Source organism: Girardinichthys multiradiatus, chromosome 17 (genome assembly GCF_021462225.1).
Source record: "Girardinichthys multiradiatus isolate DD_20200921_A chromosome 17, DD_fGirMul_XY1, whole genome shotgun sequence".
Lineage (NCBI taxonomy): Eukaryota > Metazoa > Chordata > Actinopteri > Cyprinodontiformes > Goodeidae > Girardinichthys > Girardinichthys multiradiatus.
The window spans coordinates 5,053,857-5,169,090 of record NC_061809.1 but is presented as its reverse complement, the minus strand read 5'-3'; the positions used below and the strand labels follow the sequence as shown (position 1 = coordinate 5,169,090).

Here is a 115,234-nt window from a genome sequence, read left to right as displayed (position 1 = left end):
TTTATGAGACATTTGTTAAGCCAAATAATTTTAAAGGTAATATTAGTGTCAAAGAAATCTAGAACTTCAAGACCTCCATCCACTATGCTGTTTGAAAGTACTGCTTTTTTAAGCTTGTGTGATTTATTTTTCCAAATGAAATTTAAAAAGATTTTTTAAACAAAAAGGGATAAAGATGGGTACACAAAGCGAGATAAGCCTTCTGCTTTAGAGAGAAGAACTCTACCAAGGCCAGACAAATCCCTTTGAAGCCAGGTATTAAGGATGGATTCGACTTTAGTTTTTCTGTTGGAAACGTTTAAATGTTCCCTGGTTATAAGATGTTTTGTTATGAGTATACCTAGATATCTAACTGTTTCTTTAACTGGAATTTTACAGATTGCAACCTCATTGCAGTTATGTAAAGATGGAATTTCACATTTAGACAAGTTTAAATTTAGACCTGAGGCGTTTGAGAATTGGTCAATCAAGTTAATAGAATTGGGGACTTGGTGTTTGTCCTTTAAAAAAAAAGTTGGGTCCATTTTTGTGGAGTCAAGTTGGAGAGCCAAAATGCCTCTTACGTGTGCAGCATGGAATTGTTCAAACCGTTTAGGTGTCCAAAGCAATTCATTGACAGCTGCGCTGTTTTTGTAAGAGTTCTCATAAAAAGTGTGTGTGTTACTAAATAAGGTGAGGCATTGACATAATCTCTGTTAGAATGTGTTATTTGAAATAAAGTCCCTTTATTTGTATTAGTTCACATCGCAGCCTTGCCTCCAGCAATATGGCGGACACACGGTTTCGTCTCAGCAGCGGGCCGACCCATAGACATTAATAGGTAGACATAGACCCCTCTTTATTGAAAGCCGTTTAATTCAAAATTAAATAAATAATAGAAGGCATTGGGACTGCTGCAGGCCCAATGCCTTCTATTCCAGGCTGTGGGGGAAAATCAATGCAATTAGGGCTGCTTCTGGAGGCCTCAGAAGACAAGTTTTTGTGCTTGTCTTTTTACTCCCTTTTTATGAATGAATGCTGGTTACTTGAACAGCAAATCATTACTTAACTCTGTTCTTTACAATCTTCGTGATCGTAGTTACTTTTGGATCTAAGTTGAAGAGTTATGTCTGTTTGCCAGCAAGGAGACATTCGCGTGTTGTGTCCCTCCATCCGGTTTTCCTGCAGTAAAACCTTGTAATAGAGGCCGCCATGTTGGAACACATGTCCCAACATGTAGATTTTGGTAATTTTTGTTCAAGCGTCAAGGGGAGTCAGGTATGACTCCTCCTCTTCCTGGGCTGGGTTAAGTGCTACTTAGTGTGACACTTAAAGGTGTAGAAAAATTAATACTGGCCTCTGTTTATGTACAGTTCAGTGTGCATGTTCATCTATGTTGTAATCCATGGCTGGGGTCCCAACACAATGCCATCTTGCCAGTTCCTCAACCAAATAAAATCAGCTGATACCTGCTGAGCAGAGGTTTGGGATGTTTTTCCAGGTCAGTGATGGTAAATTAAACAGCTTGGTCTGCAGCTTTATCTCTGTCTTAAGCTTCCTTTTTAAATCAACTGCTATGGACTGCTGTATAGAGAAATAGATGGGAAAGAAAATAAAGTGATCTATATTTGAAACATGTTTGAAATATTTAGAGTTCACACTGAAAACAATATATTTTGAATGTCTGAAAAAAAAAAGATGTATAATTCACCAATCAAACTTTATTAGGGTTTTGTCTGACACATAATCAGTTGACTACAATATCAATTGTGATCTTAAAATATAGATACTACAAGTAATATTATTTTAGATTTCTTTAAATTTTAGTAAGTGGTATAATTTAGGGCTTTTTGGTTTAGTGCTTTTTGCTTTTTTGTTCTCACAGTTGAGTTTTGGAATCTCTTTCTGTGTATTGTTTTAGAGGTGGTGCTGTAGTTGTTTAGGTTTGTTTTCTTGTGTATGTTTTCCGTTAATAGTGCATATAGGTTTATGTTCTGTGACTGTTATGTTTCTTAGGGTTGATTATCTTCTTGAATTTCTGTTTTGTTCCAGTCATGTTTTGTCTTCACTCCCTGCATCTGTCAGTCATAGCAATCAGCTTCATTCGACCCACCTGCACCATGTAATAATCTTCTCGTTTCACCTGTACCACGCTCCAGATATACACAATAATTCTGTTTATTCCTCGCAGAAACATTATGGATCAAGTCACCCTGTTTTCAGTCAGTTCATGCCGTTCATGCCAAGCCTGTCTTGCCTGCCTGTCCATGCATGTTTTTGCCACCACCTGCTGAAGTGAGCTTTATTTATTAAATAATTTACTCACCACCTATGCTTCCTGCTCGTTGCATTCCGGGGGTCCTCCGCTACACCGAATCTGACAGTAAGAATGTGGTTTTGACTAAAAAAATACTGTTATTGATACATTAAAAACCCTGGAACAATGATAGAAAGTGATTTTAAACTGGAGTGATAAATGGAGTTAAATATGGCAAGGTTATTTTAGGACATAAAAGAGTACAATTTCTGTAAAAAGGGTGTGTTTCATTCCAAGCTAAGATATGGCCAAGACATGTGTTGATAACCAGTATGTAGATGTAGCAAGAATTTTAAAAGTGGCATTTAAAAAAAAACAATGGTTTAAACATCTTTTTAGGGGATGCTAGAGAGAATGAAGAAGTGACCACAGTTTTCGGTAGCTGTATGGAGTGCAGAGTAACGCAGCACTCACCTTTCCCCACCTGTTACTGTGCTGTTTGGAGCTTCAGTTTGCCTCAAAGTCAGATATTCATGGTGAGGAAAGTGAAGGAGTTCCATCCATCACTCTTATTAAAGTAACAGTTTTAAAACTACTGTTGGCAAGCTATGCACAGCATATGCAGGCATTTTTCTGTTGAACTAGGCAGGCTCTACCCCAGTAAAAGCTTGTAATGCTCCCAGTGTCGATCTATAAAGAGCAGAAAAGAGTATGTGGACAAAAAAGCACTCCTCACTTGCCTTTCAGGACAGAACAACAAAAACAACAACTTATAAATACTTTAATCTAGATTTTGTTTTTCTTACTTGCCTTTCAGGGCTTCTGTACTATCCTCACCATCTTGTGTGCTTTTTTGGTGGAATGTTTTTAAAAATATTATTTGGTCGACACTGTGGTCTAATTGATCAATATTTTGCGGAAAACCTGGTCTGATTCGAAGAGATAGCATCCATACCACTATGGACAGAGTAGCTTTTCTTTCTAGGAATCAGTCCGAATTTAATAGTCCTCCTAAACAGTGACAACCCAGGGTCCAGATCAGGAAGCAGATTCATATTTTAACACACCTCTCTGCAGTTTCTGTACTATTACCCACCTTTTACCCCAAAGACACAGGGTCTTGCCAACTAACCCAAAATGAGCAAATCATAAAAAAAATTTATATTGTCCAGCATGCTCTTACTTTCAAGTTGGAGATCAGTTCTTTGGTTTCTTATCGGGCTTAGTGTTAAATACTGATAAACTCATTATAGTGGGTGATTTTAACATTCATGTTAACATTGAAAATTAGCCCCTTTGAAAAAGAAGGCAATGGCTGGCTCCCTGGTTTAATTAGGAGGTTTAAAACAAGCCACTATAAAATAGGAGAGAAAATGTTTTCTTTTTAGTACAGTTCCCAAACTTACACAGGGTCATAGATCCGTTCCCTTAGCTCTCAGCAAAGATAACTTCATGGAATTTTTATATAAATAAAATTGATTCTTTTGAGAATAAAATCACTGAGGCAGCATTAGAGGTAACTTTGGAACTTGATCTGTTTGGACTTTTTGAGTCAGTTGAGCTTCCTGAATTATCACAAATATTACCTTCATGTAAACTTTCAATTTGTTTGTTAGACACAGTCCCAACCAAATTATTTAAGACAAGTTAATAGACCTAGACAGTCACTACAGATGCAAAAACATAAGGACATTTGTAACATTCCAGAGGGGGCCGAGAGTGAATGGGTTTATGGTGGTTACATTCGTGGAGAGCCTTCTCCACGATGGACTTTGGCTTGCTGCGGACCTTGCTGACTTCCATATTAAACGAGCGCTCCTTTTCAAACTCAAATCATAGGATATTTTGTTCCTGTGCATCTTTTTTCTTTTTCAGGCCAAGAGAAGATTCCATTTATCCCAGAATATCAATGGACTGAGAAAACAAGTGAACATTCCACCCTAAAGTGATAACTTATTGTAGTTCAGATTTAGCTTGTTGAACACCAGTGAACTGATTAAAAATACTTCTTAGGGTCCGGACCAAAGACACCAGAATTATTGGGCCCAAGGGGCCACATGTGCTCAAAGCTTTCGCAATTGTTCCACTCCATTTCTCACAGCTAGTGGGTCCTTAAAGTATTCTTGTGTTCGTTATTTCCATGAAGACAGAAGATAAAATTATGATGTTTGAAATGAATAGTGTTGAAAGTAAAATTCATGTTTTTTGGAAATTGTGTGACTAAATGCCTAAATCAATGTCAAGGTAACACTTCTTCAGATGTACTGCTGCAGTTTCAAATCTGTAGAATATTTTCGAGATCTTTCGTCCTCATTGTGATTAACTATAGTTCGGTTCTCACTGGCCATCTATAAACATGATCGTGAACTCCTACCATGGTCTCACGTCACTTTTGAAACCATTACTTTGCTTGTGCTCAGACTGGAATTTGCCATTCACAGATATGATGGCACTTTTTTATCTAAAGACTGTACATAAAGAAGAGTGATTATACTTTTCATACCAGCTCTTTTTTGACCGCATAAACAGTCCATGGTGTAGTCTGGAAACACTGTACATATTACTTCTCTGTTGAAATGACAATGATATATTTTTTCTAGTAATGTTTGCTATACAATACAAACATTCTTCAATACATTGTGCATTTTACATGACAGTTGTAAACATGTTTTACATTATGTCCATTCTTCTGCTGAAGATTTCAAGGTAAAATCATACATGAAGTACATAGTAAGCAGAGTCTCTGCTTGTCAGCAGGTCTTCATTCATGACAGAACTGAACAAATTATAAGTGTAGCTAATTTATGCCTGATCTGTCTGCAGTTAAAAAGCACAGTAAATCAGGATATGTGTTGTTTTTAAATTGAGTATTTTCATTTCACAGCTGGGAGTCCAACACACCAGGAGCTGTTGTTTTCCTTTCAGCATCCATGTTCAGGAACTATACGACACTTCAGGATCTTCAGGTAGTGCTGGATCTTGTTTGAATCACGGCGAAAGCAGTAGAGGAGATCATAGTCGTTCATGAGTCGCCATTCAGCACTATCAGATGCCAACAGAGCCTCAGGGGTACCCAGGTTGCCAATAGAGGGGCTTATTATTCCCAGCATCTGCATCTTAGGGACAAGGACACACATGATTATTTCAAATTTTAAATATACCAAAATCCTTATGTTAATAATGGGCCACATATAATATGTAGTCATACAAGCTTGTAGAACATACATCTACTTGGTTCTTGAACTTATTTCTTGAAAAAGTATTAAATTTAACTCATAGGTCATAAGGAAAAGCAGCTAAGGCAGTCTATGTTAACTTGGAGCAAGGTTGTTTCTCTAATCTCAGTTATTTCCATCATTAACTATAGAGCTAAAAGTGTGACCTCATGCATTCTGCTCAGTTGATCAGGTGAACAAGGCGAATTTTCCTTAAGGACTATCAATGTGTTCATTGCTCTTACAGTTAAATGCTTTTTTTATGCTGAATTTTGCTTTGAATAAAATAACTTTAGGAACTAGAAAATGCATCGCTTCCTTTACGAGTGCTCTCAGAAGAACAAGCATGAACACACAGATCTATTCTTCTACCCAGAAGAACTACTTTCACCAAGTCCCTTTAAAATATTCTTGGTGGATCCTGTAGGCTTTGCCACAACAATCTTTTACCCCACGCAGATAGCTTCCTAAATCTTAAAATATCAGTGTTTCTCTCATGTCTGTATGAAAGTGTTATGCTCAGAAGTGTTGTCTCAATGCCTCTCAATACATATGTCAAAGTTTCACTTTTGTGAATCATCTTATTTTGCATATCAAAAATTGACAAAATGTTTTAAATTGCTACCTAATAGGTGATGACTTTAGTGATTCATGTCATTTCATGCTGCAAACTTTAAATAAACAGCTTCAGCTTGAATAGCTTGGATAGTTTGTTTACATTCTTGTTATCTTCCAGAGTCTAAAGAAACTGGTTGAAAGATTAGAATCAGTTTTCTTGCTGTCTGTTTAGCACTACATGCCCCCCCTTTCCCAAATTTAGCTGCTGCTTAGTTCAGGACCTTATGGTAAATCCTTCGCCTAAAGCTGCCACCTCCTGATAGCTGAGTTCTGAAAGTCACACAGACAGAAACAGAACCACAGAATTTTCAAGACATTTTGCTTGATCGAGTAAATGACAAGCCTGATTAACTTGTCGGATTTGGTGACAATTAATGTTTTTGTTTGCATGGCATAATGCGACATAAAAATTAATCGAAAGTTTTTTTTGTTTTTTGTTTTTCCATTGTTACAGAGTACTAAATCCGAAGTAGACCAGGACATCCAACAAACTAAACCAAAGCCTTTAAATCTAATGACTGTATGGTCGGAACCACAGCATTGTGAAGAGGTTTCCCTGTCAGATGAGCTGAGACTAGACTGTCACCTGGAGTGCTGCAGTCGGTGCCATTAGTGACAACAGTCTAGTCTGGGACGCCGACAAAGCAATGGTGATTAGGAAACTTTAAATATAAGCACTTCTCTTTCCCTCTTTAAATTAACGTTAGGTATTATAACACAGAATTCTCCATCATTAAAAACATCCACAAACTCCTGAGAGAGCAGTAAGAGACCACTTCTTAGTTAAAAAAAGTTCCCCTTTTTCCCAGTATCAGTAGAATTAGTGATAGGTTTTTCTATTTTTTGGGGTTTCTCTTTCTTTTTATTTATTTCATTTATTATAAAATAAACTGTAGTACAACTAATTAACAAAATAAAATACAATGTTAATAAAAAGGTTCCTGGTGCTTTTCTGTTATTGTTGATTAATCATTTTAGAGATATTAAATGAATTGGAATCTGAGACATATACAGAATGTTCTTGCTTCTTTCAATTTTAAATAGACTGCTCAAAATTATTCATAATTTTTCATGATGTAGATTATGAGAAAATGTTTTTTTTTTACAGTATTATAGTTTAACCCAACTTATCAGTGCTAAACAGTGCTGCTGATGTATTCATAAACTGAAGCATAGAATAAATGTTCTTGAAATTTTATTGACATTTGCAACGCAGCAATTACTTATATTCAAAATATAGCTTTCGATCTAAACTAAAAAGGTTTGACACTGTATAAGTGTGTTTATGTGAGTGCATGTACCTTTTCAACCACTTTTTGCACACCTTTCCGTAGTTCATGCACCATGTCGCTCATTTCCAGAGACTTATTTGAGCTGAAGTTATTGAATTCATGGTGTTGAGCTATATCCTGGTGAAAATGCCACAGAGGATCTCGCCATGCAACCAGGAGTTTCAGAATCACCTCCGTCAGTTCCTCTCTCTGGAGTGACGCAGAACATGTGGAAACATGGTTAGTCACGAGGCCATGTTCACCATAATGTGTATGCAGTAACTGCTCAAACTGCTGCATTGAAAATAAAGGGTGAACTAATACTATTGTGTGTTGTACAAGGTAATAACTAAAGGAAAACCAAAAGGTTAAATTTTTCTCTATGATGTAGACAGTTGATGTCAGTGAGAGGAAATACCTTTTAGAAAGGTTAACTCACCGCTATTCTCTGAGCATTCTCTTTGCCATTTGGAGTTAGAATGGTTGACGTATGGCAGTTGTGACTGACCCGGCCAATCTGGTTCTTACTGGGAAGGAAGTACAGTTCCTGATGGAACAAACATGAATGAACAAGTCAAAGGTCAGGCTTCATCTAAATGTCAGCTGTGGACAGAGTACGCAAGTGATTAATATTAGTAATGCTTTCTGTGTGCATGGGTGTGCATCACAAGAAAAGCAATGGAAGATAGCTTAAAGAGATCATTTTGGATACTGCAGTCTGTGGTACTGAACCAGCATAGCATATTACATGGAAATGTACTTTGGGACTTTTTATAATGTTTTTTAAAATCTGTTGAAGTGACAACATCTCTATATTGAACAGTGATCCTTGATCCTAATGCACCTCATGATTTTCTGCCAATGTTCCCGCATGAGCCCTGGCATATACAGTATGCATTATTTGACATTCACTCAAGATTTAATATCACATCAGCCAAGAAACTAGTTATCAATATTACTAGTTTTCTCATGACATCACATCCAGTTAACTGTGTTCTAAAAAGTCGGAAAAGCCATATGAGATGCTAGTAGTTGTGATAAGTATCTGTCTATATACTATTAAAAATACAACCTCTCAGTACTTCAGCCTCACTGAAATGCTGTGATGGGACCTGTGCAAAAATTAAGGACCTAAGCTTCTTCAAGAAGTACAGTCTGCTCTGTCCGTTCTTGTAGACAGCTTCACAGTTGCACCTCCACTCCAGTCTGTTGTCCAGGTAAACACAGAGATATTTATACTACTCCACCACCTCCACTTCTTCTCCCATGATGGAAATAATGTTTGACCTTTTCCTGTTTCTCTTACAATCTACAATAATCTTCTCAGTTATTGACTTCATTTCTAAATATAAAATCTAACAGATACTGGGTGGAATTGGTTGTGTGTTTTTTTTGTTTTTACATTTAAGTTTAGATTTATTTGTTTATTTCTGTCAGGGCAATTTTGTGCATTATTGCCATTGTAAGGGAGATGGGAATAGGTGCTAAGACACAACCATATAGACCCTTCTGGAACCCAGCTCAATGACTGCTCAACTCAGCCCTGTGCTCTGTCTGCACCACTCTGGCCAAGAGTGTAAGGATCAGTCAGGGACCCCAGCACCACCATAGGGCAGCCCCAGCAGGGAAGCCAGACATACCCCAAGGCGTCAGCGGTTAGGGAGAGCCAAGACCAGCCACATATGATAATCACCCCAAAAATGGCCTAAGACCCATGCCAACTCAGGAACAAACAGTCCAGTTGTTCTGGGGGACCTTTGGATGTCTGTGGCTCAGATTTCCTCCGTGTCTGTCTCAGGTCCTATAGGGCAGGTCTGTGGCTCCTCACACCCGCTATTGCATATATTATCTTGTATTCTCTTCATCCTTCTTTCTTTCCACTATTGTTTTCTCCTTCTCTCCATTTTTCCTTTTTGCCCCACCTCTCTCTCTTTCTTGTTTCCTTTATTTTTCCCTTTCGTTTCTGTCTCTGTGCCCATTGCAGTTAAACTAATCCCAAAGCAGTTTCTGATAAAGTTTTTTTTATACATATTAAGCAGAGCATTAAAGCATTAGCCATAATACTCCACTTGTGAAAGTAAGTCTGTAAATCTGGATGCCATCAGGCTGAAAAGGAGTTATATCAAGTCTGGCTGGCTTGTGGGACTCCTGAGGCAGCTGTCGGGTACTGTGAGACCAGGCGCGCTCGGCCTGGGAGGAGTTTGGTGAGAAACAGCACTTTGCCTACACTGTTCACAGTACGGGTGGGGAACATGCTGACTTTAACAGGACATTATCGGACAGTGGAAGGAGTGCTGCCGGGGGTGCAGCGTGTGGCCTAGTGGTAAAACGCGACCCATATACGGAGGCCTCAGTCATGACTCGCAGCCGCCCCAGGTTAAAGTCCCAACTCCAGAGAACTATGCTGCATGCTTTCCACTTCTGTGCACCCAACTTCCTGTCTGCCTACTTTGGAAAACTAACAAATATAAAGGCCAAATGGAATTGGCTTAATTGTGAAAATCTGATAAGAACAATATAAAAAGACAAAAGAGAGACCTGGAAAGAACAGGAACGTCACATCTTTAATCTACTGACAGCGCAAAATCTAAAAGTCTCCTCTTTTCTTGAGCCTGTTTCATGCCCACAACTGCTTCTGCCTACCTGTAAGTTTTTGTCTATTTATTAAACCCTTTTTTACCATCTTCTGCTGCTTCCCACCTGTCTGCATTTAGGTCCTACTCCCAGAAACAACCCCTCTGACACCCCACATTTAAGCATGGGTGTTGTTCGTCTGAAAAGATTCCCAAATTTAAAAGCATCTATAGCAAAGCATTTTATCCCACTTATCTGCTATGTTAGTAACAGTGTTATGCCTGTTCACCCTTAAAAAAAGCTTGTTCTAATTTCAGTTCAGCCAGGTTAAAATGAATTAATTCATTTTAAAGGTTCACAACTAAAATACATTCAAATACATTCACAGCACATTTCGTCGGCTAAAGTTTAAAAAAATATATAACACATAAATACATAATTTTGTTATATATACATAAATATATATATATAACAGAATTAACAACAGAGATGTATTTCATTACATTCTTGAAGATTATCTGCAGGGTATAATTGGGTTATTTTTCCAAATCTTTTAAACTACTACATCTTGTCAGACATGTACTATTTTGGTAATTTATTCATTCTTTGTGTCCAGCTGTAATCAGGCTTGGGAGTGGAAAGTGAATTGAAGTAAGCTTTCCAAAATATGTTTACCTATAAGAAAGAAGGAATTACTATTTCCCATGAGGGCAGGTTGCTTTGGATAGCTAGTTTACTTTGATGAATAAAATAATTACATATAAATGGCTTTTATTATTACTCATTTTTCTTATAACTAAGAAACAAAAACAGAAAGAAATAATGGGGTAGAACTTGCTGATCCCATTACTGTAACACATTATCCTAGGGAGGGAGGGGGTGTTTAGGCATGATAACAACATATTTAGTTACCCACTTAAAGATAGAGCTGTGTATGTCTACAATGACTCCACTTAATCCTTTTTTAAATTATTGCAACAGTATAGTTCAGCAGCAGACCAAACTAATCCCAAGAAATCACTGACATTATCAACATTGCAGGACTGCAGGACTATTGAATTTTACAGGTAGATTATAAATAAATGCGATTGGCATACAACAAATATAACATTCAGAATGACTGAACATAAGTATGTCAAAGTGAATGTTATGAGTCATTAAAAATGATCACAAAAATAACTCTAATAATAAGGAGACTTACAAATTCAGAGTGAAGGTCATTCGATATGCCATGCATCCTCGCTGAGTGCTGAATGACCCGGTCAAAAAGGTTGGCCAGGGAGATAAAGTGGCATCCGGTCTGGCCATTGGTACAGATGGATGCTGCTTTCATGCTGCTTAGCCTGCTACAGAATGCCAGACAGACGAGCACCACAAATACAGGAGATACTAAAACAGACCAAAGGAAGAGAAGAGGAACAAAGACTATGAATAAAACCCATAAATAAACCTAAACTCTCCCCTATGACCCTGCAAGGATATAGACAATAAGGAGAGGGATTAATATAGATCCATTTTTAAAGTGCTTTTCACTTTAAAAATCCAGATGTGGTTTGATTTTCTGTTTTCCTCATTTTTAAAATGGATTACACAGACAGCACCAAAACGGACAAAAAACCTCATGGAGGGATAGATTAAGAAAATAGACAAAGGAATGGGAAGAGAAGAGGAAGACAGAGAAATAACACTAAGGTAAAACTTTTTGCATGCTGATACCTGCCTGGTCTGATGTGTGCAGACATCCTGTAGCGTGCAGAAGAATGTGTGTCTCTGTTGGAGAAATGCTTTGGTTTAAAGACAGGATGAGCTTTATATAATTCCCCACTGATAGTTTGGGTTTTAGGCTTAAATAAGGAGGAGTGAAGATGGTGGGAGGGGTGTGGGGTGGATTGGGGTAAATGATCAGTCAGGTCATTCCTGTAAGCCCAACCCTTAAAACCAATGAGTCATGTTTAAACACAGATATTTTTATATTATTTTGTGATTTTTCTCAGGTTTAAAAGACTTGTGATCTATGTACAGTATATCAAATATTATGTTAAAAAATTGAGAGTTACAGTACCATGTATGTTTAGATAGATAGATAGATAGATAGATAGATAGATAGATAGATAGATAGATAGATAGATAGATAGATAGATAGATAGATAGATAGATAGATAGATAGATAGATAGATAGATAGATAGATAGATAGATAGATAGATAGATAGATAGATAGATAGATAGATAGATAGATAGATAGATAGATAGATAGATAGATAGATAGATTATAATTATTTCACTCTATATTTTCTAAATATATATTACATTCAGTATGTACAATATATATTCTAAATAATATACACAAATGTATATTTGTATATATATGCCAGAGGTATTATTATTTTGGGCGTCACAAGCCAAAACGTTTGGGAACATAAAATATCACATTTTGATCTGACTTTTATTTCAGCTTTAATACAATTTCTATAGCCAGTCAGTGACTGCCAGCTCATTTTCATCATACGTAATTTATTCTGCTCTGTTGTTCAGCAGAAACAAACGGCATTAGCTCATAAATTGGTATGCCATCTGGAATTTCATTGCAGGCCTTGAAATACCAAAACTATATGAGATCTAGCGTGAATAATATAATTTCTCCAATTGGGTGGGCATTGTAATTATATTGTTTAATAATGTATTTATTTATAAAGTAGGGACCACCAATGACCAGTTATCAATGTTGAGCTTTATGTTTAGTGGTGTCTATCAGGAGGGACTGATAGCTGTTTTGTCTGAGACATAAGCTACAGTAAGGGGTTGTGTTAACTGATCTCGTTGCTGTGCTATTCTCAATATAGGTTATACGGCAACAGTGGCTAAATGGTTTAAAGACACATAACTGAACTTGGAGCAGAAAGGGTGCACGGTACTGGGTTCAGCCTGAGCTGAAAAGCTTTACTTTGGGAAGTTTTTGTTTTTGGACCAGAGGAGAGCTCAGATACTGACTCAAAAGGTTTAATTCGAGTAACCTGCCACCATCAAAATCCCTGGAGTTATATGGTGCTGTTTGCCTGGTAGTTACAGAGAGCAGCCTGTGGTACAAGGTCCTTGAGGAAACAGCTGTGATCCTGATGGAAGAGTAAGGGGCTGAATTTAGGCATTTGTTGGTACAGGGCAAAGAATAGAATAGAATAGAATAGAATAGAATAGAATAGAATATAATAGAATAGAATATCCTTTATTTCCCCACAGTGGGTAAATTCAGGTGAGTCCGCAGCAAAGTAAAAGGACAGTGGAAGCATGCAGGTACTCATGAACATAAAAAGATCAACAAGTAAAAGTAAACTGTACAGTAAAGGAAAAAAATTGCAACATAAGAAAAAATATGTGAAGTTATTAAACCTCTGAATAAATTAAATGTCCAATGAGTAGGGTGATTTGGAAATTTACAAAAAGTGCATTTGTAATTGTGCTTGAGAAAACAACAACACATTATTTACAAAAAGTGGAAAACTGGTGCAAATAACAGCAGGGATATCAACACTTATTGAGTTTGTTGGGAGCAGTGATTATTATAAAGTCTAATAGCTGCTGGGAGGAAGGATCTGTGATAACTTAGTGCACCTATGATGCAGCCATCTGTCACTGAAAGAGCTTTCCAGTTCTGCAACAGATTCATGCATGGGGTGAGAGACATTGTCCAAGAGTGATGTTATTTATGCTAGAGCCCTTCTGTCTCCCACCACCTGCACCATGTCCAGCGGGCATCATAGGAAAGAGCTAGGCTCCCTGATGAGCTTATCTAACCTCTTCTTCTCAGCTGCTGCTCCAAACACACAATACCATACAAGATGGCTGATGCCAACAGAGTCAAAAAAAGGCCTCCAGGAGTGCCCCTGTTTAAAGTGATTGGACATTTTTTTAATAGACATAAAAACAACAATTGTTTCATATCCTAAACATTGGTTGGCAGACTGCAGCAGTCACACGTGACTCTAATCATCATCAGACTGCTGAGGATATAAGAGCTGCTTGACGACCATTAAATGCCTAAAGATCAATCATAGCGGTAGTATCAAGACAAGGTCCTGGCTATTTTTGATTGCATTCATGTAGTATAATGTCTGTAGGTCCGCGCTCCTCAAATCGCTTACGCAAGTGCAGCTTTCTGAACAAACTCCTTGCACCTTTTGCAACAAATGCAACAAACTACAGTCTTTAGCACTCTTAGCATAATCCAAACAAAATAGATTCAAGTGTATACCTTAGCTTTCCCTGACCAAACTAAAGGAGTCACATACACTCAAACAATATGGCTCTTCACATTTTATGCAACTTAAACAGTCAATAAAACATTATAACTCAACAGAGTTGGAGCAAGTGTGAACAATTATTATTATTCCATTATTCCAACTTAATTATTAATAATCTATTATTATTTTTTTTTTCTTTACAAATTTAAACAAATAACTCTTTACAACAACTGTTCATACTTGTTCTATCAGCGCCTCTGGAGGTTTCTTAGGCCTGGTAGACCTCAGTGTCTCAGTCATTAGGGAAGGTGAATGAGGCTCTCTGTGGTGCCCATCTGGTGGAACACCCTGTTGTTCAGATCCAGTCTCCTCTGCCTGATGTTTAACATACTTGTGCATTCTCTGTCTTAACAGCAAACGACCTGGGTCCTACTTCACTGGGAACTGTTGCTTTTTTGTCAGGGCCTACAATTCTCACAACATCTCACAAATATCATGATTTGTGCCTGGCTGCTCTCTGCCTTTGCCTCGCCCATGTGCTCTGCTCTGCTGCAATCAGCCTTTTTTTTGCCAGATTTTCGAAACGTTCTTGCAAGTAGATATCCAGTGTTCTTTCCATGCCCTTGCCTGATCTCCACGTTCTGACCTTGCTTTTGTGTCATGGATTCTTCTGCCTTGCCTTGCTCCTGCTGGATTCTTTCTGAATTTCTGATCTCTGGACAACGACACCGTTTATGATCCCTGAATTTCGGATTCTGCCTAACCCCTGGATTTGTAAGCCTGCCTCTGCCTCCTTGTGTGTGACCTCTGCCTGTTTTTCATACCTTTGGAGTGTAATGGACATTCTTTTATTAAGTGCTCCAAAGTGTATGACCTTTAGGTTACCTCACTCCTCAGAACATCTGTGTTAGAGGAGGAAGCTGTAAAGCCATTATCAGAAGTTTAATGGTTAAAACCCATCATTTAGGGTGATGTCTCAGGAAGAGCCGATGGTTTGTTCCTAGATAACTTTGTCACCTCTGAACCCGAGGAGGGTCTAGGCCATAAAACACAGACTGTTTGAAGTTGAGATAACACTGTCATGTTTGGTATAAATACTGTGTGTAAATGTTGATCGGGGCTCTGCTTCACTGACTAACCTCAGTGACAGGGTCTTCAAACGCTTAATGCCTTTGAATAAAACTTATAAAGACAAAGTCTGGATTTTCTCTTGTTGTGAGTCAACTTCTTTCCACTTTGATAAGAAAATTCCACTACAGGAGATTAAAGGACCAAGCTATAAAGACCAAGCTCTTCAGTCAGTCTTTAAAGAGTGTTTGGTTAAAATTTCAGGTCCTCATTCTGGTGCATTACAACAACATCTCACATAATCTCTGTCCTGAAAAGGTTCCAGACCCCTCAACGATTTGTAGTGGTTCCTTTTCTGCCGTGCTTGAGTTTCATCCTTTTGTCAGTAAGCTTGGTTTGTTATCACTGTCCTTTGAAATGTGTGGAAGTGTAGTACATAGCTTGCGATGCCTGAGTAGCTCAGCAGACGATGACCCACAGTCCAGAGATGAAGCCCTATAGCTCAGCAGAGCCAGGTAGGGGTCAGTTTTACTGTCTCTTGCTTTTTTAAACAGTCTCTTCACTATTTGGACTCCTGTTTCTGCTTGTCCTTTTGCTTGCGGATACAAGGGACTAGAGGTGATATGTTTAATATCCATATTGCTTTGCAAAGTCACTAAATTCTCCACAGTCATTTTGTGGACTATTGTCACTGACAACGCTTTGTGGAATTCCATGTCTGGCGAAAAATCCCTTCATGTGTGTGATGACAGACTGTGCTGATATACTGGAAAGTTCTACACTTTCTGGATAATTAGAATAGTGATCAATCACCAGAAGATAGTCCTTGCCATCCAAATCTAATTAATCTGGGCCTACCTTTTGACATGGGGCAGTGGTAGGTCTACTACCAGCATTGGTTCTTTTGTTTGTTTGTAGTGATGTTTCAGACATGTTTCACATTTCTGTATCATCTCTTCAATATCCCTGTTGATGCCCAGCCAGTAAACTTCTTCTCTCATTCTTCTTTTACATTTCTCCACGCCAAGATGTCCCTCATGGATAAGCTGAAGCATGTCCTTCCGCATTGATTTAACAATGACAATCCTATTTTGTCTCAGCACCAGCCCAGTAGCCATCCACAAATCTGCACGCACAAAGAGCAAGAGCCAATAGGTAACACACCTTGGAGAATTGGTCGATGATAGTAGGAATGACTGCTTTATTTTTTGAAACTTTCAGTCATGTAATAAAATGGACCACAAGTTGCGGGAGGGATGGTGAGAGTTCTTTTTTGTAGCACAGATAGAGCATGATGAGATGTATTTGATGATATCAGAATTTAGAGACAGCCACCATAAATAATGGCGGAGAAACCAATGTTTCCGCAGACCCCTAGGTGGCAGGAGAAACGGGAGGTGTGTGCCCAATGAATAACCTAAGACCTGGCAGATGAGGCAACAAACTGCTGTCGGGGTGGTCCTCCCCCAGGATCCGGTTCATTCAGGAACCCGTTGCACTGAGGGCTCTAGGTCCCAGAGAAGTGACCCGATGATGCAGGACGAGGGAAGGATAAGCTCAGGGTCACTGTCCCTCTCCCCACATGAAAACTGTCATGAGAGAGCATCTGGTTTAATGTTGCGGAATCCAGGGCGGTAAGTTATGGTGAAGTTGAATTGGGAAAAGAAGAGGGACCAACGTAACTGATGGAATTGAGACATCTGGCTGATTGCAGGTAGGACAGATTTTTATGGTCTGTCCATACAATGACTGGCTCTTCTATGCCCTCAAGCCAATGTCTTCACTCCTCGAAGGCCTGCTTGATGGCCAGCAGCTCTCAATCTCCAACATGGTTGTTCTTCTCAGTGGGGAAGAAACGTTTTGAGAAGAATGCGCAGGGGTGCCTCTTGTTGTCAGAGGGAACTATTTGAGAAAGAACGGCCCCCACCACAGAGTCGGACGTATCCACCTCCACTATGAATGGGATGGCCAGATCAGAGTTGATTAGGTTAGGGGCCGATGAAAAGAGCTTGTTAAGCTTCAGAAAAGCTTTGTCTGCTGCTGGGGACCAAGAGAAAGTTGTTTTGTTGGAGGTGAGTGTTGTGAGGGGTGTTGCAACCAGTCTAAAATTCCTGATGAATCGGTGGTAGAAGTTTAAGTACCCCAGGAAGAGTTGCATCTGTTTATGGGTAGTGGGTGTTGGCCAGTCTTGTACTAATCTGGTTTTCTCCGGGCGGTTTTCACCTGTCCACCCTCGAAGATGTAACCCAGAAAGGTTCTGGATGTTTGATGGAAGGCACACTTTTCGGCATTAGCAAATAATCTGTTCTCCAGTTGGAGAACCTTGTGGACGTGGACCTGATGCTCCTCCAAGTTTCTGGAAAAGATTAAAATGTCCTCCAGGTAAACAAATACAGTGGGGAGAACAAGTATTTGATACACTGCCAATTTTGCAGGTTTTCCCACTTGCAAAGCATGTAGAAGTCTTAATCACATTGTGTGATTTTTAAGTAATTAATTTGCATTTTATTGCATGACAAGTATTTGAAACATCATATATCAATATTAATATTTGGTCCAATACCTTTGATTGCAATTACAGATATCAGACGTTTCCTCTAGTTCTTGACAAGGTTTGCACACACTGCAGCAGGGATCTTGGACCACTCCTACATACAGATCTTCTCCAGATCCTTCAGGTTTCAGGTCTGTTGCTGGGCAACACGGACTTACAGCTTCCTCCAAAGATTTTCGATTGGTTTCAGATCTGGAGACTGGTTAGGTCACTCCAGGATCCTGAGATGCTTCTTACGGAGACACTCCTTAGTTGCTCTGGCAGTGCTTCTGGTCGTTGTCTTGCTGGTAGATCCAGCCACGACCCATCTTCAATGCCCTTACTGAGGCAAGGAGCTTGGTGGCTAAGATCTTCTGATACATGGCCCCATTCCATCCTTCACTCAATACAGTGCCGTCGTCCTGTCCCCTTTGCAGAAAAGCATCCCAAAGAATGATGTTTCCACCTCCATGCTTCATGGTAGGGATGGTGTTCTTGGGTTGTAGTCATCCTTCTTCTTCCTCCAAACACGGCGAGTGGAGTTTAGACCAAAAAGCTCTATTTTTGCCTCATCAGACCACATGACCTTCTCCCATTCCTCTTCTGGATCATCCATACGGTCACTGGCAGAATTCAGACGGGCCTGGACATGCGCTGGCTTGAGCAGGGGGACCCTGCCTGCTCTGCAGGATTTTAATCCATGGCGGCGTAGTGTGTTACTAATGGTCTTCTTTGAGACTGTGGTCCCAGCTCTCTTCAGGTCATTCACTAGGTCCTGCCATGTAGTTCTGGGCTGATCCCTCACCTTCCTCATGATTATTGATGCCACCCCGAGGTGAGATCTTGCATAGAGCCCCAGACTGAGCGAGTTGACAGTTATCTTAAACTTCTTCCATTTTCTTATAATTGCTCCAACAGTTGTTGCCTTCTCACCAAACTGCTTGGCTATTTTCCTGTAGTCCATCCCAGCCTTGTGCAGGTGTACTATTTTATCCTGATGTCCTTACACAGCTCTTTGGTCTTGGCCATTGTGGAGAGGTTGGAGTTTGTTTGAATGAGTGTGTGGACAGGTGTCTTTTATGCAGATAACGAGTTCAAACAGGTGCAGTTAATACAGGTAATGAGTGGAGTACAGAAGGGCTTCTTAAAGAAGAATTAACAGGCCCGTGAGAGCCGGGATTTTCACTGGTTGTTAGATGATCAAATACTTATGTCATGCAATAAAATGCAAATTAATTACTTGAAAATCACACAATTGGATTTTCTGGATTTTTGTTATAGATTCCCTCACTCACAGTTGAAAAGTGCATATGATAAAAATTAAAGACTTCTACATGCTTTGCAAGTGGGAAAAACTGCAAAATCAGCAGTTTATGAAATACTTGTTCTCCCCACTCTACAAAAATGTTGAGAAAATCACAGATTAAGTCGTTTAATAGGGCCTGAAAGACCATGCTGGTGCGTTGGTGAGTCCGAATAGCATCACCAAATATTCAAAGTGTCCGATGTGTGTCTTGAAGGCTGTTTTCCACTCATCTCCTTTGTGGATGTAGGCAGGGTGGTAAGCGTTGCGTATGTCGAGTCTGGAGAAAATAGTGGCTTGCTGGATGAACCTGAAGGCTTCTTTTCCACAAAGATGAAACCTACCCCTAGTGGAGAGGATGAGGGATGGATTATGCCTGCTTTAAGTGATTCATGAACGTATTTCTGCACCGCCTCTCACTCAGGACGTGAGAGGTTGTAAAGCCGTCTAGACGGGAGAGATACCCCAGGGAGGAGATTTATTGCGTAGTCATATGAGCGGTGAGATGGAAGAGAAATGGCAAAATATTTGCTGAATACTTGCTGGAGATTGTTAGGAATAACCTTTATTAATATTACTCATAGCTGTTTTTCCCATTTGTACCATAGTGATATAAAGCATAAGTTCTAATGTTTCCCTTTTGTTAGAATAGGATACACATTACAAGGATAAATAGCCCAAGGTTTGTCATGAACGACCTGAGGCTGGGGCACTGGGTTTGATAGTGGAGCAGCCGGTATCTGGTTTGATTAGAATGGCACGGCACACTTAGATTAAGGATGGACACCCGCTACTACACAACCTAACAGATAGACACCACAATGTTGACACATAGTCTACTGACAATCACTGAGGGAGGGCACATATCGGGGTCTGGGTTCAGTGTGTGTGTTTGTATTTTTGTTTGTGACTTTACTTTCAGTTTCCAGATGGTGCTGGAGCTTCTCAAGTGTGCTGGGTGACAGGTGCGACTGATCTGCTGATTGCTTGGGGATGTATTTAAGCAGGAGGCTGCCAGCACTTCGATGCCAGAGTGTTTGCCTTCAGTGGAAACAAGCTCATCCACTATTAAGCTATGCTTCGTTCTTTGTCCTAAGCTGACCTTGTGTACGTTCCTTCGCAAGCTAAAACCTGACTCTTTTGATCACTTTTGCTGAACACTGACTTGGGTTCCATAAGTTTCTGGACGACCAAGATTACCTACGTTTCGTGGATTTTGTTCCCAAGGACCAAGCTGGCAGCTTCCTCTTTTCCTTCATCTCCTGAACCAAGGTATAAGCGTACCCTGTCCACCTTCCAACGCAAGTACCTGAACACTGAACTAACTGCTGATCTCACCCAAGCTCACTCAACAGCACAAGAGAAACCATCTGGATTACTCCACCTCGTAAACCTGGACCCCGAATCCCTCTACCCCTGGCGACCTGACTGCACTTACTTAGTAAGCCGTTTCCCTGATTATTATAGTTCCTTTTTGTTAATTCAGCAACATAATAGTTCTTGTTTTCACCAGTTCTCTTCCCCCTCTTTCCATACAGTTGGTGATTCACCCGTTCACGTTCTCGACTCACTTGCTGTAAATAAAACACCTTTCACTGATTCAGTTGTCCTTCAGAGTGTTCTTCTGTATGTGGGTCAGATCTATTACGAAAATAATGACAGTACATCCATTGCATTGGAGTGCCAGATATAAAACTACATGTGACCTTCTTTCGGGGCTCTTCGTCATCCTTACACAGACGGCAACGGTCCGAGACAGGAGCCTCAGCGCTGATCTCTGTAATCATTCCTCTGTCTAATTTAGATTAAAGTAGCTAAAAGTTAGAAACTGTTTGAGAGTCGTTCCTTTAAGAGTCAGAGTTAGATAAAGTGTGTGATCGCTTCTGGGGACCAAGGACCGGAGGAACTCCGAGACGTCTGACAGCCAACAGGGTGCGGAAGCTCGGACAAGATCATAATATTCAGGTAGAAAGTTCAGGAGGAGAAATGGGTTCTTGTTGGAGGTTTGAATTTACTGAGGGCATGGCAGAGCGTAAACAGGTAGACATATAGTATGTATTCCAGGATTTAGTGTGGAAACTGGACCAATTCATGTGAGGGTTATATCTCTGAGAACAATGGGACAATCTCAAATGGGGAAGATGGAAAAAGATAATAGTTCATGATGGTTACCAGAGGAAATAAGTTGAATGGGTTCAGTTTGATGAGTGATGGTTTCTAGAGAACAACCGTCCAGAGAGTTGACATGAACAGGCACATCAAGAGTCTAAATGGGGATGTTACACTATTTTACTAGGTCGGGGCTGATGACGTTTTATTTAGATCCGGAATCAGTGAGGGCACTGATAGAAAGCTGGTCTTGGTTTATGCAGAGAGTGGATCAAATCTGGAATTGGGGTCTAATTTCTTCTTTTCGCCCGGCAAAACCCCAGTTTTCATTGGCGGGCTGGGGAGTTTGTGCGCACGGGACATACAGCAATATTTTGCACAAAGTTGCTACAATATAAAAACTGCCCAGAAGTCATCCTTTTAACCTCTCTTCAGGAGAGAGGCAGGCTCTTCCAATTTGCATGGGCTCAGGAGTTACTGAGCTAGACGTGGGAGCATCAATTCTGCCTTCTGATGTCACACTAGTTTAAAGGTATAGGGGTTTGACACACGAACAAGGCTTAATATTTCTCTTGAATGCTCTCTCAGGCAACTGTCAATCCGAATAACTAAATTTATAAGTTCCTCTCAAGTCTTAGGTTAATCTCTGCATGACAATTTATCTTTTAGTTTTTCCTTTAGTGGGTTCAGAATTGCTTCTTTAAGAGCAGGGTGGTTCCAGGCTGACTCTGTGGCCAATATCCACTGACCTATCTGCTACTGATATAGTTCTTTGTCTTAATGTCCATAGTCGTTTTGCTGATTTTTCTTTGGTTATGCATAACAAAAAAGTTTGTTTAATTGTCAGATGAATTCTGTGTAGGTGAACTGGTAAATTGTTTGTTCATTGAGAAGAGATTCAGCCCACCTTAACGCTTTGTCCTTCAGTAGACCAATCACAAAGGATATTTTGCTTGCAACGTAAGAGAAAGAACGGGGGGAAGTGGCTGAAGGCAAGGGTGCACTGTAAAAGGAAACCCTGACAATTTCCGAATTCCCTCGAGAAGTGTTCAGGTGTCGGGGAGACTGCTTACCGGAAGACAGAGGTGGAGCCGGGTTGAAGCGAGAAGGTGAAAAATCAACAAGCTTCCCTGCGAGGGGACACAAAAGCACATGATAAGTCTGTGGACAGAGTCAGAGAGTTCCAGAGCTGCAAGCCTTCTAAAAAAAACATCAGCATGCTAATAAGTCACACAATGCCCAGAACAGCAAGGGAAATCTTCATAGTCGCAGTGTCACAAATGTGGCAGTTCATTGTGACATCTTAAATGTGATTGTCCTGCAAATGAAGCTAATTGTCTCAAATGTGGCGGAAAGGGACATTGTAGTCGTGCGTGCAGGACGCCTAAATCTGCACATGAAGTTTAAGAAGAGGATGTTGTGGGCATTGCCATGATGCTGCTGAGGAGAGGTGGGAAAGCGGAGATGAAGGATGTGTATGTTTTCCTTTTCTGCACACTGCACTGCTGGGAAAACCTGTGAGCTGTAGGCTGGGGCTAGTTGCAGGCCTGGACTGTAAATAATATTTTGATGTAGAAACTTTGTAAGTATAGATTTCATGGTCTTGTTTACAAATGGTTAAATAGTTATATTTGTAATAAGCAGCAATTTGTTAGCTTTAAGGGTTGCAATTCTAACAGAGCCAAGATACTTTGTGTAGCTCCTCAAGGCTTCCATCCTTGAACCATTGTTATTTCTGATTTACATAAATGATTTATCAGTGGTTTCCAATGTTCTTTCACCAATTATGTTTGCCGATGATACAACCTTGCTTCTTTCTCATACACATTTTGATTCACTTTTGAATAAACACTAATCTTGGTTTGAGTGCCTGTGTTTCATGGTTTAGATTAAATAAGTTATCTTTAAATCTAAAAAAAATAAATTTCGTGATTTTCAGTGGTAACAGGTCATATTCTGGAAAATGTTCTAAAATTTTTGTTGATGGCATTGCGATACGACAAGTATTATTAACAACATTTCTTGGAGTTATTGTTGATGAGAGCTTAAGGTGGAAAGATCATACGAACTGGATTTCTCAAAAAATGCATACATCTATTGGTGTAACAAGTAAAGTTAGTCACTACAATAATGCAGAATGTTTGCTTACACTTCATTATAGTCAGATATACCCACATCTATCTTATTATAAGATAGTCTGGGAAAGTACTTTTCCCATAACTCTGTAAAATTCTGGCTCTTCAAAAATGCTTTGTTAGAATTGCAGCTCAATTAGATTACAATTGTCCTTCTTCCTTTGTTTAAGAATCTACAAATTCTTACTATCTATAACATAAACATTTTTCACATTTGTATTTTTGTTTAGAAGATTTATGAAAGTCAAGAGGATGTACCAATGCATTTCACTCATTACTTTAAATCAAATATGCAGTTCATTCTTATTTAACTCGACAGAGATCCGAGCGTCATCTTCCTAAATATCAGACTAGTAGAGGTCAGTTTTCTCTGTGGTACAGGGGAGCTAAACTTTGTAATTACTTTTTGCACTTGGTAAAAGGCAGGCCTTCTGTAAAAGAGTTCAAGTGTTATTTAAAATTGCACTTAATCAAAGAATTGTGATTGTCTTTTTTTCTCATTGATATTCTATTTACATCCCCAATAATACTTTGTATATGTGTTTTTATATTTTTATTTCTCATATGATTCTATTTCACAAATCGATGATCAGCTGATGAAGGATGCTTTGTTGAATTGTATTATATTTTTCATACTATTTGGACGCATTGTTTGCATTGTTATCATTATTTTTTCTTAATATCTTTGTTCTGTATTTTAGTTGTGCAAACTAAACTAAACTAAACTAAACTAAACTAAACTAAACTAAACTAAACTAAACTAAACTAAACTAAACTAAACTAAACTTAAGAGACATTAAAGCAAACCTATCCAAAACTATGTAGCGGACTTGTAGAAGTGCGCCAGCCATACACATAAAGCTGAAACCAGAGGCTCAACCGTTCTCACTAAAGATTCCAAGATGGATCCCATTGCCACTGTTTGACAAAGAAGTAGGAACTGTCCCACATGGAAAGCCTTGGGGTTTATTCTGCCAGCAGTGGAGAAAACACTGGGCATACTAGCTGGAACCACTATTTTTAGTAACCTGGATGTAATTATGGGATTTTGCCAGATTCCCCTGACTGAAAATTCCGCGAGACATTTATCACACTCTTTGGGCATTTTGTTCTTTAAGATGATACTGTGCAGCATCTTTCATGGTAAGCTATTGGTGATCTTTTAAGACTGGGCATTGTCTTTTAAATGGATGATGCCAGAGGTCAAAGAGAGGTTTGAGGGAGTGGTGTACCACACAGACGATGTGCTGGTATGGGGTCGTACGGAGGAGGAGCATGATGCTGGCCTATATGCTGAAGAAGATTCATAAAGCAGGTATTACACTAAATATTGAAAAATATGACCTTTAAGTCTGTGGTGAAATTCCTACGTCATTTGATCTCTGTCAACGGCACCAGCTCAGATACGGTCAAGATGAAAGTAGTGAGGAGGATGAAAGAGCCAACAACAGTGAATGAATTAAGATCCTTTCTTGGAATGGTGAACCAGCTGGACAAGTTTATCCCCCAGCTGGCTGAGAGAGACAAACCCTTGGGTGATCTCCTTTTGTAGATGAACTGCTGGACATGGGGCAATGAGCAGGCTAAAGCATTTCAGGAAGGATGCACTGTCATCCACTGGTGTTGGCCATGAGGCGGAGGTATTTAGTCTCTGAATGTCTTGTCTGATAATGTTCACATCGCCACATGCTTTTATCCCTGTTGTTTAAATTCACTGCTTATGCTTTTCGTGTTATTGCTTTACCCTTGTGTCTGTACTTGTCCTATTAGATATCAGTTCTGTATTTTATACAGTTGATCACAATCTTCTCTTAGAAAGGCTGGAATATGCTGTAGGTATCAGGGGAACAGCACTAGACTGGTTTAAATCTTATTTGTCTGACATATTCCAGTTTGTTCATGTAAATGATAAATCATCTTCAAACTCCAGCGTTAATTGTGGAGTACCGCAGGGTTCAGTACTTGGGCAATGTTACGCTGATGATACTCAGCTTTACTTATCCATAAATCCTGGTGAGCCCAACCATTTAGATAGACTACAAGCATGTCTTGAAGACATAAAATCTTGGATGACTTTAAATTTTCTGCTTCTAAATTCAGACAAGACAGACGTTGTCGTCTTTGGACCGCAGTCTTTAAAAAAAAAACTGCTTAGTCAATCACTTAACCTGGATGGCATTAAATTGACCTCAGGTAATAAAGTAAAAAACCTTGGTGTTATTTTTGACCAGGACATGTCAATTAATCCCATATAAAACAGGTTTCTAGGATTTCCGTCTTTCACCTCTGGAACATTGCCAAAATTAGAAATATCCTATCCAGGAATGACGCTGAAAAACTAGTCCATGCATTTGTTACTTCAAGGGTGGACTATTGTAATTCTTTACTATCAGGTTGTCCACAAAATGCAGTTAAAACCTTCAGCTGATTCAAAATGCTGCAGCAAGAGTTCTGATGAAAATTAAAAAGAGAGATCATATTTCTCCTACGTTAGCTTCCCTTCATCGGCTCCCTGTTTAATCCAGAATTGAATTTAAAATTCTCCTCCTCACATATAAAGCCCTTAATGATGTAGCTGTATCATACATCAGAGATCTAATTGCTCCATTTATTCCTAACAGAGCACTTCATTCTCAGACTGCAGGTTTACTGGTGGTTCCTAGAGTCTCTAGAGGTAGAATGAGAGGCAGATCCTTTAGTTATCAGGCTCCTCTCCTGTGGAACCAGCTCCCAGTTTTAGTCCGTGAGGCAGACACCCTGTCTACTTTTAAGGCTAGGCTTAAAACTTTCCTTTTTGATAAAGCTTATAGTTAGAGTGGCTTAGGTTATCAGGGAGGGAGCCTTCCTCCCTCCCTGTTGGTTGGAGTAAGGGGGAGTCAGATTTAGTCTAAACCGGCTCAGTTATGGTTGAGGTGCAAACACACCCTCCATTTCTGCTACCTGTATGACCCCTTCTCTTTTCCAATGGTTATAATCAGTCTGACAGAGGGAGGTATCCCAATCCTTGTGGTTTTTAGTATAACAATGACCATCAGTGGGGACCATCTTTGTGGGGTGCCTTGAGATGACATTTTTGTAAATAAGCGCCGTTTAACTAAATAATCTGAACTGAAACTATCTGTGTAGTTATGCTGAAATAGGCTTAGGCTGCTGGAGGACATAATGACCACTTTTACCCTCTTCGCTACATTCTCACACTACTCTCCAATTTTGCATTATTTGATGTTATTTCAGCTTTTCACTTTATGTTATCTCTCTTTTCTCTTCCTAGAAGCTACACCTGGCCTGTCTCTGTGTCTACCTGTGACACCTTTCTGGAGAGGGGCATCGTCCAAGCTTCTGCTGGCAACAACTTAATGCTCACCCTCTACCGATGGCCCACATGGCCCTGTCTTTCAGTGTTTAACCCTTTCTCTCTCCTAGACATAGCTACTGACTGAGCTTTTACTGTAACTAATTATATATGCTATCTTTCAAACTCTTTTCTTGAAAAATGGCTCAGAGTTTAACTATTCTTTCTTTCTAGATGAAACGACTAAAGGAGCTACATCCATTAACATTTACCTTTCCTTCCCATAGAAAGTACTCCTGGATCAGTGCTTCTGTGTTCTTTTTGTGTCTCTGCTCTGTTCACTCAAACCCCCAGTCGGTCGTGGCAGATGGGTGCTCACACTGAGCCTGGTTCTGCTGGAGGTTTCTTCCTGTTAAAAGGGAGTTTTTCCTCTCTACTGTCGCTACATGCATGCTCAGTATGATGGATTGCTGCAAAGTTAACGCCAGTGACTGTCCACTGTCTCTACATGCTCATCCAGGAGGACTGACTGCTACAAGTCTCTGTCTCGATGCAATCTGCTGGGTTTCCTTAGATAGAAAAACTTTTTATCCAATTTGAATAAATAACTGAATCTGACTGCAATGTTCAATGGTTAGGATCGATTGGAATGTACAGGTCCTTCTCAAAAAATTAGCATATTGTGATAAAGTTCATTATTTTCTATAATATAATGATGAAAATTTAACATTCATATATTTTAGATTCATTGCACACTAACTGAAATATTTCAGGTCTTTTATTGTCTTAATACGGATGATTTTGCCATACAGCTCATGAAAACCCAAAATTCCTATCTCACAAAATTAGCATATTTCATCCGACCAATAAAAGAAAAGTGTTTTTAATACAAAAAACTTCAACCTTCAAATAATCATGTACAGTTATGCACTCAATACTTGGTCGGGAATCCTTTTGTAGAAATGACTGCTTCAATGCGGCGTGGCATGGAGGCAATCAGCCTGTGGCACTGCTGAGGTCTTATGGAGGCCCAGGATGCTTCGATAGCGGCCTTTAGCTCATCCAGAGTGTTGGGTCTTGAGTCTCTCAACATTCTCTTCACAATATCCCACAGATTCTCTATGGGGTTCAGGTCAGGAGAGTTGGCAGGCCAATTGAGCACAGTGATACCATGGTCAGTAAACCATTTACCAGTGGTTTTGGCACTGTGAGCAGGTGCCAGGTCGTGCTGAAAAATGAAATCTTCATCTCCATAAAGCTTTTCAGCAGATGGAAGCATGAAGTGCTCCAAAATCTCCTGATAGCTAGCTGCATTGACCCTGCCCTTGATAAAAACACAGTGGACCAACACCAGCAGCTGACACGGCACCCCAGACCATCACTGACTATGGGTACTTGACACTGGACTTCTGGCATTTTGGCATTTCCTTCTCTTCAGTCTTCCTCCAGACTCTGGCACCTTGATTTCCGAATGACATGCAGAATTTGCTTTCATCCGAAAAAAGTACTTTGGACCACTGAGCAACAGTCCAGTGCTGCTTCTCTGTAGCCCAGGTCTGGGGAATGCGGCACCTGTAGCCCATTTCCTGCACACGCCTGTGCACGGTGGCTGTGGATGTTTCTACTCCAGACTCAGTCCACTGCTTCCGCAGGTCCCCCAAGGTCTGGAATCGGCCCTTCTCCACAATCTTCCTCAAGGTCCGGTCACCTCTTCTCGTTGTGCAGCGTTTTCTGCCACACTTTTTCCTTCCCACAGACTTCCCACTGAGGTGCCTTGATACAGCACTCTGGGAACAGCCTATTCGTTCAGAAATGTCTTTCTGTGTCTTACCCTCTTGCTTGAGGGTGTCAATAGTGGCCTTCTGGACAGCAGTCAGGTCGGCAGTCTTACCCATGATTGGGGTTTTGAGTGATGAACCAGGCTGGGAGTTTTAAAGGCCTCAGGAATCTTTTGCAGGTGTTTAGAGTTAACTCGTTTATTCAGATGATTAGGTTCATAGCTCGTTTAGAGACCCTTTTAATAATATGCTAATTTTGTGAGATAGGAATTTTGGGTTTTCATGAGCTGTATGCCAAAATCATCCGTATTAAGACAATAAAAGACCTGAAATATTTCAGTTAGCGTGCAATGAATCTAAAATATATGAATGTAAAATTTTCATCATGACATTATGGAAAATAATGAACTTTATCACAATATGCTAATATTTTGAGAAGGACCTGTATGTACCTGACTTTTGTGAAGAGCCTTGAGACGACATTTGTTGTGAATTTGCGCTATATAAATAAACTGAATTGAACTGAAATTCGTCATCATCTCCATATTTGTGTGTGTGCTTTTTTTTTTATTTTTATTGAAACTCCTAAAAAGGCTAAAACAAACAAATAAAAAAATTCAAAACGGGTCTTTACCCTCTCGTTATCCCACCCCGAAACTGTAGGGGCGTTAAACTACATTGTTCCGTATGCCACTCACCGGAAAGAAAACGTCATCCCGGTACAATAAAAAACAGATGGCTGCAGTTACAGGCGAGCCACTGGACTCTCTGATGAGTAAAGTAAGCGATCTTTCAAAAGGCAAAGTGCGTAAGAATATTAAAGGTGACCCTGATGAGCTGGGAAAGCAGGATGACAGCGAACTGGAGTTTCTGGAGAAGGAGCATAGCGGCATCCTGAAATCTTCTAGAAATGTTTGTGAGCTGCTGGAAAAGGTCCGAGAAGAGACCGATGCTTTGGAGGAACAGGTTGGTTGGCTCAGCTCTAAACGAACACTGAGATAAACGCAGACAGTGGTGGAAGGATAAATCATCCACAACTTGAAAAGCTGTCAAACTATAATGTCACCAAGGACAGAAAAATAACATAAAACCTGGCAGATCATTATAGAGACATTTTTGCTGTTTGTGCCTCACAGTAAGATGTCCCCCTTTAACACCCTCATCGGACGTTATAACATGTCAAACATACAACCTGGTTACATAAATGTGAACAACCTCAACTTAATATTTTGTTCAAGTATGTCTGGACTGAGTGTGCGCATTCAACCTACCCAGATGCTAATATTCATCTTCATAGTTTGCAGAGATATTACAAAGGATCAAAAATATTTTATGGTACAAAAGATATTAATGACAAGACAGGGATCAAGCATAACCAATGACATCTTGGAAGGCACATCAATAATAGGAGATAGTATGGGACAATAGGGCATTTCTCCAGAACAGATTAAACTGAAATGGGTCAGAAGGGTTTCAGGAGACCGACCGCAGCATTTCTGGAAAGTTCTGCTTGTGTTCTACATGTGACACAACCTGATACATTTAAAGAACTTTTGCATGGTGGTGTGGGCAAACATTTCCAAGTCACAATATGGGATGCTGAAGAAGACTGCTGTTTTTACATCAAAAGGTGCTTCAACAAAGTATTTGGTATTAACAATTATGCAACCAGGTTATTGCACCTTTTTATTTCTGATCTTATTTTTTATTTCTGCTTTTTTATTTTGGACAGGATAAATGCTTCACATTTGAAGTTTTTAAATTATTTTTCAGTGTCATTGTATTGCATCACATAATCCTGGTATGTTAACACTAGTGTGTACCCTTTTGAGATGTTGTAATTATGAATATGAATATATTATTTGATTTTTAATATTAATATTTTATTAAATAATATTTCGGTCTGTTAAAGGTTGTCCTGTGAATACCAGCCCAGTAAGGCGATGGTATTAGGACAAAATCGAAAAGGGTGAGACGAGCTCTGACATTATTGAACAGCATAAACTCTGCACACACATGGAATGAATTCACACAATTTCTTAAAATACAAGAATTTATTAACAAAAATAAGTCAACTCAAGGTCAAATATATTTCAATCAACAAACTCTTTACTATGCTAAAACAATCCAACTAAACTACCAAGCAGAATTAAAGAATAATGAAGACTAATGGGCTATGTACAATATAAACAAGTGGATTAAAGACGGTGGAAACCATGACCAAAAGAGTGATGCAACATTACCATGCAATGTTTATGTTTGAGAACCAAGGATTATCTTGAAGAATCTGGAATTGAAGTTAAGTTAGTCTTGGAACCAATTTAGGCAATAATCAGCAAATGTTTAGACAACCATTCACAATGCAAGATCAGATAAAATATTATTTTAATAAAATAATGTTTTTTATAATGATCTGCTAAATAAAACCAACCTTCTGGATGACTAATTCTCAACGGGTTCTCATTAGCTGCCTTCATTTATTAAAATAATATTTAAATAAATATTATTTTGAATAAGAACCAAATCTTTCTGGAGAAATGGGCTTAATTGTATTACTTAGTTATCCAGTTTGGTAAAATAATATTTAGGGAGATATTATTTTACTGGATTGAAAACCAACAACCTTTTTGGGTAAATGATCTTAAGCAGGCAAGCACATGTTCTTAGCTTTTAGCAGTTAAAGCTAACAAAACAAGCTTATCATCAGAATCACACATATACTTTTAAAATACAACCAATAATGTACCTTAATTACCACCGTTCATGAATGAATACCGGATATACAAACAGCAATTCATTCCTACTTAACTTAGTGCATATGATCGCGTGATCGTATGACACTCTTGGATCCAGTTTGAAGAGTTATGTCTGTTTGCCAGCAAAGAGACATTAGCGCGCTGTCTCTCTGTCCAGACCCCTGGGGACCCGCGTAGCAGAGACAGAATGTAGCAAGAGCGGTGCTTTTATTTGGACAGTGGCGTCATGGGAAGCCCGCTGTTACCAATTTTCCTGGCTGTCCCGGAAGTGGGTTAATGCGGTTTATTTTGAAAGTCCCAGAAAGGTTTGTACCGGACTTTCATGTTGTAACCATGGCTGTGGTTCCAACAGAGAGCCACTGTAGATTATATTATATAAGAATATTCGCAAACCTTGGGTCTGTGTTTTAATATGGATCTACTTGATCTAGTTTACAAACTCTACAGAAAGTGCACTGAGATTGCTGCACATACAAACACAAGAAGAAGTACAGGCATCAGAGTTTGATGTAGAATCAGATGAAGATTAAAAAGTGCAGCTTATTGCATAATGAAGTCCAATATTCTTGAACCGCCACCTTAACGTGGTGGAGGGGTTTGAGTGCTCGAATGATCCTAGAGGCTATGTATGTTTGGGGCTTAAATGCCCCTGGTAGGGTCTCCCATGGCAAACAGGCTCTAGGTGATGGGTCAGACAAAGAGCGGTTCAAGAACCCCTCATCACAACTACGAAATCGAGGCACGTGACGTTGCCCGGTACAGCGGAGCCGGGGTCCCACCCTGGACCCTGGGGTCGGGACTCGTCGGAGAGCGCCTGGTGGCTGGGTTGCTCCTCGCAGGACCCGGCCGGGCCAAACCCGAACGAGAGACGCGAGACCATCCCCCAGTGGGCCCACCACCTGCAGGGGGAACCGTGAGGGACCGGTGCAAAGAGGATTGGGCGGCGGACGAAGGTGGAGACCTCGGCGGTCCGATCCCCGGATGCTTAGGCTGGCTCTAGGGACGTGGAATGTCATCTCGCTGGGGGGGAAGCCTGAGCTTGTGCGGGAGGTTGAGAGATATCGACTAGAAATAGTCAGACTCGCCTCCACGCACAACGTGGGCTCTGGAACCCATCTCCTCAAGAGGGGCTGGACTCTCTTCTACTCTGGAGTGGCCCACGGGAAGAAGCGGCGGGCTGGGGTGGGTTTACTTGTCGCCCCCCAGCTCAGCCGTCTCGTGTTGGGGTTTACCCCAGTGGATGAGAGGGTTGCATCCCTGCGCCTTCGAGTTGGGGAGAGGTCTCTGACTATCATTTCAGCCTACGGGCCGAATGGTAGTGCGGAGTACCCGGCCTGTCGGGGGTGCTGGATAGTGCCCCTCCCGGGGACTCCATTATTCTGCTGAGGGACTTCAACGCCCACGTGGGAAACGACAGTGACACCTGGAGAGGCATGATCGGGAGGAATGGCCTCCCCAATCTGAATCCGAGTGGCGTTTCATTATTGGACTTCTGTGCTAGTCACGGATTGTCCATAATGAACACCATGTTCAAGCATAAGGGTGTCCATCAGTGGACTTGGCACCAGGACACCCTAGGCAGGAGGTCAATGATCGACTTTGTTGTCGTATCATCAGACCTTCGGCCGCATGTTTTGGACACTCTGGTGAAGAGAGGGGCTGAGCTGTCCACTGATCACCATCTGGTGGTGAATTGGATCCGCTGGGGGAGGAGAAAGCCGGACAGACTTGGCAGGTCCAAGCGCATAGTGAGGGTCTGCTGGGAACGTCTGGCTGACCACTTGGCCAGGGATGTATTCAACTCTCACCACCGGGAGAGCTTTGACCAGATTCCGTGGGATGTTGGAGACATAGAGTCTGAGTGGACCATGTTCTCCGCATCTATTGTCGATGCTGCCGCCCGTAGCTGCAGCCGTAAGGTCTGCGGTTCCTGTCGCGGCAGCAATCCCCGAACCCGGTAAGAAGGGTGACCGGAGGGTGTGTTCCAACTACAGGGGGATCACACTCCTCAGCCTCCCTGGTAAGGCCTACGCCAGGGTTTTGGAGAGGAGAGTCCAACCGATAGTCCAACCCCGGCTTCAGGAGGAGCAGTGTGGTTTTTGTCCCGGCCGTGAAACACTGGATCAGCTCTATACCCTCTACAGGGTACTAGAGGAGTTTGCCCAACCGGTCCACATGTGTTTTGTGGACCTGGAGAAAGCATTCGACTGTGTCCCTCGTGATGCCTTGTAGGGGCTGCTCCAGGAGTATGGAATTGGTGGCCCTTTACTAGAGGCCATCCGGTCTCTGTACAAGCGGAGCAGGAGTTTGGTTCGCATTGCCGGCACAAAGTCGGACCTGTTCCCGGTGCATGTTGGACTCCGGCAGGGCTGCCCTCTGTCACCGGTCCTGTTCATAACTTTTATGAACAGGATTTCTAGGCGCAGCCAAGGGCCGGAGGGCGTCTGGTTTGGGGACCAGAGGATTTCATCTCTTCTTTTTGCAGATAACATGGTCCTGCTGGCCCCCTCTAGCCAAGACCTACAGCACGCACTGGGGCGGTCCGCAGCCGAGTGTGAAGCGGCAGGGATGAAAATCAGCTCCTCCAAATCCGAGGCCATGGTTCTCGACCGGAAAAGGGGTGCTTGTCCTCTTCAGGTTGGAGGGGAGTTCCTGCCTCAAGTGGAGGAGTTTAAGTATCTCGGGGTCTTGTTCACGATTGAGGGAAGAATGGAGCGGGAGATCGACAGACGGATCGATGCGGCTGCCACAGTAATGGGGGCGCTGTGCCGGTCCATTGTGGTGAAGAGAGAGCTGAGCCAAAAAGCGAAGCTCTCGATTTACCGGTCGGTCTACGTTCCTACCCTCACCTATGGCCATGAACTTTGGGTCATGACCGAAAGAACGAGATCCTGGATACAAGCGGCTGAAATGAGCTTCCTCCGTAGGGTGGCCGGGCACTCCCTTAGAGACAGTGTGAGGAGCTCGGCCATCCAGGCGGGGCTCGGAGTAGAGCTGCTGCTCCTCCACATCGAGAGGAGCCAGTTGAGGTGGCTCGGGCATCTATACCGGATGCCTGGATGCCTCCTGGACGCCTTCCTCGGGAGGTGTTCCAGGCACGTCCCACCGGGAGGAGGCCCAGGGGACGGCCCAGGACATGCTGGAGGGACTATGTCTCTCGGCTGGCCCGGGAATGCCTTGGGCTTTCCCCGGAGGAGCTGGAGGAGGTGTCTGGGGAGAGGGACGTCTGGGCGTCTCTGCTGAGTCTGCTGCCCCCGCGACCCGGTCCCGGATAAAGCGGAAGACGACGAGTACGAGTACGAAGTCCAATATTAATCTTTTCTCCTTTTTTTCATTCAGGTTCTGACTGTCTGCAGCTCTGTGCCTCCTAAGGTTTCAGCAGCTCTTTCTGCTGCAGTGGAGGTCAGATGTTCTCTGGATGGCCTCCTGCAGAGAGAACAACTTATCTCCAACAAGCTGGAGCAGGTACCAGCGCTGCTTTGTGAAGGGCTCATTTTGATTTGTTGGTAGAAAGCAAAGATAATGATGGAAGATTTAGAGAGAATAGTGACATGTTCAAAGATCTGCTCCTATAGATTTAAGATGAGTTCAATAATGCAACATTAGGAAACGGGTAAGAGCATTTCTACTTCTACTACCCAGATGCTACAAAATTTAGATTTTGTTTCTGAAACTGTAGTCTGTCCAGTTGGTTCTATGCAAGTTCAGTCTTTCTGTACGTGGATGTATAACGGTGTTTGTATAAATAATGATGTTGATCCTTACTCTTTTCCAGCACCTACAGGGGACCAGTCAGTGGATGGATGAACTTGGCCGGAAATGTAACCATGTGGACTTTATAGAAAGATCCATGAAGTACCTGAAGTGCCTTTACCACATAGAAGAACTTAGGTACAGTAAACTGGGAGAGATGGTTCAGAACCTACAATAGTTAAATAAACACAAAACCTAATAGAGATGTTTGGAGGTTTTTTTGAAATGCTTTTAGTTTTACACCAGATGTAAAAAAATTTCTTGTCAGTCCACAGACTAGTTTCCCAAAAGTCTTTGTGATCAGTAAAAGGTTTTTGGTAAATGAGAGAGGCCAGGTTGCCCTGGACAGTTTTTCCCCTATTAAGTTAAATAATCTCAAAACTACTTTCTGAATTTATTCAGGTCATCTTTGGCTGATATAAATCTTTATTCATAATCTCAAAGTTTGACATAAAATCAATAATATCAGAATGGGCAAATACTTTTTAACAGTATTGTAACTAAATCTTTATTATTAATAATGTCTAAGTGGCTAAATACACTAAAATGAATAAAGGAAGGTAGATATTAGAGGTTCAGTAGTCTAACAGCTTTTATTAGGAAGAAGAGCGTTTGAGTCCTACCTGAAGCTTTGCAACAGGTGCATGCCCATATATGGACAATGTACAGAGTTAACAGGTTTCAGTGCAGGGATGTGACAGCCTACATAATAGTTATGTTGTTTATTCAGTACATATGCCAATATGTGATCACAGAATAAAGTATTTAACTACATAGAAAAACTGTAGTTCCCTGTAGGGATGGACAAGTTTTATCTCAATATTTAGTTGTATTTATTGTGATAATGGTAAAAGTGATGGCTAAAAGTATTTTCAACTTCTTTGGATTGTTTTTTTAGTCAACCGTGTGGCTGTTACTGCAGTCAAAGTCCAGCAAACACAAATAATACCGTAAGAACATACACGTATAAAACGGGCTTCTCCAGGACACTGTTTACAAAAAGAACTGTTTTTTTATCATTAAACTGCAGAAAGTAACTATATTTAATCATATTTTGAATTTATTGATATATATTGACACCTGTTTTGCAATAACGATAAATGATATGATAAATACCCACACCCAGTCCAAATCCAGTGCTGTATACATGAAAACAGGAAGGAAGAAGGTGAAGTAATAATACAGGTCCTTCTCAAAATATTAGCATATTGTGATAAAGTTAATTATTTTCCATAATGTCATGATGAAAATTTAACATTCATATATTTTAGATTCATTGCACACTAACTGAAATATTTCAGGTCTTTTATTGTCTTAATACGGATGATTTTGGCATACAGCTCATGAAAACCCAAAATTCCTATCTCACAAAATTAGCATATTTCAAACGTCAACCTTCAAATAATCATGTACAGTTATGCACTCAATACTTGGTCGGGAATCCTTTGGCAGAAATGACTGCTTCAATGCGGCGTGGCATGGAGGCAATCAGCCTGTGGCACTGCTGAGGTCTTATGGAGGCCCAGGATGCTTCGATAGCGGCCTTTAGCTCATCCAGAGTGTTGGGTCTTGAGTCTCTCAACGTTCTCTTCACAATATCCCACAGATTCTCTATGGGGTTCAGGTCAGGAGAGTTGGCAGGCCAATTGAGCACAGTGATACCATGGTCAGTAAACCATTTACCAGTGGTTTTGGCACTGTGAGCAGGTGCCAGGTCGTGCTGAAAAATGAAATCTTCATCTCCATAAAGCTTTTCAGCAGATGGAAGCATGAAGTGCTCCAAAATCTCCTGATAGCTAGCTGCATTGACCCTGCCCTTGATAAAACACAGTGGACCAACACCAGCAGCTGACATGGCACCCCGGACCATCACTGACTGTGGGTACTTGATACTGGACTTCTGGCATTTTGGCATTTCCTTCTCCCCAGTCTTCCTCCAGACTCTGGCACCTTGATTTCTGAATGACATGCAGAATTTGCTTTCATCCGAAAAAAGTACTTTGGACCACTGAGCAACAGTCCAGTGCTGCTTCTCTGTAGCCCAGGTCTGGGGAATGCAGCACCTGTAGCCCATTTCCTGCACACACCTGTGCACGGTGGCTCTGGATGTTTCTACTCCACACTCAGTCCACTGCTTCCGCAGGTCCTCCAAGGTCTGGAATTGGCCCTTCTCCACAATCTTCCTCAGGGTCCGGTCACCTCTTCTCGTTGTGCAGCGTTTTCTGCCACACTTTTTTCTTCCCACAGACTTCCCACTGAGGTGCCTTGATACAGCACTCTGGGAACAGCCTATTCGTTCAGAAATTTCTTTCTGTGTCTTACCTTCTTGCTTGAGGGTGTCAATAGTGGCCTTCTGGACAGCAGTCAGGTCGGCAGTCTTACCCATGATTGGGGTTTTGAGTGATGAACCAGGCTGGGAGTTTTAAAGGCCTCAGGAATCTTTTGCAGGTGTTTAGAGTTATCTCGTTGATTCAGATGATTAGGTTCATAGCTCGTTTAGAGACCCTTTTAATGATATGCTAATTTTGTGAGATAGGAATTTTGGGTTTTCATGAGCTGTATGCCAAAATAATCCGTATTAAGACAATAAAAGACCTGAAATATTTCAGTTAGTGTGCAATGAATCTAAAATATATGAATGTTAAATTTTCATCATGACATTATGGAAAATAATGAACTTTATCACAATATGCTAATATTTTGAGAAGGACCAGTAAATCGGCACTTCACAGGGATAATTGGTAATGTTTTAGTTTTTAAAATCTTTTTGTGCTTTGTTGTTTCATGATAAAAAGATCAGATTTGAACATGTCAAAATTCTAATGTTGATTATCACATCTCTGCTGTTTGTGGAGTGTCTATATATGGAAATGTTCTTTTTTTCTTGTCAATCTTTTGAAGGGACGAAGCTCCAGGTAGGACCAAAACACTCAGTAAATGGAGACTTTTAAGACCCTGTTCACATAAATTCCCTTAGTTGCCATAAAAGCAGACTTCACTCTACAGACTGAGAAGGAATGATATGATGGTGTGCATGTGTGAAAATAAAATAGAGGTGGAAATCGACCTTTTTAAACAGCGATTGTACTTGTCTCCTCTGATTCGGTTTAGACATTATTTTTTTGTGGATCACACCTTTAAGGATCTGGTAGGGCTATTTGTTTTGTTGCTGTGTAATCCCAGTGGACATGCTGCTGTGTCCACAGTGCTGCAGTCCAGCAGTCTCTGATGATCGACAGTGTATGGGACGCCATAAAGGGAGTAGAGAGCATGGCAGCCCTGGACTGTGGGCTGAACCAATCAGAATGCTCCCATCTTTGTGACTTTCTCAGAAAAACTCTTTGTTTCTGGCACAACATCATCAAGGATCAACTGACCAGGTGGATCTCCCTCAAAGCCACCTTCTTTTAAGTTTTAGTTTAGAGATGCAAAAGACAAAATGACAAATTCTCCTTTTTATTTCTTTTCTAGTAAATTTGAGAAAGTATTGACTCAGCTTCATTGGCCAATCATCACACCTAACCAGGCAGTGACCTCCCCTGCTAACTATCAGGATCTCAGCAGCCAGTTGGAGGGGCTCTTGCTACAGCTGCTTGCACTGCAGACCTCGTATCCTTTCATCCTGACTCCCTCAGATTTGTAAAGGGATCCATCAGATATATTTGACATGCCATTCAATCCTTTTCATCTTGTGTTTATTTACAAACTGCAGTGGCCTCTAGATTTTTGCTAAAGAGGTGCAATATTTCTGTGAAACAGTTCAATAATGTCTATTGTTTAAAATCTAACTTTACCTTGACTAAACTGATCATTGTATTCCTGGGAGTGAGATTATTATGGACCATATTTGCTCAACTGTAGTCAGATCCTTCGTGTGAAGTTTGCCTAAATGTTATTTTTTGTCAAGGACTGCAGGCGCTGTCTGTTCTTATCTTCCATACTAGCAGTTTAAAGTAGAGATGTTACCCACTGGTAACACACTGTTCTCTCTGACAGGATGCAACAATAACAATTCAATTGAATTAATCTATTATTAATTAATTAATAATTAAAAATATTTAAATTTTTATGTGAAGCAGAGTGTGAATTAAGCAGGAATTGTTCATTTAAACATAGCACATGGGTCAGCTAAATACTTCAGTTATTTAGTAATCAAGTTGGGGAAGTTAATCATTACTGGGTGTAACTCCAACCCACTAGATGGCAGCAAAGGGCTTCCATTATGATCTTTGTTGTTATGTATAAAATATGCATATGCATAGAGACATTAGTAGATACATATGCCAACTTGGCTGCATTAAGACTGCTATTACATCAGAGCCTGTGAACATCAAATAATGAGACTCCAGAGGGCGCTGTTTACCACCTGGACTGTGATACAGATAGAAACATTTTCAGATATCTGTTATCAGATATTATGATTCTAATGTCATTTAAAGTAAAAAATGTTGATAAGCCAATCAAAACATTCCAGCTGACTTTTCTAGCACTTCACAGATTTACCATTTATATAAGGAACTGGACTCAAATACAAATACTCACATATATTGAGAACTGTCATTAATGTAGTCATTTGTGTAACTGCTGTTAGAATATGTGACTCCCTGTATTTAGTCCCGTCTCTTATGTCAGTGGTTAAGAAAGTTCAGGAAAACGTTATGTTCAGGTATATGTGGTGTTTCATTAGGTTAAGGTATCTGCAGTTTTGTCCAGTTGCTTAACAGCGACCTCTGATGTCATAGCATCTGATGGCCATAGAATTTGGTGTAAAGATCAAAGCACTTAGAGGGAAATTCTAGACAATATTCTACAAGTGGTAAAACTTCAGTGAGATAATCTGTATTTTTACTTTGTTTACAACAAACTAATACATCAGCACATTTGTAGAAGGTTCTTTAATTTCAGGAAGTTACATTTCTGGTGCAGAGAACACTTGAGTTATGTTATGGGGCTTACACGTGTGGACAAAATTGTTGGTACCCCTCGGTTAATGAAAGAAAAACCCACAATGGTCACAGAAATAACTTGAATCTGACGATGGTAATAATGAATAAAAATTCTATGAAAATCAACAAATGAAAGTCAGACATTGCTTTTCAAACATCCTTCAACAGAATTATTTAAAAAAATAAACTCATGAAACAGGCCTGGACAATATTTTGTTACACAACCTTTTGAGGCAATCGCTGCAATCAAACGATTCCTATAACTGTCAGTGAGACTTCTGCACCTCTCAGCAGGTATCTTGGCCCACTCCTCATGAGCAAACTGCTCCAGTTGTCTCAGGTTTGAAGGGTGCCTTTTCCAGACTGCATGTTTCAGCTCCTTCCAAAGATGCTCAATAGGATTTAGGTCAGAGCTCATAGAAGGCCACTTTAGAATAATCCAATGTTTTCCTCTTAGCCATTCTTGGGTGTTTTTAGCGGTGTGTTTTGGGTCATTATCCTGTTGCAAGACCCATGACCTGCGACTGAGAGCAAGCTTTCTGACACTGGGCAGCACATTTCTCTCTAGAATCCCTTGATAGTCTTCAGATTTCATTATACTTTCACAGATTCAAGACACCCTGTGCCAGATGCAGTAAAGCAGCCCCAGAACATAACAGAGCCTCCTCCATGTTTCACAGTAGGGACAGTGTTCTTTTCTTCATATGCTTCATTTTTCCATCTGTGAACATAGAGCTCATGTGCCTCGCCAAAAAGTTCAGTTTTTGTCTCATCTGTCCATAGGACATTCTCCCAGAAGCTTTGTGGCTTGTCAATGTGTAGTTTGGCAAATTCCAGTCTGGCTTTTTTATGATTTGTTTCCAACAATGGTGTTCTCCTTGGTCGTCTCCCATGAATTCCACTTTGCCTCAAACATCGTTGGATGGTGCGATCTGACAATGATGTTCCTTGATCTTGAAGTTCACCTTTAATCTCTTTAGAAGTTTTTCTGGGCTCTTTTGTTACCTTTCGTATTATCCGTCTCTTTGTTTTTTCATAAATTTTCCTCCTGCGGCCACGTCCAGAGAGGTTGGCTACAGTGAGAAGCTTAAGAACAGCCTTTCTACTGGTGACATTTCAGCTGTATGGACCGGTCTGAGAAACCTGACTGCCTATAGGAGCCCCCCCACCCATCCTGAACAGAGTCGTCTCCTAGCTAACCGTCTGAATGGCTTCTACTGCAGACATGACAAGAAGCCATTCACACCTCAAATCATCCCCTCTACATCCCATTCAGGAACAAATTCTTCCCACAAAGCTACCAACCCCCCACCATCAGATCCTCTGCCTGCACTAAAGATCTCCGAGGAAGATGTAAATAGGCTCTTTCAGCGCATGAAAACAAAGAAAGCTGGAAGACCTGATAACGTCTCCCCATCATGTCTGAAAGCCTGTGCAAATCAACTCGCTCCGATATTCACAAGGATCTTCAACAAGTCACTGGGGAAATATGAGGTCCCCTCCTGCCTCAAACGATCCACCATCATCCCCGGAGCCCAAGAAACCCACCATCCTAGGATTAAATGACTACAGGCCTGTAGCCCTGACGTCTGTGGTCATGAAATCCTTTGAGCGACTGGTGTTGAAGCACCTGAAAGACATCACAGGCCCCCTGCTGGACCCCCTGCAATTTGCTTACCGAGCAAACAGGTCGGCAGATGATGCTGTTAACTTAGGTCTACACTTCATCCTGCAACACCTCGACCGTCCAGGGACGTACGCCAGGATCCTGTTTGTAGACTTCAGCTCGGCCTTCAACACCATCATACCAGACATCCTCCACCAGAAGCTCACACAGCTCAACGTCCCAGCCTCCACCTGTCAGTGGATCAACAGCTTCCTGACGGACCGACAACAGCAGGTGAGACTGGGGAGCATCTTCTCCCAAACCAGATCAATAAGTACCGGTGCCCCCCAGGGGTGTGTTCTATCCCCACTCCTCTTCTCCCTGTACACAAATGACTGCACCTCACCGGACTCGTCCGTGAAACTCCTGAAGTTTGCAGATGACACCACTGTCATTGGACTGATCCAGGACGGTGATGAGTCTGCATACAGACAGCAGGTGGATCGGCAGGTACACTGGTGCAGTCAGAACTACCTTGAACTCAACACACTCAAGACTGTGGAAATGGTGGTGGACCTTCGGAGAACACCACCCTCATACACCCCCTCACCATGCTTAACAACACTGTATCGGCCATGGACCACTTCAGGTTCTTAGGAACCACCATCTCTGAGGACCTGAGATGGTCTTCACACATAGACACTGTTCGAAAGAAGGCCCAGCAGAGACTGTACTTCCTGAGACAACTCAAGAAGTTCAACGTTCCACAGGGGCTGCTGGTCATCTTCTACACTGCCATCATTCAATCTGTCCTGTCTTCATCCATCTCAGTGTGGTTTGGCTCATCCACAAAACAGGACAGATCCAGACTGCAACGAATAATCAGGAATGCAGAGAGAATAATCAGGGCTGACTTTCCCTCCATCCAGGACTTATACAGGTCTAGGGTCAGGAAAAGAGCTGCTAAAATCTCTGCAGACCCCACACACCCTGCACATAAACTGTTCAGAGCTTTACCTTCAGGCCGCCGCTACAGAGCACTGTTCATTAAAACCAGCCGCCACAGAGACAGTTTCTTCCCCCATACCGAAACAAAACCAAAGAGCAAAGTGTACCGGAGTCAAATTCCTTGTTTGTATGTACGAACTTGGCAATAAAGCTTATTCTGATTCTGATGTTCTTTGATCTTGACGTTCACCTTTAATCTCTTTAGAAGTTTTTCTGGGTTCTTTTGTTACTGTTCGTATTATCCGTCTCTTTGTTTTTTCATAAATTTTCCTCCTACGGCCACGTCCAGGGAGGTTGGCTACAGTCCCATGGCTCTTAAATTTCTGAATAATATGTGCAACTGTAGTCACAGGAACATGAAGCTGCTTGGAGATGGTCTTATAACCTTTACCTTTAGCATGCTTGTCTATAATTTTCTTTCTAATCTCCAGAGAAAACTCTTTCCTTCGCTTCCTCTGGTCCATGTTGAGTGTGGTACACACCATGTCACCAAACAGTGCAGTGACTACCTGTAGCCCTATATATAGGCCCACTGACTGATTACAAGAATGTAGACACCTGTGATGCTAATTAATGGACACACCTTGATTTAACATGTACCTTTGGTCGCTTTATTTTCAGGGGTACTATCATTTTTGTCCAGGCTTGTTTCATGAGTTTATTTTTTTAACATAATTCTGTTGAAGCATGTTTGAAAAGCAATGTCTGACTTTTATTTGTTCATTTTCATAGAATTTTCATTATTACCTTTATCAGATTCAAGTTATTTCTGTGACCATTGTGGGTTTTTCTTTCATTAACCGAGGGGTACCAACAATTTTGTCCACGTGTGTAGCAACAAAAAAATAAATAAATAAATATCACATCAAAATTTTTAGAAATCTTCATGTGATATTTTGACATTGTGAAACTGATTTCAGGGAATTTCCTGACATTAAAAGAGCATTTATAAAAAGTCTGATCAGTATTGCAATTATACCTGAAAGCTCCCATGAGCTCGTTTCTTTAACCTTCCTTCAAAGTGATGACCTCATATCTCAGAGAGCTTCAGCCTCCACCCAAGGACCGCCCTCCGTGTCTTCATTCAACCTTTTCTCACCAGCACCTCCCCTCTCTTTACCCATTCAGATCATGTTGCAGCCACTCACCAAGAGGTTCAGATACCATTTCTATGGAAATCGGCAAACCAACTCCATACACAAGGTCTCTCATGTACTGAACACCCTACACAAAATGTAGTTGCAGTCATAACTGCCTCATTTTGAGGCATGCTGTCTCCAATATGAGATATTTTCCCTGCTTCCTTCAACTGAGATTCATTCTCAGAACGAAGGTTAATGACCTTAATGACCATCCTTACGTTTGGAGGAAAAGGGGAAACTTGCCTGAGATACCATCCCAACTGTGTAGTACGGTTGTGGCAGCATTGTGTTCTGCAGGAGGGACTGGTGCACTTCACAAAATAGATGGAATATTAAGGAAAGAACGTTTGATGGAATATTCAAGCAACATCCCAAGACATCAGTTACGGACAAATGGACAATGGCCGTTATCCTACCACCTCGTTAGTTACAAAATAATTTAAGGACAACAAAATCAGTGTTCTTGATTGGGCATTACAAAGCCCTGGTCTCAGTGCTATAAAAATTGTGATCATCACAAACTATTGTAAGAAGTTGGTGGAAGTCATTTTAACAGAAGTAAGAAAGAAATTCTCTAAGTATTCTGGCATTCAGCAAATAGAAAAAGCTTTGATAATCCTAGCAAACCTATACCAGGAAGGTTTGGTCTGGTTTACTGTCAGATAGTAAGAGAAATGCATATGAGTGTTATCTCTTTTTTTTAAGCTTTATTTTTTAAATCATGTGTTTCTATTGGCCAATCACTTTGCTGCTGATGTACTGAAATTTCCCCAGTCAGGGACAAAAAAGTATTTTTTGGTCATTTTTTATGTTTTCTTTTGCTTTGCTGCTTTATATTTGTAAACTTTAAACTAAATTTAAACCAATCTCTCTGTGGATTGGTTAAATGTTCCCTTCAAAGTTATTTTTGTTCCATCTTAACCTAGAAGTATTTCTGTGCTTTGAAGGTTCATGTCGTATTGCTGGAGGTCATGACCTCAGTCATGGGAGCCATTCTTTTCTTAGAGCTTTGACACTGCAGCTGAATTTCACTTATGTTAGCTTTAGGATTGAAGAATCATTGTCTATTGTTGTGAAATTAAACTTGCTACAGTAAGTTAAATATATATTCTTTATTTCAACTGCTTGTTAGAAGTCCTCGTTTAAAAACATTATACATGTTTAGTTTAGTACTTTATTAAAGAAAGTGCTGCCTCAGGGGGCTCAACCAACACTAAACAAGCTGAGAATGGTTTCTCTTACGTTCAATTTTCCAGCCAGAGTGGTACCTCACACAAGTTCTGAAATGGATGGAGAACAGTTCAACCTTCATGGAGGAAAGGATTCAGCCCATCTTTGACCAAGCTGGACAAACTATAAGTGCAAAGGTATGTTAGCTGATGTAGGCTGAATGTTTCACTGATTAAGAAAGTTCATGGTCAAATAAATATTTCCAAACATGACACTGAGACCACTTCTAGCTTTGTTTGTAAGTGCAGTACTATTTACACATCATTACAAATAATACAGACATTTCTTTCAGGTTGGATTTACAACAGAATGAAAGGATTATAAAACTTTTTGGAAGTTGGCTTCCTAACTGATTAGTAGTTTCAGTGCTTCAGACCCACATCACAGCTGTGCAGTTTGATTCCTGTTTTATATCTGGTGCCTGGTTTTGTTACGTATTTCTTCTCTTTCTTACCCCAGTTTAAGAAAAAAGGGAAAATTCAATAGTAAGCTCTTTTATTTGACCAATTTATTTGAACTTCTTTTGGTTCTAAGTGCTCAGAACACATTTGTCATAACCAATTTTATTATCAATTAATATTTCAAACCTTTATGCATTTAAATTTAATCTGCTTCATTGTTGGACTGTCCTGATTGTTACATGTTTTCCAACTACAACAGTTTTGGTGCTGCTGCCTGTCTTGGTCAGAACACTGACCAAAGAGATTTGTAATCTAAAGTAGTCCATTTCTGATAAAAAAAGATCTAAATACATTTTCTTTTACAAATATTTATTTAACACATTATGTTTTCTGATATTAATTTATCCAAATTAAAATGTTAAAGACCAAGCCCTAGTTTGAATGGAACAACATGCATTCTATATATGAAATTCTGTCATTTGTTTTATTGGTTAGTATGTTTTAATCTTTAACATTACTGATGAGTTAGTCAGGTAGGCATTAATAATTAGAATGTCTTGATTTACTATAAATATATTACATCATAATGTTTAACTCTAACTTTTTTACATCAGAAAATTTCAACCAGAAATTCTTTGAAATCAGAAAGAAAAACAAAAAAAGGGGAAGAAAACGTGTAAAATGTCTGCTGGTGGAAAATGATGAGATAAGCAAAATGTTCCGTGTGTATTTGCCTGCAGGTAGAGCTGTGTCGAGGTCTGGTATGTGTAGTCCAGGAGAAGGTAGCCAGTGATGCTTCTCGAATGCTGTATGATGATGGGCTCTTCTGCCACCTGGTGGAAGAGGTGCTCCAGTTTGAAAAGGACCTGAGAAGCCATCATTCCTACCCTGCAACACTGCCTGGTCTACTCCACATCCTGCTGGAGGATGCATTCCTTCAGAAGTGGCTTGCTGTGGAAAGGAAGAGTGAGTTCTTAAGCTAATGGCATCCAGAGTCCCAAAAACGAAAAGTTAGTTATCTTTAAATTAGTTTCTTCTTTACTTGGGTTGAAGGCCTTATCTCACCTCAATACACCTCTTTCAATGTTTTGTGTATTTTTTAACCTAAGAATCAGGTTTTGACACTAGGTAAACAGTTAATAATAATAATAATAATGTCTTTGTTTAGCCCTTTATAATAACCACTAGGTTAACCAAAGTGCTTTACAGTAAGTAAGATAAAATAAAACCCATAAAGCACAAGCAATAAAACAGCATTAGGATAAAAAAACGACATAAAAACATAGGAAACAAAAGAAAAAGATGTTAAAAGTGTCACACTACTAGGTATTAAAAACCATCTTAAATAGATATGTCTTTAAGCCTTGACTTGAAGAGGCCCGCATCAGATTTAAGTCTTAGTTTGGCCACGTGTTTTGTTAATGCAATATAGAATAAAAATAAGACAGGGAAACAGAAGTAGCCAGAATCTTACATAAGGTCAGCGGCAGCATGGTAGGAAGAATACGGCCCAGCTGTTAAAGCAGCAGCACAATGGCTTCCTGTTAAAAAATTGCAGTGAGAAGAACTAAAGACCAGGAATACTGCAGGGAGTGTTCTTTAGAAAAAGACCAGGAGCAGAGGATGTTAATATTGTCTTGACATGAGGAGTGTATGAGCCACAACAACTCTAATATTGAGCTGACCGAGCAGCCAACACCGGGACCATTCAGACTTCTATGTTGTAATTTGTAGTAATTCTGGTTATGTGAGATGAGAGAAGCAGGTTATTTCCTGGACCAGCAGTGGGATTAACAATGTGTTCCATCATAACTGCAAAGCTAACAGGAATGAGCTAAAAGTGATTATAGTCCTTCCTCGTTTCTAAAAATAGGCCTAAATAAAATGGTTTTAAAATGATTTAATGGATAAGACCCATCAGCAAAGGCGGTTCTGCACAGTGCTGCTATTTCCAGCTAATGAAGCTTGGTGTCAACCAGCCCATTCTTCCTTTCCCATTTATTGTTCTTTTAGAGGAGAACAAAATAATTTATCTGCAAGTGGAGCATGTCTTAGCTAAAGCTAAATGGACAAGGGAGAGAGTTCTGCTTTGGGATCAGGAGATGTGACAGATACTAACTGGCTCCTGTATATTCACACTATTCTTTATGTTCCTACAAAACTCTGCAACATAATGTTGTGGCAAATTTCCAACAGGCAAACTAAAAAGCCCTGTATTTTATGGATGGTAATGAAACAAATCCCTATGTTTCTATACTGTTCCTACTGTGATAGCTCATAGGCTGCAGCATCGTTTTCAGATATAGTAAGGAAGGTCTTTTTTACCATCTGGCTCACAATGTGACTAAAATGTGTTTTTGACATACATATCTGTCCAAACTAATCAGTGTCTTTCCAGATGTGTTCATTTTAAATGTTCCTGTTCATTTAGTTTTCTGCTGTGGTGAAACAGCTTGGAGAAGACCTTTAAAGTGGGAGAAATTATAGGGAGAAGGGGCAGGGGGTGTTGTTTCAGGCTTCCAGTGCATACTCTCTATACTTGTTTATTTTGACACCAAATTCTGACATCTTCTGAAACATTGACGTACTAGAGGTGCCTTTAATTTTCTGTAGTTTCTGTGATTTCATAATATTTTCCTCCAGGTAATTTTGAGATATGTGTTATCAAATGTTTGGGGTTTAAAAGCTATCACACCAAAACCCCCGACAAAACGTTTCATCCTCCATGTTTTCCACACTTCCATTGCTTTTCTGTTTGCTCCCAGTGGCTGTAGAGAAGATGGATGCTATGCTGTCTGCTGAGGGAGCGTGGACATCTCAGTATAAAGATATCAGTGATATGGATGAGCTGAAGGCGCCTGAGTGTGCAGAGACATTCATGACTCTATTACAGGTTATCACAGGTAAGACCTCATCATTTAGCATTTTTAAACGTTTTCACACAAAGTAGAAGATGGGAAGGTATCCGTGGACTGAAATTCATGTCCTTCTCAAGCTTGTAGTGTAGCTTCAATTATCAGACACAAACTCATACAGTATAATATCAATTCACTGCATACAGAACTATGTTCCAAGGACTTCTGTTCATTTGCATGTGTATAACTTATTGCTGGTAAAATTCCAAGAATGTTATGTTATGGCTTACATGATGAAGGTGAACACTGCTAACCTGTTAGATGTCCAGCAGCTCTCCACAAGAAGGCTAAGCAGCAACAGGTCATCTCTAAAGAAGCTGGCTGTTCAGAGTTCTGGATCCAAGCATATTAATGTAGAAGAGTTGGGTAGAAGGAAAGTGTGGTAGAAGAACAAGCAACAGGATTGCCAAGCAAATGGGCTCCAAGTGTCCCATTGTTTGTGTTAAACCACTCCAGAACCAGGGATGAATAACATCAGCCCTGAATAAAGTTTAGGCAGAGAGAGAGAGAGAGAGAGAGAGAGAGATATCAAAATATATAACTAACTCTGTGTTTGGTTACAAAACTACAGAACGCTACCGGGCCTTGCCCAGTCCTTCAGCACAGCTCAGGTTTTTTGGGCTGCAGAAGGAGTTGGTCGATGACTTCCGCATACGACTAACTCAGGTAAGGCTGACTCTCCTGATGTCATTTATATCATAAAAACTCATATCATGACACTGTTAATAACAACTGACAAACATAAAAAGTCCTGTTGAAACATACTCAAACAGAAATGAGACACAGAAGGAAGTCCCAGTCAGGTACCCGAGATTAGCAGGTACTGCTCACCCTTTTTGTATACATTATTGAGGAAGTTTCACCACCACACAGTCCAACAAGAAGAGGCCTTTCCTCATGAGACTGCAGCATGTGACACAAATCATCTCCCCAGTCTTTGAAAGCATCCTGATGAGCTGCGTCATGGAGAAGAAGAGAAGATAAGAATCCACTGTTGTTGTGAGAGATCCCTCTCAGCCTTCCCATCAGTTGTTTAGTCTCCATTCATCAGGAATAAGACAGCACTCCAGTACATCAAGAACAACCAGAACCTCCAACATGAAGACTACAGAGTCTCCAGTAACAATCATGTGGATAAGAGCAACCTTGTTTTGTTTCACTAGGTTTGTATGGAATGCCACTAAAAGTAATTAAGTCTTTTCTTCTATTCCCAGGTGATGAAGGAAGAGTCCCGCTGCCCACTGGGGACTCGTTATTGTGCCATCCTTAATGCAGTTAACTACATTTCAACCATTCTAAGAGACTGGGGTGACAATGTGGTGAGTATTGATCTTTATTTTACTGCAGTACCAGCAGAATGTATTCAAGGTTCTGCACTTATTGTTGTCCTGCTAATCATGTTGAAAACCAGGAATCATTTCTCTTCCACTTTCCAGTTAGGTGCTTTGTGTTGGTCTGTTAAGATCTTTCAGCTTATACTGAAAGATCCGGAGAGTGTCTTTTAGTAGAGTGTTCGACTGCTTCCTAAGGGCTAATCAAATGTATTGGGATATTTAGTTTATGGTTCCTGTGTCCTTGTCCAGTTTTTCCTCCAGCTGCAGCAGGCTATGGTTTCGCTGGGTGACCAAGAGGTACTGAGCAGCCTTGAAATGACAGAGGTTGGTCGCCTAGCTTCCCTGGAGGGATCTCTGTTTGATGGTCTATTGTCACTGCTGGATCGATTAAAAGGAGACATGTTGGGAAGACTCCTACACTTTCTTATGAGAGACACTGCTGAAAAAGCCCAACCATACTGTCAGGAGAGGTAAGCCTGGTAATGGGTTAGAACATGTTTTACAAGACACTATAGGATGACTCCAACTGTCTGTGCACACTGCATGGTGGGCAGTTACACGATGCGACCAGTAGGCTCCATTCCACCAAAATGCAACACTTCTTAGACTCAGATAGTCAGATGCTGCTAATGCTGTCTAATGTGGCAACCTGATCAGGCAACCCCTGTATGGGTAACTACCACTTAGTGTTCTGACTGACTGTTGGATGCTCCAGCAACTGTCTGCAACACTATCATTCAACATCATCTCCATGTGCACCAAGTCACATCTAAATCAGGCCATTGTATCTGCCTGCCTATTGGTTTTCTCAGTGAGTGGATTGGAAACATTAGGTATAAAATAAAGGGAAATTCTGTTTTGCTTTTGTTAATCATTGTTAGTGAGTTTTATTTTGACCTGTTTTATATCTTGGACTCTAAAATACAGTGTACACATTCTGTAGAATAAATAGACTGCTGGAGATAGGCACCAGCTTCCCCGCGACCCACTATGGAAGAAGTGGTAGAAAATAACTGGCTCATATTATGTAGAATAAACGTTTCAAAGAATGTGATGAATATTTTGCTCACTCTGTTCTAGATGGTTATCCATTCCACCTCCACAAGACCACTCTGCCATGTCCCTGTCCAGTTCAGCATGTCCCATGATGCTGTGTGTGAGGGACAGATTGCTGAACCTTCATCAGGTCTTGAGTGTTTCGCTGTTCCAACTTGCTTGGCAGGGCTTGGCAGAAAAACTGGACAACTTTATCTACCAAGAGGTATGGCATGTTACCCACTTCATGGGTTAGCATGATGTTTGTACTATGTAATATCTGTAGCTGAGTAAAGTCCAATATAAATCGATGCAGATTGTTCCATTTGCATTTAGTAGCTTCACATTACCAGTGCTCAGCTAGTCTCACAAACTCAGCTGCTTTATTTTACTGTTTTGCTTTCAACAATTCAATTCAATTCAATTCAAAAATACTTTACTTTCAAAAATATAGAGAACTAAGACACAATAAAAAGAACTTTGATTTTATTGGACTGAATTGGTGGCATAATGCATTCAGAAGACCTCACATTTGAAATAGTTCAAACTTGAAAAACAGGATTTTCCATCAGAGTCACAAACAGATATTAAAAACTTGACTAAATATTGAGTCTTTGTCTAAACAAATGTAGCTTCATGTTGTCTGCGGCTGTTCAGAGACTTGTTTCTGTAAGGATTGGTGAAAACTGTACAGAGACACCATTTTATTACAGAGACTGCTAAAGTAAAGCATTAGGAAAAAGTCAATATCTATACAGATCATCTTGCAAGAAAGTTGAGCTTTCGCCAACAAGAGTAGACAAACATGTTAGTCTGTAGGTTATTAAAGCTGGTAGAGACATGCCCCTCTAGGCTTTTAGCTATTTGCAGAGAAACATGGTTCTGAAAAGCAGAAGGGTGGACTTGAGTCACAGGTTTAAAAACTTTAGGCTCGACTTGATGAATCCAGAAATGACTTAGGCTAATGCTGACTGTTTGGGGAAGCCCAACTCAACCCTCCATTGGACAATGTATCACAATCAAAGAACTGCAGCTTGGACAGTCTAAATAACGTGGCCTACTACAGTATATCTGCTGTCATATCTACATTTCATTGAGAATGTGTGACGGATGAAAACTGCTGACGTAGAAAGGCTTAGCATAGTCTGTCAATGTGCCAGCTTTCGATGGTTTATTGTTCTGCTCTGCAGAACAGGATCTTCTTCACTCGTTCTAAGAGTACAGCTTGGGTTTCTCCAACAAAGTGATTTCAGTTCTCCACCAGGGCTGCTGCTATAGTTGATTCTTAATAGTTTACTACAGTTTAACAAATGTTTGCTGATATCTAAATACCACGAATCAAATCTGAAATCAGTGTTTCACAGAGAATTTCTGGTATTTAAAGCAGTGCTACAAACAAGAGTTATAAACTCTGCTTCAAAATGAATTTCTAAATATCGGCTGGTCATATAAAAACACCCATCAGTGTTTTATAAATGGAGGTTCGAGCACAATTGCTATTTTAGTTCACAACAATAGTTGTGAAAGTAGTTTTATGATTAACTATGTGGCAGCTGACATCAAACAAACCAGTTGAGACGATGAGTTTGTTGTCCAGCCCTTTCTACATTTTTAAGGCTCAGTTGTTTGTCATTTTAAATGAAGGAGATTAAAAACAAATGTATTCACATAATTTTCGTTGGTTGTTGGGCCCTCGCTCCTGATGAGTCATTTTTTCCTGTGATTTAGCTGAAATAGAGCCATACATTTTGGTGCTTTGCTGATGGATACAGAACTGGTGCACAGCAAGCACCAGTAAAAGATGTTTCACTGAAACCAGTTTGGTACGAATTCTTTTAAAGCATGCATGGAACAATAATGGTCAAGTTTTAATTGGAGTTTCATGTAGAAAGCAACACTGCAAAACCTGTCACTAACATCAGTTACTTGGATTCATTTTTAGTCAATTCTTCAATTAGTATACTGATAAAGTGCTCGTCTCTGATCATCTGACTTTAGTAAATCAATGAGGATTTTCTTACAAGCTGAGTTTTTTCTTGTTCTACTAGAAGCAATACATTCAATTGGATCAGTACCAGGAGGGAGAAATATACTTCTTTTGGAAATACATACAGAAATGTGCAGGAAAAAAGAAATAATCCATGGAAGTGTCTGTTTAGCTGCTGAGCTCACAGCAGTGTTGCCTATAATCTGTTGAAATGTTTGTGTCTGTCTGTTAGGTTATTTTGACTAATCACTTCAGTGATGGTGGAGCAGCTCAGCTTCAGTTTGACATGACCAGGAACTTGTTTCCTTTGTTCGGCCATTACTGCAGAAGACCTGAGAACTTCTTTAAGCAGTAAGTGTTACCCAGCAGCACAGATTTACAGCAGCTGAAGCCCCCACAAGCCAGGATCCAAAGATGGATCTCAGGTCAATATGGGATTAAAATTAGAAGTGCACAATGTATTAAACACAATCATCACCCCAACATCAGTGTGTTGCAAAGGGCTGCTTGTATGCAATATTTAGTGGGATATAATATTTAAAGTCTGTTTAGCCAGTTCACATTGGTAAAAAAAAGACAAATGCCTGGAAAATGAAGATTAATGAGAATTGATATATCACAATTTACAGCAATAGTAAATTGCTAATCAACTAAAATGCTGCCCTGGTAACCATTCTCATGAGAGGATCTCTCAAGAGAGATGTGCAGAAGCAAATGTGTGCATAACTTAATGAGCTGATGCAATGTAAAAAGTTCTTCTACAGTAATGTGAGTGACTGATGAAATCATCCAGAAACTACTACTGAGAGTCCTTGCTGCTAAAGGTGGTTCTGCCGTATCATAGGGTGTACATAGATTTGAATTTGGGATTACCAAAGTGATCTGAAGAACTGCATTGAGGTCCTGATCCAGACAATTTTGTACAGTCTATATAAAAGTCCTGGATTACACTTAACTACATTCAATATATTACATTAAAATAATTGTTTAAAATAATAAAGACAATCAGAAGATATTCAGGGCATTTATTTCTTTATTTTTTTACTTTGAACAGGGACCTAAATATCAATGAATGACTTGTTGGATTCTCTTAGTGTTACTTAGTGTTTTTGTTTCATAATACATACCTGTGTGGAATCTGATGACTTGTTTTGTTGTTTAGCCTACATCTGCTTTCTTTGTTACTCTGCAGTGTGAAGGAGGCATGTATCATTTTGTGCTTAAAGGTCGGTTCTGCCATTCTCCTAAAGGATCTCCTTAAACGGTCTGAGCTAGAGACAAGAGACTGGGAAGATGCAGGAGATCCTTCACCAGAGTCTGCTCTGAATGAGTTAGGGGTTTTCTGCTTGGCCCCATGTGATGTGTTAATTCTTCTCAACCTCAAAGCTTCGCTGCCAGGAATATAACGATGCCGGTTTGGCGGTTTTCCAGTGTTGTGCAGTGTGGATCTGATTTTTCATTATATGTAATTATATCCTGGCTCCCTTGTAACAAATCCAAAGTATTGTTACTTACAAAATGATGAGTTTAATAAATGTGGGTTCCTCAAAGCTAATGTATGTTGTTTTTGAGTCATGATAAATGGATTGTTTTACTCATTAAGTCTAACTGATGTCAAATCTCATCCCCAAAGCTGCTAATTTACCAGCAGGGATCTGATAAATCTGGCTCCTTTGTTTTCCTTAGAAGTTGGGAACAAACACAATGCAACACTGAGTGTTATAGAAAAGTGTTAAACCTTGATTGTCAAAATCTTGTGAAATACATCACAGACAGGCAAAGACACATTTGTAAAAAAATGACAGTGCTATGTACAGGTCCTTCTCAAAAAATTAGCATATTGTGATAAAGTTCATTATTTTCTATAATGTAATGATGAAAATTTAATATTCATATATTTTAGATTCATTGCACACTAACTGAAATATTTCAGGTCTTTTATTGTCTTAATATGGATGATTTTGGCATACAGCTCATGAAAACCCAAAATTCCTATCTCACAAAATTAGCATATTTCATCCGACCAATAAAAGAAAAGTGTTTTTAATACAAAAAACATCAACCTTCAAATAATCATGTACAGTTATGCACTCAATACTTGGTCGGGAATCCTTTGGCAGAAATGACTGCTTCAATGCGGCGTGGCATGGAGGCAATCAGCCTGTGGCACTGCTGAGGTCTTATGGAGGCCCAGGATGCTTCGATAGCGGCCTTTAGCTCATCCAGAGTGTTGGGTCTTGAGTCTCTCAACGTTCTCTTCACAATATCCCACAGATTCTCTATGGGGTTCAGGTCAGGAGAGTTGGCAGGCCAATTGAGCACAGTGATACCATGGTCAGTAAACCATTTACCAGTGGTTTTGGCACTGTGAGCAGGTGCCAGGTCGTGCTGAAAAATGAAATCTTCATCTCCATAAAGCTTTTCAGCAGATGGAAGCATGAAGTGTTCCAAAATCTCCTGATAGCTAGCTGCATTGACCCTGCCCTTGATAAAACACAGTGGACCAAAACCAGCAGCAGACCATCACTGACTGTGGGTACTTGACACTGGACTTCTGGCATTTTGGCATTTCCTTCTCCCCAGTCTTCCTCCAGACTCTGGCACCTTGATTTCCGAATGACATGCAGAATTTGCTTTCATCCGAAAAAAGTACTTTGGACCACTGAGCAACAGTCTAGTGCTGCTTCTCTGTTGCCCAGGTCTGGGGAATGCGGCACCTGTAGCCCATTTCCTGCACACGCCTGTTCACGGTGGCTCTGGATGTTTCTACTCCAGACTCAGTCCACTGCTTCCGCAGGTCCCCCAAGGTCTGGAATCGGCCCTTCTCCACAATCTTCCTCAGGGTCCGGTCACCTCTTCTTGTTGTGCAGCATTTTCTGCCACACTTTTTCCTTCCCACAGACTTCCTACTGAGGCGCCTTGATACAGCACTCTGGAAACAGCCTATTCGTTCAGAAATGTCTTTCTGTGTCTTACCCTCTTGCTTGAGGGTGTCAATAGTGGCCTTCTGGACAGCAGTCAAATCGGCAGTCTTACCCATGATTGGGGTTTTGAGTGATGAACCAGGCTGGGAGTTTTAAAGGCCTCAGGAATCTTTTGCAGGTGTTTAGAGTTAACTCATTGATTCAGATGATTAGGTTCAAAGCTTGTTTAGAGACCCTTTTAATGATATGCTAATTTTGTGAGATAGGAATTTTGGGTTTTCATGAGCTGTATGCCAAGATCATCCGTATTAAGACAATAAAGGACCTGAAATATTTCAGTTAGTGTGCAATGAATCTAAAATATATGAATGTTAAATTTTCATCATGACATTGTGGAAAATAATGAACTTTATCACAATATGCTAATTTTTTGAGAAGGACCTGTAGATCACTAGGCAGCTTAGGGTTGAGTGCCTTAGGACATGACTGCATACTAAATGACTCTTCCCACTGAGCATCAATGAGAAGAGTAGCATCGGGATATTCAAGTAAAATCAAAAATACTCCCAAAAGAAAATTAAACTTTTTTGTAACTTATCTTACCCAAGATACTTCAAAGAGTTATTATAGGTGGTGATGGCTGTGGGCAGGAAGGATATCGTGTGGTGGTCTGTATTACAGCAGATCAGACTGATGCTCGGGGGGGTTGTCCACAATGTTCTTACTTCTTTGCACAATCATCTCCAGATGTTCCAGAGCAGTCCCCAGAACAGAACTAGTTTGTTGAGCTCAAAGTCCCTGGCTCTTATACTGCAATCCCAACAAATTATGGCAGAAGAGACCACACTCTCCACAACAGACTTATAGAAGATATGCAACATCTTGCTGGAAACACTGAAGGACCTAAGCTTCCAAAAGAAGTACAGTCTGCTCTGTCTTTTCTTGTAGACGGCTTCTTCACCTCCACCTATTCTCTCATGAAATAAATAATGTTTGACCTATTCCTGTTGAAATCTCCAATCAATTTGTTTTGTTCACATTAAAAATTAGATGATTCTTCCCACACCATACTGCGAAGCGGTCCACCAGCGGATTATGTCTACCTCGTTTTGGCCTATCTCAAACATATTGAGAAAAGGTCAACATTTTGATGCATGAGAGTGGAAACTGGAGATAAAAGAAGACTAAATAAAAATTCTGATTATTTTACACCTTTAAACCTCTCGTGCTTCTTGTTAAATTTCTGATTGGCCCTACATTGTTATGAAATACAGAGCAGAAAGAGTCTTTTATTATAACAGTAGTGTTGTAACATGTAACATGGTGTCTTCATACCACTATATTGACACCATTCCTGTGAGTGATGCAGATGAAACGTTTATTGTTCTAGACCAGAATAATATAATTCTGGTATGGTGGTGATCTGGCCCTCAGTGTGAACCAGGCCTCAAGCCACCTGACAATCTACAGATAATTATGTAGAAACAATGAACTGATAGGAACTGAAAGACCTACAACAAAACAAGATGAGGAAAAGCAATAAAACTCAAATGGGTAAATGTACACAAAAAAAGTGGAAGCTGACATGTAAAATCAATATGTTTATATTTATAAATGTTAAAATATAAAGCAAATACAGATATACTCATTATTTTGTGTTTTATTTCTCTATTGGCTTTATTATTTTCTTTGTCAGATATCTCCTTAGTTCAGAGAAGTTGCAAATGCCTGGTTTAGCCCAAACGTCCATACTCATGGCAGATTAAGGTTCTTTTTTATTTTAACCAACATGTTTCTTTTAGCTGGAAGTAATATTAACATTATGGAGTGGCCCAGCCAATGTTCCCACTTGTATCTGAGCCAAGAAAATAAAAAGGAAGCTACAAATTAGGGTGATGGCACAGAGACCTTTCAACCTCAAAGACTTGGAGCTCATCACCACAAATAAATCATCAATATAAGAGTGGATTTAAGAGGTTTTACTGCTGTAATGCCAAGAAACACTTTTCCGTTGACTATCGAGGAGGGCATAGACCATTTTTCAGATGTAAAATTTCACAAAAATGTAAATAGTTTTGTTTTTTTATCAATACTCTTTTTAAATTATTGTATAAACCTTTCAGAGATCCTCGTCTCGTTTCAAATTAGGAACAAACTTCTTGGTTGGATGAAAATAATTTAAAATCTAAGTCCACCAGGGTTTGTGGATAATTTAAACATCCCCACAAATTTGACAAAAATTATATTATATTATTATTAAATATATAGTTTAATGCTACATAGTTCAAGTAACTGAATGTAGAATATTACACAAATAAGAATTTGAACCACATTCAAATAATGTAGGTGGCAGTAATGCAGCTTTGTGTGACGACAGCACTAGATAAAGTAACAGACGAAGAAGAACGTTTTCAGACATTTTTTCCCCTCCAAAGATGGCGTCGACGCAGTTAACAGATGAGGAGCTTTTTTCCCAGTTGAAGTGCTTTGGTTGCACTCCTGGCCCAATCACAGAAAACACACGTCCGGTGTACGTAAAGAAACTGAAGAAGTTCCGTGAGGAGCAGCAGAAGCGGGGTAAAGGCCGTGGCAGCGGGACCAGCAGCAGCAGCACAGGGGCATCAAGGCCAGTTAGACATGACGTCAGGCGCCTGAGCTCCGGTAGAAGACCGGGCCTAAAGTCCTCTGTTCTTGGCTTCAGCTCTGACGAATCTGATGCTGAAACACCACTGAAAAGAAAGGGCCTGGATCACCTCAAAAGAGCGAACCGAAACCCACCCGTTCAACAACAACAGCTGAAGATTAGAGTGACTACGCCTGTTAACGAGGCTAACAAGAAGCACCACGGCGTTGGGACTACTCTAAAAAGCAATTCATTCCCGAGTCCAGGCGGACAGACAAGTGCATCGTTAGGTTGGGAAATTGGGAAGAGATCTAGGCAGGATCATGAATCCAGGGACGAAGACCTCAGTGATGAAGAACTGCAGAATTCCCACCCTGTAAATGGCAGTAGTGCTGCTCGTGTGAACACAAGCAAACTAGCAGGAGAGTACTCTGACTCGGACGAGGAGGAAGTTGGGGGCCCAGGAGGCCCAGACCGAGACCGGAGGAGTTTGGAGCTGCGACGGATTTACTCAACTGGGCCGTTTCTCTCCCATGTAGACGGCAGAGGTTCTCGGATCGGAGGAAAAAACTGTGTGCTTAATCCGATTGGGAATAGAACCATGGTAGGAGGCAGAGAAGAAGATGAAGAAAAGGAAAGGAAAGGAGACTTGGACGCATTGGGAGGGTCGCGGAGCCACATGTTTCCCAGGAACTCAATCTACGTCTCCCTCGATGAGGACCACCAAAGTAAGACCGGAGAAAACAACCATGTTAACAGCGAGGAGGGGACGTCCAGGAGTAACAGCGCCGGTAGGTTCAGCATTGGGCTGAGACCACGTTTCCCCGGTTCCAGCAGCCCGACTCTGACCTCCAAGGGGGGCTATCCTAATCACAGCCCCGTTCCGAACCACGCATACGGACCTGCAGCCCAGAAGAACAAGTTAGCTGTTCCTGAGGATGAGCTCCTGCTGCAGTTTAAAAGAGAAGAGCAAGTCTCCTCTGGGAGCTTCAGTGCTCATTATCTGTCCATGTTCCTGCTCACAGCAGCCTGCCTCTTCTTTCTCCTGCTCGGTCTCATGTACATCCGAATGAGGGGCTCTGGATCCTCGGGGGAGGATGGCGTTAGTAAGTATCCGTAAAATCTGTCATCTTGGCCAATTTCTATAGAGAACGGTTGTAACGTTCCCAAATGTAATGAAAGGGTCTGAATGTTTTTATTGAGGAAACACCGGTGTTGGGATTTATTGAACTCAAATTGATCTCAACATCTTTGTGTTTTTCCTGTAACTTGTGTAAGCTAAGGAGATCCACAGAAGTCACTGAAGAGCAGTACATAAACTAGTTAAAACTTCTAGATAGTGATGGAAAGGCACCCATAGTCCTGAAACGGAACAGGTACACCAAACTGGGAAACAAGACATCTAATGTAGCACCACACTACAAAGTATAGACATGTTCAGGAAAATTAGAAATGACCAAACGATAAATGTTGTAAAATTAGGGAACAATATCCAAATTAAACAGTGCATTATGTTATTGAAGTATGCTTTATATATTTTCCGTACACTGAAAAATATATATATATTTAGGTATTTAAATCCCAAAGTGAAATTCATATAGGTTAATTACACAAAGTGTTATATGAAGCGTTTGGTCCTGCAGGTTCAGGTGATTATGCCTCCGACCTAATGAAGACCCTAGTTACCTGGCTGTGCCACGCTCGCCACTAACCGCCATCCAATCGCTTGCTATAATTGACTGATCTGTTGCATCACTGTGGAGGAATGTTGGTCCACTCTTCCTCCCATAATTGGTATAATTCAGCCACATTGGAGGGGTTTTGAAAACAGTCTGTTTAAGATGATGACATGATATCTCAGTTATTGAAGGTATCTCAATCTGGACTTTGACTAGGTCACACCAAAAGATTCATTTTGGTTTTTCAAGCAGCTCAGAGGTAGACTTCCTGTTGCGCTTTGGGTAATTACCCTACTTTATAACTTAAGTGCACTTGAGCCTAACAGGTTAGTTTATGATTTTTAAGTGTTGTTCTGTTATATTTTCTTTGATCTTAATTGAACATCTGACCAGCTTATTAGCCATTCACCACTCCTAAGTCTTATTTTCTTTCCAACAAGTTCATGGTGATTTGACATCTTTCTACTACAGGTTAGAGAACTATTAGCAATAAGTTTACGTTAACCTTGCTTATAAAAAAATCCAAACTAAACTTTTAAAGTTACCAACTGGTTGCCAGACATTTGGAGCAGAATTTGTGGTGCCATCTGTCATGGCAAATCATCCAGGTCCTGAAGCAGAACAGCCGCAGACCATAATACTACCACCCCCTATTTGACTGAAGTTATGTTCTTTCTTGAAATACTTTTAGCTTTACTCCAGATGTAACAGGATGCACACCTTCCAAAAATCTCCAGTTTTCTCATCATTATTTTCCCAAAAGCCTCTGGGATCAGCAGGATATTTTTAGCAAATGTGAAACAGCCTTGTGTTCTCTTTGATCAATAGTGGTTTTGGTCTTGGAACTCTCCATGGAGGCCATTTTTCCTAATCTCTCGTTCTTATTGTTGAATCATGACCTCTTACCTTAACTGAGGCGATGAGGCCTGCAGAGCTGTAGATGTTCTCTTGGAGTCATTTTGGGGCCACTCCTGGGAAGGTTCATCATTGCCCCATGCTTTCTGTATGTGTGGATAATGGCTCTCATTGTGGTTCTCTGGATTCCCAACGCCTTACAAGTCCTTTCTACCTTGATGTCAGTTACTTTCCTTCTCAGTTGTCCTTAAGATTGAGGCATGATGTGTTGCTTTGAGATCTTTTAGCCTACTTCGTGCTGTCAGACAGGTTCCATTTAAGTGATTGCTTGGTTATAAAAGTTTGGGTTAGGCTAGTAAAATCAAACGAGGAGTTACCAAGGAGGATGTGATGTTTTCACACAGGGCCAGATTGGGTTGGATAGATTTTATTTTTGCATTTCCTCAGGTTATCTGTCTGATCTTAAAATTTGTTTTAATCAGTTATTTTTATTTAAGTGTGACAAAAAAAGCAAAAACATAAGAAATCTGTGAGGCGGCAAAAACGTCAGCACAGCTCTGTCCATAGAGGAGTTACAGCGAGTAGCTGAAGGGTAGAAATGGGTTCTCAGATTGTTCTCCATGACTGCAACGCTGAATGAGTCCGGCTGGGAGTTCGCTGTCTTCTGAGGCAGTGGAATAGAGCACAGAGAAAGGAATCCCAGTAATAGTGAAGAGTTGGTGGTGGTCTCCCCCAACCTATCACTGCTTTATGCCACATATCTGAGCATAATGGTTCAAGTTAATCAGTATATTTAAACTGATCCAATGTGAACGTCACATTATCTAAATGTATAGCAATGAGTTTGAATACGTTTTAAAACTTTCTGGTTAGACTTTGATTTCACGTTGTTATCCAGTATCTGTATTTATTGTTTGTCTCTTTTTTCCTGTGCTGTAGTTAAGAGCCACCCCTTTGGCAGCCACTTTGACAGCTTATATGTAAGTATATTTTTTCTTCCTGCTCCTTTTGTACTCCATAAAATTGACATTAATGAAATCAGTGTTTCCTTCGATCCGTAGAGTGAAGCAAAGAGTAATGTATTTGCTAGGCTTTTTTTTTTAGTTGTATTTTAATATAGGCTTTTGTATAAAACCTCTGTGCTTCCCTGGGAAGGATGCCTTTGGAGCGGTTTTCTTTCCTGCAGTCAGTAAAAGTAGTATATGTTTGGCATATCTGTGGTTTCTATGAAAAACAGGCAGAAACTGAACTTTAACACACTGTATTATAACAAGGATCAAATTAGAATGCTTCTAACTGGGTCAGTAAATCATGCTGATTAAACACCAAAGGGTCTATTAAAATAATATCACTTGTTTTTTTCCCAGTCTCTCTTATATTCTTTCAGTATTTCAACAGCAATATTTTTCCCAAGTCACATGGATTTTCCCATCTGCATGCTAATAACATTAGACCTGTCTGGTGGTCTTTCACTGCCTTCAGTGCCCACACCTGGAAGACACAAGGCGGTGGAGAAATGATTATGTTAGAAAACAAAGATGAGTGAGAAAAATGAGGTTTAGTATTAACTGATGAAGTTGGTGTAGGGCTGTCCATTATCAGGAAAACGTGTCATTTAATTTATCATTTCAAACCCACATTTTTCACTGTGCAATGATAAAGAAAGAAGCACCTTTTGAGCTTTATTATAGCAACCACTAACAATGTGCAGTTGTTCCATCCAGTTGGCCAAATTATCTATATGCAAATTATGAATACTCAACCCTACAAACATATATTGTGTCCAAGCAGTGCTTTAAGTTTGCGTTATTATATCCAACTCACAACATTAAACGGCAAACTTGGTTTTCTAGGATTGTTGTGGATATTAGTTGCAGTTTTCCTTTGACACACGCAAACTCATTTCTGTTAACTTTGTTTTAAATGAATAACTAAATGTTGTGAATATTGACCCTAAAAGAAAAAAGTGCTGCATGTCCCTTTGTAGTGGTGTTAGGGTTAGAAAGTGAGTCACCAAAGCTGAACCTGGTTCAATCCGCAGTTGATCAGAGCAGAAAAAGTGTGACTTTTCATTTTGATCTGTTTGATGAACATGGAAAAGAAAGATATTTGAATGAAAAAATTGGCTGATTTTGATCACTGATTGGTGCATCACTACTAACAACTAACTAGGTCAATAAGCAGTTTGAGTTTCTGGCTCCTGATCTTCACACAGCTGGTGTCATAGGCATGTCTGAAGGAAGATCAAAAACCTCTAAGTTAATATGAATAATGTTTAGTACTGAGCTAATGTTACAAAGTTCTGTTGGTGCCATGGTAACCAAATGTTTCTCTTTGCAGACTAAGGCAGAAAAAGATGTGATCCTAAATCTGCTGCTCAGTCTTCATGAGCACTTGGCCATTGTTGCTGGTAGCTATTGCCTCTATCTACAGTTTGTCTTTGTCGCATGGGTCATTGTTGAGTTTTTCACTTTAGTAGTAGAAGCAAGCAGTCCAGACGTAATGTAACACTGTTATTGCTTTATAGGGCATCATGACTGTGGAGACCAGCAGTATCCGAAAAGGAGTCTGTCCAGAGATGAGGTCACAGAGTATTTATTGGTAGGTTAAATCATTTGATCAGCAGCTCACCTTAGGTTATATTTTGGTTTGGTGAAGCATCCACCCCTACGTTTGGAAAATCTAAGAATTTAAACCTAAATTGACTCATTTGAATAAAAATTGATTAGTGTTGAGTCTGGTCAATATTTTTACTGTGTGTCTGTTATTAAGGCCCAGAATCGAGATTGTAAAGAATTTATTGACAACTCTCTGGAGTGGATCATCCGTGCTGACCAGGATGTTGGTATAAGGTGAGAAATAACAACATGTCCCTTTTACTGTTAGTAGAGATAACACCTGTTTTATCTCAAATAATCTGGCCATCCATGGGCTGCTTGCTGGTATAGATGTATATTGATTTTTTTTAAGGTGCATAAGAATAAATGTTATAGATAGCAAGATAATTACTATGATAATCAGAAGTAAATTTGAGAAGTGGGGGTGAAGGTTTGGACCCATATGTCCATAACGTCATAAGTGCAGGAACAATTTTTTCTACTGATTATTATGGAGGGTTTAAATGTTTTTGACAATCTTTTTTTTATAAAATGTAAATACAAATAGATTAATTTTTTTTGTCAAAACTGAAACTCCTTTTTAAAAAATTTTTTTTACATTGCCTTATTATTTATTATTGGGCTCACCTGTACTAACAGCAGGTTTGTAGGAAACACAACATGTTTCATTTCCTAGGACTGATTATGGCAGCGCAACATGTATCGGTCGGGTTTTAACAGATCTAAGTGACAAATATCAGGAAGTATCTGTAAATGAGGCTCTAGGAACCAGGGAACCAAGAGCTACAAAGACAATACATGAATTCATTACTGTAACCATAACAGATGTGTTTATGGTGTGATCTTGAACAGATGTTGGTGTACATGTGATGGGCTGGTGTGTATTTTCAGGCTGAGTGGGCTGATAGCCGACGATCCAGTGACAGATGTGTCTGAGATCTCTTGGTTAGAATCCACACATCCCAGGATGCCGTTTGCATGCCGCTTTCGCCGAGCCTTGCTCACAGTCACGAGCAAAGTCCTCCTCGTTGCTGTTGGTGAGTGGGCTGCATGTCACAAACACGCTGAGTTCTGGGTGGGGGAATGAAAGCATGTGGGCTTGTTGCTGATATCTGACTGCATGCTGCTGGTTGCTGACATTACGGAGCAGAGTGGACTTCTGCAAAGGAAGTCATGTGACTTTAAAATGGTGAGCAGATCACTTAGCTTTGATAAACTCCATTGTTTTAGAATTCCCTCAACTCATATTGTAATTATTGCCCCTTTATACAGTCGTGATAAAATTAGAAAACCCTTCCAAATTTGTACTTCTTTAGGAAATGTTCACATATCAGTTTTTTTTTATTTGTGTAAAAAAAGAGGTCCGTTGTGGTGAAGAGAGAGCTGAGCCGAAAAGCAAAGCTCTCAATTTACTGGTCGGTCTACGTTCCTACCCTCACCTATGGCCATGAACTTTGGGTCATGACCGAAAGAACGAGATCCCGGATACAAGCGGCTGAAATGAGCTTCCTCCGTAGGGTGGCCGGGCACTCCTTTAGAGATAGAGTGAGGAGCTCGGCCATCCGGGAGGGGCTCGGAGTAGAGCCGCTGCTCCTCCACATCGAGAAGAGCCAGTTGAGGTGGCATCTATACCGGATGCCTCCTGGACGCCTTCCTCGGGAGGTGTTCCAGGCACGTCCCACCGGGAGGAGGCCCAGGGGACGGCCCAGGACACGCTGGAGGGACTATGTCTCTCGGCTGGCCTGGGAACGCCTTGGGCTCCCCCTGGAGGAACTGGAGGAAGTGTCTGGAGAGAGGGACGTCTGGGCGTCTCTGTTGAGTCTGCTGCCCCCGGATAAAGCGGAAGACGACGAACGAACGAAAAAAGAGGTTTAATTACACTTAAAAAACAGGTCAGCAAAAATGGGTTTTCTTCCTGGATAAAGCAAAACGAAACCTAACCCTAATTAGTCTTACACCCTTAAGGCCAGGGCTCTCTGTGGCCCCTATAAAACTAAATAAGACATGGTCTGAATTATAAAGGCACTAAGAAAGCAGTTCTTCTGTATGTTTTTATGAAATTTATGCAGAGAATATTTACAAAATGAGGGCACCAATGATACAAAACATTTAACTCTACAGCAATTTCATCCAGCCAGCTCTGAAGCAAGTGAGGTGAAGCAGTCCACTGTAGTGGAACCGGATGGTATCACTGTGGATGACCAACCCCTCACTGTGCTGAGGAAGCTGAACTGAAGTGGAAGGAAAGCCCAGTTAGCAGGCAGACATGACTGAGTTTGTTGTTTTTATGGAAACAAAATTTTCTGTCTTGACTTGGTGTCCATTGAAAACATTTGGTTTAATTATCTGACTTCTACATCAGATTTTTATCAGCTGTTTTTATTTTCTTTACTAGTACCTGAGAGAAACCGGACAGGGTCATGAATGTGTTTTTTATTCTCTGCAGTTAAAGTGAACATGTCTCTGTGTAGCTGTAGGCTTTGTGTGGAGTGTGGTCTGCTATGTAAAGTATCGCTGGAGGAGAGAGGAGGAGGAGACGAGGCAAATGTACGACATGGTGGAGAGGATCATTGGTAAGAACAACAGAAACATGTGACTTTGTCTGGATGTAAAGAAACCATGGAAATAAAAAGCATAACTTCATCTAAACTGTGTTGCTGTCCAGATGTATTAAGGACCCACGGTGAAGCTTGCCAGGAGAACCGGGACCTGGAACCCTACCTGCCCATCCCTCACGTCAGAGATTCTCTGGTTCAGCCAAAGGATCGGTGAGTTCTCTTCATGCCGAGTCTCACTCTCATCTCATCTTTCTGGCTCTAAGTCAGCTGACTGCCACCTAGGGCAGGGCAAAACGACCTCAGTTATATCTCCAGAAAAGGGCGGTGCGGGGCGTAGAGTAGAGGTAGAACAGGCACCCCAGAGGCTATTCCCAACCTTGGAACCTTTGCTGCATGTCTCTTCCTCTTCTCTCTCCGCCCACTTCCTGTCTGATTAGAGCTAATAAAGGCACTAGTGCCACCCAAAAACCTTTAAAAATTGTATCTCTGTATATTTGGGCTTTATCTCAGTAAACGATATGTATCGGTTTATTTAAAACGAGGTTCCCAATGACTGTATTAATGTTCAAACCTATAATTCAGTCATGAACCAAGACTCAGACTCTGACCTTTAACCAGCCTCACTCAAAGTTTGTGCTGCCGTTTGGCTGCCCAGTGTGAAGAGTAAACCCGGATGGCAAAAAATTACAAGAACCACTAATCTGACCAGTTTAAAGCAACATCAGGTCTTTAGAGAAGAAAAACTGTTCTCAGACTGTTTTTGGTTCAAATAAAACCTGTCTGGGCTTCTCCCTCTCCTGGATCAGTTTAGGCCCCCATCAAATGTGAGACGTATTCCCTCCCCGCCACACTACCTGCCGGTGGTTGGTGTCTCTGCCCGCAGGTGTACTTGTGGTTCTAGGTATCTGGGGCTGGGTGCTTTGGTGTGTGCTGGCTCTCTCCCCGGTGGCTGCTTGCCGGGTCCTGGACCCCTGGGCTCTGTCGAGCCTCTGCCTGGGGAGTGATATGTTCCAGGGTCTCGGGTTTCTGGGTCCATGGCTGGATCTGCTCGGGCGTAGATGGCTGCCGGCAGGGCCTGTGGGCTCATCGCTGCAGCTCTCTGGGGCTTCTGCACTGTGGCTGCTGGGTGGCTCCCCTGGGACTCTCCACTGCTCTTCTCTGGGTGGGTTGCGGTAGTCCCGGTGGTGGTTCTCCTGGGGTTCCTGTGCTCTGGGGGGCTTTGGATGTCTATGGCTCAGATCTCCTCCGTATCTGTCCCGGGTCCAAGGGGGCAGGTCTGTGGCTCCTCACACTCACTATTGCATATTTTTATTGAGAAACCTTGTATACACAAGCACGCTCACACTTTGACCCACAGGTGTTTAGATTCAGGTGTTAACAGATACATAAATGTTCTATATTGAGCCGTAATCTCTTCATCCTTCTTTTTTTCCTCTATTCTTTTCTCCTTCTCTCCCTTTTCCATCTTTGCCCACCTCTCTCTCTTTTGTGCTTCTTATTTTTTTCTTATTCATTTCTGTCTCCGTGTCTGTAACAATTGAAATAATCCCAAAGCAGTTTCTAATAAAGCTTCTTTTTATAATATCAAGCAGAGCTTTAAAGCTTTAGCTGTAATGCTCCACTTGTGAAAGTAAATCTGTTGGGCTTTTCTTGACAACAATCCTGTGTGCTACTCCGCCGGACAGGACATGGTTAAAAAAATAAGACGAGCACAATGTGTCTGGGAGATGTGGTTAAAGCATGTCTAATGCTGAACACTGTAATTTTAATTACAAGTAAGTTTAATTGGCTCTGCTGTCACCATGACGATGATATAGATTGTTATGCAAATGTATATCAATATTGGCGATAGTCATTTTCTCATCTCATGTGGCCTAAATAACAGATTTATTGCCCAGCTCAAACATGAAGCTACTAATAGGTTCAATCAGATACTCAGAAGTTTCTAACACAATATGACCAGGAAGTCCACCCTGGCTGCATTACCTCATACATCACCGTGTCTGTGTGTTTTTAATTAAACATTTAGCTTTAACATGGAATCATGTGAATTCTGCACATTTTCACGGCAGGTCAAATGTTTAAAAGTGCTGAGTTGTGCGTAAAACATTTCGCTGGCAGATTTTCGTACGTACGGACACTTCGTACATGAGACCCCTGGACTCTGTTGCTCTATGGTCCAAAGTCCTCTTTTTAGATCAAAGTAAATTTAGCATTTCATTTGGAAACCAAAGTCCCATAACCTGGAGGAAGAGTGTAGAGAATCAGAATCCAAGCTGCCGAGGTCCGTTGAGAAGTTTCCACAGTCATTGATGGTTTGGGATGTCATTTCATCTGCTGCTGTTGGTCCACTTTGTTTTATCTAGCTCAATGTCAGAGCACCCACCTACCGGGACATTTTAGAGCACTTCTTGCAGGAAGATGAGAGACACCAGAACCAACCAATGCAGATGAGCTGCAGGCTGGTGTCAAAGCAATCTGAGCTTCCTAAACATCTCCGCAAAACCGCAGGCTGATCTTGTTCTTGTCACGCTTCATTGATTCAATAATTCATTGAAAAGGCCAGGCACTGAGTGGTTCAGAGCGGGTGCACCATCTTCAGGCCCTGAACTATTTACTGATGGGTTTTTCCTTTTCTCTCTGTCCCCTGTCCTGTCGGTACCATCAAATACGGACCATGGGCGCCACAATAAATGAAAGCTTACAAAGGGAACCCTGACCATGTATTCACTGCATATGCTTAACATGAACGTGCTTTTTATTTTGGCCCACATTCTGTTTTAAATGCTGTCATTTCTGACCAGATGAATTTTGGGTTGTTTTGGGCTTGTCATTATTTGTAAGCCTTAATCATCAAATGAACACAAAGCAATGCTTGAAATCCTGTGTGCTGTACCTCAATCTCTAAAGAAAGTATTAACATCTGAACTGTTTGACAGGAGGAAGATGCAGAAGATTTGGGATCGGGCAGTACATTTTCTCTCAGCGAATGAGTCCAGGATCCGAACAGAAACGCAAAAGATTAAGGGAGCAGACTTCCTGGTGTGGAGGTGGATCCAGCCGCCTCTCAGTTGTGACAAGTCTAAAGTTTGGCAGGGAAAAGGTACGTCACTTCAGGAAAACGGTGCCAGTCTTAATGCAAGAGAGGCAATGCATCATGGTACCTCCCTGCTCCCTTATGTACAGACAGTGATGTTCTAATGTGATCTCAGAACACCAATACACTGATGTGCTTTTATTCTGATTTCATTTAGCCACTTTTATTTTTGGTACTACACAAGTAGTTTCTTGTAGCTGACGTAACATGTTGCTGTTTTCTACAGAAGCATTGTTTTATTGAGCCAATATTTTATTTTCTCTTTTAATTCTAACATTGTTAACCACTCTGGGTCCCCGATAACTGAGATCAGACTTTACCTTCCCCCATGTCTCATATCCTACAGAGAAGCAGAGACCAACTGCTTCCAGACATATTATCTGATATTTTGAACTGTAGGAACTTCCTCAGACCCAGAACAAACCAAATTATCCTAATTCTGTCTGCCGCAACTGATTGAAATCCCACTACACCAAAAGCATACAGTAGATGAAATGCTTTTCACTGCAGTCGTAGAAAAACCTGCTTAAAGCAAGTACCTGAAGTCACATCTGACATGGTGGGGGCATTATTTATCCAGTTCTCTGGCATGTCACTAAACACAGTGAGAGTTATTGCTATGCGTGAACAGGGCATAGTTGGTATATGTTCTCATGTGATATGTTCATTTATTTTCAGCTTTCCCTCTGGACCGGAGGAATTCTCCCCCCAATAGTCTGACTCCATGTCTGAAGATAAGGAATATGTTTGACCCAGACATGTAGGTACCTCTTTTTAAGCATGTTGGAGCTAGTAAAGGCTGTCAAACCAAAGCTGCTTGTAGATTTTGCGAGTTTTGTGTGCATCTGCAGGGAGGTTGGTGACAGCTGGGATTTAGCCATCCAAGAAGCCATCCTGGAGAAATGCAGTGACAATGATGGCATTGTCCATATTTCTGTTGACAAGAACTCTAAAGAGGTTAGTGAGGTGGACTGTGTTCCAAGTAGAACAAGCTTGGATTCTGTGGGCTACATTGATTCTCCTCTGAACCCTTTGTTTCCACAGGGCTGTGTATACGTGAAGTGTCTTTCTGCAGAGCACTCAGGAAAAGCTTTTAAAGCTCTGCATGGCTCCTGGTTTGATGGTAAAATACATGAATTATATCTAGTGTGTGTTTGTGTGTGTATGCATCACCTTGTAGACAATCAATGAACCATCAAACATTTATCTAATATGATTAAATGGGACATAAAAGCAAACCTAGAGGAAATCTTTAAAGGGGGTAAATACTTTTTCACAGCTCTTTGGTTTAGATGTTGTACTCTCTGAGTCACCTCCAGTACTTATCTCTGTATTAAAGAGTGTTTCATTTACTAACAGGTAAGCTGGTGACCGTCAAGTATCTGCGTCTGGATCGATACCACCAGCGCTTCCCACAAGCCCAGGGCTGCAACACACCCCTGAAAGCTTCCAGCCTACACCAGAACCCCACAAACACCATACCCTGTCCGCTACAACACGGACCCCTGAACTCTTCAGGCTTCTCCTGAGAGGGCCCTGTTTGGCCGGTCCCTCCCTGTATGATAGAACTGTTGCTCTCTCATTGAGGGAACACAGCATATTTGACGGAAACTGTTCAGTGGTGCAGAGTTTTTTAAAGACAAAGTTTATATTTCAAGTGTCATAGAATAAAAAAAAAAAGGCAAACTGAGTATTATCTTTGTTACTTTCCCATAGTTCTTCACAACAGTGGAGTCATACGTCCGCTTTCAGTACAACTCAAATCTTTCCGACTTTCTGCTTGAAATGTGTGAATTAAAGCACAAGATGGTCTGTATGAGAAGTTGACATTCTGAGCACATTTCCTGCTTCTAACCACAGCAGAGTATGTGTGCATCTACAGCTAACCCTGAGAGTATGCGACAGCAGCGTTTCAGTACATTGGCAAGAAAAGCTGATGAAACCACTTTGTTCATTTTTATGTATGACCTGATCTTCCTCGTGTGCCCTGCAGGGAATGAGCAGTGCATCAGAAAACCAAAATCAGTTGGACACCTGACTTCTCCTCAGACCAAGATTTAGTTCAGTATACTTTCAAAGTATAATTTCTGACAGGATTTATTAGACTTCTTGCTTTTTGTTGCCTCGCTAAATCCAGTTTCCAACATAATAAATAAATGCTGTATGTTCTGATTCTGTGAACGTGAACTCCAGGTCCGAGGAGACCACTATTTAACTTGGGGCTACTTGTTCCTGCTGCCTCCTGATTTTATCATTGCTTATGTTTGGATTAAAAAGCTGATTAGTAATGATGTCATCACTCTTTTATTAAAGGACAGCTGTCACATCTGATCCTAATTTCCATGTATCCCACACACTGCAAGGATTTGAGGCACACTAAGCTCTGTTTCTGCTTCACCTCTGTATTCCTAAAACAATAGCATAAGCTGAAACTTTTAAATGCAGATAATAAAATATTGGACTCAGTTCTTGCTGTGTAAAATTATAGTTTTCATATTTGTGTTTGCTTGCTGCAGTGACAGTTTGCTGCAGATGATCCAACTGTGCCTTAAATTGTGCTTTTTTTCAACTGGCACTGCATTAGAGAATGTACCAGATATAGAACATGTTGAAATTGTTTAGAGCAGAAATGAGTCAAACATATAGGTCTTAGATGGAATCTTGGAAGTTGGCATTTGTAGAAGTTTCATTTGATATTAAACCAAAAGGTTCTATTTATTTTCATTTTTAATGAGGGTTCTGTACTATTTTAATGTCACTAGACCTGTTGTATTTTCATTAAAGATTGACACTTGCTTTGTATGAATTGTCAGGATGTTTAAGACAAAATAATAAAGTGAACACTTTAAGAAATAAACCAGAGCTTCACTGTTATGTGTCAAACTCACTAGGTCGGCTCAGGCTGGCTGGACCACATCTGAATGGAGATGTCAGGAGTTATTGGCCACTTGGCAGCAAAAGAAAACGTGATAATCGTTTACTGCATCCCGTGTTGATGCAGACCATTTATAACTGGGATATGCACTGCAGTAGGGCTTTGGAAGTTTGGTACAAAACAGAGCAAAAAGGATACATGAATCTCTAGAATTTGTCAAACAGCTCAAATACAAAGAGTTTTAGTTTTATACTGTTTTGTTTCTCCGATATAGATGTTTTATTGCAGAGATCCAAATTATTTTCTTGAACTGTTTGTGATTTTTAGTTTCTACATGTCAGTCAATACATTTATCTGCTTAACAGTTGGTTTTTTAACAGTAAAGCTTGACAAGTTGCCCAAAGGCTCTCAGATATGTTCTGGTTAATCAGAATCCGATCAGTTTATATAGCATCAGTTCACAACAGATGTCATCTTTCCAAGACAAATTGATCCAATTCATCTCCACATTCAAATCAATCAATTTCTTTAACTACAGTTATTGTTTTTTCTATCATAATATACACAATCATTTTGTCACTGAATATTTGAGCAGTACTTACTTGTATTAGCACCATTAATGCATGTATGGAGAAAAATGACCCAAGGACTGTTGGACTGCTATCATTTTGAACACATCTCATTATGTACTTCATGCTTTCCAAATTATAATCGCCTGTAAAGACTAAATAAAATACTGACCGGTTTTTATTGCTGTAATGTGGTCTTAGTCTGTTGTGAAGGAGGCCTGATTAGTTAAATCTACCACTCCTGTCATGCCATTTATTCATAACTGCACCACATTCACAACCCCCCTCTCAGACATGAACTATAACCATTTTATTCTGTTTTAGAGATATGTGTTTGATAAGCTATCTAGATGACACCATTCTTTCGATTTCCAGATTATCCAACTCTCCTCATGCCAAACTGACATTAAAGACAGAGCAATATAAACTGGTCTATCTTTAGCGCCATCTTTAATAACAGTAATGAAAAATAACATTTTGGAGAGGACAATGTGCTTAACACGCAGAGGAGGTTTTCACACCGCTGTACAGTAGGTGGCGGTATGCACACTGGCGTTGGTTGAAAATTTTCCATGTAAAATTCATATTTATGTTATGTTTGTTGCTGCTGCTGCTTCATGTATGTTGTACACAAATCCATTTGAGCACGGGCACTTTGGTTAAGATGTGCTTCTCTATCAAAGCGGAAGCTGAATACGTTTTTTCCCATATAAGGTAACGTGTGTCTGTCTTGACCATCGACTCCCTCAGCCTGTTGGTCAAAGAAACTCCGTGTCTGTTTATCCAAACTCCATCTGATGTATCGCTTTAAAAAGGATTATTACACCGCGCTGCTGCAGGTTTTGTTCCTCTCTGGTAAGGTTTGATCTTGTTTTAAACTGAAAACTAACTTAGGGAGATACAAACCGGGACGTGTAGATTATCTGGGTGTCTTGTTTTCAGAATGTTTCAGTAGTCAGTGAATGCATCTTAAACTACTAACATAATTTTAGTAAATGTGTGTATTTCACAGTTTGTATGTCATCTATTTGTATTGAGATAACAGTAATAATTTCAAATTTTAATTTTAAACCCGGAGCAGACAGACAAATTGGTGCGGTGTCCAGGATCTGATGGTTTTCTCATTGATCTGTAGAGACCAGCCTGTCTGCGAAGTGCTTTTTGTGTTGTAGACGTCACTTTTCGGAATCCATTTTACTTGTCTGTCGATAAATGACAGCAGTATGAGTACAGATAAATGACTAGGTGCCCTGTGTGCTGCGTGCTTACACCGCGGTTCTAACAGACCTGGCCTTCCAATATGGCTGCCAGGTAAATGCTACGTAAATGCTAGCCATAGCGTTTAGCTGTTATTAGATACAGCTGTGACGTCACATGCGGCCCAGACAAACACACGGAAGGCCCTGTCTGACCCTGTAGTCAGTTCATTATAATGGGTAGCACATGGAGATGGTAAATAACGGGATGTTAAAATAACATCTGCCGTTTAACAGCATTTCTCAATCCTTTGTGTTGCTTTCTTTAGAGTCAGTCAGAGGAATAAGATCATTGAGGTTAAACTAGACTCAAGTAACAAAAGGTGATTTCAAAAACAGCTTTTTGTACTTTTGGTGAACTAATCTTACATATGACAATTTTGTTTAACAGTCAATGAAGCTTTGTGAAAGATGGCAAAAGAAGTTGAAACTGCATTTTTGTAAAAAAAAATGTAAACAGTATATAAATACTCAGTGTTTAGAAAAAAAACATTTTTGTCTGAGTTCATCTGAGTGTACACTTAAGGAGAATCGTTTCAGTGTTTCAATAGCTGGATGAACCGTTATAGGTCCCACATAACCCAGAAACTGTATTCAATAAATCGTTTTTTGTATATGGTTTTGTGTTGTTTTGTTGAGGCATTTATCCAATCATCTACTCTCATGCAACATCAGTCTCACACATAAGAATCTCATCAATGTGGTACAGTTTAACTATCAGTTATAATCAGATAGATTTTTCCAGCACCTTTTCTGAATATGTTCAGATATTTTTGTACCTGTTGTTTGACAAGTAGTTCCACAGAACTGCAGGTGAGTCCTTTAAGAAGACTATCTTCCCAAATACCATCAGAATGTGTCTCCGTAGCATTCTGCCTGGTGGAAAAAGCATCACAGAAATATGATCTGATTGGATGCACTTTAAGCCTCTTCATGTTACTGTACACCACATCCATTGTGTTACTAGCTCATGAAACTCTTGAATTTAATACAGTTTATTTATATAACGCCAAGTCACAACATGCCCCTCCTTGAACCCTGACCTTAATATGGCGGAGGGATTTGAGTGCCTGAATGATCCTAGAGGTTATGTTGTCTAGGGCTTTAATGCCCCTGGTAGGGTCTTCCATGGCAAACAGGCTCTGGGTGATGGGGCCAGACAAAGAGTGGATCAGACGCCTTCATGAGGACCACTAGAACAAGGCACGTGGCGTCGCCCGGTACGTAGGAGCCGGGGTCCCCCCTCGGGCCCAGGCCTGGGGTCGGGACTCATTGGCGAGCGCCTGGTGGCTCCGTTACTCCTCGCTCGACCCGGCCAGGCCGAACCCGAACAGGAGAAGCGAGGCCATCCCCCAATGGGCTCACCACCTGCTGGGGGAATCATGAGGAACCGGTTCAAATAGGATCGGGCAGCGGACAAAGGTGGACACCTGGACAACCTGATCTTTGATGCTTAAATAGGGACGTGGCCTGGACACCTTCTGCGGGAAGTGTTCCAGGCATGCCCCACTACGAGGAGGCCCAGGGTACGGCCCAGGAAACGCTGGAAGCACTGTGTTTCTCGGCTGGCCTGGGAATGCCTTGGGCTTCCCCCAGAGGAGGTGTCTGAGGAGAGACAAGTCTGGGCGTCTCTACTGAGTCTGCTGCCCCCGCGACCCGGTCCCGAAAGATGCGGAAGACCACGAGTACAATTTCAAACACCACTTCTCACAGCACTTTATAAAAAAAGCACTTGTAGCGACTGTTGGCAATCGCTTGCATTGACTTAGCAGCAATCCCTCATACTGAGCATGCATCAGTGGAAAGGAAAACCCCCCCTTTAACAGGAAGAAACCTCCAACAGAACCAGGCTCAGTGTGAGAGGTCATCTGCCTTGACCGGCTGGAGGTTTGACGAACATACACCCAAAAGACCATTGAAGCTCTGATCCAGTAGTACTTTCTATGTTAAGGAAAAAGTTTAATGTTAAAGGCATTAGTAACTCAGCAGCAGCTTAGCCGATGCCCCCCTCCTGGAAAGTGCCACAGCTAAACGCAGAGCCAGGCCAGGTGGAGCTTCTAGGAAGAGAAGAATAAAGTTAAAAGTTGAAGCAACAGCAAATAATGCAAAATTGGAGAGTGGTGTGAGAATGTAGCGAAGAGAGTGAAAGTGGTCATTATGTCTTCCAGCAGCCTAAGCCTATAGCAGCATAACTACAGAGATAGCTCAGGATAACCTAAGCCACTCTAACTATAAGCTTTATCATACAGGAAAGTTTTAAGCCTAGCCTTAAAAGTAGACACGGTGTCTCCCTCACGGACTAAAACTGGGAGCTGGTTCCACAGGAAAGGAGCCTGATAACTAAAGGATCTGCCTCCCATTCTTTTTCTAGAGACTCTAGGAACCACCAGTAAACCTGCAGTCTGAGAATTAAATGCTCTGTTAGGAACGTATGGAACATGGATCAGATCTCTGATATGTGATGGAGCTAGATCATTAAGCGCTCTGATTACATTATTACAAAATATTGTAAACTATTAAAATACAAATTGCCAGATTTTACTGTTATGTTTTTTTAAAATCTGCAATAAAAGCAACTGAAGATTTGTCATAATAGGCAGGACTTAAATGCAGTGGTCGGCTGTGGGTAGGATCATCATAGATTACTTGAACATGTTGAAATGCTAAGGAGCTAACAATCCAGTGTATTAAAGGTGAAGAGAGACCACAGGGGGAACAGAAATATGCTCTGCAACTATTCAGTATTATTTTTCCTGTCTAATATTTAAGCAGTGATCAGTGGATACTTGTGTCTCTGTAGTGTCACAGGTTTATTGCTGTCTTCCTTAGAAGTGGGCTGTTCTTGGCCTTGCATCGTACCCTTGGGCAAGGTAGCATCTCGGTCTACCCCATTGCACTGTCTGCAGCTATTCTAGGTAGAGTAATGTATTAGGTTTTAAGTGTTACAATTTTTACTTTATATACGAGAATGTTTACTGTAATACTTGTATATGACAGTCTATCATGAAGATATAAAAAAAAATCAGATAGTTTTCCTAATGTACAGTACAGACCAAAAGTTTGGACACACCTTCTCATTCAAAGAGTTGTCTTTATTTTCATGACTATGAATATTGTAGCTTCACGCTGAAGGCATCAAAACAATGAATTAACACATGTGGAATTATATACTGAACAAAAAAGTGTGAAACAACTGAAAATATGTCATATTCTAGGTTCTTCAAAGTAGCCACCTTTTGATTTGATTACTGCTCTGCACACTCTTGGCATTCTGTTGATGAGCTTCAAGAGGTAGTCACCTGAAATGGTTTTCACTTCACAGGTGTGCCCTGTCAGGTTTAATAGGCGGGATTTCAAGCCTTATAAATGGGGTTGGGACCATCAGTTGTGTTGTGCAGGAGGTGGATACAGTACATAGCTGATAGTTCTACTGAATAAACTGTTAGAATTTGTTTTATGGCAAGAAAAAAGCAGCTAAGTAAAGAAAAACGAGTGGCCATCATTACTTTAAGAAATGAATTGAATAATTGAAAGTGTCCCCGAGTGCAGTTGCAAAAACCATCAAGCGCTACAAAGAAACTGGCTCACATGAGGACCGCCCCAGGAAAGAAAGACCAAGAGTCACCTCTGCTGTGGACGATATGTTCATCCGAGTCACCAGCCTTAGAAATCGCAGGTTAACAGCAGCTCAGATTAGAGAACAGGTCAATGCCACACAGAGTTCTAGCAGCAGACACATCTCTAGAACAACTGTTAAGAGGAGACTGTGTGAATCAGGGCTTCATGGTAAAATAGCTGCTAGGAAACCACTGCTGAGGACAGGCAACAAGCAGAAGAGACTTGTTTGGGCTAAAGAACACAAGGAATGGACATTAGACCAGTGGAAGTCTGTGCTTTGGTCTGATGAGTCCAAGTTTGAGATCTTTGGTTCCAACCAGCGTGTCTTTGTGCGGCGCAGAAGAGGTGAACAGATGGACTCTACATGCCTGGTTCCCACCATTAAGCATGGAGGAGGAGGTGTGATGGTGTGGGGGTGCTTTGCTGGTGACACTGTTAGGAATTTATTCAAAATTGAAGGCATACTGAACCAGCATGGCTACCACAGCATCTTGCAGTGGCATGCTATTCCATCCGGTTTGCGTTTAGTTGGACCATCATTTATTTTTCAACAGGACAATGACCCCAAACACACCTCCAGGCTGTGTAAGGGCTAATTAACCAAGAAGGAGAGTGATGGGGTGCTGCGCCAGATGACCTGGCCTCCAAAGTCACCGGACCTGAACCCAGTCGAGATGGTTTGGGGTGAGCTGGACCGCAGAGTGAAGGCAAAAGGGCCAACAAAAGGTGGCTACTTTGAAGAACCTAGAATATAAGATATATTTTCAGTTGTTTCACACTTTTTTGTTCAGTATATAATTCCACGTGTTTATTCATAGTTTTGATGCCTTCAATGTGAAGCTACAATATTCATAGTCATGAAAATAAAGAAAACTCTTTGAATGAGAAGGTGTATCCAAACCTTTGGTCTGTACTGTATGCCTTTTATCAATGGGCGCTGAATGGTGCACAGAATCAGGAGTAGAGCTAGAGAAGTGAGAATGCTAAACAGTTCTAATAAAATGGAAATCAGTGAAATTATTTCATATTTAATTTGTAGCTGGGCTTCCTTCCACATTTAACATAGAATTTATTTTAATGGTCAAAAAACATCTGAATATGTACATTTTCCACTCTACCAAACATTAGTCTGGCCACAATCTGAAGTGTCTTTTTGCCTGGCAGAGGTCAGCAGATGCAGCATCAGCGGTAAATGATACTTTAACAGCAAACTAAGGAGATGAAGAGAATACTTTAACTTGAAGGAACCAGTTATTAAACTAAGTTCAGCACCACAGAAGCAGCTTGGTTCTACAAAAGAGTCCTTACTCTTGCTCTATCAACATTTTGTGCTTTTTTTGTTCTCAGTTTTTTCACCATATGTACAAACATTGTATGGAATGTTTATATTTCAGATTGTTACTCATTATAAATCTGCTATTAGCAAAAAGAAAGATTTGATCAAAAAGAAAATGAGAAAATTTGTGCACATTGACAGAAAATGACTGAATTTAGATATGACTACAAAAACAATGTTTATTCAGGAACATCTGATTTCTTAATTAAAGTCTTCCCTGGTGACAAAAATGAACATCTATGGTTCGCATAGATACAGTTATTCAGGTGGAACATGTTTGTACATTTCCTACTTTATGCCCCCCATGGAGTTAACAGCAAAATATACAGTAAGGAAATAAAAGCAGAAACCATAACCTAGGTCAAGGATGTGGAAAGGTGCTTTGTAACAACAAGTCAATTAACCCACTAATAGTAGATTTAATGAGTTTTTCAGTGATTGTGTATCACACTATGTGAACACACTTTGTTTTAAAAAATCAGTTTCTTCACAGTTGAATTAAAAGTTTAGGACCTTTTTTACTGGCATGTGTTTTGTAAAAAAAAGAAAGTAGGCATGGGAGGAAAACCTAATTAGGATTAATAAAAGAATAAATATTTGGATATCCATAAGTATTACAGTGCCATGGGGCTTTAGCAAGGGCATCACTGTGTTCTGAAACAGGTTAATGGGTATGTAAATGAAATATCATGTTCTTCTAAAGTAAAATGTAAGATCCATAACAGAATGGATTTTTATATAAACATCAGAATCAGCTTTATTTGCCAGGTTTGTGCAGGCAAGGAATCTGAATTCAATTCCACTTTGCTCTTAATTAAGACATTTTAAATATAAATATATAATGGAAATAAAAATAAAAGTTTAATTAGTTAACAAGTTAATATGTTTATATGCAGTGTTTTTACAAAAGATAAAGACATGGTTGAATTGTGTAAGTATGCATGGTATCGATCTGGTAACTGGCTGTCAAGTGTTCATCAGAGAAACAGCCTGGGGAGAGAAACTGCCTCAGTGGCGGCTGGTTTTTAAGGTCGTACCCCTGCTATGTAGCGCTGACCTAAAGCTAAAAGTCTTAACAGTTTGTGTCCAGGGTGTGTGGGGGTCTGCAGAGATGTTAGCAGCCCTTTTCCTGATCCTAGATCTGTACAAGACCTGGATGGAGGGAAGGTTAGCCCTGATGATTCCTGTCCTTTTTCATGGATGAGCCAAACCACACTGAGATGGATGAAGACAGGACAGACTGAATTATGGCAGTGTAGAAGATGACCAGCAGCTCCAGTTGGAAGGTTGTACCTCTTCAGTTGCTACAGGAAGTACAGTCTCTGTTGGGCCTTCTTCTGAACATTGTCTATGTGTGTGGACCACCTCAGGTCCCAAGAAAGAGTAGTTCCTTGGAAGTGGTCCACAGTCGACAGTGTTGTTGGGGATGGTAAAAGGAGGCAGGGCGGATGGTTTTCTGCAGAAGTCCACCATCATCTCCACAGTCTTGAGTGGGTTAACTTCCCGGTGGTTCTAACCACAGCAGTGTACCAGCTATCCACCTCCTTGTCTGTATGCAGACTCATCACTGTCCTGGATCAGACCGATGATAGTGGTGTCTTCTGCAAACTGCAGGAGTTTCACAAATGGGTCAGCTGAGGTGCAGTTATGTGTGTACAGAGAGAAGAGGAGTGCGGTGAAGAACACACCCCTGGGGTACCGGTGCTGATGGCTCTAGAGTGAGAGAAGATGCTTCCCAGCCTCACCTGCTGCTGGTCAGTCAGGTAGCTTCTGATCCACTGACAGGTGGAGGCTGTCTGGGTTGATGGTGTTGAAGGCCGAGCTGAAGTCCACATACAGGATCCTGGCGTACATCCCTGGGTGGTCATGGTGTTGCAGGATGAAGTGTATTCCCAAGTTGACCGCATCATTTGCAGACCTGTTTGCCCAGTAAGCAAACTGCAGAGGGTCCAGTAGGGACCACCTGTGATGACCTTCCAATCCTTCAACATCAGTCGCTCAAAGGATTACATGACCACAGACGTAAAGGCGACAGGCCTGTATTCATTTAATCCTGTGATGGTAGGTTTCTTGGGCACCGGGATGATGGTGGATGGTTGGAGGCATATACAACATGCTTTCTTTCTGCAAATCGCATTAATAAAATTGAAGTCTAAAACCAAACTCAAACTCTGACCGAGCTTCTCAATGAAACACATGGTCACAAAACGTTTGCTGATCGATGGCTATGTTTAAATCAGACATTTGTTTAATATGTTTTATTAGGTGATACATTAGACTCCATATAAATTCTTCTTTCTGCAGGTTCTTTTCAGTTTTTCCAAGAGTGTATCTTCTGTCTTCAACCTCCTAAATAATTTAGCTTTAATCTTATAATAGCTGCATTGGATCTGTGATGGCTATGTGTGATCCTTTATTTCTGTACAAGTCAGTAGGTCACATATTGTTGTTCTAGCTCTATGGTTCCACTCATGATTCATGGTACTGTTGACTCTTCCTCCTCCTCGAGGCAAATGATTTTCCGGATCCTCCAGAGAATATCAAGGCTATCTTCACATTTACAGAGATAACCTTACATCAGTCTTCTTCTGTCCTGGTGCTATCTGCAAATTTTAAACTCTTCTTGATCATTGTTTTGTTGTATAAACCTTTTCACCTAATGGCATGCAGACCCACCCCCCTGCTGCCCAAGCAAGCTCTGCACTGGTCCCAACACAATGCTAAGATTGTCCTGGTTCTTGCTGGGCACTCTTGGAAATCCTGAAACCTTCATTGCTACTGAACTTCTCATCCTAAAAGTTTGGATGATCTGGAAAACAATTGTTTTAGGTGCAGTACTTTTAGCAGCACTTGTCTTTGGGGGTATCCAGTGCTACCACAAGAATACAATGTTGTCATGCCCCTCTTTTAAAGCGATTAAAGTGCTAATTAAATGTCTACGCTAACATATAGCTAGCTTTTGTGCCAGGACAGTTTAACTAAAAAATGCTATTTGCAATATAGTAGATTGCCACATCACTCTGCACAATAATCTGCAAGCAATAGTAGCACATAAACTGGAGCTGGATAAGATCAGTCTTATCCATGACTGTAACGAATGATGACAAAACTGTAGCTGGAAGTGAAAAGGTAAGATCACAAAAGACTGGAAATAGAATTGATCTTAGTCGTGGTAAACGGTGAGAAATCTAATCACAGCAAAACAAAAAAGTGAATAACTGTTTGCTTATCATATGTCTGTTTTTATTTCTTCCTTTTAACCAATGTCCATCAGAATCTGCATAAACACTGGGGATTCCAATAATCCAGCACCCTGTGCTGTACAGCAACATTTGGTTTCTAATACTGTTCATTATCCTGACCCTTTGCTGTTTTCCCCTTGTCATTCTATCCCTCATCCAGTCCAGTCCTTGGTTGTGGCCCTGCTGAGGGGGTGTTTGATTCTAGTGGTTTGTGGAGTGCCTTTCTACAGCAGCCATGTCGGGCTTCAATCTGCTTCATCTAATAACCAAGAGTCAGCCTGTATCTCTGAGGTCCTGCAGTCTTCCCTCAGGTCCACTGACTGCGTGCTGTGTGCCTGTTTCGCTAAGCCTTGCATTAACACATTAACGCATTGCTGGAGTGGTGTGCTGTGTTTTTGTTTTCTAACCAGACTGGTCCGGACTAAACTTTTTATTGGCTGTTTCAGAGAACATAGATCCTGTCTGTTTGTTGACCAAACCAAGTCTAAAAGAAATGAAAAGGTTTATTGTTAGATTTGGGTTTTTTTGTCCTGCATCCTTAAACATAAAGTGAACCTAATTAAACCAATAAACAAATGGAAATAGTTTAAAAAGATGAAAACAAACTTCAGGTTCCACAGGCCACCAACTTCACTAAGCATTATTTGACTAGATTTAGATAGAAACTGTTAATTAAATATATTGTTTGGACAATGTGTAGTTTCAGCTTTCATTTATTCAACAATTTGTAACAAAAGCCTTGTGGCCTCCTGACATAGAATTTTTACATGTATAGATACATGTAAAAATTAGAATATAATGAAAAACTTCTTATGTTTTTGTTACTCATTTCAGAAAGTCAAATGAGTAACATTTCTTAAACTTATATATCACACATAGAGTGAAATATTTGCAGATAATGAAATCCCATATCAAAAAATCATATTTAACAGAAATGTCTGGCTTCTGAATGTTGATTTCTATGCACTCATTTGCTGGCCAATCAAGAACAGAAACATGATGGTCACTGTACCATGTTTTGGTACTCGTGGAACAGTACCAAGTCCTGCTGGAAAATGAAAACGGCACCTCCATGAAACTTGTCAGCAGAAGCAAGCATGAAGTTCTCTAACATTTCCGGGTAGGTGGCTACGTTGACTGTGGACTTCAGAAAATACAGTGGATCAGAACCAGCAGATGACATGGTCAAATTGTCACTGACTGACTGACTGAAACTTCACACTGGACTTCTGACAGCATGGATTCTGTGCTTCTCCCCTCTTCCTTCAGACTCTGGGACCTTGACCTCCAGATAAAATACAAACTTTACTTTCATTCAAAATGCAGACTCTGGGCCACTGAGCAACAGTCCTGTTCTTTTTCTTCTTAGCCCAGGAAAGATTCTTCTGATGTCTCTAGTTAAGGAGTGGCTTGACACGAAGATTGCGACATTTGCTGCTCATGTTTAGGATTCTTCTTGCGTAGTGGCTCTTGATGCACTGACTCCAGCCTCAGTCCACTCCTTTTTTTTAACCACAACTTTTCCTTCCATTCTGTTTTCTATGAATGTGCTTGGATACAGCACACTGCTGACAACCAGCTTCTTTAGCAATGACCTTTTGTGGCTTTCTCTCCTTGTGAAGGGTGTCAATTATTGTCTTGTGGACATCGGTCAACATACGACCAGTATGATATAGTCACTTTTGGATCCAAGGATTCTTTGAAATAGAAGACTTACTCGCCCATGAGTTTTAAGGCTTCCAGTTGACGCATGCTCTGGTCCCTCCATGAATGGGGATGAGCAAAGGGTGAGAGGTGTCTTTTGGTCTGAGATTCCAGCTGTGACTCCTCTTCCTGGGCTGTATTAGGAATAGGTTAGTGTGATTTTGAAAGGGATTCATACAGGCCTTCGACGTGTATTTCAGAGTCCGGGATGAGGACTGGAAACACCAACTGTACGGGAAGGAAGAAGAATGGGCTGGTGAACAAACGAATTATATGAAGTAACTGATTACTTAGATCTGAGAAATGGCTTACTAAATTATTGTAGCTTGAACCACCAAGGGTAGAGAGATTCTGAGTCTTAACTTGGAAGGAAGATCGTTCAGTTGTCTTCTTTGTTGTGATCTTGGTGCCAGCCAAATGGAGTTCAGGTGCCGATGTTTAAGATGGAGGGAGGGACAGGGTATGCTGATACTTGGGTCCTGGAGTTGGAGGAAAAGGGAAGCCGCCAGCTTTGTCCGTGTCCGAAAGGTACAGACGGTAGAGAGAGATATCGACAGGAAGATGGATCCTTAACTCAGTAGTTGATAATCCAGATCCTCAGAGAAACTCTGGAACGAAGTTGGAACTCAGCAAGGTAAACAAAGCCTCAGGTAAAACCTGCGTGGGAACAAAATACAAAGTTACTTTAAGTTAAAAAACAACACAAAGATCAGTAGAGGCTGAGCTTGTTACCACTAAGGCAAACACTCCGGCATCGAAGTGCTGGCAGCCTCCCGCTTAAGTACTCCTCCAAGCAATCAGCAGATGGGAGACACCTGTCATCCAGCGCACCTGAGAACTCCAGCACCAACTGTGAAACACTGAATGATTATGAAGACAAGTACACCAAACACACACGCACATACACCAACACACACACTCAGACTCTGACACAAATATGGGAACAAGGAATATAAAATAAAAAAATTCAAAATATCGAATGAATCTGAACATGGAATCTTAGACGTTGTATTCATACCCTTATCTGTCCAATTGCTACCCAGTCTGAATCCACTGCAGTGAATGGGGTATGCCATGATGCAAGGAGGGTATGTAGAGAGGGCCTCAAAAGCAGTACATCAGTAAGTGTAGAAAATGATCAACTAATATTATTTAGGTATCATAAATCATACCACTCTTATCGAATAAAGTATATTATTTTCCAAGCTCACAAACTGTAATTTGTTTTAAAATAAACACAAAATATGAAATCAAACTACTTAAAGGAGAATTCTGAGGGGAACAGAGAATCAATGTCTGTCTGAAAGGTATCCTCAAGTTTTTCACACTTTGTTTTCTAAATGCATGTCTTAGTTTGGAAAAGAAAAACAGGGGAGGTAAGCCACCTCTTCCCCACCAGCTTTGACGACCATGAACTGCTGCTAAGAAGGGCCTTACCTTTGTCTCAGATATCAGACTGTGGTGTCACCTTTGTTTGGTAATGGAGTGTGCACCTCAACAGGTGCAGTTCCCACACTGCCAAGAATGATCTTAACACAGCTCTTTGGTTGGTAAGGTTACCCTGAGCCTGGGTGATGGTCTCTCTCCTGGCTCTGCTTTGAAATGTGTTGGTGGTCTCTTCATTTAGACTTCTGAACTTTGTTGGAGGATAAGGTAATTATAATGAATAAAACCGATGCAATTGAATTTTTAAACAGAATTTTTAAACTGAGTTGTGTTGGCGCAGGTTCTCTGACAGTTCTATCCTGATCTAATATCCTAAATGAGCGCTAAATTGCGCATGTTAAAAGAAAATTGCATATGCTATTGATGAAAGAGCAAGGGTGTCCGCACAAAATTGGTCACCTGTTTAAATAAGGACTTTGTGTGTGCTACTGGCTGTCACCATGGAGAGTTTGGAAACATTCAGGTAGACTGCTAGTGGTGCTAAAGCATCTGCCCTTTAGCCCTGGATAGAAAAGGGCCCTCTCTGCTGAAACCCACTTTCTTCATCATCTTTTAAAGATTACCCTCTCTGCCATCAATTCCCCCAAAAAATGTTTAGATATTTGACAGGCATTTATTTGAGTGTACTGGCCCTGCACTGGCCCCCGCCTTGCCCCTCCCTCCTCTTACTTCAGTTGGCGTCATGCGGTGTAGAGCGCAGGGCCAAACAGCTGCAGCCACCACACTCTTCCTCTGACCCGCATGAGACAAACAGGCACACAGGTCGGTCTTTCTGGAATCCCAGAAGGGACATTGAAGAAAATAAAAATAAAAAAGACTTTCGGGAGTGCTCCTTCATTGTCCCTTTACAGGCTTCGTAATGGTTTCATGTTCTGTGGTGGCTGTTAATGTTCAGTTTTGTTGGTTTCAAAACATGCCACAATATTCAGTTCATTTGTGGTGTTTTTCATTTGGGTTTAATTGCAGAAAGAATTTCAATAAAATATATACCTCAAATAAATCATGAGAAAAAGCTTTGAATCAGATTGGCTCACGTCTGCAGTCCCGCTGCATTAATCTGTCCCACCCAGACGTCTTTTTTCCCCCCACATTAATGGCAATATTATATTGTGGGACATGCAGCAGACATAATCTGTGCAACCTTCTGGTTGCCTTCTAGTGGTCTTCCTCTAGTGCGATCCACACAATGATGTTGTGCCATACAGTGATGGTGGACTACAATTATACAGACGCAGCGTAAAAAGGATTTTTTTACATAGGGGATATGGCATGACTTCTATTTGTGACTAACTCCAAATCAGCCCATTATAATGGCATTGCTGGATAGGCGATATGTCTCTGTTTTCTTCTGACAGTCCAAATATGTTGACACACACGCAGAAGGTTCATAATGCTGTGCCAATTTGCACCTGGCTTTCAAACGTGCTGAAAATACACAAATAATAAACAGCAACTTCAATCCATTTCATATTTGATAAATTGCGGGTACTAAATGATGATATTTGCATTGCCTTCTCCAAGTATTTTGCAGACAAACACGCTAAATAATTTACGCCTGTTGCCACAGGGGATTGTACTCTCACCATTCCTCTTCACTATGTACACCTCAGACTTTGAGTACAAGACAGACTCCTGTCATCTGAAGAACTTACAATAATCTGGAGAACTTAAAATAATGATTCTGCAGTCGTTGGGTGGATCAGAGATGGATGTTGGGATTATTCCTATGAATATATTATTTGCTATTTAATATTTTATTAAATTATAATTTGGTCTGTTAAGTGTTGTTCTGTGAATACCAGCCCAGTAAGGCTTCAATCAACAAACTCTTTACTATCCTAGAACAATCCAACTAAAACTACCAAGCAAAATGTAAGAATAAGACCAACTGAATACAATATGAAAAAGGGAATCGAAGATGGTTAAAAACCATGGCCAATAAAGTGATGCAACATTACCATTCAATGTTACTGATGTTAGAGAACCAAGAATTATCTTGAGGAATCTTGAAATGAAGTTAAAGTTAGTCTTGGAACTAAGTTAGACACAATCCTCAGTGTACCTGGTTAGCAGATCAACTTTGGACATGTTTTTATACACGCAGACCATTTGTTGGTCAGGCCTGTAGTCGGTCCGTCATTGTCATCCGTTTGCCTTTTCTACTCCTCGCTTCACACCGACTCACCATCACACAGAAGTCACATCTAATTAGGCAGATTCTATTACTTTTTCTATTCTATTATTCTATTTTTTGCCTTTGTCATAGGATTCCATATCCTACACTCTAACAGTAGTACATCACATCCATCCTAAACTTCTTTAGTTACTTATCCTGTGCTCTTCTTAACTGTTTCCTCTCTATTTTAATTTGTTCTTTCTGTTAGTTCTCTGTCAGACACTTCTCTGGGTTTCTTTATGTTTCTGCTCAGCTCTATTATTGTTACTTAGTCTTTTGCAAGAATACCAGAAGGCATAGGAATTCCCTGCAGTTTCTGCCTCCTTATTCTCTGGCCTGTACCTTCTCTCCTTCTGTGTTTTCTCTTCCGAGTGATCCTGAATGAGTCTGGATTTACATGAGAATTCCTTAGGATTGCTGGTGGATTTGCAGTTGCAGAATCTAAGGCTGTTTTTACACTGGAGAATTGCAGAAGAAAGTTCCTGTTTTACTTAAGTCTGTGGAACTGATAATTTTTGTTTGAGGAAAATGCCCCCACAAAAAGTGTCGAAAACACTAGGAAACGGTATGCCATCTTCATAGTTATCAATAGGGGGAATGGTGACCTAGTGGTTAGAGAGCAGGGCATTTGCAGCATGGAGAGGCCACAAGTACCATTATTTGAATCCCACAGCATGCTACTCGGGGTCCCTGAGCAGGACCCTTAGACCCTTGAATGCTCATCGGGTGCCGCACAATGGCAGCCCACTACTCCCTAAGGGATGGGTTAAATATAGAGGACAATTTCTTCATTGTGAGATCAATAAAGACTAAATTATTATTATTATTATTATCATCAAACAACAAGGTCAACAGGTACCAATCGTTTGACAAATTCAGGAACATTAAGTGACAAACAGCCAAACAAACACTGATCCAACTGCTGCTGTGTCCTTCACATGGCAGCACAGGGCAAACAACCATTCACTTACACACTCACTCCTAAGGCCAAGTAAGAAAGAACCATTTTCAAACCTGGTCCTTGAGGCACAATGTCCTACATGTTTTAGATGTCTCCCTGCTTCAGCACACCTGATTTAAATTAATGGCTGTTTACAAGCTTTTACAGTAACCAAAGCAGTGAGCCTTGAGGACCAGGGTTGAAAAACACTGAATTAACCTACCCTGCATATTATCAGACTGTGGGAGGAAGCCACCAGAGTACCAGGAGAGAACCCAAGAATGCCCAGGGAGAATGTGGAAACTCTGTGCAGAAAGACCCCAGGGTGGGATTCGAACTAAAGCAGGACTTCTTGCTGCACGGCAACTGTGCAAACAACTGCTCCACTGAAGCCCATCATTCAATCTACAGGAAAAACAACCACATATAATGCAAATATAGCTAAAAAATAATATGAACTAGTGTATTTCTCTGTGTTTGTTTGGACACAGAGAGATACAGGGGTTGGACAATGAAACTGAAACACCTGTCATTTTAGTGTGGGAGGTTTCATGGCTAAATTGGACCAGCCTGGTAGCCAGTCTTCATTGATTGCACATTGCACCAGTAAGAGCAGAGTGTGAAGGTTCAATTAGCAGGGTAACAGGACAGTTTTGCTCAAAATATTGAAATGCACACAACATTATGGGTGACATACCAGAGTTCAAAAGAGGACAAATTGTTGGTGCACGTCTTGCTGGTGCATCTGTGACCAAGACAGCAAGTCTTTGTGATGTATCAAGAGCCACGGTATCCAGGGTATTGTCAGCTTACCACCAAGAAGGACGAACCACATCCAACAGGATTAACTGTGGACGCAAGAGGAAGCTGTCTGAAAGAGATGTTTGGGTGCTAACCCGGATTTTATCTAAAAAACATAAAACCACGGCTGCCCAAATCACGGCAGAATTAAATGTGCTCCTCAACTCTCCTGTTTCCACCAGAACTGTCCGTCGGGAGCTCCACAGGGTCAATATACACGGACAGGCTGCTATAGCCAAACCTTTGGTCACTTATGCCAATGCCAAACGTAGGTTTCAATGGTGCAAGGAGCGCAAATCTTGGGCTGTGGACAATGTGCAACATGTATTGTTCTCTGATGAGTCCACCTTTACTGTTTTCCCCACATCCGGGAGAGTTACTGTGTGGAGAAGCCCCAAAGAAGCGTACCACCCAGACTGTTGCATGCCCAGAGTGAAGCATGGGGGTGGATCAGTGATGGTTTGGGCTGCCATATCGTGGCATTCCCTTGGCCCAATACTTTTGCTAGATGGGCGCATCACTGCCAAGGACTACCAAACCATTCTTGAGGACCATGTGCATCCAATGGTTCAAACATTGTATCCTGAAGGCGGTGCCGTGTAGCAGGATGACAATGCACCAATACACACAGCAAGACAGGTGAAAGATTGGTTTGATGAACATGAAAGTGAAGTTGAACATCTCCCATGGCCTGCACAGTCACCAGATCTAAATATTATTGAGCCACTTTGGGGTGTTTTGGAGGAGCGAGTCAGGAAACGTTTTCCTCCACCAGTATCACGTAGTGACCTGGCCACTATCCTGCAATAAGAATGGCTTAAAATCCCTCTGACCACTGTGCAGGACTTGTATATGTCATTCCCAAGACGAATTGATGCTGTATTGGCCGCAAAAGGAGGCCCTACACCATACCAATAAATTATTGTGGTCTAAAACCAGGTGTTTCAGTTTCATTGTCCATCCCCTGTACATTTCAGGGAAGTTCAAAGTTAGAGGAAAACATTTCAGCATTAGTAGATTGGAGGTTTTAGGTGGTCCACATTGTGCTTCCATTTGAGCCTAGCATGAAACTGTAAACTGTCAACAGGCATTACTCTTTATCAGGGAATTGTTTATAATTGTTTTATGATTTAAAGATTTTGTAAGTACAATATTATTACGTGTTCTGAAGTGTAGACCTTTGAGAAGTGACAGAGGAGGTTCTTTTTTTACAAGCGGATTAAAATATGACTTATTATGGTAAACGCAACCAAGAACATTACCATTTTTGTTTTTAGAATTTTTTTGAAACTGCTTCTTTTAATATCACTTCACCACTAGTGGTTATGACCTGAGCTGCAGGTGTATGTATCATGAAGCAAATACTGCTTTAAGGATGTTCTCCACCTAGCTGACACACCTATTGAAGAATCAGGGGGGGGTGGATGTTGGGGTGGAGAGGGATATGCCCATCACTGTAGTTAGATCTCCGAGATAGTTCAACAGCTTGGTGGTGGGGCCCTGAGGGCAGGTGAGATTTGATTGGTTCTGGATGCTTCAACTACAGGGAATAACAGCTTTCATTATCTCTTTGGAAATTTATTTCTGATAGTTGGAGAGAAAACGTTCTCAAATTCAAGAGGACCAAGGTAATTATGAACCTTCTGTCAAAATAGGACCAGTCCTTTACGTTTACTAAGATATTTGAGGGTGATTTGAAGCTTGCCTAACTTGGACTTAAAGAAGACTTACCTTGGAAGTCCCTTCTGACATCCTGTGTGGGTATTTCAGAAGTATAGGTTATAAAGTTCCTCACCATGAGTCCATGTTTAGCCGGGGTAAGTGCTTGATGTACGTTATCTGTAGTTAGTCCAAATCATTTCCAGTGAGAGTGTCACCAAGGCTGCCTTTTGTTATATATTCTGGAAGTTCTAGGTCAGGTTTTAGGAGGAATTCCATGTTTGCAGGTGATCTGCTCATCATGGCATCTTTGAGAGAGTGACCACCAGCAGGGGCTAATTTATTTAGCTGATTGTGAAGCAGCAGAGAAAAAAATCAGCATATTCAGATGTGTTCTGCTATATTCCTTAGCTAGGAAGGTTTTTTTTTCTCAGCTTGAGTGGTGTTTCTCTGTGGGTATAGAATGAAGCAATACATTCACCCATGGGTTAAAAATACTGTGGGTCCAAAGGAGCCATATGATATGGCTTTAGTACCTAATAATGATGGCTTCCTGAGATCTTTCGGAGAAAAGGTTCTCAACATGTAAAAGGCTTTGGAGTAGATCAAGGACTTGCTGGAGAGATTATATCTTGGCTCTAGCTTGGACATCGTTTAGGGAACTGGAAGAGGTAGTCAGGGAGAGGGAGGTCTGGAGGTCTTAATTCAAACTACATCCCCATTGACACAATCATTGCTATACAACATAACCCACATTTTGAGTACATAGTTTGAAAACAGATCAAAAGGTAGTATTGTTGTCATTGTAGATATTTCTGCCTACATATGCAAACTAATTTAATGTTCTGGATGTTGTCTCACATGATATAAAACTGAAGGATGTAATGTAGTTTGCATTGCTTATATTGCCATGTGGTCCTCCTTAACCATGCTTGTGTAATGTTGCTTTTGACTTGGCTGGTTTGGGATCCAAATATTACATTTCACTTGTGGAGTAGGTGGTCTTTATTTACTTTTGAATTCAGTTTCTGCTGTTAGGGACTGCCTTTAACTGGACCAAAATTTCAGCGACTAGCGATGAACTGCCTGGCTTTGCTACAACTTGCATGCTCTAGGTGACTTTCTCAAATAATTGTCTAGTTGTTTTTTTAATAGGGCATGTACAACACTGCACCTAAAAGGGAGGACCTTATTTACTGATCAGCTAAAGATGAAAACCAGTGAACAAGAAAGTTTAATCACAATGCAACATTGTGTTAAAAATGACAACGAATAACTGACGACAGAAAAGCTGCATGTATGCTGAGAAGAAATTACACATAGTGGGCTCTGGATATTAATTAGCTGCATTCTGAAGGCAATTGGTTGCACCAGATTTTATTCTGGGAAATTAGCATAAAGGGGGCTGAAAACACCACACATTTTAGATTTTTAATTATAAAAAAGACCTTTGAGAACCATGTATCATTTTAGCTCCAGCCCACATTTATATACTACCTTGTGTTTAGGTTAACACCTAAAACCCTAATAAAATACAGTGGAGATGTTACAAAGTGACAAATGTGGAAAGAGTTGAGCATGTTAACATGGGCAAACTTAAGATGTAAAACCATTGGACATAAAACAAAAGATGCTACCACACCACAACTCAAAAGATCTGCTGCCAGCATCCCAAGAAATATTCTCTAGACCAAACTGGGCCAATGGTTTTCAATTTGTAGCTGATCAGTGGACTGTGTAATGTTCTATACATAGTTAAACAATCTTATTGATTCTCCTTCTATGCCATGAGAAGAAATACAAAGTAAACTTTTTTGCTGTCTTCATTTGTAGGAGCGTGTAGGACTAAGAAGACATGGCCAGTGAGTTACTCTCAGGAGGAACTGAGGAAACGCCTCACCCCAAAGCAGTACCACGTAACTCAGGAGAGGGGAACTGAGAGGTTGGGAAAAAAGTAGAACTTCTCTGTCATGTTTATTATCTGCATCTCATATTACAAATCTGTCTTTGGTCATTTTAAGTTGTGTTTCTAACCTGATGTTGTGGGATAAATCTCAGGTTTCACTGCATTATTTGAATTTGTTGTATTTTATCCCAAAAGATATTTTGCCATTGGCTGAAGCCCTGGTAAAAGTAAAATCCAATGACTTGCTAATCTCTTCAAACCTTATATTTATCTGATAATATAATACTACAATGCATGGTACCGTGTTGTTGTTGGATTATTATGTTTTAGTTATGTTTCTATTCCCACAGCGCCTTCACTGGGGAATTCACGTACCATAAGGATGAGGGAACCTATCATTGTGTTGTTTGTGGGGCCCCTCTCTTCAAGTAAGAAGCTTTGTGTGAGCTTGTATAGAATATGTTGGGTGCATTTGTGCTTGCCTAACACAAGTACAAATGGAGATGCTACCAGTAACATATTGAAAGTCACTGTACAATTATGAGTTTAAATAAAAATAAGTAAAATGTAGAAGATTTTTTTATTTAAAGAAATAACATTTCTGTGGTTAAACAAAAAAGGAGATTCTAGGATCTTAAAATGTATCTCTCTAAACTATTTTTGTTTCCTTTTACAGCTCACATTCTAAATTTGACTCAGGGTCAGGTGAGTAGAACTTCTGTCGTGTACTCATCTGTTACCTTTTTATCTGCACTCATTTTTAGTTTAATCTGGGTTTTGTTGCTGCAGGTGACTTTTCAGAATTAATAAGGTTTTTTGGCTATGGAAACATAAGTATCTTGAAGTAATTTAACTCGAGGTTTAGACTGTACTATATGTTTTTGATATTGGTAACTGTTTTTGTATTATCAAAACCAATCAAGAACAGCACAGGGATATCAGTGAGGTTTGAGGATTCTTTATTCCTGAACCATTATTAATGAACATCTATGTCCTCGTGTGGAAAGAACTCACCCATTTACAGCTATTTACAGGTACTTAGGGTTAAACCTCCAGTCAAATTGTTTTACTGCTTTATAACTGCAAATGATCAATATAAAACCAGGTGTACAGTGCCTTGCGAAAGTATTCAGCCCCCTTGAACTGGTCAACCTCTTGCCACATTTCAGGCTTCAGAAATAAAGATATAAAATTCGAATTTTTTGTGAAGAATAAACAAGTGAGACACAATCGAGAAGTGTAATGAAATTAATTGGATGTGTCAAACCTTTTTAACAAATAAAAAACTGAAAAGTGGGTCGTGCCATATTATTCGGCCCCTTTACTTTCAGTGCAGCAAACTCACTCCAGAAGTTCAGTGAGGATCTCTGAATGATCCAATGTTGCCCCAAATGACTGATGATGATAAATAGAATCCACCTGTGTGTAATCAAGTCTCCGTATAAATGCACCTGCTCTGTGACAGTCTCAGGGTTCTGTTCAAAGCGCAGAGAGCATCATGAAGACCACGGAACACACCAGGCAGGTCCGAGATACTGTTGTGGAGAAGTTTAAAGCCGGATTTGGATACAAAAAGATTTCCCAAGCTTTAAACATCCCAAGGATCACTGTGCAAGCAATCATATTGAAATGGAAGGAGTATCAGACCACTGCAAATCTACCAAGACCCGGCCGTCCCTCTAAACGTTCATCTCGAACAAGGAGAAGACTGATCAGAGATGCAGCCAAGAGGCCCATGATCACTCTGGATGAACTGCAGAGATCTACAGCTGAGGTGGGAGAGTCTGTCCATAGGACAACAATCAGTCGTACACTGCACAAATCTGGCCTTTATGGAAGAGTGTCAAGAAGAAAGACATTTCTCAAAGATATCCATAAAAAGTCTTGTTTAAAGTTTGCCACAAGCCACCTGGGAGACACATTAAACATGTGGAAGAAGGTGCTCTGGTCAGATATAACCAAAATCCAACTGTTTAGCCACAATGCAAAACGATATGTTTGGCGTAAAAGCAACACAGCTCATCACCCTGAACACACCATCCCCACTGTCAAACATGGTGGTGGCAGCATCATGGTTTGGGCCTGCTTTTTGTCAGCAGGGACAGGGAAGATGGTCAAAATGGATGGGAAGATGGATGGGGCCAAATACAGAACCATTCTGGAAGAAAACCTGTTGGAGTCTGCAAGAGACCTGAGACTGGGACGGAGATTTATCTTCCAACAAGACAATGATCCAAAACATAAAGCCTAATCTACAATGGAATGGTTCACAAATAAACGTATCCAGGTGTTGGAATGGCCAAGTCAAAGTCCAGACCTGAATCCAATCGAGAATCTGTGGAAAGAGCTGGACTGCTGTTCACGAACGCTCTCCATCCAACCTCACTGAGCTTGAGCTGTTTTGCAAGGAAGAATGGGCAAGAATTTCAGTCTTTCGATATGCAAAACTGATAGAGACAAACCCCAAGCGACTTGCAGCTGTAATCGCAGCAAAAGGTGGCGCTACAAAGTATTAACGCAAGGGGGCCAAATAATATTGCACGCCCCACTTTTCAGTTTTTTATTTGTTAAAAACGTTTGACACATCCAGTAAATTTCATTCCGCTTCACGATTGTGTCCCACGTGTTGTTGATTCTTCACAAAAAATTTGAATTTTATATCTTTATGTTTGAAGCCTGAAATGTGGCAAGAGGTCGAAAAGTTCAAGGGGGACGAGTACTTTCGAAAGGCACTGCACATCTATTCAAGTGGAGCCAAGTATTGAAACCTTAGGCATCATGTACTAACTTCAGTGATCTTGATGGACAAAGGGCCAGATATTTTCTCAATTTACAGTTTTAAAATGACAAAAGGGTGTCCTATTTGTTAGTGTAGTGACCTCAGTGTTGTGTCTAGCCTCATGTTGATGAAAATAACAAAGTGTAAAAATGCAATATTAAAATAAGGAGCTGGTTTAAAAAAAACTACTTTGTTACCTTGGTACTCAAGTCCCAACATGCATTTTCTATTATGTTCTTAAATGATACTGTTAATGTTTAGGTTGGCCATCCTTCTTTGACCTCCTGAAAGAGGAGTCCATCACCCTGTCTGATGATTTCTCCTATGGCTTGCACAGGGTGGAGACCACTTGCAGTCGGGTAAGCTACAAACACAGTATTGTATTATTAAGTTGTCTTAAAGGTCTTTCAGATGAAAGTAAAGTAGTTCACAATCATTTCTATGCTAAATCTAATTTCATTCCTTACTGTTCCTCGTTGCTCAACGCCAGTGAATAATTCTGTGTTTCAGTGTGGGGCACATCTTGGACACCTCTTTGATGATGGTCCAAAACCTACAGGAAAACGTTACTGCATGAACTCTTCTTCATTGGCTTTTCATCCCAAAGACTCATCTGATGATGGAGCATCCGGCAGCACCGACACTGATGGGAAGGCTGAACTTTAAAAGATGAATGCAAGAAGCATGGCAATCAGGCAGATGCTTAGGAAAAGTTATACAGTTCACAAAAAATGCTTCTTTGAGTTTGATGTGCAGAATGACCGTACAAAGTACCAGTAAAGTTCATAAACGTAGCTAAAGTGAGACATTTATATGTTCTTTGAAACTGTAAATGCAGATAATGGTGGAATACCAGAGCAATCCAGGTAGACAACTCAGCTGATGAGTTCTACAAGTATCAGTGGGCTAGGCTGTGGTTCAAGTCAATACATCATGGATTTGAGAGGCAAGTATTTAATGAAGGGGTTCTGGGTTATTTTGTTGACCACGAGTCACTGTCATCATATTTGCCATTGTTCTTCTTTCACCAGAAAGTTGCATTTTTTGCATCCCCTGAATTACATTATCTGCAACATTTAAAGGGATTTCATTCAGGAAATGTAGGAGTTTGTGTTTAAACCCTAAGTCAAACACTTTTGTTCTGTCCCTCTATCTAGGCTGTCCTAGCAATGTCCCAGTTGTCTCTTTTTCATAAATATATCTATATCTAAAACGAGGAATGTTTTCCAGACAGACTCAACGCTTTGCCTAGCTTTGTTCCAGTGTTAAAGAGACTTTTTCTCTGCTCTGCCTGATGTGCTGTGTTGCTAATACAGTCATGGTAAAAAGTAAAGCTCCTTTTTAAAAGGAATTGTACTTCACCTACAGATACATTTTTCTTCATCGATATATAAATAAATAATTACATGATGGTGAGTACAGTGGAGACAAGTTTTAAAATGAATTCAGAAGCTCCTCACAGCCAGATCATACATTACATAATCTAAAGTCCATGCTTAATTTTTACCATGACTGCCCTTTATGGATCTATTGGTTTTACACTACACTTGTCAGATTTGTATTAGATTCAATCTGAATGATGTTCCACACTGAGCAGTAATGAACTATTTATGCGAGTGTTGATTTATTTGTTTGTTTTTGTGATTGCAGTGTTGGAGCATACTGTAATACTAAATGTATTTTGATCCATCTTTGGGGTCAAAAATATTTTGTGTTTTGGATTTTATCTATATCCACTTTATCTTTGCAGCTTGAACTGAACACCTGATTAAGTGAATAAAGTAAAAGGCTCATGCTCTTTTTGTCAATTGAAACTAGGGTGACCAGATGTCCCGATTTGTGCGGGACTTTGCCACATTTTTGACTCCTGTCCTGGTGACTCTCAAACCGAAACATTGTCCCGCATTTGACTGGGTCAGGTTCTGATAAGTCAAAAAACTATTCGACTGGAGCTTTTCTAACATGTAAGGAAAGCAGAGCTGCAGTCATCATCACAGAGGCGCATCAGCATCCCACACTGAAAAAAACACCTATGATCTATGGAATAATTCTTACTCAAACCCAGAGAGGACTGCCAGACAGACAAGGTAACAGCAGCCGAGATTAAGATAGATTTGATTGATTTCACAATGGAGAAATTAACTTGTTACAGCAGCTCTTAGTAACACACAAGTATGGTGAATATTATGAAAAAATGTGCAATCAAAGAAGAAGGTAGATGTGCAAAAACAAGTAGTAACAATAGAATAAAATAAAATACCTTATGTACAAAACACTGCAAAAATGCCAGTGTTAATTTTTAATTCAATTCAAAAATACTTTATTAATCCCAAAGGGAAATTAAATGTTGTTGCAGCTCATTATGAAGGTTTCTTCAAAGAGCCGTTGTAGATGCTGATGGCTGTGGGCAGGAAGGATCTCCTGTAGCTTCTGTCTTACAGTATATCTGAAGAAGCCTCTGACTGAAGACACTGTTGTTGTAGGACAGTCTCATGAAGAGGATGTTCAGAGTTCTTCATAATGTTCATTTTATGTAGAATCTTTCTTTGCACAATGATCTCCAGAGGTTCCAGAGCAGTCCCCAGAACAGAGCCAGCCTTCTTTATTAGCTTGTTGAGCTTTTTCAAGTCTCTGGTTCTGATGCTGCTACCCCAGCAGATGATGGCAGAAGAGATCACACTCTCCACAACAGACTTATAGAAATATGCAGCATCTTGCTGCAAACACTGAATGACCTAAGCTTCCTCAGGAAGTATAGTCTGCTCTGTCCCTTCTTGTAGACGGCTTTAGAGCTGCATCTCCACTCTAGTCTGTTGTCCAGGTGAGCACTGAGGTATTTATTCTCCTCCACCACCTCCACCTCTTCTCCCCTGATGGAAATGGTGTTTGACCTATTCCTTTTTCTCTTAAAATCTACAGTCATCTCCTTTGTTTTATTCACGTTCAAGATGAGATGATTGTTTCCACACCATGCCACAAAGCGGTCCACCTGCTCCCTGTACTCAGCTTCTGTCTTCTCTGATCCACCCCACAACTGCAGAATCATCTGAGTATTTCTGCAGGTGACAGGAGTCTGCCTTGTACTGGAAGTCTGAGGTGTACAGAGTGAATAGGAATGGTGAGAGTACAGTTCCCTGTAGTCCTCCTGTGCTGCTGACTACCTGGTTAGACTCACAACCCTTCAGTCTCACAAACTGTGGTCTGTTTGTCAGGTAGTCTTTGATCCAGGAGGCTGTTGCGACCTCCATTTGAGTCACCTGTAATTTCTGACAAAGCAAATCCAGTCGAATTGTGTTAAATGGACTGGTGAAATCAAAGAACATGATCCTCAAGTTGCCACCTGCTTTGTCCAGATGACAGTGGGTTTGTTAAAGCAGGTGTATGATGGCATCTTCAGCTGCAACTCTGCAGCGATAAGCAAACTGAAGAGGGTCTTGATGGTTCATTGTTTGCTTAGTCAGGCGGGGAAAACGGGAGTCTCGCTATGACCTTCATGATGTGGGATGTCAGGGCAACAGGTCTATAGTCGTTGAGGACTGAGGGGTGAGTTTTCTTTGGTACCAGAACAAGACATGAGGTCTTCCACAGCACTGGAACCTTCTTCTGGGTCAGGCTAAGGTTGAAGAGGTGCTGCAGAATCCCACAGAGCAGCTTTGCAGAGGCCTTTAGGACCCTTGGGCTAGAGTCCTGAACCCTATTTTAACACCCACAAAGTGTCCACACCAGCTAGTGTTAAAATAATATTTATGAAAGTGTTAAACGATTGACACCAATTTTTTTTAAACTAACACCAGCCATTGTTGAGTACCCAACACTATTGAGTATAAACGGTCATGCATAATGTCAACTGCATAGTTGTTGGAACAATGAAAATACTGCAGTGGACTAAGAGAACACTCTTTTTACACCAAAACATTGGACTAGGGTGGCATTTTGTGCAATGGCATTGAAATGCTCTAAATAGAGCTCTTTTGTTTAAAAAATTTGGTCTGTCAGCCTCACGGAATAATGACTGTAACTTTGTTTTATCAGTTAAACAGAATTGATTCCAGAATAAGTTGCACTGAAAAAGTTTTAACCATGCCAACAAGGCCATGTAATGCCAAATTATCACCAGTAACCTGAATGACTGAACCCCTCAATGGCGTGTCAGCAAATGGCACCTTAATACCTTCTGTTTCAAGACATTTCAAATCATTAAGAAGAGGCTGCAAGACTCTACCAAAACTCCTCGGCATGGAATAAAGACACTAGATGAATGTTCATCAAAGCTGAAGTTATCTTAGTTGGCAAATTTCTTAAAGTAAATGCAGCCAAGTTTGTTTGAACCACTTTTTGGTCCTAGTGGATTTGCCGTCTCAAAATCATCGTAGTACAGCTGTATTTGGAGTGCAGGTTTTTGTTCTGAAAACAATAATTGGTTTCTGATAGAGGACCCGTCACTGATGTCACTATATATGCCATCTTCATGACACTTGTTGAAAGCAGGTACTTGGTTGGTAAACAATGACTCAAGAGTTCCTAAAATAGCTACATACATACATTTGTCATTGACAGGAATCTGACTCTCCTTCTTGACCCGACACCTTAACGTGGTGGAGGGTTTTGAGTGCTCGAATGATCCTAGAGCCTATGTTGTCTGGGGCTTAAATGCCCCTGGTGGGGTCTCCCTTGGCAAACAGGCTCTGGGTGATGGGTCAGACAAAGAGCAGTTCAAAACACCTTCATGAAGACCACACAATCAAGGCACGTGACGTTGCCCGGTACGGTGGAGCTGGGGTCCCACCCCGGAGCCAGGCCTGGGGTCAGGACTCATTGGAGAGCGCCTGGTGGCCAGGTTGCTCCAAGCCCGAACGGGAGACGAGAGGCCATCCCCCCGTGGGCCCACCACCTACAGGGGGAACCATGAGGGACCGGTGCAAAGGACAAAGGTGGACACCTCGGCGGCCTGATCTCTGGATGCTTAGGCTAGCTCTAGGGACGTGGAATGTCACCTTGCTGGGGGGAAGGAGACTGAGCTTGTGCGGGAGGTTGAGAGATATCAACTAGAAATAGTCGGGCTCACCTTCAGGTTGGGGACAGGTTTCTGTCGTTTCGGCCTATGGGCCGAGCGGTAGTGCGGAGTACCTGGCCTTCTTAGCGTCTCTGTCAGGGGTGCTGCATAGTGCCCCTCCCGGGGACTCCATTATTCCGCTGGGGACCGAAACACCCACGTGGGAAACGACAGGGACACTGGAAGAGGCATGATCGGGAGGAATGGCCTCCCCGATCTGAATCCGAGTGGTGTTTTGGTATTGGACTTCTGCGCTAGTCACGGATTGTCCATAATGAACACCATGTTCAAGCATAAGAGTGTCCATCAGTGCACTTGGCACCAGGACACCCTAGGCAGGAGGTCGATGATTGACTTTGTTGTCATATCGTCAGACCTTCGGCCGCATGTTTTGGACACTCGGGTGAAGAGAGGGGCTGAGCTGTCCACTGATCACCACCTGGTGGTGAGTTGGATCTGCTGGAAGAGGAGAAAGCCGGACAGACTTGGCAGGCCCAAGTGCATAGTGAGGGCATGCAGGGAACTTCTGGCGAAGCCTTCAGCCAGGGATGTATTCAAGTCCCACCCCCGGGAGAGCTTTGACCAGATTCCGGGGGAGGTTGGAGACATAGAGTTCAAATGGACCATGTTCTCCGCATCTGTTGTCGATGCTGCTGCCTGTAGCTGCGGCCGTAAGATCTGCAGTGCCTGTCGGGGCGGCAATCCCCGAACCCGGCGGTGGACACCTGCTGTAAGGGATGCTGTCAAGCTGAAGAAGGAGTCCTATCGGCTGTGGTTGGCTTGTGAGACTCCTGAGGCAGCTGACGGGTACCGTGAGGCCACCGGCCCACGGCCCAGGCTGTGGCAGAGGCAAAAACTCGGACCTGGGAGGAGTTTGTTGAGGCCATGGAGAAGGACTACCATCCGGCACCTCAAATCAATTCCCTTTTATTATGGGCCATCCAGTCTCTGTACAAGCGGAACAGGAGTTTGGTTCGCATTGCCAGCACTAAGTTGGACTTGTTCCAGGTGCATGTTGGACTCCGGCAGGGCTGCCCTTTGTCACCGGTCCTGTTCATAACTTTTATGGACAGGATTTCTAGGTGCAGCTAAGGGCCGGAAGGGGTGTGGTTTGAATACCAGTGGATTTTGTCTCTTCTTTTTGCAGATGACGTGGTCCTGCTGGCCCCCTCTAGCCAAGACCTACAGCATGCACTGGGGCGATTCGCACCCGAGTGTGAAGCGGCTGGGATGAAGATCAGCTCCTCCAAGTCCGAAGCCATGGTTCTTGACCGAAAAAGGGTGGCTTGTCCTCTTCAGGTTGGAGGGGAGTTCCTGCCTCAAGTGGAGGAGTTCAAGCATCTTGGAGTCTTGTTCACGAGTGAGGGAAGTATGGAGCGGGAGATTGTCAGACGGATCGGTGCGGCTGCAATGAGGACGGTGTGCCGGTCCATTGTGGTGAAGAGAGAGCGGAGCCGAAAAGCGAAGCTCTCGATTTACCAGTCGGTTTATGCTCCTACTCTCACCTATGGCCATGAACTCCCTTAGAGATAGGGTGAGGAGCTCGGCCATCCAGGAGGGACTCGGATTAGAGCTGCTGCTCATCCACATTGAGTGGAGCCAGTTGAGGTGGCTCGGGCATCTATACTGGTTGCCTCCCGGACGCCTTCCTCGGGGGTGTTCCAGGCACATCCCACCGGTAGGAGGCCCAGGGGATGGCCCAGGACACGCTGGAGGGACTATGTTTCTTGGCTGGCCTGGGAACCCCTTGGGCTCCCCCTGGAGGAGCTGGAGGAGGTGTCTGGGGAGAGGGACGTCTGGGTGTCTCTGCTGAGTCTGCTGCCCCCAAGACCCGGTCGCGGAGGACGACGAGTATGAGTAATCGGACTGTATTGATCAAAAATTGTACCATAACGTGCTCCAAGAACATAATCTATATTTTTTTTCAAAATATCTTTTGTCTCTTTGTTTCTGTATAAGGGCACACAAATGGATTTTCTAAGTTTTTTCAAAACACTCTTTGACTTTGTTTACGGTCTGTTCATTCAACTCAGATGAAAGGCATTTAAGAACAGCAACCTGTGCTTGAACGTGAACATCATTAACAATTTGCTCAACTGAACACTTTAAAGACTGCACAATACTTCCAGAAACTCCCGCTGCTTTAACTTGGGAAATAACAGAGCTACACAAGTCCATTAACTGCCTCTTCCTAGAAGATTTTGTGGAGTAACAGAAGAGCTACTCGATGGGTCATTAGCAGAAACATCAACTGTCTCAACACTATCTTGTTGTAATTAATATGTTATTTAATATTAATAATTTAATATTTTATTAAATAATATTTTGGTCTGTTAAGGGTTGTCCTGTGAATACCAGCCTAATAATGTGGTGGTATTAGGACAAAATTGAAAGGGATGAGCCAAGCTCTAACATTATTGAACAGCAAAACAGAATGAATTCACACAATTTCTTAAAATACAAGAATTTATTAACAAAAATAAATCAACTCAAAGTCAAACATGTTTCAATCAACAAACTCTTCACCATGCTAAAACAATCCAACTAAACTACCAAACAAAATGAAAAAATAAGGAAGACTAATGGGCTATGTACAATATAAACAAGCTGATTAAAGATGGTTGAAAACCATGACCGAAAGAGTGATGCAACTTTACCAGGCAATGTTATTTATGTTTGAGAACCAAGGATCATCTTGAAGAATCTGGAATTGAAGTTAAGTTAGTCTTAGAACTAACTTGGGCAATTGGCATACCTTTAGACAATTATTTTAGTAAAATAATATTTTAAAGAATGATTTGCTGAATAAAACCAACCTTCTGGATGACCAATTCTCAACGGTGTTTAATTAGCTGCCTTTATTTATTAAAATAATATTTAAAGAAATATTATTTTGAATAAGAACCAAATCTTTAAGAAATGGGCTTAATTGTATTACTTAGTTATCAAGTTTAGTAAAATAATATTTAGGGAAATATTATTTTACTAGATTGTAAACTAACAACCTTTATGGGTAAATGATCTTTAGCAGGCAAGCACGTGTTCTTAGCTGTTAGCAGTTAAAGCTAACAAAAGAAGCTTATAGCTTATCATCAGAATCAAACACATACCTTTAAAATACCATTAATAAAAGGGTTAAAATGCATAAGTGTGGACGGCGCGTTATGGCCGATCTTCTGTGTTTAAAATCACCCTTTAAATAAAGTTTGTCTTAACTTAAAAAAAAACACAAACACAGAACACAAACTGAGCACGTGTGCTTAACAGACAATCTGCTAGCACTACGATGGCTGAGTTTCAACACAAACAAAACCAAACGTCATAAAATGAAAAATGTTTAGATTATTTAATTCTAATCTAGTTCTCTCTGCCCAAAACCTAACCTCCTACGTGAACCGTACTGAGGAAAAGTTGTCCGGGCGACGAAGTTAAAGGAAGCATCCACAGTGAACATAGGGTTAACTGCAACTAACATCTGTAGCTGTGGGGTGGGGCGGCTCGTTCTGTCAGCCGGCCAAACTGCATGTTACAGCTAACCACGGTGATGCGGTCCCGTTGTCCTTCCTTCAGACCGGGAAAACTGCTCCACTCTGCGTCGAAGAGACAGAGTCTCTGCTGGGAACTCTCTGAAACACAGTTTGCATCTGTAGACCTCAGAGAGAGAAGTCAAGCAACGCTTGTACCTTAATTACCCCCGTTCATGAATGAATACCGGATACACAAACAGCAATTAATTCCTACTTAACTTAGTGCATATGATCGCATGATCGTATGACACTCTTGGATCTAGTTTGAAGAGTTATGTCTGTTTGCCTGCAAAGAGACATTAGCGCGCTGTGTCCCTCCATCCAGTTCTGCTGGGGACCTGCGTGGAAGAGGTTAGTTTGTTGCAAAAGCGGGGTTTTTATTCAAACAGTGATGTCACGGGAAGTCCGCTGTTATTCCCTGTTTCTGGCTGTGCTGGAAGTAGGTTAATGAGATTTATTTTGAAAGTTCCAGAAAAGTTCGTACTGGCCTTTCATTTCATGCCCATGGCTGTGGTCCCAACAATCTGTACCAACATTGTCCATACAAACAGAATCTGTGACAAAAGTGTCTCCATATGCTTTCAGCAAGTGTCTCTTGAACCCGGAATATGTGTAAAAAAACAGATGAACAGCCACATTCAACACATCTCAAATGCCATTTGTCCCCTGGATACAAAGCATGACTAAATTTCAAATGCTGGAAAGACCTGTACAATTTCTGTGCTGAACCTTACAAATGTAACAGGTTAGCATATTCAAATGTTAATTTTCACTCTGATTTCCTTGACTCTGGGACTGTCTTTTGCTGTGGCCGCATCAATGCCATAAACTGTTGTTTAGATGAATGTGTTGAAGTTGATTAGGGTTGGATCGGAGGACACAGCAAACACAAAGTGTGCCTTAAACAGTTCAGCGAAGGCAGCCACGGCAGTCTGTGCCGCACAGGAATTGGGGTTCCAATCCAGGATAATGTAAAACGTCTGTATACTGCTCTTCTTTTCTCCTTTGGAGGAAAGGCTCTGCAGATCCAACTCTGGAAAGGAATGTCGTCATGCTTGTCCCCACCTAAGATTGAGAGACTGAGCAATAGAGAAGCTGATTACTTTAGTCCCTTTCAAGTGACATATGAAGAAAATTTTATTAAATTTAATAAACCTTTCGAGGTTATTAAGTCAAAGCAAATTTTCATCTAAATGCTATTCGTATCTGGACATTTATCTTTCCTTTAGCAAGTGGTTCCGAGTGATAATGGTGAATACGTTTTTTGTTTTTTTTTTCTTAACCGTGTCCTGTCTGGCAGAGTAGCGCTCAGAATTGATGTCTGAGTGCCAAGAAAAAGCCCAACAGATTTACTTTCACAAGTGTAGCATTACATCTAACACTTTAAAGTTCTGCTTGATGTTTATAAAAGAAACTTTATTAGAAACTGCTTTCAGATTATTTCAATTGTTACGGACACGGAGACAGAAATGAAAAGAAAAAAAATAAGAAGCACGAAAGAGAGAGAGGTGGGGCAAAAAGAAAAAGGGGAGATAAGGAGAAAAGAATGGAGGAAAGAAAGAAGGATAAAGCGAATACAAGATAACACCCTGCCTTCTTCTACACCTGCAGAAATGTTCGTATTACCAGCTTTTTTACCAAAAAGTGCATGGTACTTATGAAGGCAAGATGTATTTGGTGGTAAATATATCTCAATATAATATCTCAATATAGAACATTTGTGTATCTGTTAACACCTGAATCTAAACACCAGAGGTTCTGAGTGTGAGCATGCTTGTGTATACAAGGTCTCTCCATTAAAAATATGCAATAGCAAGTGTGAGGAACCACAGACCTGCACCCCTGGACCCAGGACAGATATGGAGGAGATCCAAGCCACAGACATCCAAAGGCCCCCCAGAGCACAGGAACCCCAGGAGAACCACCGCTAGGACTACCGCAACCCCCCCAGAGAAGAGCAGGGGAGAGTCCCAGGGGAACCAGCCACAGTGCAGAAGCCCCAGAGAGCTGCAGCAGCAAGCACACATTCCCTGTCGGCAGCCATCTATGCCTGAGCAGATCCAGCCATGGACCCAGAGACCCGAGACCCCAGGACATATCACTCCCCAAGCAGAGGCCCAACAGAGCCCAGGGGTCCAGGCCCCGGCAAGCACCCACCAGGAGTGAGCCAGCACACAACAAAGCACTCAGCCCCGGACACCGGGAAACACAAGTACACCAGCGGGCAGAGACACCAACCACCGGCAGGTAGTGTGGTGGGGAGGAAATAGGCCCCACATGTGATGGGGGGCCTAAACTGAACCAGGAGAGGGAGCAGCCCAAGACCCAAACTGACACAAAAAACAGGCACACACAGTCACAATCACACATTCCCACCCTCATGATCACACAAAAACACACACCTACGCACCCAATGTAAAGACAATAAACAATGGACGTCGTACACTCACTCACACTCACACTCCCCATACATACTCTATACTCTATAGCCCCCGGACCCAGGAAGTGGTCCCCTTCCCTCTGGGGGTGGAGACAGGCAAACCACCCCAGCACCTGTACCTGGCACCAGTCCCCCAATGACCCCCATGCTCATCCGGAGAGGGGCCATATACAAAAGAGGGGTCTACATGGTCCAAACTAGCCTGCCAACCAGAGCCGCCACAGAATAAAATAGTCCCAACCCCCCAATGAATTCCGATCCTAACCTCATGAGCCCCCACCCCCAATGAACCCCAACATGAATTTCCCTGCAGAGCCACCCCCAACCAGGACACAGATAAATTCTCCAATTATTTTTACCTCTGCCTTGCTCCCTCCAGTCAGGTTTAACCTAAACCGGTTCAGTTATGGTTGAGGTGCAAACACACCCTCCATTTCTGCTACTTGTGTGACCCCTTCTCTTTTCCAATGGTTATAATCAGTCTGACAGAGAGAGGTTACCCCCAATCCTTGTGGTTTTTAGTATAACAATGGCCACCAGAGGGCTCTAGATGGACACACTTTATCAGTTTATTATTTTACTTAGTTCCCCTACACATAGCCAATTCTAAAATGGCCAAACTCTAACACTCAGTAGTTTATCCACTCCCTACAGCACATGGGCACACCCCCACAGGTGAGCTTCATCCCCAAAAAGTCGACGAAGCAACACCTACACAGCACAAGCTCCACACACAGCCCTGCTCCAAGCACCTCCGCCGTGTCCTGCCCCCACCACACAGCGAGGCGCGATGGCAAGGCAAGCTACCCCAGCTCCCGCCCAGAGGCGCAACAGGGCAGACAACATCGAGCACCACGCCCACAACAGAACCCCCGACCCCACACCAAGGCTGGACAAACTCACCCGGCAAGAGGTCCCCGGCCAGCAGCAAGCACTCAGGGCTGGCCTCCCCCACCACGCCCCCGCAATGACACAGACACACCACATCACTGCCACTGCAACGATGGCCCAGGGAGAAACATTATCCAGCTCAACTCTACCACCGCCGCTCAGCTGATCCAAATGCCAGTGACCCCACATCCAAGAAGGGGACACAACCTCCCAACCCCACACACTGGAGCCCTCCTCACACCACCCTCTAGGGCACTGCCTCGATTATTGTGCAGGCACAAGACATGCTCCACCGCCCCACCCACCTGACTGCTAACCACAGCCTGGTCAGGGGCCAAAGCCACAGAGGGAAGCATTGGAGGAAGGCTACCACTGCACGCCAAGAACCGGGCACCCCGTCAACCCCATACCCAAACCCCGGAGGAACCCCAGGATGCCAGTCACCCACCCTCCCGCACGGTACACCTTTCCGCACCAAGCAGGTCAGCCAGCCCCTCCACCAAAGCGAAGCCATATCTCAATCAACACTGCACACTGCCTGGCCAAGACCCCCCCAACCGACAGACCAGATCCCGACCAGAAGGCCCGCTCCCTCTCTCGGCCTCCGACTCCAGATGGCAAACAGCAAATGAGGGTGTATAAAATTCAATTCAATTCAAAGATACTTTATTGATCCCCGAGGGGAAATTAGAATTCCAGTACAACCCATCCAAACATACATCATGACACAAGACAAGGGGGGGACGGGTCACCGAGGCTTTGCTGCCCACTCACAGGCGCTGCCCTTGCTAGATGAGAAAAGAGGCCACATTAGGTAAGAAGAGGGAAAAAATCATATTTCACACTTTATCCTTAGCAGGATACAGTTTGAGATTGCAAAAAACCTTAGCACAAAGAAGAAATAAGTTGACAAAACAACATCATGCCGGGAACGGTGAAGGTGGGGTGAGGGGTGCATATGTTTATCTTGAGCATGTGTGTGTGTGCAAGTGAGTGTGTGCAAGTAAGTCCATGAAGCACTGTCACAGAGGCCATTGTCCTTGATGGTTCGTTGGAATGTTCATCAACCGGCCAAGTTCTGAGCAGGTCCACAGATGTCCTCAGGGAAGGGAGGGGGCAGAGGGAGCAGAGCGTCATGTTTACATAACTTCCAGGAGAAGTTGAAGATAGCCAGCCATCAAGGCTGTGTAGGGGAGACAGATTCAGAAAAACAATAATTATTTGGGTTAGGCTGATTTTTAATTTTCCGTCAGCCTTGAGAGTCTCGCTGGTGCTTCTCAAAGGCTAATCCAAACAGCCAAATTCGTGGTCTTTCTGCTAGATCCGAGCAAACAACTTTCTCCAAGATTTAATCCATTTCACCCCTGAGTCCAGGAACCGCAACCTGCCTGCGATCTTGTGTAAGGATCACATCCAGTCTGCGATTCAGTTCACGTAACATCTCAGTCTGAGTGTTGATCGCTCTGAAGATCCCATCACACATGCCAGGCAGCATTACAATGGCCAGAAAAGCTGCTGACATTCTCCGAATTTCTCGATATGCCAGGTAACCGCTGACTCCTAAAAGCAGAAATCCTGATATCAAACATCCAATTATATACACATCTTCCACATCCTCGACTGACATTATCGACAGACACCCAATCCTCCACTTCTGCCAGGAGTCCATCGTGTATCCGGAGAAAAATGTCCCGTCCAGGCAAGTGGGCTCTCCCGACCCCTGTCTTCTCGTCGAGAAAATTTGATCAATTGCATTGAGAGACCAGCTGACCAAATCCATATTTTGGAAGAATTTGGAAGATATGCAAAAAAGAGGCTCCAAAAAAAGACAAGACACAGAGCTGAAGCAGGGCAGATATGGGAGGGGTGCGGGAAACAGAGAAAAAGCCTCCACCTCCACCGAGAGCAGGAAAAAAAACAAAAAAAATAAATAAAGACCCCAAGCCTACCTCCGCCTTGCCACTGGCAATAGTATTTTACCCCTCTGTGTTGTTAATATAACACCCACACTATTTATTTAACACTACAGGCCAAGACACTCCCAGGCCAGCCGAGAGACATAGTCCCTCCAGCATGTCCTGGGCCGTCCCCTGGGCCTCCTCCCGGTGGGACGTGCCTGGAACGCCTCCTGAGGAAGGCATCCAGGAGGCATCTGCTATGGATCCCCGAGCCACCTCAACTGGCTCCTCTCGATGTGGAGGAGCAGCAGCTCTACTCCATAAGAGTTATGAACAGGACCGGTGACAAAGGGCAGCCCTGCCGGAGTCCAACATGCAACAGGTCCGACTTAGTGCCGGCAATGCGAACCAAACTCCTGCTCCGCTTGTACAGAGACCGGATGTTCCCTAATAAAGTTCACCAGATTCCGTACTCCTGGAACACCCCCCACAGGGCATCACGAGGGACACAGTCAAACGCCTTCTCCAGGTCCACAAAACACGTGTAGACTGGTTGGGGAAACTCCCATGAACCCTCGAGTACCCTGTAGAGGGTATAGAGCTGGTACAGTGTTCCACGGCTGGGACAAAAGCCACACTGCTCCTCCTGAAGCCGAGGTTCGACTACTGGCCGGACTCTCCTCTCCAATACCCTGGCGTAGGCCTTACCAGGGAAGCTGAGGAGTGTGATCCCCCTATAGTTGGAACACACCCTCCGGTCACCCTTCTTATGAAGGGGGTCCACCACCCCAGTCTGCCAGTCCAGAGGCACTGTTCCCGACCGCCACGCAATGCTGAAGAGGCGTGTTAACCATGACAGTCCCACAACATCCAGAGATTTGAGGTACTCAGAACGGATCTCATCCACCCCCGAAGCCCTGCCACCGCAAAGCTTTTTAACCACCTCGGTGACTTCAGCCTGGGTGATGAAAGAGTCCAACCCCGAGTCCCCAGCCTCTGTTTCCATAATGTCCCCAGTCGAGGTCAGCAGCCTCCCACTTTAAACAGTGTTGAAGAAGCAGTGCTTCCCTCTCCTGAGGCGGCAGATGGTTTGCCAGAATCGCTTCGAGACCAACCGTTAGTCCTTCTCCATGGCCTCACCGAAGTCTTCCCAGGCCCGGGTTTTGCCTCTGCCACTGGGACAGCTCAGCCCCTCTCTTCACCCAAGTGTCCAAAACATGCGGCTGAACGTCTGATGATACGACAACAAAGTCGATCATTGACCTCCTGCCATTTGATGTCCTCCTATGTAAATCCAATGTGTTCACTCCCAGCATCCAGATCAATAACCCATTGACCCAATACTACTGATAATAATCAGTAGTATTATGTCACGTAATGTCATGTTATGTCAAGTAAACGCTTTACAAAAGCTTAATGGTCATCATTTTAAAGTTAGAGTAAATGGAACCCCATTTGGTTACTGGGGGCTACATTTTGTGTTATTAAAGAAGTCTCTTTTAAAATACTCCATAACATTTATACAGTCGGTGTTCTACAAACTGAAACTATCTGTGATCTTCTTTTTTTTTTTTATCTATCAATGTTTGTACAGCAGGTTGCTTTGGACTGATATACAGTACAGCAATACATAAGACAGAAAACTGGACAAACAATTCACTTTTAAGAAATGGACATGTTTTTTTTTCCTGTGAATAAGGACCTAGATAAATACGGAATCTTTTTCATCCAACCTCTTCTATTTCTTGTAAAGTATCACATTCACAAATTTAGATGGACACATTAAACCGAACTCCCACAACTTCTGTAATGAACTGTTACAAGACATCACCACAGTTATAGGACTTGGGAATGTAGCGCCTAGCGCCCTCTGGTGGAAAACGTAGCTTCACACGTGGTCGGTCACGTGCTGTCCACAGGAGGAAGCAGGCTTTCTGCTAGCAGCGCTGTGAAAGGCTCATCAGTACAGAGTTCTTAGGTTTGTAAATGAGTGACCCTAAATCCGATTTCCACACACATCTGTAGGTGAACATGTCAGCCAGGAACCCAGGAACTGTCCTCGGTAAGTGAAACACTTTGTTATAGACACGTGCAGCGTTTTTAGATTTTTCATAAAAACAGACATTTCTGTCCCAGTCCTTCCCTAGTGAGAGATTTAAGTGAGAAAACATGAACATTCCAGAGTTAAATGAGTACCACAGGGTCAGTAACCTGCAGGATGACTGCTGGGAAGGTTTCTAACATGACAAAGGGGGAGCTCTAAAAGCCATTTTGCTTTTCTAATTGTTAGTTTAAATTCACTCATAAATTTCTTAACGTTGTGTTTTTTTTTTTCAATTTTAAAAGTCAATTTAAACCTCTTTTTCCAGAATACAATTATTGTATACTTTTAATTATATAAAAAAAAAAAAACAAGATCTAGGTGCACAAGTTTATTCTGGATTTTCTGTAATCCACATCAGATTATGCATACAAATTCATAGTTGTGTAAATAATGACATTGTAAACAGTGAAACAGAGAACGCAGATTTTAGATGGCATTTAAAAAGTGGAAGAGAGTCAATGATTTCCAGAGGTGAGGTGCAGATTGAGGAGAAAGATCTGAGAGAATCATATAGACAGTTCAAACCTTGTCAGAACAATTCTAAACTAAATGACAAATTATAAAAACAGTTTTTAAAGAAAAATGTAAATGTGTAGGAGAAACTGATGCCAGTAATAACCATGTTCTTCCTACCTACCTATTTACCTACCCACCATTTATTGGAGTCAGACCTGGAAGGGTTATCCAAGGTGACAGTGAATACACAGGCAGTACTGAAGAGGGCTCAGCACATCCAAAGCCTGAAGGTCCCCAAGAGACAGTGGCAGGTGAGCTTTTCCATAGTGCATGTGTAGAGGGATTTACTGTGTAAATGTTCACATACCATGCAGGCCAAACTACTTGAAGTTTCTAATATTGCCTGATATTCAGATCAGCTTTTCCATATTTACCCTGCAGACGGCCTGGCTGCTGAAGGCTGTTTCATGTATTGATTTGACAACGTTGGCTGGAGATGATACACCATCGAATGTCCATCGACTCTGTGTGAAAGCTATCCAGCCGGTCCGATATGACCTTCTCAAGAAGATTGATATGCATGACAAAGGTCTGGCCTGCTGAAGGCATCACTGTAAATACACATAATTGCCAAAAGTATTCACCCATCTGCCATAACACATATAAAAGCTTGAGTGACATCCAATTCTTATCCCATAGGGTTTAATATGTTTTTAGCCCACCCTATGTTGGTATAACAGCTTCAACGTTTCTGGGAAGGATTTCCAGAAGGTTTAAGGGTGTGTTTATGGGATTTTTTTCCCATTCTTCAAGAATTTATTTTGTGAGGTAAGATAGTGATGTAGGAAAAGAAGGCCTTTCTCAAAGTATCTGCTCTAATTAATCCCAAAGGTGTTCTTTCAGGTTGAGATCAAGACTCTGTGAAGACCAGTTAAGTTTTTCCACACCCAAATTGTTCATCCATGTCTTTATGGACTTTGCTTTGTCCATAAAGCAAACATGCACTGTGATGTTGAATCCGGCGAGACCATCCCCAAACTAAGGGACCAAGCCCAATTCCTGTAAAAAAAAAAAAAACCCTACACCATATTCCTCCCTTCACCAAAGTTTATGCATAACAGAGCCCAGTTGTGGCTACTGCCAACCCAGACTCTTCTATATGTGAATACCAACATTTTTGTTGCAAAACATTTTATTTTGTGTTTGATTTTACTCTCATTAATCATGTTTCTGTTAGCCAATAGTTGATTCAAGCCTTTGAATTGTTGTTGACAACTCATAATTTAGTTTCTCAAATGTTAGAATTTTATATTAGACCAATGAAAAGGATTTTGATACGGACATGTTACATCATGGCCTGCACAATTATGGGGAAGCCAGCGGACAGTCAGTTGTCCTGCCATAAACCATAATTGCTGAAGAAGCTAGCTGTTCACAGAGTAATGTATCCACTTTTAAAAGTTATGGTTATGTTATGAAACAGCAACATATTCTTTAATAAATAGCTGTAAACTGGTACCTTCATCAGACTTTTAGACTGTAGATGTTACAGAGAAGCACTGCATCAGTGTGTTAACGTTTCACTTTTCTTTCCCATAGAAAGTACGCCTGGATCAGTGCTTCTGTGTTCTTTTTGTGTCTCTATTCTGTTCTCTCAAACCCCCAGTCGGTTGTGGCAGATGGCCCCTCACACTGACCTGGTTCTGGTTCTGCTGGAGGTTTCTTCCTGTTAAAAGGGAGTTTTTCCTCTCCACTCTCTACATGCTCATCCAGGAGGAATGAATGCTGCAAGTCACTGACTCGATGCAATCTGCTGGGGCTCCTTACATAGAAAAACTTTTTTACCAATTTGAATAATAAACTGAATCCGACTGCACTGTTTGATAGTTAGGATTAATTGTAATGTATGTACCTGACTTGAAATCTGTTGGATTTGATTAAATTTACTTCGTAAAGTGCCTTGAGACGTGTGTTGTGAATTGTTGCTTTATAAATAAAACTGAATTGAATTAAATTGAATGCCTGCGATGGACTGGTGACATGTCCAGGGTTTACCCCGCCTCCCGCCCATAGAATGCTGCAGAAAGGCACCAGCTTCCCCCCGAACCCACTATGGAAGAAGTGGTATAGAAAATGACTAACTGACTGACTGGATTGAATGCATGAGTTTAACCTGCAGAGGGAGACACAGATCAGTTTATCTACATAACCCAGCTTCTTGATGTGATCCAGGAATATCTACAGCAGCAGTGTGTGTATATCCATCTCGTGTGGTTGATGCTGTCAGATCACTAAAAGCAGCCAACTCCAGCCTCCCTGTTGCGTCAGGTCAGTCACCTGGAATCTATATACATTTGCTTTGAATAGGTTAAAGGTCTAGGATGTGCTGGCATTTATTTTAGTTTGTGTGTCTCCAATTTTTCCCAGTTGCAACTGGCTTTCCAGCTGGGCAGACACCCCTGGAGACCCGCTTGCAGGAGGTCCATATGGCAGTGAGAGACGGTGCTACAGAGATTGATATTGTCATCAATAGGACGCTTGCTCTTACAGGACAGTGGGAAGGTACAGCTTTATTTACTTACAGAGGGAGTAAAGGTGCTCTGAATGTTCTGCAGCAGCAGAACTACTGAGATACACTATATTGCCAAAATATTTGTCTGTCTACTTCTACATGTACGTTAACTTTGACAACATCCTAATCTAAGCTGGACCTACTGATGCCAGCAACAGCAACGTTAACAAGCCTGTAAACATCTTCCACAAGGTTTAGGAGTGTGTTCATAGTTAGAGGAGAAAACCAGAATTGCAGCCTTCGCTCTAATTCATCCTAGGGTGTTCAAGAAGGTTGAGATCAGGACTCTGCAGGCCAGTCAAATTTCTCCTGACCAAACGTTACACACCTGCAGCCATGGAAGTGATTGGAAAACTAGAATTAATTGATTTGATGGTGTGATCAAATACCTTTGTATGTTTCATTATTCTAGAACGTATTCTAAACAAAAGCCTCTTTCTTCATACACATTAACAGAGGAAAGGGATATGAGGAAATGGACTGTGTGATCGTGTAAAAAATGTCAGAATCACGATTGTCACCCTTTCGGTTGTTACCCTGACAAGGAATTTATTTTGATTATTGGTGGTGGAGTCCTGCAGGCATAAAGGTGCTGTAGGAGGGAAGACCGAAGTCATTTAGCTTCTTTGCAGATTGGAAGACAAGCTGGAGCCTCTTTTTACCCTCCACAGTGGCAGAAGCATACCAGTAGGAGATGGATGAGTAGAGGATGAATTCATGGTGGCAGTGTAGAAGTGCACCATCATTTCAATTAACCGGTTACGTTCTTCTGGCTAGAGAAAGTTTATTTTCCTCAGAACATATAAACGTAGGAGTTCAACAGACTGATGACTGGAGGTGCTGCTGTTAGTGTAGAAGGAGAAGAGGAGGGAAGAACGACAGAGCCTTGAGTGGATCCAGTACTGATGGTCCGTGGGTTAGATATTCACTTTCTCGGCTTTACATGTTGCTTCCTGTCAGACAAGAAATCTGTGATCCATCTGCAAAAAGAGTCGGGCACATTCAGCCGGGCCAGCTTGGCTTACAGGAGGGCTGGGACGATGCTGTTAAAGGCTGATTGGTGATAGATGGTAGATGTGACACCATCAGTTGCATGAGGGACTTTATGACTATAGGCCAGGGAAACCGGTCTGTAGTCAACAAGTCTAGTT

General features: G+C 41.4%; 5 protein-coding genes and 1 long non-coding RNA gene across 8 annotated transcripts in view; 4 read left to right on the top strand and 2 right to left on the bottom strand.

Moving 5' to 3' along the window:
* Positions 1–4,807: 4,807 nt before the first annotated feature.
* On the bottom strand, positions 4,808–11,751 carry prl2 (prolactin 2). The gene is made up of 5 exons (XM_047390229.1): positions 11,635–11,751; positions 11,116–11,303; positions 7,780–7,887; positions 7,371–7,550; positions 4,808–5,352 (listed from the first exon to the last, which is right to left on the bottom strand). Exons 1-5 carry the CDS (start codon positions 11,654–11,656, stop codon positions 5,158–5,160), a joined length of 693 nt encoding a protein of 230 aa, XP_047246185.1. The 5' UTR covers positions 11,657–11,751; the 3' UTR covers positions 4,808–5,157.
* A 17,327-nt stretch (positions 11,752–29,078) lies between these two features.
* rint1 (RAD50 interactor 1) lies at positions 29,079–54,031 on the top strand. The gene is made up of 15 exons (XM_047390387.1): positions 29,079–29,334; positions 34,464–34,589; positions 34,900–35,015; positions 38,084–38,257; positions 38,349–38,486; positions 43,460–43,640; positions 44,836–44,946; positions 45,951–46,176; positions 47,976–48,113; positions 48,697–48,791; positions 49,340–49,444; positions 49,709–49,929; positions 50,540–50,720; positions 52,714–52,832; positions 53,674–54,031. Exons 1-15 carry the CDS (start codon positions 29,104–29,106, stop codon positions 53,885–53,887), a joined length of 2,376 nt encoding a protein of 791 aa, XP_047246343.1. The 5' UTR covers positions 29,079–29,103; the 3' UTR covers positions 53,888–54,031.
* A 3,761-nt stretch (positions 54,032–57,792) lies between these two features.
* Positions 57,793–71,692, top strand: lemd3 (LEM domain containing 3). Its single transcript, XM_047390146.1, has 13 exons — positions 57,793–59,134; positions 61,502–61,542; positions 62,903–62,972; positions 63,090–63,163; positions 63,335–63,414; positions 64,072–64,217; positions 65,652–65,753; positions 65,846–65,948; positions 68,678–68,841; positions 69,514–69,595; positions 69,687–69,792; positions 69,880–69,958; positions 70,195–71,692. Exons 1-13 carry the CDS (start codon positions 57,841–57,843, stop codon positions 70,362–70,364), a joined length of 2,511 nt encoding a protein of 836 aa, XP_047246102.1. The 5' UTR covers positions 57,793–57,840; the 3' UTR covers positions 70,365–71,692.
* A 1,165-nt stretch (positions 71,693–72,857) lies between these two features.
* Positions 72,858–96,937, top strand: msrb3 (methionine sulfoxide reductase B3). Of its 2 annotated transcripts, XM_047390481.1 has the most exons (7): positions 72,858–73,134; positions 81,892–82,042; positions 92,291–92,399; positions 92,714–92,791; positions 93,040–93,068; positions 95,404–95,501; positions 95,653–96,937. In XM_047390481.1, the coding sequence occupies exons 2-7, from the start codon at positions 81,967–81,969 to the stop codon at positions 95,806–95,808; spliced, it is 546 nt and encodes a 181-aa protein (XP_047246437.1). In that variant the 5' UTR covers positions 72,858–73,134; positions 81,892–81,966; the 3' UTR covers positions 95,809–96,937. The 2 variants fall into 2 exon arrangements, with proteins under 2 accessions (XP_047246437.1, XP_047246439.1); XM_047390483.1 differs by lacking the exon at positions 81,892–82,042 and having other exon boundaries at positions 72,864–73,134.
* On the bottom strand, positions 82,427–84,787 carry LOC124883372. Its single transcript, XR_007042181.1, has 3 exons — positions 84,168–84,787; positions 83,748–84,092; positions 82,427–83,663 (listed from the first exon to the last, which is right to left on the bottom strand). It is a non-coding gene; the product is annotated as an uncharacterized LOC124883372 (long non-coding RNA).
* Positions 96,938–110,838: 13,901 nt separating the features above from the next.
* The window catches only part of dera (deoxyribose-phosphate aldolase (putative)), an 11,081-nt gene continuing 6,685 nt past the window's right edge, over positions 110,839–115,234 (top strand). Inside the window, exons 1-5 of one of the 2 annotated variants that reach the window (XM_047390355.1) lie at positions 110,842–111,013; positions 111,725–111,822; positions 111,953–112,100; positions 113,744–113,839; positions 113,939–114,073. In XM_047390355.1, coding sequence (XP_047246311.1) covers positions 110,983–111,013; positions 111,725–111,822; positions 111,953–112,100; positions 113,744–113,839; positions 113,939–114,073 — 508 coding nt within the window. In that variant the 5' untranslated portion in view covers positions 110,842–110,982. Of the gene's footprint in view, positions 111,014–111,724; positions 111,823–111,952; positions 112,101–113,743; positions 113,840–113,938; positions 114,074–115,234 lie in introns of both variants that reach the window. The other variant, XM_047390356.1, reaches the window with a different exon arrangement.

What these genes read in the sequence shown, in the direction of transcription:
- msrb3 (XM_047390481.1), top strand. Translation starts at nt 81,967, where the DNA reads ATGTCGGGCTTCAATCTGCTTCATCTAATAACCAAGAGTCAGCCTGTA. An exon ending in GTCCTGCAGTCTTCCCTCAG is followed by an intron (nt 82,043 to 92,290) that starts GTCCACTGACTG and finishes CTTCATTTGTAG; the next exon opens with GAGCGTGTAGGACTAAGAAG. An exon ending in TGTGGGGCCCCTCTCTTCAA is followed by an intron (nt 92,792 to 93,039) that starts GTAAGAAGCTTT and finishes TTCCTTTTACAG; the next exon opens with CTCACATTCTAAATTTGACT.
- rint1 (XM_047390387.1), top strand. Translation starts at nt 29,104, where the DNA reads ATGGCTGCAGTTACAGGCGAGCCACTGGACTCTCTGATGAGTAAAGTA. An exon ending in AAACCAACTCCATACACAAG is followed by an intron (nt 43,641 to 44,835) that starts GTCTCTCATGTA and finishes TCAATTTTCCAG; the next exon opens with CCAGAGTGGTACCTCACACA. An exon ending in ACAACTTTATCTACCAAGAG is followed by an intron (nt 50,721 to 52,713) that starts GTATGGCATGTT and finishes TCTGTCTGTTAG; the next exon opens with GTTATTTTGACTAATCACTT.
- lemd3 (XM_047390146.1), top strand. Translation starts at nt 57,841, where the DNA reads ATGGCGTCGACGCAGTTAACAGATGAGGAGCTTTTTTCCCAGTTGAAG. An exon ending in GACCAGGATGTTGGTATAAG is followed by an intron (nt 63,415 to 64,071) that starts GTGAGAAATAAC and finishes GTGTATTTTCAG; the next exon opens with GCTGAGTGGGCTGATAGCCG. An exon ending in AATATGTTTGACCCAGACAT is followed by an intron (nt 69,596 to 69,686) that starts GTAGGTACCTCT and finishes GTGCATCTGCAG; the next exon opens with GGAGGTTGGTGACAGCTGGG.
- prl2 (XM_047390229.1), bottom strand. Translation starts at nt 11,656, where the DNA reads ATGTCTGCACACATCAGACCAG. An exon ending in GTCTGCACACATCAGACCAG is followed by an intron (nt 11,304 to 11,634) that starts GCAGGTATCAGC and finishes GGTCTGTTTTAG; the next exon opens with TATCTCCTGTATTTGTGGTG. An exon ending in AGAATGCTCAGAGAATAGCG is followed by an intron (nt 7,551 to 7,779) that starts GTGAGTTAACCT and finishes GCGTCACTCCAG; the next exon opens with AGAGAGGAACTGACGGAGGT.